The 144179-nt window shown below is 46.5% G+C and overlaps 1 protein-coding gene across 2 annotated transcripts; it reads right to left on the bottom strand.

Annotated features, from left to right (window-relative positions):
* Window positions 1–42486: 42486 nt before the first annotated feature.
* LOC129697820 (interleukin-13 receptor subunit alpha-2-like) lies at window positions 42487–101892 on the bottom strand. 2 transcript variants are annotated; one of them, XM_055636455.1, is made up of 11 exons: window positions 101696–101892; window positions 69239–69362; window positions 60532–60689; window positions 57502–57640; window positions 56495–56615; window positions 56224–56402; window positions 54994–55133; window positions 51515–51656; window positions 49076–49169; window positions 45363–45447; window positions 42487–43517 (listed from the first exon to the last, which is right to left on the bottom strand). In XM_055636455.1, exons 2-11 carry the CDS (start codon window positions 69303–69305, stop codon window positions 43431–43433), a joined length of 1212 nt encoding a protein of 403 aa, XP_055492430.1. In that variant the 5' UTR covers window positions 69306–69362; window positions 101696–101892; the 3' UTR covers window positions 42487–43430. The 2 variants fall into 2 exon arrangements, with proteins under 2 accessions (XP_055492430.1, XP_055492429.1); XM_055636454.1 differs by lacking the exon at window positions 45363–45447.
* Window positions 101893–144179: the final 42287 nt, after the last annotated feature.

The raw sequence follows: 144179 nt of genomic DNA, 5'->3' as shown, positions 1-144179 counted from the left end.
TTTACGGAGGTCAATTAACCTACAAAAAAAATCACACATCATTGGGTGTGGGAGGAAACCGTAGCACCCGGCAGAAACCCAGTTGGTTACAGGGAGAACGTGCAAACTCCACACAGACAGCACCCAAGGTCAGAATCAGACCTAGGTCACTGGCACTGGGCCACTGTCTCTACCAGCTGGGCCACTGTGCCACCCTTAAGAACTTCAACTTCTCATAATAACTTCATAATTCTATACAATGATGAATAATACGAGGAAAAATTATTATCAGAATTCAAAAATATGAACTGTAATATTAGTCTACATTTCTTAATCATTGTTCGTGGCGGTCCAGATAAAACGTTATTTGTACCCACTTGAGGTTATTTATCTATAAATCAGCTGTTAGTAGATCCGACAGATGTCTACAGTCAGTTTCCATTTGCCAATTTGAACACACGATTCATCAGTTAATCGCACAAATCACAAGATGACATTTCATATTTTTCCAGCCGTGACCACTAACATCATCGAAAAAAACACAAAAATGTCATCAGCGACATTTATTAACTACTTCATCTCAAGGGAATTAAAGCTGAAGTAACGTGACCTTTGGAAGTGGAAGGGAGACAAAAATGCTGGAGAAACTCAGCGGGTGAGGCAGCATCTATGGAGCGAAGGGAATAGGTGAATTTTCGGGTTGAGACCCTTCTTCAGGCGGATTGCTGGAAAAAGAAAGGAAGAGGTGGAGACAGTAGTCTCTGGAGGGAAGGAATGGGTGACAAAGGGTCTCGACCTGAAACTTCACCAGCTATCAGAAGAGGTAGTTGGGGCAGTTATTATAACAACATTTAAATGTATTGCATTTCATAGCAAAAGGATTTGAGCATATGAGCAGGGAGGTTCTACTGCAGTTGTACAGGGTCTTGGTGAGACCACACCTGGAGTATTGCATACAGTTTTGGTCTCCAAATCTGAGGAAGGACATTATTGCCATAGAGGGAGTGCAGAGAAGGTTCACCTGACTGATTCCTGGGATGTCAGGACTGTCTTATGAAGAAAGACTGGATAGACTTGGTTTATGCTCTCTAGAATTTAGGAGATTGAGAGGGGATCTTATAGAAACTTACAAAATTCTTAAGGGGTTCGACAGGCTAGATGCAGGAAGATTGTTCCCGATGTTGGGGAAGACCAGGACAAGGGGTCACAGCTGAAGGATAAAGGGGGAAATCCTTTAAAACCGATTACGAAGAACTTTTTTCACACAGAGAGTGGTGAATCTCTGGAACTCTCTGCCACAGAGGGTAGTCGAGGCCAGTTCATTGGCTATATTTAAAAGGGAGTTAGATGTGGTCCTTGTGGCTAAGGGGATCAGGGGGTATGGAGAGAAGGCAGGTACGGGATACTGAGTTGGATGATCAGCCATGATCATATTGAATGGCGGTGCAGGCTCGAAGGGCCGAATGGCCTACTCCTGCACCTAATTTCTATGTTTCTATGTTTCTATGACATTTGGGAAAGTACGTGGATAGGCAAGGTTTAGAAGAATATGGGCCAAACACAAGCAGATGGGATTAGTGTGGATGGGGCATCTTGATCGACCCACTGAGTCCGCGCTTACCAGCAATCCCCGCATACTAACACTAGCCCTATCCTACACACACTAGGGACAATGTACATCTATACCAAGCCAAATGTGTACGTCTTTGGGATGTGGGAGGAAACCGGAGGAAATACAGGGAGAACGTGCAAACTCCACACAAGCAGCACCCGAGATCAGGATCAAACCTGGGTCTCTGGCGCCATGAGGCCACAGCTCTCCTAGCTGCACCACTGTGTCACCCTAATTGGTATTACTGTGTGCAAACATGTGAATCAATAATCCTGCAAAGAAGATAATGGTATCATCATCTTCAATTCACTTTTTATTTGCCTGCACCAGTGACAACAAGAAGCATGTATTGTTTTATTTATTCCCGTGTCGTTGCTTGCGGAACGCGCACAAGCTCTCACGCACAAGCCAGGCAGCATCTCTGGGGAGAAGGAATGGGTGGCGTTTCGGGTCGAGACTCTTCAGACTCAGTCTTCAGGTCTGAAGTATGGTCTCGGCACGAAACGTCACCCAACCCTTCTCTCCACAGATGCTGCCTGGTTTGTGGGTGAGAGCTCGTGCGCGTTTCGTCAGCAACGAGACGGTAATAAATAAAACGTGCTTCTCGTTGTCAACAGTTCATAATTGCCCAGTTAACATTACAGAGATCAAATTAAATTACCAATGAGTTAACTTTGTTCATGCCCACATTGCAGTCCAATGTAGTTTAGCTGTCCCCAATACAAATTTCAGGCCCTAAGAGGGCGGCACAGTGGCTGAGCTAACTCAACTACTAACCCTGTTAGCGTAGCTGCCTTACAGCGCCAGAGACCCGGGTTCGATCCTGACTACGGGTGCTGTCTGTAAGGAGTTTGCACGTTCTCCCCATTACCTGTGTGTGCTATCTCCGGCAGCTTCGGTTACCTCCCACACTCCAAAGACATACAGGTTTGCAGGTTAATTGGCTTCGGTAAAGTTAAAAATTGTCCCTAGAGTGTACGATAGTGTTGGTGCACTGGTCGGCGTGGCCTTGGTGGACTGTAGGGCCTGTTTCCATGCTGTATCTCTAATGTCCAAGTCCAAAGGTTTGGGTGGCACCACAGATATTCAATGGTAAACTTATACATAAAAGTCTGGAGTAACTGAGCGGGTTACTCTTTACATTACTTTAGTAGACAAAAATGCAGGAGAAACTCAGCGGGTGAGGCAGCATCTATGGAGCCTACTAGACGCTGCATCACCCACTGCGTTTCTCCAGTATTTTTGTCAATAGTCCATAGATGCTGTCTCACCCGCTGAGTTTCTCCAGCATTTTTGTCTACGCTCCATAGATGCCACCTCACCCGCTGAGTTTCTCCAGCATTTTTGTCTACCTTCGATTTTTCCAGCATCTGTAGTTCTTTCTTAAACTTATAGTTACTATATTCAACGTCTGTCCATGGCATATCATTATTTCAAAATTGCATTGTAGCACTGCCCTGCGATTTGCTCTGAATGATATATTAGATGTACTGTGAAAGCCAATGCAAAATTCAATACAAGCCGAGAGACTTGTTGTGGAGAGAGTTATTAACTTTTTGGAAGATATAGAGTCCGAAAGTCACAGAGCGCGGAACAGGCCCTTCAGCCCAAATTTTCCATGCTGATCAAGATGCCCCATTTGCTCCAGTCCCACCTGCCCATGTTTGGCCCAGATTCCTTTAAACCTTTCCTATCTATGCACGTTCCCAAATATCTTTTAAATGTTGGTTTAGTTCCTGCCGCAACTACCTCTTCTGGTTGCTTGCTCCATATACCCATCACCCACTGTGTGAAAAAGTTGCCCCTTGGTTTGTTAGCCTCTGAAAATCATTCCTTGTAGGTAGGGAACGGTTGCAGCAGTTGGATAACACAGAACTAGTGTTAACGGGTGATTGATGGGCAACATGGACTAAATAGGCCGAAGGGCCTGGTTCCATGCTGTATCTATCAATCAATGAATCACTGGATTTGCAGAAAGGAACTGCAGATGCTGGTTTAAACCGAGGATAGACTCAAAATGCTGGAGTAACTCAGCGGGACAGGCAGCATCTCTGGAAAGAAAGAATGGGTGATGTTTCGGGGTCGAGACCCTTCTTCACCCATTCCTTCTCTCCAGAGATGCTGCCTGACCCGCTGAGTGGATCACTGGATGTTGCAACAGTGGAGGTACAGGTATGTTTATTGACCGATTCATCAACAAAGCTTCTTCCATTTACAATGATCACGTTACTTCAGCTTAAGTTCCCTGAGATAAGGAAGTTAATAAATGGCGCTGATGATATGTTTGTGTGTTTTTGATGATATTAGTGGTCGCGGCTGGAAAAATATGAAATGTCATCTTGTAAGGGATGAATCATGTCTTCAAATTGACAAATGGAAAATGAGTATAGACATCTTAAGGATCTATTAACTGCAGATTTATAGATAAATAACCTCTAGTGGGTACAAATGACGTTTTATCTGGACTGCTACGAACAATGATCAAGAAAATGAAAACTAATATTACAATTCATATTTTTGAATTTTGGTAATATTTTTTACTCATATTATTTAGAATTATGAAATTATTTTGAGAAGTTCTTAAGTTCTTAAGGGTGGCACAGTGGCACAGCTGGTAGAGCTGCTGCCTCACAGTGCCAGAGACCCAGGTTTGATCCTGACCTTGGGTGCTATCTGTGTGGAGTTTGCACGTTCTCCCTGTGACTGCCCGGGGTATCCTCCTGGAGCTCAGGTTTCCTCCCACAACCATAGATGTGTGAATTTAAATTATCTGTAAATTGTTCTTGTCGGTGGGGAGTGGATGCTAAAGTGGGATTACATAGAACTGGCGTTAGTGGGTGACCAGTGGTCAGGTTCATATTAAATCTATCTCCTCTCACCTATATCTTCTGCTTCTTAATTCCTCCACTCGTAAGTTTATGTTCATAAGTGAGAGGGGCAGAATTAGGCCAAGTCTACTCCACCATTTAATCATGGCTGATATATCACTCCTTCCTAACCCCATTCTCCTGCCTTCTCCTCCTGACACCCGTACTAATGAAGAATTCAGATTCAGATTCAGATTCAACTTTAATTGTCATTGTCAGTGTACAGTACAGAGACAACGAAATGCATTTAGCATCTCCCTGGAAGAGCGACATAGCATATGATTTGAATAAATATTTACATTAGCATATATACAGACATAGTGTTTTTCCTGTGAGAGGAGTGTCCGGGGGGGGTGGTGAATGGCAGTCACCGAGGTACGTTGTTGAGTAGAGTGACAGCCGCCGGGAAGAAGCTGTTCCTCGACCTGCTGGTTCGGCAACGGAGAGACCTGTAGCGCCTCCAGGATGGTAGGAGGGTAAACAGTCCATGGTTGGGGTGAGAGCAGTCCTTGGCGATGCTGAGCACCCTCCGCAGACAACGCTTGCTTTGGACAGACTCAATGGAGGGGAGCGAGGAACCGGTGATGCGTTGGGCAATTTTCACCACCCTCTGCAATGCCTTCCGGTCGGAGACAGAGCAGTTGCCATACCATACTGTGATGCAGTTGGTAAGGATGCTCTCGAATGTGCAGCGGTAGAAGTTCACCAGGATCTGAGGAGACAGATGGAACTTCTTCAGTCTCCTCAGGAAGAAGAGACGCTGGTGAGCCTTCTTGATCAGAGTTGAGGTATTGTGGGTCCAAGAGAGGTCATCGGAGATGTTGACTCCCAGGAACCTGAAGCTAGAAACACATTCCACCTCCGTCCCGTTAATGTGGATGGGGGTGTGCGTGCCGCCCCTAGACTTCCTGAAGTCTACAATGAGCTCCTTGGTCTTCTTGGAGTTAAGGGCCAGGTTGTTGTCAGCGCACCATGCTGCTAAGTGCTGGACCTCCTCCCTGTAGGTCTCTGCATCTCTATCTATCTATCTCACCCTTGAAAATATCCGTTCACATGGCATCCACACGCTTCTGTGGTAATAAATTCCACAGATTAACCACCACCATCTGACTAAAGGGTGGACTCCGGGTACTGTCTAAATGGTGTCCAGGGATGGCGGGACTGTCATATGCTGAGAGAATGGAGCAGCTGGGCTTGTACATTCTGGAGTTTAGAAGGATGAGGGGAGATCTCATTGAAACATATAAGATTGATAGATATAGATAGCCTTTTATTGTCATTCAGACTTAGTCTGAACGAAATTGCAGCAGTCATACATATAATACCATACAATAAAACAACAATAAACACATATTTTAACATCCACCACAGTGAGTCCACCCAGCATCTCCTCACTGTGATGGAGGAAAAGTCTTAGGTCTGCAGTCTCTTCCCTCCTCTTCTCCCTCTGCGCTGGGGCGATACCCCCCCCCCCCCCCCCCCGGGCGATGTTAAAACAGTCCCGCGGCTCAAACACCGCGGCCCGGGGTGGTTGAAGCTGCCGCCCACCAGTCCTGCAGAAGCAGCTGCTGGCCCACGGCCGAACCCCGGACTCAGGCCACCGCCGCCAGAACACCGTCCCAGCCACCCTCACGTGAGTACTGCGCCGTCTTCAGCCTCGGGCTGGGCGCCCCGACTTGGGCGTCGAACCTCCCCCAGACCGGGCCGCCCCGACTTGGGCGTCGCTTCTCCCCCGGACCGAGCCGCCCCGACTTGGGCGCCGGACCTCCCCCGGGCTGCCAGCGCCGCACCTTCCCGAGCTCGGCCGCTCCGACGGGAGCCTCGTTCCACCCTCGGGCTGGCCGTCCTCACGGGAGCGTCCCAGCCTCTTCCAGCCCTGAGCCGGACCACCCTCACGGGAGCGAGCTCAAAGCAAGTCCTGGCGGGCTCTGCCTCCGGAGCCTCGAGGTCGTCAGCTCCATTAGGCCTCAGCGCAGACGGAGGCAGAGAAGGGGAATACGACAAAAAGGTCGTATTCCCCCGCAGGGAGAGACTGCAAACCCCGTTTCAAACCCCCCCCCCCCCCCCAAAAACACAAACTAAAACTAAAAAACTAAACTAACCAAACAAATAAACAACATAAAAAACACAAAGACAACGGGACCGCCGGTAAGCCGCTGCAGCCAGAGCCGCGCCGCCACTCCGAATTGTTAAGGGCTTGGGCACACTTGAGGCAGGAAACCTGTTCCCGATGTTGGGGAAGTCCAGAACCAGGGGCCACAGTTTAAGAATAAGGAGTAAGCCATTTAAAACGGAGACGAGGAAACACTTTTTCTCACAGAGAGTGGCGAGTGTGAAATTCTCTGCCTCAGAGGGCGGTGGAGGCAGGTTCTCTGGATGCTTTCTGGATGCTCTAAAGGGAGAAGAGTTGTGAATGGACAGAGAAAGGCACAGGAAACCCAGAAGAAAAAGCTTGTGTTCAGTTCTAGGCTCCAAGTTATAGGAAAGATATTGATCGTCAAGCTTGAAAGGGTTCAGAGAAGAGTTACCAGGATGTTGCCAGGACTATAGGGTCTGAGCTACAGGGAGAGGTTGAGCAGGCTGGAACTTGGAGCGCAGGAGGATGAGGGGTGATCTTATAGAGGTGTATAAAGTCATGGGAGGAATAGATCGGGTAGATGCAGAGAACCTCTTGCCCAGAGCAGGGGAATCGAAGACCTGAGGACATAGGTTTATAACCATATAACCATATAACAATTACAGCACGGAAACAGTCCATCTCGTCCCTACAAGTCCGTGCCGAACAACTTTTTTTCCCTTAGTCCCACCTGCCTGCACTCATACCATAACCCTCCATTCCCTTCTCATCCATATGCCTATCCAATTTATTTTTAAATGATGCCAATGAACCTGCCTCCACCACTTCCACTGGAAGCTCATTCCACACCGCTACCACTCTCTGAGTAAAGAACGTGAAGGGGAAAGGTTTGAGTAGGAATCTTGTTAATACCGCCAAATTAAAGACACCATAAAATGGAGGATCCCTGCACTTGTCAGAATTGCTTAACCCTTGTCAACTAAAATTTACAGGCTTCAGATATGGCCAGCAAGTCTAGGCTCAGACTGGTATGCAGGATGGTGTGGAGTCCAGGTGTTCTCCTTCTTTCTCCTAAATTGATAAAATGTATAGCAGTTTTGCAAACAAACCCGAAATGCATTGTTTCGATTGGATCGCTGCAAGGGCATTGTAAATAGTATAAACAATGTTGCGAGATGGTCATCCTCTTAATTGCGATTGCTTGAACTGTTGAGCCTTGGAGAACCTGTTTGAATCGCAGGGCACATGTTTCATAGAAACATAGAAAATAGGTGCAGGAGTAGGCCATTCGGCACTTCGAGCCTGCACCGCCAATCAATATGATCATGGCTGATCATCCAACTCAGTATCCTATACCTGCCTTCTCTCCATACCCTCTGATCCCTTTAGCCACAAGGGCCACATCTAACTCCCTCTTAAATATAGCCAATGAACTGGCCTCAACTACCTTCTGTGGCAGAGAATTCCACAGATTCACCACTCTCTGTGTGAAAAATGTTTTTCTCATCTCGGTCCTAAAAGATTTCCCCCTGTGACCCCTTGTTCTGGACTTCCCCAACATCGGGAACAATCTTCCTGCATCTAGCCTGTCCAACCCCTTAAGAATTTTGTAATCAATCTTGTTTCAATGTTTATTTTTGTTTGCTTCCTTCTAGAAGTTTCTTTCAAATCCAATGTATTCAAGATTGTATTATTGGGTGAGGGAACTGACAATTCTATACTGTTATTATTAATTGGTTTATAAAGAGACCACCCCCATGTGGTTCGGCCCCTTAAGTTTGGGAACCTATGAGAGGTAGCTCCCACGAGGTCCGACGTCGATCTTCTGGAAGACACTTGGGACTGTGTGACCTTTTGGAGTGTCTCTGTTTGCATGAGGCTAGATGGGCTTGGCCAAGCAGATACAAGGATCGAACCCGTGGTGTTTAGGTATAGTAATGGGGAACTGTTATTTGTTTTTCCAAAATAAAGTGTATTTGCGCAAGTGGTTGACTAAGTATTTTTTTGACTGAAACTAGAGTGGGAAGGAAGCTTAGAATGAGCTATTTACAATCTGAGGGGTACCCTTTTCACACAAAGGGCGGTGGGTGTATGGAACAATCCTTCAGAGGAGGTAGTTGAGGCAGGGACTATCCCAACATTTAAAAACACAGTTAGACAAGTACATGGATAGGACAGGTTTAGAGTGATATGGACCATGTGCAGGCAGGTGAGACTAGTGTAGCTGGGACGTGTTGGCTGGTGTTGGCACGTTGGGCTGAAGGGCCTGTTTTCACTCTATGACTCAATGATTTAATGAAGAAAAAGCATTTCCTGTGTATGTATGTGCAGGCTGCAAAGGCAAGCACACATCTTGTACAGGATGTCACGATAAAGAAATTATCTTTCTGTGATTAGAAATTTGCAATGTTTTCTCATCAGAACAATATGTTCTAATCTCTAGTTTGCAAGGGATCTAAGGCAGCTAATATCATCAAAGACCCACGTCACCCTAGCCTCCCTCTCACTCTGCTGCTAGCATCAGGCAGCAGATCCAGGAGCCTGCGAACTGGTCAAAGAACAGCTTCCCCTTATCAACCTGGGTTGCCTGGGTTTCAACAACTAAGTTACAGAGATAGGTTGAATAAGTTAGGTCTTTATTCTCTGGAGCGCAGAAGGTTAAGGGGGGACCTGATAGAGGTCTTTAAAATGATGAGAGGGATAGACCGAGTTGATGTGGACAAGCTTTTCCCTTTGAGAATAGGGAAGATTCAAACAAGAGGACATGACTTCAGAATTAAGGGACAGAAGTTTAGGGGTAATATGAGGGGGAACTTCTTTACGCAGAGAGTGGTGGCGGTGTGGAATGAGCTCCCAGTGGAAGTGGTGGAGGCAGGTTCATTGGTATCATTTAAAAATAAATTGGATAGGCATATGGATGAGAAGGGAATGGAGGGTTATGGTACGAGTGCAGGCAGGTGGGACTAAGGGGAAAAAAAATTTGTTCGGCATGGACTTGTAGGGCCGAGATGGCCTGTTTCCCTGCTGTAATTGTTATATGGTTATATGTTATATGGTTAACCACTCTGCACAATCCTACCTCAGCAATAGACTACAGGGGAATAGTTTAACTCAGCGGGTCATCACCCCCTATAGTTAAAAGGTGGCGAATCAGTGGAAGTCTTTGCCACAGAAGGCTGTGGAGGCCAAGTAGGTGGATATTTTTAAGGCAGAGATAGATGGATTTTCATTTACTCAAGGCTCAAGTCAAGTGTGTTTTATTGTCATGTGTCCCGGATGGGACAATGAAATTCTTACTTGCTGCAGCACAACAGAATATATGAATATGTAAGGTAGACAAAAGTGCTGGACAAACTCAGCGGGTGCAGCAGCATAGAAACAGAGAAATATAGAAAATAGGTGCTGGAGGAGGCCATTCGGCCCTTCGAGCCAGCACCGCCATTCATTGTGATCATGGCTGATCGTCCCCTATCAATAACCCGTGCCTGCCTTCTCCCCATATCCCTTGATTCCACTAGCCCTTAGAGCTATATCTAACTCTCTCATAAATACATCCAGTGACTTGGCCTCCACTGCCCTCTGTGGCAGGGAATTCCATAAATTCACAACTCTCTGGGTGAAAAAGTTTTTTCTATCCTCAGCCTTAAATGACCTCCCCTTTATTCTACGACTGCGGCCCCTGGTTCTGGACTCGCCCAACATTGGGAACATTTTTCCTGCATCTAGCTTGTCCAGTCCTTTTATCATTTTATATGTTTCTATAAGATCTCCCCTCATCCTTCTAAACTCCAGTGAATACAAGCCTCGTCTTTTCAATCTTTCCTCATATTTGTCCCGCCATCTCAGGGATCAATCTCGTGAACCTACGCTGCACTGCCTCAATCACAAGGATGTCCTTCCTCAAATTAGGAGACTAAACCGGTATACAATGGAGCATCTATGGAGCAAAGGAAATAGGCAACTGTTCGGGCCAAAACCCTTCTTCAATCTGAGGTCAGACGATTGTCAACCTTTGATTTTCCAGCATCTGCAGTTCCTTCTTAAACACATGTGAATATGTAAACATAGTACATAACGGGGAAGAGAAAAAAAAGATTTGCACGGGTGTCAGTTATGGGGAAAAGGCAGGAGAATGGGGTTAGGAGGGCAAGATAGATGATAATAATAATAATAATAATAATAATAATAATAATAATAATAATCTTTATTGTCATTGTACAAGACAACAAAATTTTGTTGGAGCAGTCCTCCAGCTGCACAGGAATATGAGTATAAAATACGTTTAAAAAAGAACTATTAAAAAATTAGACTATAAACACATAGGAGTATGGGCGGGTGCGTGAGAGAGAGGGGGGGAATCAGTGTGGGAGGGGGATAGAGTTCAGTAGTGTCACAGCTCTATGGTAGAAGCTGTTTTTTAGTCTTGTGTGGGCGCTCAGTGTCCTGTATCGTCTTCCTGAGGGCAGGGGGATGAAGAGGCAGTGTCCAGGGTGTGTGCTGTCTCTGATGATGCCCTTGACCCTCCGGATGCAGCGGGTCCGGTAGATGTCCTCCAGTCTGGGGAGCTGGGTGCCAGTGATCCTCTCAGCAGTCTTAATGACGTGTTGGAGAGCTTTCCTGTTCTCTGCGGTGCATCCAGAGTACCATACTGTGATGCAGTATGTGAGAACTGACTCGATGGCTGACCTGTAGAAGCTCACCAGCAGCTGTTGTGGGAGACGTGCCCTCTTCAAGCACCTCAGGAAGTGAAGCCTTTGAAGTCCTTTCTTGGCCGTCGCCGTGATGTTGACGGTCCAGGTCAGGTCGTGGCTGATGTTGACCCCGAGGTACCTGATGTTCTGCATAGCCTCCACTGTCTCGCCGTTAATGGTGATGGGCTGATGGATGAAGGCCTTCGGTCTCCTCCTGAAGTCCAGGATCATCTCCTTTGTTTTTGCTGCGTTGAGGATCAGGTTGTTCTCACGGCTCCAGCTCACCAGGTTCTCTACCTCTGTCCTGTAGGCGGCCTCGTTGTTACTCGTGATCCTGCCTACCACGATGGTGTCATCTGCAAACTCTAATATGGTGTTGGCCTGGTGGGTGGGTTTGCAGTCGAGAGTGTAGAGGGGGAAGAGGAAGGGGCTCAACACACAGCCCTGTGGTGCACCGATGTTCAGGGTGATGCTGGAGGAGACCTGCCTCCCCATGCACACCGTCTGTGGTCGGCCGGTGAGAAAGTCCAGGACCCAGCTGCTCAGGTGTGTGTTGAGGCCCAGGTGGTCCAGCTCGGTGACTAATTTATGGGGGGGATGGTGTTAAAGGCGGAGCTATAATCTATGAATAGCATCCGCACATAACTGTCCCGCTGGTCAAGGTGTGTCAGGGTGAAGTGGAGGGCCAGTGACATTGCGTCCTCCGTCGACCTGTTTGCCCTATAGGCAAATTGGTGGTGGTCTAAGGCGGGGGGGATGCTGTTCTTCAAGTGTCCCAGTACCAGACGTTCGAAGCACTTCATCTTATGTCCTTATGAAAATATAGCTGCAAAGTTGTTGGTGAGCTGCAGAAACACTCAGATTCCCAAAATAGATCGACCATGTTTGAATGGCAGAGTATACTTGATGGCCAGAATGGCCTAATTCTGCTCCTGGATTGTTGTTAGTAAGAAGCTGTTTCATGAACCTGGGTGTTACAGTTTTCAGACTCTTCACACCTTCTATACCTGAAATGACAGCGAGGCCAGGGTGATGTGGGTCCCTGATGATGCTGACTGCCTTTTTGAGGCAGCGACTCCTGTAGATCCCTTCAATGGTGGGAAGGTCAGTGGCTGTGATGGACCGGGCAGTGTTGACTGCTTTTTTGTAATCTCCATCGTTCTTGCTGTTCATGGCCTCCACATTGTGGATGTACGCTACAGTGACTACACATCAATGTTAGGGTGACCTTATTTTCATCCATTTTTGGGAACCTGAGTGTTTCTGCAGCTCACCAACAACTACACAGCTATATTTTCATAAGGACATAAGATCATAAGCCTTTATAACAAGAGGAATCGAATATAGGAGCAAAGAGGTCCTTCTGCAGTTGTACAGAGCCCCAGTGAGACCACACCTGAAATATTGTGGGCAGTTTTGGTACCCTAATTTGAGGAAGTACATTCTTGCTATTGAGGGAGTGCAGTGTAGGTTTACAAGGTTAATTCCTGGGATGGCGGGACTGTCATATGCTGACAGAAAAGAGCAGCTGGGCTTGTACACTCTGGAGTTTAGAAGGATGAGAGGGTATCTCATTGAAACATATAAGATTATTAAGGGCTTGGACACACTTGAGGCAGGAAACATGTTCCCGATGTTGGGGGAGTCCAGAACCAGGGGCCACAGTTTAAGAATAAGGAGTAAGCCATTTAGAACGGAGATGAGGAAACACTTTTTCTCAAAGAGAGTGGTGAGTCTGGGGAATTCTCTGCCTCAGAGAGCAGTGGAGGCAGGTTCTCTGGATGCTTTCAAGAGAGAGCTAGATAGGGCTCTTAAAAATAGCGGAGTCAGGGGATATGGGGAGAAGGCAGGAACGTGGTACTGATTGGGGATGATCAGCCATGATCACATTGAATAGCGGTGCTGGCCCGAAGGGCCAAATGGCCTCTACTCCTGCACCTATTGTCTATTGTCTATTGTCTATCATATGTGATAGTATCAGAATTAGGCCATTCGGCCCATCAAGCCATTCAATCATGGCTGATCTATCTCTCCCTCCTCACACCATTCTTCTGCCCATAACCTCTGACACCCGTACTAACCAAAAATCTATCTATCTCTGCTTTAAATATATCTACTGACTAAGGCCTCCACAGCCTTCTGCGGCTTTTGGATAACAATCCTACCAACTTTGCTACCGTTTACCTGAGGGTGGCTCTCGATGAAAGCCATTGTTAACTTTAAAATAAATACAGTGAAGGTTTTAATTTTCAGACCCTTGATGCTCTCTGAATTACAGATACTTCCCGTCCTACGCTGTCGGTAACTTACGTGAACTCGCACGTATGAAAAACCATTCTGTATTCAGTTTTTAGTGGTCCAGCAGTAGAGTAGCTGCCATACAGTGCCAGAGACCCAGATTCCATCCTGACTACGGACGCTGTATGTACGGAGGTTGTATGTTCTCCCCGTGACCTCGTGGGTTTTCTCCAGCTGCTCCGGTTTCCTCGTCCTTTCCAAAGACGTACAGATTTGTAGGTTAATTGGCTTCGGTAAAATATTGATAATCTACGCTCCTGACCAAAGATCATATAGAAGGCTTGCTCTAGTATCTTTGCTCCTGACTGCCCTCTCATCTTTTAATACTTTATTTGTCTGAGACTCTCCCACCAGTGGAAACCATGTCCCTTTCCCCATATCTAAAGTATTTTAGAAGTGTTCGATTAGTCTACCTTGATTTGTAAATTAAGATATTGATGCAAGGCATTCCCTTACCCACACTCCCTTACACAAACCAATCGATGAATCTGATTTTATTTCTGGATTATCATCTCTTTTAATTGTGCAGTGTTTTCAACTGAGCAGCAGAGGGCAGCATCTTCACTTAATTTAACTTCTTCAAGAATATCGAGTCCACGCACAAGATTAGAAGTCCATAATGCTCATCACACTTTATATGAATGCCTGCAACTAATCCACATCTACAAGAAGAGTTCTAAAGTGGTTTGCAAAGCATAGCAGTGGTAATCAGATTGTAGTTTAGAAATACAGCATGGAAGCAGCCCCTTCAGCCCACCAAGTCAACGATAACAAATGATCAATCACGTGTACACTAGTTCTATCTTAGCCCAGTTTTGCATTATACACACTGAGGGCAATTTACAGAAGCCAATTAAATTGCAAATCTGCACGTCTTTGGAATGTGGGAGGAAACCGGAGCACCCAGAGAAAACCCACACCGTCAAAGGGAGAACATGCAAACACCATGCAGACGGCACCTGAGGTCATGATGGAACCCAGGTCTCTGGCGCTGTAAAGGGCCTGTCCCACCGCGGGGACCTAACGCCCCTGTCCTACTTAGGAAACCTGAACGGAAACCTCTGGAGACTTTGCGCCCCACCCAAGGATTCCGTGCGGTTACCGGAGGTTGCAGGTGGTTGCCGGAGGTTGCAGGTAGTGGAAGTAGGTAGGGAGACTGACAAAAAACATCCGGGAACCGCACGGAAACCTTGGGTGGGGCGCAAAGTCTCCAGAGGTTTCCGTTCAGGTTTCCTAAGTGGGACAGGGGCATAATTTGCGCGTTTAGAAGTGTTTGCGCTCGACTCAAACTCGCAGCATGGTCGACCCGTGGTCCTAGGAGGTGTATGTAACTCTCCTTCATGCTCGGGAGAAGTTCCCGCATACTCAAGGCCTCAGTGTGGTCGAGGAATATTATTTAGCATGCTGCAAATTGACTCGTAGGTTTAGTCGAGGTAGTTCGGCATGTTATTCGTAGGTAATCAAAGACGATCAAAGGCAGTCAGTAGTCGAAGGTAGTCGATGGTAGTCGTAGATAGTGTTCGTAAAGTCAAAGGTAGTCGAAGGTGTCCGTCTTCACTCTCCACTATTCGGTGTCCAATTTTCCCGAAGCCGGTTGAGGCTAGTCTTCAACATAATGGAAGGAGGTTGAAGGAGATCGAAGGAGGTCTTCTACATATTCGTTGGAGGTCTTCTACATAATCATATATAATAACCATATAACAATTACAGCACGGAAACAGGCCATCTTGGCCCTACAAGTCCGTGCCGAACAACTTTTTTCCCTTAGTCCCACCTGCCTGCACTCATACCATAACCCTCCATTCCCTTCTCATCCATATGCCTATCCAATTTATTTTTAAATGATACCAACAAACCTGCCTCCACCACTTTTACTGGAAGCTCATTCCACACCGCTACCACTCTCTGAGTAAAGAAGTTCCCCCTCATGTTACCCCTAAAATTCTGTCCCTTAATTCTGAAGTCATGTCCTCTTGTTTGAATCTTCCCTATTCTCAAAGGGAAAAGCTGATCCACATCAACTCTGTCTATCCCTCGCATCATTTTAAAGACCTCTATCAAACCCCCCTTAACCTTCTGCGCTCCAGAGAGGTTGGAGGTTCTCTACACAGTCGAAGGAGGTCGTAGGAGGTGTTCCACTTTGGCGATACAACAAGACCATGACACTTGTTTAAATTCTCCTAAACTCTTCTACACTTGCAATTGAGGTCCCCACACTGGCACAGGCCCTTTGGACAGCAACTCTACTGCTGTGCCGCTGTGTTGCTTCCAATGGAGGCACAAGGAACTGCAGAAGCTGAAATCCTGCTTAGAACACAGTGATGTTATTGTACTATATGTGAATCGAAGTTCACAAGAGACCATTCAGCCCATTAAGTCTGTGATAGCTACTTGAAAGAGTCTTTTGATTTGTCCCCGTAAAGACTCAGTAAAGTTAACAGTGTGTCAGACTTAACTCCTTTACATGGTGTCAGTAAGTTAAACGCTCGCCTCCTGTTTATCGGGTTTTATTTGCTCCTAGTTTTACGAGTGTTTAATTTCCTATTTACCATGGCATTCTCGTGCCGCAAGCCCTCTCCCCTTGTCTTTGACGCTGACATTGCGGAACGCTGGGCTACTTTCGTGATGGACTACAACCACTTCATCAACATGTGCACCGAAACGACCCTGATGCGGTCAAAGCCTCACTGCTGCTGAACCTTGCTGGGCCCGATGCTATGAAGCGTGCTCAGGCTTTCACTTACAATCCAGCGGTCCTGGATGACAATGACCAGGTCGTCGAGCCGGCAAAACCTGCCAACGACCCGGTATGTCTCTTACGCAAGTTTGCGGAGATTTGTGACTTGCCCTCCAACCGTATATTGGAGCGGGCTAGATTCTTTACAAGGAAACAGCAGCCTGATGAACCTGGTGAATGTTTTATCGCTGACCTGCGCTACCTTGCTCAGTGGTGCCGTTTCGAGAACATGCGTGATCAGCTCACCAGAGATATTTTGGTCACCGGCATGTTAGATCAGAAGCTACGAGCAGAGCTGCTGTGTAGACCGGCTCTCACCCTGACTGAGGCTATGCATGCATGCCGTATAAACTGAGGTGGTTGCCCCGCTACATGAGCAGAGGGGATCTGACAATCGGGCTATTAATCTGACTGGTGTTGCTATGCCCCGCCGCAAGCAAGACAATGTTCGCCCTGCACCGCGGCTGACTTATGCCGCTTGTCAAGACTTGCCCCACCTGCAATTATGTCCACTCTATGCAGTCGCAGTGCCCAGCATTTGGTAAAGCTTGTAATTTCTGTAAGATGATGAACCATTTCTCAGCTGCCTGTCGCTCCCGTGGGAACGTTCCTCCAGCTCCCAGACAAGTTTTAAACAACCTTCAACAAGTTGATAACGAATTTGGTTCCCAGTCTTCTGTCGACACTGCCCTCGACTCTGAGCCCAGTATTTCCATGGGAAATGCCAGTGTTTATTCTCTCCTTCATAATCAATCTCGCCTCCCCGATCCTTCTGTGCTTGTCACTGTCAACAACAAATCCTTCACTGCTAAGCAGGACACGGGGGGGGGGTGAAGGTGAATGTTATGTCAACATCCCTGTTCAGGGAGATAAGGAATAATGAGCAGTTAACTGCTGATCGCTTCATATTGCGTGCTTATGGGGGAGAGGAGCTAAAACCTGTGGGGAGGGCCACCTTCCACTGTGTGCTGAAGAAATCTTCGCGTGACCTGTCGCTTCTCATTCTTGACTGTGACTGTGTGACTCTGTTGAGCAATCAGGCGTGTCAGGATCTCGGGCTGGTGTCCTTTGACCATACTGTCCACGAACTGCATGTGATGCTGAATCCACTCTCCGAGTACCCTGACCTATTCGATGATGATCTGGGTAAGCTGCCCCTTGTATACAAGATCGCAACTGACCCGTCGGTTGTACCAGTGGTCCGTGCTCCACACAGGGTGTCGTTTGCCATGAAGGGCAAGGTCGAAGCCATGCTGAAGAACATGGTTGACATGGGAGTGCTTGCAGCTGTCGGCGAACCCACCGACTGGGTCTCCACCATGGTCGCCACCATGAAGAAGGGTAAGAGTGAGATACGGGTGTGCATCAACCCTAAAGACTTAAATCTGGCAATAAGACGTCCTCATTACCCCATGAGGACTGTAGAAGATGTTGCTGCCCAGGTCGGTCAGGCCATGGTGTTCTCTGTCCTTGATGCCAGGAGCTCATTCTGGCAAATACCTCTAGACAAACACTCCTCAGACTTAACCACTTTTGGCACCCCCTTCGGAAGATTCAAATTTTTTGTGGATGCCGTTCGGCATCAACTCTGCCAGCGAAGTGTTTCAACGCTCCATGGAGCAACTGTTTGCTGGCCCGCCGTGTGCCATTAGCGTGGATAACATCCTGGTTTATGGGAAAGATGCTGCTGAGCACGACCACAACCTCCGACGGATTCTAGACCGCGCTCGCCAGATCAACTTAAAACTCAACCCGTCAAAGTGCAAGTTCCGTGTAGCTGAAGTACCCTATTTTGGCCACATCTTCACAGCCCACGGCTGAATCCTGATCCGCAGTAGACCAACGTTATCACCGAGCTGCCTGCCCCGACCGACGTGACCAGCCTGCAGCGTTTTCTGGGCATGGTCAACTATTTGGGCAAGTTCATCCCTGACCTCAGCGAGTTGAGCGCACCCCTGAGGCAACTGACGAAAAAAGACATTGCCTGGTCCTGGTTTCCCCAACACCAGCAGGCTTTCGACCTTCTCAAAACAAAGCTGATTAGCACACCGACTCTCAAGTTTTTTCGATCTGCAACGTCCAATTGTAGTTACGTGCGATGCTTCCTGCTTCGGACTCGGCGCTGCCTGCCTGCAACTCTATGATGACGGCTCGCTACAGCCCATTTCTTATGCCTCGCGCACCGTGACAGACACTGAGCAGCGCTATGCACAAATCGAGAAGGAGCTTCTTGCGGTTGTATTCGCCTGCTCCAAGTTCAAGGACTTCCTTTTCGGTACCAGGTTCACCGTCGAGACGGATCATCAACCCTTGGTGACCATCCTCAATAAGCCTATCCACATCGCTCCAGCTAGACTCCAGCGCATGATGTTACAGCTCCAGCGGTTCGACTTTCTGATCGTGTACAAGAGGGGCACCGAGATGCATGTGGCCGACGCGCTGTCCCGGGCCCCCCCCCCCCCCGGCCCTCCTGTGACAGGCACCCCTATGAGCAGGAGGATCTGCAGGTACTAAATGTCAACTTTATTCCCTCTAAACAGCTGCAGTGCCTGGTTGAGCACACCACCAACGACCCCGACCTGCAACAGCTCGCAGCTGTCATCCAGCGGGGGTGGCCCAGCAGACGCACCTCACTGCCTGCGGGCGTCCACCCTTTCTTTCTGGTCCGCGATGAGCTCGTGATCCGGGACGGCATCAACATCAAGGGTCACAAGGTGGTCGTCCCTGCCTCCCTATAACGACTTGGACTACAACTCTGCCCACATGGGGCATCCCGGAGCCGATGCCACCGTCTCACATGCCCAAGAACAATACTATTGGCCCGGCATGACCAAGTACATTAAAGCCCGAGTAGCCTCCTGTCCTGATTGCAACACTCTTGCCCCCACATCAGCAGCACCAGCCACTTCTGCAGTTTGCCTGCGCCTGCCATGCCCTGGACCTCGCTGGCTGCTGACATATTCGAATGGCGAGGCAAGCACTACCTGGTGTTGGTTGATTCATACTCCAACTGGTTCGAGGTGGACCTTCTCCCTGCTATCACCTTTGAAATGGTTATCAGTAAGCTGCACAGACACTTTGCTACATTTGGGTCCCTGGTCCGCTTGCAGACCGACATCGGCCGTCAGTTCGCCAGTGCAGAATTCCAGGCTTTCACTGTGAAGTGGAACTTCACTCACTATACCAGCAGCCCCGAATACCCGCAGAGCAACGGCCTGGCCGAGCGAGCTGTCCGCAGTGCCAAGAATTTACTCGAGCAGTCTCGTCTCTCCAATAATGACTTCTACCAGGGTCTACTCAACCATCGCAACATCTCACGGGACCCTACCATGCGATCCCCTGCCCAGCGTCTGATGTCCCGCATGCTTCGCCCACCGATGCCGATCGCCCAACAATCCCTGGTGCCCAAGGTCCTCCAGCCTGTCGCCGTTCACCAACGGATTGCTCGCAAGCATGAGGTACAGCGCCGCTCTCACGACAAGTCCTGCCGCCCACTCTCACCACTACTGCCTGGCCAGGTCGTCCGCATGCAGACAGCCACCGGATTCTCCCGACTCGCAACCGTTGTTGGTGTGGCCGACTGCCCGAGATCTTACCTGGTGGACATTGATGGAACTGTCTATCGCCTGAGCCGCCAGCCAGGTGGGGAGGGAGATGGTGCTATACGCACACGCTCGGGTCGGGTTGTCAAACCTCCTGTCCACTGCGGTGATTTTGTTTAAATTTGCATGTGTTGTATAATCACACTGCCACTGTTATAACTTCAATTTTAGATTTCTAAGGGAAAGGATGTAGATGGTTTATGCATGCAACCTATAATGTAGCTACCTCAATACCATTAACCACGCCCAGTCATCTCAGTATAACTGTGATATCTTCCCCTTACTCCTCCCTTGGTTCCAGTATGCCTGAAGACTAGATGCAGTCAGTACTGGGACGTGTTTGACATGTGCCTTTATTAAAGTTCTCCGCTGCGGCTGATTAATGTGTATGCCCCACCCGTGCGGAGCGAGTGGCTGGCCATTCTCCAGCAGCTCCCAGTGCTGTTGGCCACGTCCCGGCAGCTCGTTCTGGCCGGTGACTTCAACTGCATCATTGATGCGGCTGGACGATCCGGCAGTGCCGACAACAGACTGGACATCACGTCCAAGTTCCTGATGGAAACGGTAAAAGACGCAAATCTGCACGATGCCTTCAGCGACCCTGCAGGCGGGTCACAGCCGCGGTTCACCTGGTCGAGATCGGACGGTTCAGCCCGATCCCGGATAGACTTCGTCTTCACCACGAAGGCCGTCACGGTGAGACACACCGACCTCACGCCGGTGTTCTTCTCTGACCACTGCCTCCTTCAGGCTTCCTGTCACCTACAGGAGGACCGGAAGGCAGGCAGAGGGACGTGGAAGTTAAACGTGAAGCTGTTGACCCCAGAGAACCTTGAGGAGCTAAAGAGGGACTACGCATGTTGGAGAACGGTGAGGCCCCTCTTTGACTCCCCGACACTCTGGTGGGAAGCAACCAAGGAGAACATTAAGAGGTTCTTCATAGCCAAGGGGGTTCAGAGAGCAAGACAGAGTCAGAGGGAATTGTGTCAACTACAGACAGATTTGCAACAACTGCTCCTTCTGCAGTCGAGGGGGGTGGATGTGAGGGAGGAACTTAGAGAGGTGAAGGGCCGACAAGCTCGGCTCTTTACCTCTGAATCCTCCAAGATCATCTTCTGATCTAGGGTCCGCCATGTGGAGCAGGATGAGACGTGCTCACGTTTCTTCTTCCATAAGGTTCACAGGGGGAGCTCTGTGATCAACAGCCTTAGGGAGGAGGACGGCTCAGTAGCATCCTCGCAGACAGACATGCTGAGGGTCTGCAAATCCTTTTACACGGAATTGTATGACAGAAAGGCCACAGACAGCACCGCCTCCCAGAACTTCCTGTCCTCTATCACGGAGGTCTTGGAGGACAGCAAGCGGGAGAGTCTGGACCAACCACTGACCCTAGAGGAGCTGACTGGCTCCATCCACTCCTTTGACTCGAGTAAAACTCTCGGAAGCGATGGCTTACCGGCCGAGTTGTACTCGGCTCTGTGGGACTGGGTGGGCCCGGACCTGCTGGAAGTGTACAACGACATGCTTCTAGCAGGTAGCATGTCAGACTCCATGAGTAAGGGCAGCATAACCCTAATCTACAAGCAGAAGGGAGAGAGGAAGGATATAAAGAATTGGAGACCCATAACATTCTTGAATGTAGATTACAAGATCCTGTCTAAGGCCATCGCCAACCGGGTCAAGTCTGCTCTGGGACGGGTAATCCACCCGGACCAAACCTGTGCTGTACCTGGCAGGAAAATCTCAGACAGCCTAGCGCTGCTGAGAGATACCATCGCCTACGTGCAGGACAGACGGGTGGATGCCTGCCTAGTCAGCTTGGACCAGGAGAAGGCCTTCGACAGGATATCGCACACGTACATGAGGGACGTGCTCTCTAAAATGGGTTTTTGGGAGGGAATCCGAAATTGGATCAAACTGCTCTACACCAATATCAGTAGTGCAGTCCCTGTAAGGTCTGGAGTCAGGCAGGGTTGCCCTCTCTCTCCTGTCTTGTTTGTCTGCTGTATTGAACCTTTTGCCGAGTCCATCAGGAAGGATGCGAGCATAAGAGGAGAAACATTGCCAGGCAGTGGGGGCATTCAAGTAAAGACCTCCCTGTACATGGACGATGTCGCCGTCTTCTGCTCGGATCCAAGGTCGGTCCGCAGATTGATCAGCATCTGCGACCAGTTTGAGTCGGCCACGGGAGCCAGGGTGAACCGCAGGAAGAGCGAGGCCATGCTCTTTGGCAACTGGCCCGACCGATCTTCCATCCCCTTCACCATCAAGCCTGACTTCTTGAAGGTGCTGGGGATCTGGTTCGGGGGGGCTGAGGCGAGTAACAAGAATTGGCTGGAGCGGATAGCCAAGGTGGGGAGGAAGCTGGAGCTGTGGAGGCAACGCTCCCTCTCCATAACCGGGAAAAATGTGGTCATCAGGTGTGAGGTGCTCTCGGGGTTGCTGTACTTGGCACAAGTGTGGCCTGTCCCTCCCTCCTACGCCACGGGGATCACCCGGGCCGTCTTCCAGTTCATCTGGGGGTCGAGGATGGACCGGGTGCGACGGGTCACAATGTACAAGTCGGCAGACAACGGGGGTAAAAGCGTGCCCAACGTCGCCCTCATCCTGATGGCCACCTTTGTGTGTGGCTGCATCAGGCGGAGTGTAGAGCCAAGGCACGTGGGCACTAAGTGTCACTACCTGCTGAGGTTCTACCTGTCCCCGGTGTTGCGAAGGATGGGCCTGGCGCAGATGCCACGCAATGTGCCAGTCAGCTGGACATTGCCGCCCCATCTGTCGTCTGTGGAAAGCTTCTTCCGGACCAACACCTTTGACCACAAGTCCATCGGGCAGTGGTCAGCACGGAATGTCCTGCAGGCACTGCAGGGAAAGGACTCGATGGATCCGGTGGCGTGGTTCCCAGAGCAGACTGCCCAGCTTGTCTGGCAAAATGCCTCATCGCCAGAACTGACCAACAAGCACCAAGACCTGGCTTGGCTGGCGGTGAGGGGAGCCCTCTCAGTTAGATCCTTCCTGCACCGTCGGAACCTCACTACCAGCTCACGCTGCCCCTGGGACGGTTGCGGTGAAGAGGAGACGGTTGCCCACCTCGGGGACTCGCTGAAGCTTGGTGCAGCCAATGCCAAGGCTCGGTGGGGGAGGGCCACAGTCTAGGGTCCTTCCGCTGCTGGACATGGGGGGCACGGTATGGTGGAGACGCCCCTCAAATTAAATTAAGGGAAGGTATCCCACGCCAGGGGGCCACATGAGTGGCATGGGTGGGGGACATTATTTGTGGAAGTGAAAATGTCAGAATTTTCGCACTGTAAATACTGTATATATTTATTACTTGGACAGGGGCCACAGAGTGGCACGGGTGGGGGACTGTTTGGTGAAATTTGACAAATGTAAAAAAAATTGTACTGAAAAAACTTGTATAGTCTCCGAAAATGTCGGATGAATTTTGTTTGTTTGAATGGTTCAGGAATTGTATATATTTATGAATTGAATAAAGTCTATTTTGAAATTAAAAAAAAAATTAAAAAATGTGCCTTTATTATAGACTCAGTAAAGTTACAGTGTGTCAGACTTAACTCCTTTACACTCATCTCATCCTAAATGGCCAACCCTTTATTCTGTGGAATTCTCTGCCTCAGCAGGCAGTGGAGGCAGGTTCTCTGGATGCTTTCAAGAGAGAGCTAAGCTAGATAGGGCTCTTAAAAATAGCGGTGTCAGGGGATATGGGGATAAGGCAGGAGAAGGCATCCACTGATTGTGGATGATCACATGATCAGCCATGTTCACATTGAATGGCGGTGCTGGCTCGAAGGTCCGAATGGCCTACTCCTGCACCTCTTGTCTATTGTCTATTGTCTATTCTTAAACGGTGACCCCTGGTTCTGGACTCCCCCAATATCAGAAAGATTTTTCCTGCATCTAGTCTGTCCAATCACTGATTTTTTAAATATATATTTCAAAAAGATCCCTTCTCACCCTTTCGAATTCCAGTGATTCCACCTAATTCCATTGACGTGTAGGAAAGAACTGCAAATGCTGGTTTAAACCAACAAAAAATGCCGGAGTAACGCAAGGAGAACGTGCAAACTCCACATGGGCAGCACCCGTGGTTGGGATTGAACCCATGTCGCTGGCGCTGTGAGGCAGCAGCTCGTCTCTGATATCAGACCAAACCCGCATGTCTCTGGGATGTGGGAGGAAACTGGAGCAACGGGGTGAAACCCACGTGGTCACGGGGAGAACGTGCAAACTCCGCACGGGCAGCACTCCGCACGTGGTCAGGAGTGAACCCGGCTCTCTGGCGCTGTGAGGCAGCAGCTCTACCCGCTGCGGCGTTGTGACCAACAAGATCAGGAATGTTTGCAGAATGGCTGATAATGAAAATGGGTTTTATAGACTTGAACAATTGCACTGCAGGCTGCAAACTGGTTTAGTTAATTTTGCAACCGGTATTGCGTGAAACGAGTAAAATTAGCTTTGCAATATGGAAGTTATGATTATCACTTCCTTGTACGAGCTCCATTCAATTCATTTCAGAAGCACGTCGTAGAAAACCTCAATGTAGTAGTTTCCAGAAAGCTAGCCAATTATGGCCGTAAAATGAGACAAATCAGTATTTCACAATCTCTATGTCTCATGTACTTGGTGTACGCTGACCTTCAATTCCATGAAATATTCTCTACCAATCTTACTGAGAAAGAAGAGTCTCAGAACTGCCCCGGCCACCCAGTAGAGGCACTGGCTGTGTAGGGCTTCTTCCCGGCAGTCCAGTATTGCCCCAGGGTGGCACTGGTGGTCTCTGATTTGTCCCAGTAGCTCCGGCTTCTTTAGGGGAAAGGTGTAGCAAGGAACTGCAGATGCTGGTTCACACTGAAGATAGACACAAAATGCTGGAGTGACTCAGCCCGACAGGTGGCATCTCCGGAGAGAAGGAATGGGTGACGTTTCGGGTCGAGACCCTTCTTCAGACTGAGTCAGGGGAGAGTGTGAGACATAGAGATATGGAAGGGTAAGGTGTGGAAATGAGAGATCAAAGAGGATGACGTTCAAGGAAAATGTCGAATGGAGGGGAAGGTGACAACGAGGCATACAATCAGACAGGGGAACACAGTGAGCAGGGAGGTATCCCACTATCTCTCTTCCTCTTCTCTTTCTCCTTCTCCTCATCCTTACTCTCCCCATCCTTTTTGCCTTCCTTCTTTTCCCCTCCCTTCTCGTCCCCTTCTCCTCCCCTTCTCCTCACCCTTCTTCTCCTCCTCCTCCACCTCCCCCTTCTCCTCCCCTTCTCCTCACACTTCTCCCCCTTCATCCCCTCCTTCTCTCCCCTCCCCTCCCCTCCTCCTCACCCTTCTTCTCTCCCTTCACCTCCCCTTCTCCTCCCCTTCTCCTCACCCTTCTTCTCCTCCCCCTCCACCACCCCCTTCTCCTCCCCTTCTCCTCACGCTTCTCCTCTTTTCCCCCTCCTCCTTCTTCCTCTCCTTCTTATTCATATATAGGTGTCTTGAATGAGAAAGAACATGGTCTAATTAGTCCAAAGAAGGGTCTCGAACCGAAAAGTCATCCATTCCTTCTCTCCAGAGCTTGTCTGGCTGAGTTACTTCAGCATTTTGAGTCCACCTTCAATTTAAACAAGCCTCTGCTGTTCTTTCCTCCACATCGAATTGGAAAATTGGGTAGACAGATAGCGGATAATTTACATAGAAACATAGAAACATAGAAAATAGGTGCAGGAGTAGGTCATTCGGCCCTTCGAGCCTGCACCGCCATTCAATATGATCATGGCTGATCATCCAACTCAGTATCCCGTACCTACCTTCTCTCCATACCCCCTGACCCCTTTAGCCACAAGGGCCACATCTAACTCCCTCTTAAATATAGCCAATGAACTGGCCTCAACTACCTTCTGCGACAGAGAATTCCAGATATTCACCACTCTCTGCGTGAAAAAAGTTTTCCTCATCTCGGTCCTAAAAGATTTTCCCCCCTATCCTTAAACTGTGACCCCTTGTTCTGGACTTCTCCAACATCGGGAACAATCTTCCTGCATCTAGCCTGTCCAACCCCTTAAGAATTTTGTAAGTTTCTATAAGATCCCCCCTCAATCTTCTAAATTCTAACGAGTACAAACCGAGTCTATCCAGTCTTTCTTCATATGAAAGTCCTGCCATCCCAGGAATCAGTCTGGTGAACCTTCTCTGTACTCCCTCTATGGCAAGAATGTCTTTCCTCAGATTAGGANACCAAAACTGTACGCAATACTCCANGNGTGGTCTCACCAAGACCCTGTACAACTGCAGTAGAACCTCCCAGCTCCTATACTCAAATCCTTTTGCTACGAAGTTTTTTTTAGTTTAGTTTAGTTTAGTTTAGTTTACTTTAGCACAGAAACAGGCCCTACTGACCAGCGATCCCCAAACACCTGAGAGGAGATATCTACAGGAAATGGCATGGTCTTTCATAAGAAAATGATATTCTTATGAAAATATTATTTCAATCAATTTAATCAATATAATCAATCAACTTATTTTATCTTCCTAAAATGTTTTTTTTTTTAAATTTGACTCTCTGATTACAAACTTTATTTGGGTTTATAAAACACATAGAATCCATAAACGACATCTATGTAAACCCAAAGAAATTGGTGGACTGGCTCTCCCCAATTTTTTATACTATTATTGGGCAACGAATATTAAAAACGTAATCTATTGGATGGACAACATATGCCAACAGGTAAAATGGTTTAATAATGGAGAGAGAGGATTGCTCGCCTTTTAATATAAGCGCGATTCTTCTCTCCAATAAATTTGAAAACATTATATGAGTAATGGGGAATTAAGGGTGGGCACTAGTTAATGGGGAATTAGGGGTGGGCACTAGTAAATGGGAAATTAGGGGTGGGCACTAGTAAATGGGGAATTAGGGGTGGGCACTAGTAAATGGGGAATTAGGGGTGGGCACTAGTAAATGGGGAATTAGGGGTGGGCACCAGTTTAGTTTTAGGTTTATCATATCGTTTTGTTAATTATAATATTGATGAAAGCTTGAATTGCTAAATGGTCCACCTGCTCCTGTAATCCTGGTCTCACCCACTGGTTTGAATATGTTTTAAATCAACCTTCCCGGGTGGCCTCGTGGTGTCCCCGGTTGTCGGTTTTTAAATCGGCATCAGATGTGGAGAACAGTCTCACTCCCCATCTCCCCTCCTAGAGGAACGTCCTTTAATTGTGAGGCTATGGCCACGAGTCCTAGACTCTCCCACATCCACTCTATCCAAGCTTTTCACTGTATGTGATCCACACATGATGCATATTCATTCCCTGCATATCCATGTGCCTATCTCAAAGTCTCTGAAATGCCACTTTTGCCAGAAGTTTCTGCCTCCAATACAATCCCTGGCAGTGCATTCCAGGCACCCACCACTCGACAGCATGAAACAACGCCCCACGGAAGCTGGGCTCTGCAGATGCTAGTAACAGATGCTGTAAAGGACAAAATGCTGGAGTAACAGCAGCTCAGGCAGCTTCTCTTGAGAACATGGATAGCTGGTGTTTCAGGTTAAGAAGGTCTGAAAGGCATTCGTCCATTCTGCAGGGTGTGAAGAAGGCTCAATTGGTAACATCACTTCCAGGAAATTTGGCTGACCTGCTGAGATGCCCCGGCACTTTGTATCCTTTTGTGTCAGTCTGAATAAGGGTCTTGATCCAAAATATCTCCTATCCATGTGTAGATGGGAATTTTATGCTATACCTGTACCCAATATCTGACTACTCAGATACGCACAGACAAAAAATAAAACAGCATGTAGGTCAGTGGCGAGTCTATCGAGCAAGTTGGTTTATTAACGGCCTTATCGATATGTACATCAAGAAAGTCTGTAGTCCCAACCTGCTTCAACGAGCCATTGTAACTATATCATTTTTACACCCTCATGAATCAACGGTTAGTTGTGGAGTTGAAACAAACCATCACTAGTGTTGTCTAGTCAGTGGTGTTGCCTGTCCCACAGAGTTACCCCGGAATGTTGTTCTCTATTTTCCTTATCATCATCTGCTTTGATTTGTCATTTTCACACCTTATCCTTCCATATCACTGGACTCCCTCTCCCCTGACTGAAGAAGGGTCTCTTGAATACATCCCAGTGAATTGGTCTCCACTGCCTTCAGTGGCAGAGAATTCTACAGATTCACAACTGGCTAAATAGTTTTTACTAATCTCAGTCCTAAATGGCCTACCCCTTATTGTTAAACTGTGGCCCCTGGTTCCCCAACATGGGGGACAGTTTTCCTGCATCTAGCCTGTCCAATCCCTTAAGAATTATATGTATTTCTATAAGATCCTCTCTCATCCTTCTAAATTCCAGTAAATATAAGCCCAGTCAATCCATTCTTTCAACATATGACAGTCCCGCCATCCCGGGAACTAACCTGGTGAACCTACACTCCACTCCCTCAATAGCAAGAATGTCCTTCCTCAAACTAGGAGACCAAAACTGCACACAATATTCCAGGTGTGGTCTCGCCAGGGCTCTGTACAACTGCAGTCGGACATCTCCATCACTTTGTGTCCTTTTATGTCAGTCTGCAGAACGGTCTCGATCCGAAACGTTGTCTCTCCATGTTCTCCAGAGATGCTATCTGACCAGCTGAGTTACTCCAGCGTCCTTTCCTACATTATTTTGCGATCCTCAAATATTTCCCAAGGCTGAGAAACTTGGAGAATCGGGTGGCAGAAGGATTGGATCGTAAACAGAGAAACATAGAAACATAGAAACTAGGTGCAGGAGTAGGCCATTCAGCCCTTCGAGCCTGCACCGCCATTCAATATGATCATGGCTGATCATCCAACTCAGTATCCCATCCGTGCCTTCTCTCCATACCCCCTGATCCCTTTAGCCCCAAGGGCCACATCTAACTCCTTCTTAAATATAGCCAATGAACTGGCCTCATCTACCTTCTGCACAGAGAATTCCAGAGATTCACCACTCTCTGTGTGAAAAAGGTTTTTCTCATCTCAGTCCTAAAAGATTTCCCCCTAATCCTTAAACTGTGACCCCTTGTTCTGGACTTCCCCAGCATCGGGAACAATCTTCCTGCATCTAGCCTGTCCAACCCCTTAAGAATTTTGTAAGTTTCTATAAGGTCCCCCCTCAATCTTCTAAATTCTAGCGAGTACAAACCGAGTCAATCCAGTCTTTCTTCATATGAAAGTCCTGACATCCCAGGAATCAGTCTGGTGAACCTTCTCTGTACTCCCTCTATGGCAAGAATGTCTTTCCTCAGATTAGGAAACCAAAACTGTATGCAATACTCCAGGTGTGGTCTCACCAAGACCCTGTACAACTGCAGTAGAACCTCCCTGCTCCTATACTCAAATAAAGTGGACAGAATGTGCAGAGTCAGTCAACCCAATTTGCCCACACTGGCAGCTCTACCCACCTACACTATACCCCATCTGTAATCTACACACTACCGTCTGAAGAAGGGTCTCGACCTGAAAGTCACTCAATCCTTGTCCCCAGAGATGCTGCCAGTCCCTCTGAGTTGCTCCAGCTTTTTGTGTCTATCTTTGATTTAATCCAGCATCTGCAGTTCCATCCTACACAGCAGGTTTAAAAGTTGTGTGGGCCACTCCTCAACCCATTTTGTATGTTGTAATCGAGCAACAGACTGAGTCAGAATCTTGAAACTTCGTCTGCCCTTCCGCTTGGTACAGAATGTGGTTTGAAAATGCCGGATGGTTGCATCTTACGGTTAGCCACAAATCCTGTTGTAGTTCTTTATTTTCTTTTGACATTTGAACAAATGACATACACCGCTCTCAACCCTAGATATTTTCAATACTTCTCTTTTACAGACTGACGCTAGATTCCAAATGAGAACGTTTTGAATCTGTTTTTTCCACCAAATGTTTTGTTGCATCTGGTGGATGGAAGGAATGGGCGACGTTTCAAATCGAGACCCTTCTACCCAGTCCGTCACCAACCAGATAATTGTGAGTCTGTGGAATTCTCTGCCTTAAAAAGGGTGGTGAAAGGCCAGTTCGCTGGATACTTTCAAGATAGGGCTCTTGAAGATAGCGGAGTCAGGGGATATGGGGAGATGGCAGGAACGGGGTACTGATTGGGGATGATCAGCCATGATCACATTGAATGGCGGTGCTGGCTTGAAAGGCCGAATGAGCTACTCCTGCACCCGTTGTCTATTCGTTCTATCCAGAGATGCTGCCTGTTCCACTGTTACTCCAGCATTTTGTGTCTGTCTGTCTAAACCAGCATCTGCAGTTCCTTCCTACACATTAACTCATGTTTATTGTCACGTGTACTGAGGTACAGTGAAAGCTTTTTGCCGCGTGCCATCCAGTCAGCAGAATGACCATATGTGAATAAAATTAAGTTTTTTGTTTTAGTTTCAGAGATACAGTGCGGAAACAGGCCCTTTCGGACCACCGAGTCCACACCGACCAGCGATCCCCGCACATTAACACTATCCTACATACATGAGGGACAATTTCTTACGTTTTATGTCAAGCCAATTAACCTCCAAACCTGTACGAGTGTGTGAGGAACCCGACTATCACAGGGAAAAGCCATGCAGGTCACGGAGAGAACGTACAAACTCTGTACAGACAGCACCCGTGGTCAGGACCAGCATCTCTGGCGCTGCAAGCCAGTAGCTTTACAGCTACGCCACCATGCTCCCTTCATTTTTATCGTCACTTGTACCGAGGTACAGTGCAAAGCGTTTAGTTGCATGCCATCCAGTCAGCGGAATGACTATTTAAGATGATGGTGAATGTCCAGTGGAGGAGATTAAGAATTGCTGCTGTTGAAATAAAGGGTCAAAAGCCTGCCGTGATTCTAATTATGATAGCAGATCCATTACTGGGACCAGCACGCAAAGAATCCCGTGACTTCTTGCTTCTTGTAGTCCATATAAAACCTAAAGGGCATTCAAATTCTGGAGGGCTAAAGGTGACAGAGGCAAACTTAAAGGAGATGTGCAGGGTAATTTTTTTTTTATATAGAGGGTGTCGAGTGCCCGGGTCGTGCGGTCTGGGCTTGTGGTCGAGGCAGATATGACAGTGGCATTTAAGATGGCTTTGGATAGACGTATGAATGTGCAGGAAATGGAGCGATATGGATAATGACCTGGTAGATAAGAGATGATCTTGGCATCATGTTGGGCACAGACATTGTGGACCGAAGAGTACTGCCCTGTTCTACTGCCCTGTTCTATGTTCTATGCTCTATAAAGACTTCTGTACTTTCATCAAATAACTTATTATTGGAAAAATGTATTGTTTAAATGATACCATTGTAAAGTATTATGCAGGAACAAATGGAAGTTGGTGTACATGAGCACAGTTTTTTTTTTAATTAGCAAAGTATGGTGAAACTACTGATAGTTCATCAATTCAGAACTTCTAAGAGCAGAATAAGGGCATTCGTCCTGTCAAATCCACTCCGCCATTCACTTATGGCTGATCTATCTATCCCTCTCAACCCCATTCTCCTGCCTTCGCCCCATGACCCCTGACACCCTGACTAATCAAACATCTGACAATCTCTGCCTTAAAAATATCCATTGACGTCCTCCACCACCATCCGTGGCAATGAATTCCACAGATTGAGAGGCGATCTCATTGAACCATATAAGATTGTTAAGGGCTTGGACACACTGGAGGCGGGAAACATGTTCCCGATGTTGGGGGGGTCCAGGGGCCACAGTTTAAGAATAATGAGTAAGCCATTTAGAACGGAGATGAGGAAACACTTTTTCTCACAGAGAGTGGTGAGTCTGTGGAATTCTCTGCCTCAGAGGGCGGTGGAGGCAGGTTCTCTGGATGCTTTCATGAGAGAGCTAGATAGGGCTCTTAAAAATAGCGGAGTCAGGGGATATGGGGAGAAGGCAGGAACGGGGTACTGATTGGGGATGATCAGCCATGATCACATTGAATGGCATTGCTGGCTCGAAGGGCCGAATGGCCTCCTCCTGCACCTATTGTCTATTGTCTATTGTCTATTGTCTATTTACCACCCTCTAACCCTCGACATTCTATCCCATCTCCTTTCTAAAGGTAGGTCTTTTCATTCTGGCCCTAGACTCCTCCACTAGTGGACACACCCTCTCCACATTCAAGCTATCCAGGCCTTCTACTATTTGTTATGTTTCTATAGATGCACCATAGAAAGCATTCTGCCGGGTTACCTCACAGCTTCAAGTTCAAGTTCAAGTCCAAGTTTGCATTTGTTGTCATTTAACCAACTAAGGTACAGTGAAATTTGAGTTACCATACAGCCATACTAAGTGAAAAGAACACAATACGCACATAAAATAAATTTAACATAAACATCCACCATGGTGGAATCAACATACCTCACTGTGGTGGAAGGCTATTAGTTTGGGAACAGCTCTGCCCAAGACAGCAAGAAATGGCAGAGAGTTGTAGATGTATCCCAGTGCAGCACACAGCCCAGACTCCCCACCATTAGCTCAATCGAGACTTCAAGCAGCATTGGAAAAGCAACCGTCATAACTCTGGCCTTTCGTTCTTCTCCCTGAATCCATGGGGCGGAAGGTACAGAAAGTAGGTTGCTGCCTTACAGCGCTTACAGCGGGAGAGACATGGGTTCGATCCCAACCACGGGTGCTGTCTGTACAGAGTTTGTACGTTCTCCCCGCGACCACGTGGGTTTTCTCCAAGATCTTCGGTCTCCTCCCACACGCCAAAGACGTACGGTTTTGTAGGTTAATTGGCTTGGTTTAAATGTAAGTTGGCCCTAGTGTGTGTCGGATAGTGTTGATATGTGGGGGGTGGCTGGTCGGTGCGGATTCGGTGAGCCGAAGGGCCTGTTTCCACGCTGTATTACTAAAAAAACTAGACTATAGAAGCTTGAAAGTGCGTACCACCAACAGCTTCTTCCCCTCAGTTATCGGGCTTCTGAATGGTTCTTCCAAAAGTTAGAGTGCTGTCCGATTTACCTTATACCCCATAAGGTCATAAGATCATGTGATGGGAGTAGAATTAGGCCATTCGGCCCATCAAGTCCACCATTCAATCATGGCTGATCTCCTCCTAAATCAATTCTCCTGCCTTCTCCTCTGACATCTGTACTAATCAAAAATCTATCTATCTCTGCCTTAAAAATATCCATTGACTTGGCCTCAACAGCCTTCTGTGGCAAAGAATTCCACAGATTCACCAACCTCTGACTGATGAAATATCTCATCTCTGTTCTAAAAGAACGTCCTTTAATTCTGAGGCTATGACCTCTAGTCCTGGTCTCTTCCACTAGTGGAAACACCCTCTCCACATCCGCTCTATCCAAGCCTTTCACAATTCTGTATGTTTCCATGAGGCCCTCCTTCATTATTCTAAACTCCAGTGAGTACAGGCCCAGTGACTGGACAAACGCTCATCATATGTGAACCTACTCATTCCTGGGATCATTCTTGTAAACCTCCTCTGGACCCTCTCCAGAGCCAGCACATCCATCCTCAGATATGGTGTCCCAAATTGCTCACATTATTTCAAATGCAGCCTTACCAGCACTTTATAGAGCCTCGACAAGGGGTCACAGTTTAAGGATAAAGGGGAAATCTTTTAGGACTGAGATGTAAAAAACATTTTTTGCACAGAGAGTGGTGAATCTCTTGAATTCTCTGCCACAGAATGTAGTTGAGGCCAGTTCATTGGCTATATTTAAGAGGGAGTTAGATGTGGCCCTTGTGGCTAAAGGGATTAGGGGGTATGGAGAGAAGGCAGGTACGGGATACTGAGTTGGATGATCAGCCATGATCATATCGTAGGGCCGAATGGTCTACTCCTGCACCTATTTTCTATGTTTCTATGTAACATTACATCCCTGTTTTTGTATACAAGCCCTCTTGAAATAAATGCTAACATTGAGTTTGCTTTCTTTAATACCAATTCGACTTGCAGATTAACTCTTTGGGAATCCTGCACCAGCACTCCCAAGTCCCTTTGTACCTCCTGTTTCTGGATTCTGGCCCCATTCAGAAAATAGTCTACGCCTTTATTCCTGCTACCAAAATGCATCTCCACATTTAGCTACACTATATTCCATCTGCCACTTCTCTGCCCACTCTTCCAACCTGTCCAAGTCCTTCTGCAGAGTCCCTGCTTTCTTTACACTACCTGCCCTTCCACCTATTTTCGTATCAACATATCCCATTACAGATATTGGATTGTGTCTATGGAACTGTCGTGCTACCATGTAGAGAATTATATTCTGCATCCTTCTACAATTGAGAGTGGTTCGGACAAGATGGAGTTGTGCTTCTTTGAGAAAAGAAAAGTTGAGAGCAGATTCAATCAACGCTGTTTAGATGGGGTAAATCGAGGGGAGTTGTTCTCATGAGAAAATGGTTGGTGGATCTAGCCACAGACTTAAAATATCAGGCAAAGGCTGCAATGAGGAAGTGAAGACATTTGTTTTCCCACACAGAGAGGAGATGAGATTTGGAATTCACTGCCTGAGACGGCGATTGCAAAATAACTACTGTTCCTTCAAATGGACTTTGATCTGCATTTTTTTAAAATGATTTAATTAGATTTACTGTAACTAATCACTAAAGGATTTAGAAAAAATTCTTGGATAGAGTGGATGTGGAGAGGATGTTTCCACGAGTGGGAGAGTTTAGGACTAGAGGTCATGGCCTCAGAATTAATTGAGGAAGGAGATGAAGAGGAATTTATTTCATCAGAGGGTGGTGAATCTGTGGAAATATTTGTCACAGAAGGCTGTAGAGGTCAAATCAATGGATATTTTTAAGGCAGAGATAGATAGACTCCTGCTTCGTACAGGTGTCAGGGGTTATGGGGAGAAGGCAGGATTAAGTGGGGTTAGAGGAAAGAGATGGATTGGTCTTGATTGATTGGCAGAGTAGACTTGATGGGCCAAATGGCCTAATTCTGCTCCTATCACTTATGGCCTAGGACCTTAATGCGTGGATCATGGAAAGCAGGGGGAAAAGAACTGATAGGAAGGTTTATAAAACCTGGTAGGTTCATAAATAACAGCGTCAGAACAACTGTGACATTGTGCAAACTATTTACTCGGTAAAATGAAGTTGAGAATGGTCACATTACGGCATTTTCCAGGAACAAAAGATTGGTGTAGATACATTTCTTAGTATGCATTGTGAGGGGAAATGGCTTGCCACAACAATATGCATGTTATTTTCTTAAGGGTTTATTGTGTGGAGGAGCAAGGCCAGGCCGACTCCTTGCAATTCCAACCCAGTGCCGACTCCAGGACAATGGACAAGTTAAGACAAACATTTTTTAAAATAAAATTCAGACTTGAAGGGCACAAGCTGGTGCCTAAAACATGGCGACTCTTGGGTACTGACTCAGTGGGGTCTATTATCTTACAATCTTAAAGAGCTTTCTCACGGTGCGACCTGACGCGAGACTTAACAAGAGTTTAACGTTGTGAGAATCTCCTGCGATAACAGTACGGCATTCGTGGACCACCGAGGACCTCCGTGGCGCTAACGGCAGGTAGTCGTGTAACTTTGTAAGGTCGGGAGAAAATTCAAACATTTTTGAATTTCTCCAAGAGTGACTTGAGCAGCGTTGCAACATTGTATGAACGCAGATGCCCGTGCGATATCCGTGCGAAATCCGTAATGACTCTTGCGGGTACCGTGGGAACTCCTGCGAACGGTAAACCCGGAAGCTTGACAGAGGGGACATAAAGTGAGTAAAAAAGGTGGTCTCAATATCGCCAATGGACCATGTGTCCATCAAGGACGTCCCACCTAATTGTCATTGTTTGAGAATCTTTTTCACAGTAAGACTTGCAGAGATGCCTCTCAGAAAAGCGCAAAGAAAGGGGTCAAAGAAAGTCAGAAAGTTTTTAGCCATGCAGGTAAATGAGGAGGAAACTCAGCAAGAGAGACAGGTGGAGAGGCAAGAGGAGATGCCAGAGATACCACTGCCTGTGAGCTCCTTGGAGCAGGGAGGGCGATCAAGGTGGATTTGAGATTGCCTCCCCAGTAGCTGTTGCCCCCCCAATAGCCTAAGCAGACGATAACATAAAGGGAAGATGGCAGAAGGTAAGGCCATATAACTTCAACAGGGAACAAGAGGGGGAACTGGTGGAGTGGTACCAATGCAATGAGATTCTCTATGACAAATCCAAAGAGGATTATAGAAATAGGGAGAGAAAGCGCAACCTGCTGGAGACGAAGGCTGCGGAGTATCCCGGGTGCTCATGTGAGTATCTATAACAATATATTAGTTTATGTACAGGAGAACAATTTAATGTTAGCCATGATTTAAAAACATACAATGCTACAGATGTAAAAGTGCTGTTTTTGCAGTTACCTTTAATTTATCTTATAAGTCTGTCTGTCAATGAAAATAACAACCAGCCTGTACTCGAACCAACTTTGTATAGGCATGTCTGCAAATGAGCCAATTGTACGAACGGAGGATATTTATATAGTGTGTGACAACAAAGTGACATCATTTGTGCCACGTGATTAACTACACTACAGTCCACGATGTTCATTCACGATTAACGGGAAAGATCGGGAGACGGACAAGTCACTCGCACAAATGACAGAATTGCCGAGTACCGTGGGAACTCTTTATCTACCCCCCGTTATATCATGCGGAACTCGTGCTGGACCACGACCACTTCACGCTGGTGACATGTTGCGTCAGGTCGCACCGTGAGAACCGGCCATTATACTTAGTACAATTGTGCTCTAATGTCAATGAAAATAACAACCAGCCTGTACTCGAACCAACGTTGTATAGGCATGTCTGCAAATGAGCCAATGTGGCCTAATGTGTAACAGGATTGTCACTAAAATGAATTTAAATGTACTAAGGTGAACAATTAATGTCTCTGTACTAAGTGACAACAATAATGTACCATTGACCATTGACGTTGGAGTTGCCATGTTTAGGTCACCCATGATCCAATTGAATGAATGAGCAGACCTTAAAATTCTTGTGGCCTACTCCTGTTCCATTACTCGTCACGTGTTCCTGTATAAATAAATCCATTTTAGATAAATCAATTGGGAGGTGCAGTGGTAGAGTTGCTGCCTTACAGTGCTTGCAGGAGACCCGGGTTCGATCCTGACTACGGGTGCTTGTCTGTACGGAGTTTGTACGTTCTCCCCCGTGATCTGTGTGGGTTTTCTCCGAGATCTTTAGTTTGCTCCCACACTCCAAAGATGTACAGGTTTGTCAGTTAATTGGCTTGGGTATGTATACATGTTATATAAGTGTAAATTGCCCCTGTGTAAAATGTGTAGGCTCATGTTATTGTGTGGGGATCGCTGGTCGGTGCAGATTCGGTGGGCCGAAGGGCCTGTTTCCCCTCTGTATCTCAAAACTAAACTAAACTTTTATTATCAGTTTTTAATTATAGAGATACAGCACGGAAACAGGCCCTTCGGCCCACCAAGTCCACGCCGACCAGCGATCCCCGCACATTAACACTATCCTACACATACTAGTAACATTACCATCTGGTTTGGGAATTGCTCTGCCAAGGACAAGAAGGCTCTGCAGAGAGTAGTGCGTTCGGCCGAACGCACTATGGGAACTTCACTCACCCCCCTGCAGGAACTATACAACAGGAGGTGCAACTCCAGAGCAAACAAAATCCTGAGAGACCCCTTCCAACCCTGCAACGGACTGTTCCAGCTGCTACGGTCAGGCAAACGCCTCCGTTGCCATGCGGTGAGAACGGAAAGGTTGAGAAGGAGTTTCTTCCCAGAGGCAATTCGGACTGTAAACGCCTATCTCACCAGGGACTAACTCTACAGAACGTTTTTCTTTCTATTATTTATTATGTAAAAGAATATGTGTGTTATGATTGTGTTTATAATTTGTTTGGTTGTTTTGTTGTTTGTCTTTTGCACAAAAATCCACGAGCATTGCCACTTTCATTTCACTGCACATCTCGTATGTGTATGTGACAAATAAACTTGACTTGACTTGACTTGACTTGACTTCTTTACATTTTATATCAAGCCAATTAATCTACAATCCTGTACGTTCTTTGGAGTGTGGGAGGAACCACTGTTCTGCTCAATTCCAGCATTGACGGTTTTCTTAAAGTATTCATTACAAATAATCCACACATCCATCCTTTCAGCTTTTGATAAAATCGATTCTTTAATGCATTTTGACAGTTTCATAAAGGACTGAGAATTTACAAATCAAGCAAAGATTCTGCAGTCTGATCATCCCTCTTCACTTACAGTTTCCAAGAGTCATTTATGGAAGGCAAGCTGAAAACAGAAGTGAAGATGGGGTTTTTAATAACGGATCTCTTTAAGGTAGTCCGAAACACTCCATTGGCCGCAAGCAGTCTTTTCCAAGTCTAGTTTTAGTTTAGTTTAGAGATACAGCGCAGAAACAGGGCCTTTATCCCACCGAGGCCGCACCGACCAGCGATCCCTGCACATTAACACTATCCTGCTCGCACTAACGGCTGCAGAAACGTCATTTCGTTTGGACCTCAAGGGTCCAAATGACAAATAAATTGAATCTTGAATCTTGAATCTTGAACTAGGAACAATTTACATTTACACCAAGCAAATTAACTTCCAATGTGTTTAAGAAGGAACTGCAGATGCTGGAAAATCGAAGGTACACAAAAATGCTGGGGAAACTCAGCGGGTGCAGCAGCATCTATGGAGCGAAGGAAATAGGCAACGTTGCCTATTTCCTTCGCTCCATAGATGCTGCTGCACCCGCTGAGTTGCTCCAGCATTTTTGTGTACCTTCAATTAACTCCCAAACCTGTATGTCTTTCGATTGTAGGAGGAAATGGAAGATCTTGGATAAAACCTATGCAGGTCACGGGGAGAACGTACAAACTCCGTCCAGACAGCACCCGTGTTCAGGACCGAACCTGGGTCTCTGGCGCTGTAACTGCTGCACCACTATGGTACCCTAGATGAATTGCAGTCACTAAAGAAATTCCTCTTGCTCGTTACATTTTTCCGTTCATTTACAAAGCTTGCCATATAGTTCATTCCTAATCGCCTTTAAATTTAAGCAGCAGTTTAAAAAATATTTAACCTGATGGGTCTGGAGTCTAATATAGATCAGATCAGATGGAGGTGGCAGGTTTCCTTTTGTGAATAACATGAATGACTTTCTAGAGAAAGGTAAACACGAGGTGTGGAGGAACTCATCCGGTCAGGCAACATATGTAGGAAGGAATTGCAGATGCTGGTTTATGCCAAAGATAGACACAAAATGCTGCAGTAACTCAGCCGGACAGGCAGCATCTCTGGAGAGAAGCAATGGGTGATGTTTCGGGTCGGGACCCTTCTTCAGTCTGAGATGCTGAGTTATTCCCTTGTGACTTTAATCGTGAACCAGTGTCCATAGTTCCTTGTATCTGAATGGCTTTCTAGTCTCACTGTTGTCAATGCCCTCCAGGACTACAAACCTCACATCTCTGGTAAAACGGGCACAGCAGCGGTTGTACTTCCTTCGTAGGATGAGAAGATCACACCTCCACCCTCCCATCCTCACCACATTCTACAGAAGCACCATTGAATCAGTCATGACCAGCTGCATCTCTACGTGGTGCGGCAGCTGTACAGCTGCGGACTGGAAGTGCCTTCAGAGAGCGGTGAGGACAGCGGAAAAAATCATTGGGACTTCTCTTCCTTCCATCATGGACATTGGTTACAAACGCTGTCTGACAAGAGCTAAGGGCATTACCAGAGCCCCCACACACCCACACTATGGACTGTTTACACTGCTGAACTCTGGGAGGAGGTACCGCAGCATGAAGAGCGGGACAACCAAGTTCTGCAACAGCTTCATCCCCCAGGCCATAAGATTACTGAACTCACAATCAAACCCATGCTAGAACTTTCTTATACATTGCCACTTTTAAAAACTTTCCTATATATCTATTTTATAGAACTATGCACATGAAGCACTTTTTATGGGCACACTAAGCACTTTTACTGATCGCCTGATATAAATATAAATGTTACATTTTGCTGCTACTTTGAAGAGTCAATGCAACGAAATTTCGTTCAACGTGCACTGTGTCTATGTGTATACCTGAATGACAATTAAAGTTATTACATTACTGTTGCTTAGTTTTTAATACCAGTATTTTGTTACTTCAACTTAAATTCCCCAGCTACTTGATGGGATTTGAGTTTGTGTGTCTGCACACAGTCAGTCCTATCTGAATGAACATGCTGCCACAAAACACATTCTAACACACAGCTAAAAATCTAAGAACACCACCATGGTAATATATTAAAAAAAAAAAATTGATTGCAATGTAAAACATTAAAAACATGTCCTAATGCCCAGTAAATACATTGGTAAAGAAAACAAATACCATCATTAATACAGAGGAGGAGTGTGTTAAACTGTATGTCAAAGATGCTGGAGTAACTCAGGGGACAGGCAGCATCTCTGGAGAGAAGGAATGGGTAACGTTTCGGGTTGAGACCCTTCTCAGCAGGCCAGGCAGCATCTGCGGAGGGAAAAGGTTGGACAACCTATCAGGCTTCGACCCTTCCTCAGACTCAGGAGATGACCCAAAACTTTGTCTGGCCTTTTCCCTCCACAGATGCTGCCTGACCTGCTGAGGTCCTCCAGTGTTTAAGAGGAACTGCAGATGCTGGAAAATCGAAGGTCCCGAAACGTTTCCTATTTCCTTCGCTCCATAGATGCTGCTGCACCCGCTGAGTTTCTCCAGCATTTTTGTCTACCTGAGGCCCTCCAGTCCCACTTACGTGACTTTTCAGCAAACTGTCTGCAACCTTCAAGCTCGGGGTCACTCGCCTGAAAAACCGCGAGGTGGATCGACCAGCAGCGATGAACACACACACACACACGCACGCACGCACACACACACACACACACACACACACACACGCACACACGCACGCACGCACGCACGCACGCACACGCACGAACACACACACACACACACACACACACACACCGCAAAGTCGGGGGCCAGGGAAAGCTGGGGAGCGCTGTCTAAAATTCACACGGTGCAAAGCCAAGGTGATACTAACGATGAATGGGAAGGTTAAAGACGGCTGGCACAGGGTACGGTAGGTCCTTTAAAAGAGCGGGGGAGGGGGGGGGGAGAGAAGAAGGGGGAGAAGGGGGGGGAGGGGAAAGGGAGAAAAGGTGGAGGGGGGGTGGGTAGAAGGACTGGAGACACTTATAAGAAGCCAGGACAACTTTTAATGCCAGATATATACGGCTGTGAAGTTTAGCGTGCATTTAACATTACTGGTCGGTTTTCAGTGTTTCTGAAAACTCGTGCTTAAGTTTTTTTTCCCCCCAATGAGCCAATTAAAATGCCCGGTCAGCAAAGGACATTACCTATGGCTACCTCGACTACCTACAACAACATGGCGACCCCACTTCCACTGCACTATGAGTTCAAGAATATCGATTTTATCTCGATGCCGACCAATTTTTACCCGCAGAACATTTTTCAGCTTGTTGAAAAGTTTCCCGTGACCAAACTGAGGCCGCGAGTGGTGACCACTATGTGGGGACTCCTCTCGACCATGAAGGGGGACTTACCAGTGACCACCTACGACCATGTGTCGACCATGCTGCGAGCTGGCGGCGAGCGCAAACTCTCCTAAACTCGCAAATAAGGTCGCCATAGTGGGACAGGCCCTTTATGCTTCAAATTCCTGCATCATCACTCTCCTGTGTCTTAATGTTAGGTTAACAAGTTCACTTTTTTTTTTAAATAGCAGACTAAAATCTCATAAAACATAAATCTAAAAATCACGTTAAACTGTCAGTACACAAAAATAAAAAGTTATAATTATATTCACATTATTTGTTCACTTTTAATAATTTCGTCCAACAGCGGAATGAGGTTTGTCGGTCTACAATGTTTGTGCCGAACATGATGCCAAGTTAAACTGATCTCATCTGCCTTCATCCATATCTCCCTATTCCCACACTTCCATGTGTTTATCCTAAGACCTCTTAACAGTCACAATCTCCACCACCACCCCTGGCACTGAGTTCCAGGCCATCCACCTCTCTCTGTGCGAAAACACTTGCCTCATACATCTCCATTAAACTTTCCCCTCCTCTCCCCTTAAAGCACTGTCCTCCAGTGTGGGAAAAGCCATTTCCATATCTGTTTGTGTTGGAAACACATTTCCTTATCTATCGAAGCGGGGTCCCTGGCACTGTAAGGCAGCAACTCTACTGCTGCGCCATCGTGCTGCAAAATCATTTATTAATATGCATTGTTCTTTATTCATTGTGTGTTGGTGGGTATAATGTTTCGAGAGCTGCAGCATGAAAACAGGCCCTTCGGCCCACCGAATACATGCTGACCATCGATCCCCCATTCTGACTATTGAATTGAATGGAATACTTTGATGTCTCATGTGACAAGTCACCGTGAAATTCTTTGCTTGCATACCCATAGGGAAATAGTCACCCCTAAATGCCGCTGACAAAGTTACAATTTACCCCCGCACCAGGGCCCCCCTAAATCCCTCCATCCCTGACTTCGAGGGCCCCCCCCCCCCCCCCCCCCCCCCCCCCCGCCCCCCCCCCCCCCCCCCCCCCCCCCCCCCCCCATGGCGTGTGTCTCCCTTCAATCCTATGTTCTATGTAATCTAGTTCTATGTAATCCCACTTTCACCTCCACTCCCCACGCAGGAGGGGGCAATTTTACAGAGGCTGATCAACACACAAACCCGCACGTCTTTGAGAGCGACCTGGAGGAAACCCGTACGGTCACAGGGAGAACGTGCAAACTCCATACAGAGGTATTGAACCCGGGTCTCCGGTGCCGTGAGGCAGCAGCTCCACCAGCTGCGCCACGTCTTTTGTGAGCAAGTAATAAACGTGTTTGCTGCAGGGATGAGGCGAAGTTTTGACAACCGCATTCGACACACTTGCAATGTCTTCCATATTCACCTTGTGGTTGGTGAAGCTGGCATTCAAATAGAATCATTCAGAATGAAATCGGTGATTACTCAACCGTCCAGATGACATTTCAGGTAAAAACTTCGCTTTTCAATCAAGCTTTTGACTGACATTACTTCTTCTGATGACATTGTAAACATTACCTATATTCTCTTGTATTGATCTCAGTATACCCGTGTGTGCTCATATAGTATATGGGACTGTGTTTGACCTGCGTAGTTTTGTATTTTGTCCTTTTACACTCTCATGTTTTTATTTTTAATTTCATATAAATCTGAGCTTTTTATGCTATTAACTGCCTGTATCCTCACTGTTTTAAATTGTATTTTTCTTTCGACCTGTGTTTTTGTGGAAAGCACTTTGGGTTGCATTCAATTGCATGAAAAGTGCTATGTAAATAAAGTTATTATTATTATTATTATTATTAAGGTAATGTTTCAGGTCAGTGATCCTCCTGCGAGATCGTTCATGAGGAATCTTGACCGACAATGACCATTGTTTATGTTATGGGGTGATTCAGGCTACTGGCTTTGACTCGAGGGATGAGGATGTACTCTGAGGTATACAACGAGCTGAGGTATACAATGGTAGAAATAGATTTCTTCTTATGCTTCACATTTGACGTTTTCTTCAATGACAACTGTGCAACAGTCGTCATATTTAGAAATTGGTATCTGGTAGCCCAGCCATTTCTGTTGAAGAAGAGAAAAAGCTCAGGTTAATACATCTGCGTTTAGTTTACTGGTGGTGTCGCAGAAGAAGACCGTTTAGTTTCGACATACAGCGTGGAAACTGGACCTTCGGACCACCGACTTCAGCCTGACCTTCGACCACGCTCATCTATCATCAATCATCGACAATCGATCACAGTGGCGCAGCGGTAGAGTTGCTGCCTTAAAGGCCTGTCCAACTGTACGAGTTCATTCAAGAGCTCTCCCGAGTTTTATAAAAAAAAAACCCGTGGTAAGCACGTTGAATGAACATAGCGGGTACGTCGGAGCTCGGGCACGTCTCTTAGCGGATCGTAACGCTGACGGCAGGTACTCGGGAAGACTCGCGAACAGCAGGTAAGCTCGGGAAGACTGGTGAAGATTTTTCAACATGTTGAAAAATGTCCACGAGAGCCCCGAGTACTTGCGAGCGGCAATTACCGAGTTCGAATCATAGCAAACGCGGGAGAACTCTTTGAATGAACTCGTACAGAGGGTCAGGGCCATTACTACGCCTCAGACCCAGGTTCGATCCCGACCACTGTACGGAATTTTTACGCTCTCCCTGTGACCATGTGGGGTTTTTCCATGTGCTCCGGTTTCCTCCGACATTCCGCAGGCTTATAGGTTAACTGACTTTGGTAGAATCATAAATTGTCCCTAGTGTGTAGGATAGTGTACAGGGATCATTGGTTGGCACAGAGTTGGTGGGCCGAAAGGCCTGTTTCCACGCTGTTTCTAGTATTTGACATTTCCATCCTGGGAAAAAGATTTGACTTTCAACCGTATATACAGCCGTTCGCAATGGGATATTGATCTATCAGGTTTCCCCTCAACCTCTGGTGCTCCAGAGAAAACTATCCAAGTCTGTTGAACCTCTCCTTCTACCTACTACCCAATAATCAAGGCATCATTCTGGTAAAGGAGAAACAAGGAACTGCAGATGCGGTTTATACCAAAGATAGACACAAATTGCTGGAGTCAGGCAGCATCTCTGGAGAAAAAGGATGGGTGATGTGATGTCTCATTGAGGACCCAAACATCATCCATCCTTTTTCTCCAGAGATACTGCCTGACCCGCTGAGTTACTCAAGCACAATGTTTGTATCATTCTGGTAAAACCTCGTTACACCCTTTCCAAAGCCTCCCCATCCTTCTTGTATGTACCGCTTGCAACACCAACTGTGGCCGAACTGAAGTCCCCTGAAGCTGCATCATAGATTTTCCACTTTTATACTCAATTCTACAGCCAATGAAGGCAAGCATACTATGTGCCTTCTTTACCACTCTGTCCACTAATGTTGCCATTTGCAGGGAGTTGTGGACTTGGACTCCAATATCCCTCTATACATATATGCTTAAGAGAGCCTCTTGCCTAGAGTAGGGGAATCGAGGACCAGAGGACATAGGTTCAAGGTGAAGCGGAAAAGATTTTATTGGTTTTTGAGGGGTAACGTTTTCGCACAAAGGGTGGCGGGTGTATGGGATTAGCAGCCAGAAGAGGTAGTTGAGGCTGGGACAATCCCAATGTTCAAGAACCAATTAGACAGGTACGTGGATAGGGCAAGTTTGGAGGGATATGGACCAATTGCAGGCAGGTGGGACTAGTGTAGCTGGGACATGTTGGCCGGTATGGGCAAGTTGGGCCTGTTTCCACACTGTATCATTCTGTGACTATGACTCTTAGGGATCTTGATGTTAATTGTATATATTTCCTTGAAACTATGTTGCTTGGCTGATGAAGCGTTACATCCATCTCTAATACCCAATCAATATTTATTTCAATTACTGGTTGTGAAATATCAGGCTTTTTACTTGACTACCAACCTGAAAATCACCGTTGTGTTCCTCAAACAATTCTTTGAACTTCTTCTGAGGATCAGGTACAGGGCGGAACATAATGATTTTGTACCTAGGCAATGTCAAATATATTAATTCATTTCATGTACATTTCAACATTTTAAATGATTTTGCACATCAATGGAAGAAATATTGAAATAGGCCTCAAATTATCAAGCTGATTCCTTGAAAGTAGCAACACAGGTAGATAGGGTGGTCGAGAAGGCTTTCAGCACATTGGCCTTCATCAGTATTAAGTATAGAAGGTCATGTTACATTTTAAGTTAGTTTTGTTTTAGTTTAGTTTAGAGATCAGGCCCTGTGGCCCACTGAGTCCGCACCGACCAGAAATCCCCGCACATTAACACGTCTTTGGAGTGTGGGAGGAGACCAAAGATCTCTGAGAGAACCCGGTAAGGTTACAGGGAGAACGTATAAACTCCATACAGACAGCACCCATAGTCGGGATCGAACCCGGGTCTCTGGCGCTGTAAGGCAGCTACTGTACCGCTGCGGCACTGTACAGGTCATTATACGAGGTGACATTACAGTTGTGCAAAAGGTTGCCAACTGTCCCGTATTAGCCGGGACATCCCGTATATTGGGCTAAATTGGTTTGTCCCATATAGGATTACCCTTGTCCCATATTTGACTGCTACTACTCGGGTCGAGGGGACTGTCGGGTCAGTGCGCCGTCCGGACCCGCCTCACCCATCCCAACATAGTGCAGCCCATGGAGAGCAGCAGCAGCGCCTCGCCCATGGCCCCGTCGGTCAGCAGCTCAGCTAGCTCAGTTCGAGCCTGCACCACCATTCAATATGATCATGGCTGATCATCCAACTCAGTATCCTGTACCTGCCTTCTCTACATACCCCCTGATCCCTTTAGCCACAAGGGCCACATCTAACTCCCTCTTAAATATAGCCAATGAACTGGCCTCAACTAACTTCTGTGGCAGAGAATTCCACAGATTCACCACTCTCTGTGTGAAAAATGTTTTTCTCATCTCAGTCCTAAAAGATTTCCCCCTTATCCTTAAACTGTGATCCCTTGTTCTGGACTTCCCCAACATCGGGAACAATCTTCCTGCATCTAGCCTGTCCAACCCCTTCAGAATTTTGTAAGTTTCTATCAGATCCGCCCTCAATCTTCTAAATTCTAGCGAGTACAAGCCGAGTCTATCCAGTCTTTCTTCATATGAAAGTCCTGACGTCCCAGGAATCAGTCTGGTGAACGTTCACTGTACTCCCTCTATGGCAAGAATGTCTTTCCTCAGATTAGGAGACCAAAACTAATGATCTCATGATTTTATACATCTCCATAAGACCACCCACCATTCTACTGCACTCCATGCATGGAGTCCCAGCCTGCTCAACCTCTCCCCGTAGCCCAGACCCTCGATCCCTGCCAACTACCTTGTAAATATTCTCTGCACCCTTTCCAAATTGACAACATCTTTCCTATAACAAGCTGCCCAGAATTGAACACAATACTCTAAATGTGGCCTCACCAACGTCTTATATAACTGGAACATGTCCTTTCAACTTCTATACTGAATACTCTGACTGACGAAGGCCATTATGTCAAAAGCCTATCTGATGACTTTCTTAAGCAAATGCCTCTGAACAAATTGTTGGCATACATTTGACAGAAGATTGTCGTTGGTTCTTGTGACTGGGGTGGGGTAGACACCTTGCCAATTTTACGATGAACTTGAGCCAGGTTGTCAAAATGGTGTCTAAGATGGCGACAAGTTGCATGCTGGCCACAGAAGCAGATCTACAATCACATATTACAATCGCTCCACACTCTTAAATCTCTATTCCTACAGCAACATACAGTATCTCACTTGAACTAGATACACTGAAAATGGTTTGATTGTAATCATGTATTGTCTTTCCGCTGATTGGATAGCACGCAACAAAAGCTTTTCACTGTATCTCGGTACACATGACATAGAAACATTGAAACATAGAAAATATGTGCAGGAATAGGCCATTCGGCCCTTCGAGCCGGCACCGCCATTCAATGTGATCATGGCTGATCATCCAAAATCAGTGGATAGACACAAAATGCTGGAGTAACTCAGTGGGACAGGCGGCAGCTCTGGAGAGAAGGAATAGGTGACGTTTCGGATCGAGGCCCTTCTTCAGACCAAAATCATTACCCCGGTCTTGCTTTTTCCCCATATCCCTTGATTCCTTCTGTAGCAGAGAATTCCACAGATTCACAAATCTCTGGGTGAAAATTGTTTTCCTCATCTCAGTCCTAAATGGCCTACCCCTTATGCTTAAACTGTGTCCCCCCTGGTTCTGGATTCCACCAACATTGGGAACATTCCTGCATATAACCTGTCCAATCCATTAAGAATTTTAAGTACCAGTTAAGTGACAAAAACTAAACTGTAAGCTGTAGAACCCCAGCAAAGTTCAAGGCTTTTGACTTAGTCAAGGCATGTGCGGGGCATTGCTGCAATTCTCAGGAACCAAATCACAGAGAGACTCTGTCAAGATGTAAAGGACACAAAATGCTGGAGTAACTCAGCGGGACAGGCAGCATCTCTGGAGACAAGGAATGGGTGACTTATTGGGTCGAGACCCTTAATCAGAGACTGGTTAGGGCTATGGGTAACGAGGGATATACATAGAAACATAAACAAATAGAAAATAGGTGCAGGAGTAGGCCATTCGGCCCTTCGAGCCTGCACCGCCATTCAATATGATCATGGCTGATCATCCAACTCAGTATCCTGTACCTGCCTTCTCTCCATACCCCCTCATCCCTTTAGCCACAAGGGCCACATCTAACTCCCTCTTAAATATAGCCAATGAACTGGCCTCAACTACACCCTGTGGCAGAGAATTCCAGAGATTCACCACTCTCTGTGTGAAAAATGTTTTTTTCTCATCTCAGTCCTAAAAGATTACCTTTTCATCCTTAAACTGTGACCCCTTGTTCTGAACTTCCCGAACATCAGGAACAATCTTCCTGCATCAAGCCTGTCCAAGTCCTTAAGAATGTTGTAAGTTTCTGTAAGATCCCCGCTCAATCTTCTAGACGATGATGTAGAGAGATAAGAACAATGAATAAAAGATATCCAAAAAAGTAACGATGATAATGGAAACGGGCAAGGTAACTTTTTTGCGTATCTTTTATTCCTTGTTCTTTATCTCTCCACATCATCATCTAAATCCCTCGTTACCCATAGCCCTAACCAGTCTGAAGAAGGGTTTCGACCCGAAATGTCCCCCATTCCTTCTCTCCAGAGATGCTGCCTGTCCCGCTGAGTTACTCCAGCTTTTTGTGTTTATTTTCGGTTTGAACCATCATCTGCAGTTCCTTCCTGTACAAGGTGTAAAGGCTGTTCTTTTAGGAAGGAGATGAGGAGAACTTTCTTTAGTCAAAGAGTGGCGAATCTGCGGAATTATTTTCCACAGAAGGATGTGGAGGCCAAATCAGTGGATATATTTAAGGCAGAGATAGATAGTTTCTTCATTAGTACGGTGTCAGGGGTTATGGGGAGAAGGCAGGAGAATGGGGTTAGGAGGGAGAGATAGATCAGCCATGATTCAATGGTGGAGTAGAGTTGATGGGCCGAATGGCTTAATTTTACTCCTATCACTTATGATCTTATGAAGATGGGAGTAGGTGCACAAAACAGGAATATTGATACTGTAATAAATCTTTGGGTATGGAGTTACCTTCTGAAAATTATTCTTATGAGCAGTCCTGCCAATACAAGGATTATAATGAATACAAGCACAAATATGCGGCCTTGAAACGTCTTCTTGGGCTCTGTAAGTAAACATTATTATAGGTCATAATGGATATTTCAAGTTGTTACATTTATTGTCACATTTAGTTTATAGATACAGTGCCGAAACAGGCCCTTCGGCCCATCGATCCGTGCACATTAACATGATCCTACACACACTAGGGACAATTTACATCAATACCAAGCCAATGCGCCTACAAACATGCACTTCTTTGGAATGTGGGAGGGAACCGAAGTTCACGGAGAAAACCCATGCAGGTCACGGGGAGAAGGTACAAACTCCATCCAGACAGCACCCGTAGTCGGGATCGAACCCGGGTCTCTGGCGCTGTGAGCACTGTATGGCAGCAACTCTACCGCTGTGCTACCAAACCGAGAGTATGCAAACGTACAGTGTGATGCAGATACAATGTAAGTCTTGTTTGGAAATGTCGATGCTTCTTGTTTCAAATATGTTGTTGCACGGAAGGAGCTAAGTCCAACACTAAAAAGGCCTATACTACAACTAAAGAACATGAAAATGCTCAAATAATTGAGGTTAGGAATGGGACGACTCTAAGCTAGTCCATTCCGTGGGGATGAAGAGTAGCTGAAAATTCCAGTATTTTCTGTGGACCTTGTAGCACCCTAGTTACTCCCTCTTCTCCCCTCGCCAATCAGACAAAAGGTTTAGAATTGTGAAAACGCACAGCTCCAGATTCAGGGAGAGTTTCTTCCCAACTGTCATCATGTAATTGTCACCATCCCATCACAAGCAGAAGCAGTCCTCAACTACTAGCTACTTCATTGGTGACCCTCAGACTATCTTCGATTGGACATTATTGGCTTTACCTTGCACTAAACGTTATTCCCTTATCATGTATGCATAACTGCAAATGGATCGATTGTAATCATGCATTGTCTTTCCGCTGACTGGATAGCACGCAACAAAAGCTTTTCACTGTACCTCGGTACATGTGACAATAAACTAAACTGAAACTGAAGATTGTAGGGAGGGAATACAGTCATGTTTTTTTGTAAAAGTGCTAAACTGGTTTAGGCTGTTGTAGGCTACATGTTGCAAACTAGTGTAAAATCTATGGCTACATCCATCAAACATCATGCTTGAGGACACAAAATGCTGGCGTAACTCAGTGAGTTAAGCCCCTGTCCCACTTAGGAAACCTGAACGGAAACCTTTGGAGACTTTGCGCCCCACCCAAGGTTTCCGTGCAGTTCCCGGAGGTTTTTGTCAGTCTCCCTAATGGTCGAAAGTGGTTTCCACTTTTCCTATGTTCCGGTGATTATTTCAAAAAATTCAAAACTGGCCGCGACAAAAAATAGGTTGCCGTTTGAAAAATCGGTAATTTTTTAGTCTAAACCAGTTGCGATTCCAGTTGAAGGTGGTTGCCGGAGGTTGCGGTTGCGATGCTAGTTGAAGGTGGTTGCCGGAGGTTGCAGGTGGTTGCCGGAGGTTGCAGGTGGTGGAAGGTAAGACCTCCCACTACCTTACACTACCTTGGTAAGACCTTCCACTACCTTGGGTGGGGCGCAAAGTCTCCAGAGGTTTCCGTTCAGGTTTCCTAAGTAGGACAGGGACTTTAGGCAACAACCCTGGAGAACATGGTTAGGTGACGTTTCGGGTCAAGTCCCTTCTTCAGGCTGCATTTTTATCGATAATCATTTCCAACATGCTTTATCTGATGACTGAAACCTTCTCTTGCTCCCTCCCTTCCCTACATGGCAATTGGCAAATATTATAAGTCAAACCAATATTGGCCAATATTAAAAATAGCTGGAGATAGTGAATAATGACCAACAATTGTTTCAAAGGATAGACAGAAATGATGAACTCAACAGCCCCCTGTGATGCTGCAATCCTATTGTTTGATTCTTTATGGGGGGCAAAGGCAGGAGAATGAGGTTGAGAGTGAGGGATAGATCAGCCAACATTGAATGACAGTGTTGATTTGATGGGCCGAATGGCCTAATTCTGCTCTTTATGAACATATTGACCCCTTAATGCCTTTTGCCAAAAAATTGTTCTACAATAATCCAAACGTTTTACTTTTGAAGAGCCAATAAAACAATTTGGTAGAAGTAGATGGAGTGTCTAGGACCAGACAGCACAGCCTTAGAATAAAAGGATGTATCTTTAGATTCTGGGGCGATGATCTCTGGTCCTAGACTCTCAACTAGTGGAAATATCCTCTCCACATCCACTCCAGCCAAGCCTTTGGTTAGTTTCGGTGAAGTTTCAATAAATATTATTCCTGGCATTAATGATGGAAAGTGCCAGTGCTTCGAAATCTCTAATGATGGTTAAAAAAGGAAGAACACAGGTTTGGGTGTCATGATAGACTGTGGTTGAAGAACGAAACCTTACCGAAAAATGCTTCATTGCTCCAGTCACTCCAATACTTGCTTTCCCTGCACTTTTTCATCATCATTCGCACTTTCACTGAGAAACGCTTCAAAGAGTTGGCATTAATGAGGGCAAAGTTGGTGTGGCCTATAACATGTAATATCTGAAAGAAAGTGAAACAATTAGTCACAGTATTTTTAGTTCAGTGTACTGTCACGTGTATCGAGGTACAGTGAAAAGATTTTGTTGCGTGACAACCAGTCAGTGGATTGACAACAAATGATGACGATCGAGCCATAAACAGTGTACAGATACATGATAAGGGAATAACATTGAGTGCAAGATATAAGCCACTAATGTCAATGGAAACGTAGTCCGAGGGTCGATAAATTGAAATCTACAAGATGGGAGGTTTTAACCAGGTGAATTGTTTGACTGTGTAACTTGCTACTCTAGAGATTTTCGAGTTTAGAGATACAGCGTGGAAGCAGGCCCATTGGCCCACCGAGTTTACGCTGACCAGCGATCACCCCTATACTAGTTCCGTCCTACATACTGGAGACAAATCGCAGAGGCCAATTTACCTAGAAACCTGCACGTCTTTGGAATGTGGGAGGAAACCGGAGCACCCGGAGAAAACCCACGCGGTCACAGGGGGGCAGTACAGACAGCACCTGTCGTCAGGATCGAACCATAGTCTCTGGAGCTGTAAGACAGCAACTTTACTGCTGCCATTCTATAGGTAGTTTAGGCCGTTCACTAGGTGGTTTAGACATAATGTCAACATAATATTGGTATTGGTTTATGATTGCCACATATGTGGTCCTTGTGGCTAAAGGGATCAGGGGGTATGGAGAGAAGGCAGGTATGGGATATTGAGTTGGATGATCAGCCATGATCATATTGAATGGCGGTGCAGGCTCGAAGGGCCGAATGGCCTATTATACAATTATTATACAATTATACGATTATTTATTGTCATTTGAGCCTCAAATGAAGTTCAAACAAAATTTTGTTTCTGGTCATACAACAAGAAAAGAACCAAGACAACTTGGACCTGAAAATGGTGCCAAACTGGCGACTCTGTATACTGTTCAGAGTGTATACTATACAGAGTGTTCTACCGCGGTATGCTTGTGCTGTATCTGAGATGCTTATCTAAGATGTATCTAAGTGCTGATGAATAGTGATACTTGCACTAAACTGCATACAAAAATGCATTTCATGTCTCGGTACATGTGAGAAATAAAGTGATAGGGCGAGATAAAATATGGAGAAAGAGAGATTTGGAAATGGATAGAAACACCAGCATTGATCAGATAGGTCCAATGGCTTGTTTCTGTGCCTTGAATTCTAGGCAGTTCCAATTTACAACTGTCTAATATATTACTAGTTGACAGTATGGATTGAGACAAAGGCAGAAAATTAGGATAACGGAAAATATTCCTTTGAAATTGCAGCTTCATATTTTGCTGCCTTTTAATATAATCCACTGTTCCGTTCTCTTAATGTGAAATACATTCTATTTTAATAAGGTATAAATTGTCTCTCAATAAGCGAGGAGTGAAATGTCATTGTGGATAGATTGAATGTGAAGGCCAAAAGAGGCATGAACGTAAGGAATGGGGAGGTATACTTGAGGGGCTGAATTGATATATCCTGGTCCCAATTTGTGGGACAAAGACACGGCGTGCTGGAGTAACTCAACGGGTCAGGTAGCATCTGTTGTTCAAGATGTGGACTCTTTACATCGGCGAGACCAAACGTAGACTGAGCGAACATTTCACTGAACACCTTCGCTCACAGACCGCCTGGGACCACCTGATCTCCCGGCTGCTACACACTTTCATTTCCTCTTCCCATTCCCACACTGACCGTTCTGTCCAAGGTCCCCTCCATTGTCAGAGTGAGGCTAAATGCAAATTGGAGGAGCAGCATCTTATATTTTGCTTGAGTAGGTTGTAGTAAAAGTTAGTATGCAGGTGCAGCAAGCAATCAGGAAGGCCAACTGAAGAAGGGTTTCGGCCCGAAACGTTGCCTATTTCCTTCGCTCCATAGATGCTGCTGCACCCGCTGAGTTTCTCCAGCTTTTCTGTGTAACCTTCGATTCTCCAGCATCTGCAGTTCCCTCTTAAACAATGGAGTTTTGGCCTTTATTGCTAGGGGGATTGAGTATAAAAACACGGAGGTCTTGCTGCAGCTGTACACAGTATTAGTGAGACCACATTTGGAATACTGTGTACAGTTCTGGGGTCCATACTTAAGAAAGGATGTACTAGCCCTGGAGGCAGTGCAGCGAAGGTTTACAAGATTAATTCCTGCAATGAGGGGATTGACATATGAGGAAAGGTTAAGTAGGCTGGAACTCTACTCTTTGGAGTTTAGAAGAATGAGAGGCGATCTCATTGAAACATATAAGATCGTGAGGGGCCTTGATCGGGTGGATGCACCGAGGATGTTCCCAATGATCGGGGAAACTAGAACTAGGGGACATAGTTGCAGAATAAGGGGGGGCTCTTTTAAAACTGAGATGAGGAAGAACTTCTTCACCCAGAGGGTGGTTAATTTATGGAATTCACTGCCCCAGGGAGCAGTGGAGGCAGAAACTTTAAATATATTTAAGACTAAAATAGATGGTTTTTTAGCTGCCAAGGGGATAAGGGGCTACGGGGAGAGGGCAGGGATATGGACCTAGGTATGGTTAGTATAGTAAGACCTGAGTGATCTCCTGGACAAGTGTCGATCGCCTAGATTGGGGTCGGAGAGGAATTTCCCGGATTTTTTTCCCGAATTGGACCTGGGTTTTTATCCGGTTTTTTGCCTCCCCCAGGAGATCACGAGGTTCTTGGGGTGGAGAGGGGTGATAGCGGTATAAAGGGGAGGGTAGTGTCTTGTGTTCTGTGTCTTGTGTCTACTGTTTGTGGGTAAGTGTGTCTGTTTAGTGTTCAGCCATGAGCGAATGGCGATGCGGGCTCGATGGACCTGGTGGTCTGCTCTCGCACCTACTTTCTATGTTTCTATGTTTCTATGTAGCAATATTGATTTCCCTAACTGCAAGTAACCACTTCATCGCCTCTCCCTCCATCCCTTCTCGACCCAAGTATTTTGTTTTCCTGTTTCGTATTTCTGTTTCCTTTATCATCGTTACTTGTTTGCAAATCTTTCACTCATTTGTTCGATATCTCTCTACATCATCGTCTATATCTCCCGTTCCCCTTTCCCGTGACTTTCAGTCCGAAGAAGGACCTCGACCCGAAACGTCACCCATTCCTTCTCTCCAGAGATGCTGCCTGTCCCGCTGAGTTACTCCAGCATTTTGTGTCTATCTTTGGGCCAAGTGGCATCCCTGGAGAACATGGATGGGTGACGTGATGGGTCGGGACTGTTTTGAAGGGTCAATGTTCTGCCTGATCCTCTGAGTTACTCCAGCACTGTGCCTTTGTTCTGTGAACCAGCACCTGTGGTTCCTTGTTCCTCATTTATGGATTTGCCTACTTTACCTCAATGTTATTCTCGTCCAATTCCGTGAGTTGCAACTGGTATTCAAAGCAATGGTCGTTAACATCGTAACCTGAAGGCTTCTCCCATGTCACAGTTAGGTCTGGTGAGACCTCAACGTTGAATGGCGGATTGTATTTCTCTGAAAATCAAGAACAGAAATAGATATTCCCAATCCCTTGACTGTTTAATGCAATTAGTTTAGTCTTTAATTTAGTTTAGTTCAGAGATACAGTGTGGAAACAGGCCCTTCGGCCCATCGAGTCTGTGCTGACCAGCAATCCCCACACATTCTCACTCCCCACCAACATCCTCAGGGCATTTTACAGGGGCACGGTGGAGTCTGTACTCACGTACTGCATGAACACGTGGTACTCCAACTGCAACTGCTCAGACAGGAAGGCTCTGCAGAGGGTAGTGAGTGGAGCAGAGAGGATCATTGGCGTCTCCCTACCCTCGGTACAAGAACTGTTCCAGAGCCGCTGTCTGAAAAAAAGCTCTGAGAATAGCTAAGGACAAACTGCACCCCCTCCACACACACCTAGATCTCCTGCCATCAGGCAAGAGATACCGTAGCATCAAAGCCCGGACTACCAGTCTGCTAAACAGCTTCCTGCCACAGGCTGTGAGGCTGCTAAACAGTCACTCTGTACTCACAGTCACCTGATTCTGCGGCTTTGCACGGATATTATAATAACTCTGGCACTGGCCACTCAAATCAGCTGCCCTGGGCATTTTAAGGAATGGTTTTACTGTATTTTAATGTTGCTGTTTTACTTGCTTTTAACTATTTATACTGTTTCATCAGGGACTGGATTGTTTTTTATTGTTATTATGTGTGAAATGTTTTAAGTTTCATGTGCGATGCTCCAGTATTCCCTGGGAAACGTCTTCTCATTTTGCACTGTACAACTGTTGCTTTGCAAGATGACAATAAAGGTTGATTTGATTTGATATGATTTGCAGTATCCAACACGTACTAGGGACAATTTTACATTAATACCAAGCCAATTAACCTACAAAGTTGTACGTCTTTGCAACGTGGGAGGAAACTGAAGATCTCAGAGAAAACTCATTTAGGTCATGGGGAGAACGTACAAACTCTGTGCAGACTGCCCCATAGTCGGGATCGAACCCGGGTCTCTGGTGCTGCAAGCACTGGAAGGCAGCAACTCTACCGCTGCAAAACCGTGCTACCCAATTATCAATCGAAAGTCATATGTTTATCATACCAATAAGCTGTGGAATAACCTCCGTGTAATAGGGCCTAATTGGTGAAGAATTATTTGATCCATTGATGCATATTAGGACTTCCTCCTCGGGATCAATCCCGTTTTCACCAATATGACAGCCTTGTCTTCCATCCAAGTCTGTATAGTAATGAGTGCATTTTATATCGACGTCATCCTGTCTTGGAGAGAATAGGTTCAAAGTTAGTGGAAAGAATTTATCACTAGTCTACGTGGTGTTCTAAGCTATTGTGTACTCATGTTGTATACTTACTTGTAATACATTTTATAACGTGTACCAGTTGGAACATTCTTTCCAGGTCGCCATGTACAATTCATGAACGTGTGGTTGTACAGAACACACGAAAAGTTGGATACTAATGTTTCTGGATCACCTGTATCAATAGTACAAGTAGTAGATTGATCAAACATATTTCATTATTAACGTTAATCCTGTACCAACAGCATAATCAAGGAAGATTTTTACCCCATTAGTTCAATTCAGTTCAGTTTCAGTTTAATTTATTGACTGAGGTACAGTGAAAAGCTTTTGGTGCATGCTAACCAGTCAGCAGAAAAACAATACATGATTCCAATGAGTTTGTAAACATATTTGATATCAGCCATGATCATATTGAATGGCGGTGCAGGCTCGAAGGGCCGAATGGCCCACTCCTGCACCTATTTTCTGTGTTTTCTATAAGGGAATAATATCCCATGCAAGGTAAAGTCAGCAAAGTCCGATCAAGGATACTCCAAGCGTCACCAAAGAGGTAGATAGTAGTTCAACACTGGTCTCTGGTTGTGGTAGGATGGTTCAGTTGCCTGATAACAGCTGGGAAGAAACTGGTACACTGGAAATCTTGGTTCATGTAACAATAATATCAAACCACAGAAAGGCCTGGATAGAGTGGATGTGGAAAAGATGTTTCCACTAGTGGGAGAGTAAGGACCAGAGGTCATAGACTCTGAATAAAAGGACGCCTCTTTAGGAAGGAGATGAGGAGGAATTTCTTTTGTCAGAGGGTGGGGAATCTGTGGAATTCAGTGCCGCAGATGGCTGAGGATGCCAAGTCAATGGACATTTTTAAGGCAGAGATAGATAGATTCTTGATTCGTACAGATGTTAGGGTTTACAGTATGTGAGAAGGCAAGAGAGTGGGGTTAGGAGGGAGAGTTAGATTAACTATGATTGAATGGCGGAGTCGACTTGGTGGCCTAATTCTGCTCCTATCACTGATGATGTTATGAATTGATGATGCATGTTCATGCATAACATACCTGATGGTGATATCTCCATTACAGTCCAGTTGCTGTCTTTGAATTTGACGCCTTGTGTGGGCACATTTTTAATTCGTACAGAAACGCCCCTATGTAATTCAAAATTGTGGTAGTACTTTGGTTTATCTAGTCTGACTTCCTGTGACACAAGATAGAAAAATTAGTGTGAAGATCAACCTTCAACATATTGTTAAGCACCTTTCACATGCGTTTTTATTCTGACAGATAAGTAACAGGAATATTACTATCGCATTCTTTGAAATCAAAGCTATGCCACAGGAACATCCAGAATTGGGGACACGTGGTGATTTGAACCTTGGGCAGGCTGGTGGCTCAGCAGACGGTGAGGAGTTTAATTTAGTTCAGAGATACATAGAAACATAGAAACATAGAAAATAGGTGCAGGAGTAGAGGCCATTCGGCCCATCGAGCCTGCACCGCCATTCAATATGATCATGGCTGATCATCCAACTCAGTATCCTGTACCTGCCTTCTCTCCATACCCCCCGATCCCTGTAGCCTCAAGGGCCAAATCTAACTCCCTCTTAAATATAGCCAATGAACTGGCCTCAACTACCTTCTGTGGCAGAGAATTCCAGAGATTCACCACTCTCTGTGTGAAAAATGATTTTCTCATCTCGGTCCTAAAAGATTTCCCCCTTATCCTTAAACTGGGACCCCTTGTCCTGGACTTCCCCAACATCGGGAATAATCTTCCTGCATCTAACCTGTCCAACCCCCTCAAGCTTCTAAATTCTAGCGAGTACAAGCCGAGTCTATCCAGTCTTTCTTCATATGAAAGTCCAGACATCCCAGGAATCAGTCTGGTGAAGCTTCTCTGTACTCCCTCTATGGCAAGAATGTCTTTCCTCAGATTAGCTACAGAGCGGGAAAGAGGCGCTCAGGCTAACGGGTCCGCGCCGACCAGCGATTTCCGTACACCAACACTATCCTGCACACACTAGAAAAGATTTATAATTATACTGAGCCTCTTGACCCTACCAACCTGTATATCTTTGGGGAGTGGGAGGAAACCGGAGCTCCCGGAAAAAAACTCACATGGTAACAGGGAGAATGTACAAACTCCGTTCAGACAGCACCTACAGTCAGGATTGAACCTTGGCCTCTATGTGGTTGACAGCATTCTAAGGTGATAAGTAATTGGAGCAGAATTAGGCCATTCGGCCCATAAAGTCTTCTCCACCATTCAATCATGGTTGATCTATCCCTCCCTCCTAAACCCATTCTTCTGCCTTCTTCCCATAACCCCTGACGCATGTACTAATCAAGAATCTATCTATCGCTGCCTTAAAGATATCCTTTGATATTTCTCAGATATACCTTCTCAGTTCAGATCGATTATAGATGGACAAAAATTGCTCTTGCTCCCAGCAATGAACACATCCAACAAAGGAATAAATGGAAAGAAAGATTATTTAGTCGAAGGCTCAGATCCCATTTAACCCTCTTTGCGATGAAATTGATTGATTGATTGATTGATTGATTGATTGATTGATTGATTGATTGCTTGATTGATTGATTGATTGATTGATTGGTTGATATAGCATAGAAACGGGCCCACCGTGTCCATACCGCCCAATCATCACCAATTCACACCATTTGTACATTATCCCAATATCTCATGCATTCCCCAGACACTAGGGGCAAGGTGCAGAGACCAATTAACCTACAAACCTACACGTCTTTGTGAGATAGAAGGAAACCGGAGCTCCCGGAGAAAATGCACGCTGTCAAAGGAAAATGAAAATTCCACAGGGACAAAACCCCAGGTCTATATCACGGATGTATAGGTAGCATCTCGTGTCAGGACCCGTCTGATGAACGACCTGTCCAAAGAAGGGTCCCGGCTCAAAACATCACCTGTCCATGTTCTCCATGAATGCTGCCTAACCAGGCTAGTTACTCCAGCACTTTATGTCTTTTTTTTTGTGTAAACCATCACCTGCAGTTCCTTGTCAATAGACATATTGTTTACCTGAAAATGCCTCACCATTCCCTCAGGAAGGAACAATAAGTACTTATTCTCTTCCACCAAATATTGTTCCACATATCCAAGTAAACTGTTAAAGTAGGAGATACATTCCCAATATCTTGAGTGATCCCCACAAACCTCCGTAACTTAGAAGCTACAATCCCTTGGCTGGGATGTGGGACTAGCCAAGTTCGGTCTTTCTTGGTCAGCCAAGAGGCAAGAGGCTGAACCATCTCTGAGCAGCACGGTGGTGCAGCGGTAGAGTTGCTGCCTCACAGCGCCAGGGTCCCGGGATCGATCCTAATTATGGGTGCTGACTGTATGGAGTTCGTACATTCTCCCCATGACCTGCATTTGCTTTCTCCGGGTGCTCCGGTTTCCATCCACACCACCAAGACGTACAGTTTTACAGGCTAATTGGCTTCTGTAAATTGTAAATCGCCCCTAGTGTTTTAGATAATGCTAGTGTATGCTGTGATCGCTAGTCGGCGCAAACTAGGTGGGCCGATGGTCCTGTTTCCACGTTGTATCTCCAAAATCTAAAGTCTCCTCTTGTGCCTTATAAGCCAATGGTTCTGCTAATTTGTGGCACAAAGGTAATAAGGTCAAAAGTGATAGGAGCAGAATTGGGCTATTCGGCCCATCAAGTCTACTCCACCATTTAATCATGGCTGATCTATCTCTCCCTCCTAACCCCATTCTCCTGCCTTCCCCCATAACACCTGATACTCATACCAATCAAGAATCTATCTATCTCTGCCTTAAAAATATCCATTGACTTGGCCTCCACAGCCTTCTGTGGCAATGGATTCCATAGATTCACCATCCTCTAAAGAAATTCCTCCTCATCTCCTTCCGAAAGGAAGGTCTTTTAATTCTGAGGCTATGACCTCTAGTCCTAAACTCTCCCACTAGTGGAAACATCCTCTCCACATCCACTCCACATCCAAACCATATCCAAGTCTATCCAAAGAATCAGTGAAATGTACCAATTGGGTTTTAGCAGGAAAAACAGCAAGAGTTGATATTGCACTTACACTTTCCCACTGGGCAGCATCAAAGTATTTCACTGTAAATATATATTTAACTTTAAATTGATTAATTGTCTCTTTATTGAGGTTACTGTCCCATGCGAACTTTAGTTCTCCAAGCTGCATGTCCACAATCCTGAAGTTTGTCGGTGGATTTAGATCAGCTATTTACAAAAGAATAAATGGCAATGGTTTGTTAATAATAATAATAATAATAATAATAATAATAATAATAATAATAATAATAATAATAATAATAATAATAAATAATACTAATAATAATAAATACTTTATTGATCCCCTCAGGGAAATTCAGACACAAATACACAGCCAACAACAAAAGTAACATGAAAGGTTAACTCAACAGCAGTCAGCATGGTGGCACAGCGGTAGAGTTGCTGCCTTGTAACGCAAGAAACCCGGGTTCGATCCTGACTACGGGTGCTGTCTGTCTGGAGTTTGCACGTTCTCCCCGTGACAGCATGGGTCTATATACAAGTATCAGCAAGGCTTATGCAATTTAAGACGTTTCCACTGGTGGGAGAGTCTAGGACCAGAGGTCATAGCCTCTGAATTAAAAGGCGCTCTTTTAGAAAGGAGGTGAGGAGGAACTTCTTTAGTTGGAGGGTAGTTAATCTATGGAACTCATTGCCACGGAGGGCTGTGGAGGCCAAGTCAGTGGATATTTTTAAGGCAGAGATGGACAAATTCTTGATTAGGACCAGGGTCAAGGGTTATGGGGAGAAGGCAGGACAATGGGAGTAGGAGGTACAGATCAGCCATGATTGAATGGCAGAGGAGACTCGATGGAACAAATGGCCTAATTCACCTCCTCTAACTTGTGAAATGAGTTTGCATTGAGGTTTTGTACAGTGAACCTTACACCCTGGTAGGAAGAATACTACAAGCAAGAACGTGTGACCTGCTCCAGACGTCAGTGAAAGGATTTGTGGGGTTGCTCAATTAGCCTTGAGAGCGGCCTCAGTTGAATGTTCTCAACCCAGTCTTATTTTAAGCCTTATCAACATTTCATTCTGTTGTGACATGGTACATTTCAACATTCATTCTCACACTTTTTGTTCACAAGCTAAACCCGCAAAGCATATGTTTTCTTAATGTTACCATTTCCCTATCTTGACCTTACAGCGGATACAATATCTATCTGTTTATCTACATTAATCTGCAAAGTACATCTCCTAGTTCCTGCTGTTCACACTAACATTACTTCTGTTTCCAGTCAAAAGTTAGCTTTGGCATGTTCCAGATAATCATTTTCAATGGTGGCATTTTTATAGGGTGTAGTTCCAGAAAATGCAGCCTTATTAGTCATGGCCGACATGAGAATTGAGGCCCCATCAGCTTGGCGATTGTTTCGCTGAAACATAGAAACATAGAAAAATAGGTGCAGGAGTAGGCCATTCGGCCCTTCGAGCCTGCACCGCCATTCAATATGATCATGGCTGATCATCCAACTCAGTATCCTGTACCTGCCTTCTCTCCATACCCCCTGATCCCTTTAGCCACAAGGGCCACATCTAACTCCCTCTTAAATGAACTGGCCTCAACTTCTGTGGCAGAGAATTCCAGAGATTCACCACTCTCTGTGTGAATATTTTTTTTTACTCTCGGTCCTAAAAGATTTCCCCCTTATCCTTAAACTGTGACCCCTTGTTCTGGACTTCCCCGACATCGGGAACAATCTTCCTGCATTTAGCCAGTCCAACCCCTTAAGAATTTTGTAAGTGTCTGTAAGATCCCCCCTCAATCTTCTAAAGTCTAGCGTGCTTCTAGCAAGTACAAGCCGACCACCTCCGCTCAGTCACATTAATCAAGCTGATCTCCCGGTGGCCCAGCACTTCAACTCCCCCTCCCATTCCCAATCTGATCTTTCTGCCCTGGACCTCTTCAATTGCCATGGTGAGGCCCAGCGCAAATTGGAGGAACAGCACCTCAAATTTCGCCTGGGTAGTTTACACCCCAGCGGTATGAACATTGACTTCTCTAACTTCAGGTAGCCCCTGCTTTCTCCCTCCATCCCCTCCCCCTTCCCAGTTCTCCCACTCATCCTACATTCTCCACCTACATTCTTTCTTTGTCCCTCCCCCTCCCCTGACATCAGGCTGAAGAAGGGTCTTGACCCGAAACGTCGCCAATTTCTTCTTTTCATAGATGCTGCCTCACCCGCTGAGTTACTGCAGCATTTTGTGTCTACCCCTATCTGCTTAGATTAGTTTAGTTTAGTTTAGTTTAGTTTAGTTTAGTTTAGAGATATAGCGTGGAAACAGGCCATTCGGCCCACCGAGTCCGCGCTGACCAGTGATCACTGCACACAAACGCTAGGGACAATTTACAATTATACTGAGCCAATTAACCTCCAAACCTGTACGTCTTTGGAGTGTGAAAGGAAACCGGAGATCCCGGAGAAAACCCATGCAGGTCACAGGGAGAACGTACAAACTCCACACAGACAGCACCCGTAGTCAGGATCGAACTCTACCACTGTGTCACTGTGTTGCCTAAATGATCTACCTGTCATGTGAATAGATTGTTCACGTTCATTTGAGAGTTGGCGGCATGATAGCGCAGCGGTATATTTGCTGCCTTACAGCGCCAGAGAACCGGGTTCGAACATGACTTTAGGTGCTGTCTTTATAGAAACATAGAAACATACAAAGATAGAAAGTAGGTGCAGGAGTAGGCCATTCGGTCCTTCGAGCAAGCACCACCATTCAATATGATCATGGCTGATCATCCAGTCACTATCCTGTTTTTATCCTGCTTTTTCACCATATCCCTTGGTTCCATTAACCCTAAGAGCTATTTCTAACTCTCTTTTGAATACATCCAGTGAATTGGCTCCCACTGCCTTCTGTGGCATAGAATTCCACAAATTCGCAACTCTCTGTGTGAAAAAGTTTTTCCTCATCAGTTCTAAATTGCCTACCCCTTATTCTTAAACTGTGACCCCTGGTTCTGGACTTCCCTAACATCGGGAACATGTTTCCTGCCTCCTGCTTGTCCAATGCCTTAATAATTTTACAGGTTTCTTTCGGATCCCTCTCATCCTTCTAAATTCCAGTGAATACAAGCCCAGTTGACCCATTATTTCATCATATGTCAGTCCCGCCATCCCGGGAATTAACCTGATGAACCAACACTGCACTCCCTCAATAACAAGAATGTCCTTCCTCAAATTAGGAGACCAAGACTGCAGACAACACTCCAGGTGCAGTCTCACCAGGGCCCTGTACAACTGCAGTAGGACCTCCTTGCTCCTATACTCAAATCCTCTCGCTATGAAGGCCACCATGCCAACATGCCATTTGTTTTTTTTTACTGCCTGCTGAACCTGCATGCTTACTTATGGAGTTTGTACGTTCTCCCTGTGTTAATATGGGTTCACTGCGGGTGCTCCGGTTTCCTTCCACGTTCCAAAGACGTATAGGTTTGTTGGTTAATCGGCTTCTGGGAATTTGGAGTTGTCTATAATGTGGTATAGTGCTAAGGCACGGGATGATCACTTGATCATGTGGACTCTGTGGTTGCACGCTGTATCTCTAAAGTATAAAGTCTAAAAGTGCTTCTTCTGTTATCTTGGACAATAGTGTACCTTTGATCAATGTCATCAGAAATAGGTCATGTTGTTCGGCAAGGTTGAACACAAATTGCCGATGTCCGCAAGAAATTGTGGAGAAACATAGAAACATAGAAAATAGGTGCAGGACGAGGCCATTCGGCCCCTCGAGCCTGCACCACCATTCAATATGATCATGGCTGATCATCCAACTCAGTATCCTGTACCTTCTGTACTTACAAAATTCTTAAGGGGTTGGACAGGCTAGATGCAGGAAGATTGTTCCCGATGTTGGGGAAGTCCAGGACAAGGGGTCACAGCTTAAGGATAAGGGGGATATCCTTTAACACCAAGATGAGAAGAACTTTTTTCACACAGAGAGTGGTGAATCTCTGGAACTCTCTGCCACAGAGGGTAGTTGAGGCCAGTTCATTGGCTATATTTAAGAGGGAGTTAGATGTGGCCCTTCTGGCTAAGGGGATCAGGGGGTATGGAGAGAAGGCAGGTACGGGATACTGAGTTGGATGATCAGCCATGATCATATTGAATGGCGGTGCAGGCTCGAAGGGTCGAATGGCCTACTCCTGCACCTAATTTCTATGTTTCTACCTGTCTTCTCTCCATACCCCTTCATCCCTTTAGCCACAAAGCCCACATCTAACTCCCTCTTAGCCAATAAACTGACCTCAACTACCTTCTGTGGCAGAGAATTCCAGAGATTCACCACTCTCTGTGTGAAAAAAAAAATTCTCATTTCGGCCCTAAATGACTTCCCCCTTATCGTTAAGCTGGGACCCCTTGTTCTGGACTTCCCCCCAACATCGGGAACAATCTTCCTGCATCTAGCCTGTCCAACCCCTAAAGAATTTTGTAAGTTTCTATAAGTTCCCCCCTCAATCTTCTAAATTCTAGTGATTACAAGCCGAGTCTATCCAGTCTTTCTTCATATGAAAGTCCTGCCATCCCAGGAATCAGTTTGGTGAACCTTCTCTGTTCTCCCTCTATGGCACAAATGTCTTTACTCAGATTAGGAGACCAAAACTGTACGCAATACTCCAGGTGTGGTCTCACCAAGACCCTGTACAACTGCAGTAGAACCTCCCTGCTCCTATACTCAAATCCTTTTGCTATGAATGCTAACATACCATTCGCTTTCTTCACTGCCTGCTGCACCTGCATGTCATGGTACGCCAGTTGTGGATGTAGGCCATTCTACGCACAAACAACCTCGTGCTACCCCACTACCCGTCCCACTCCCCTGTCCCGTTAATTCCATCTACACGGCACGGTGGTGCAGCGGTAGATTTGCTGGCCTTCCAGAGCTTACTGCACCAGATTTTGGGGTTCAATCCCATCCACGGCTGCTGTCTGTGCGGAGTTTGCACTTTCTCCCCATGACCGTGTGGGTTTTCTCCGCGATCTTCCCACACTCCAAAGGAAGGATAGGTTTGTAGGTTAACTGGCTTGGTATAAATGTAAATTGTCCCTAGCGTGTGTAGGTGTCTAGTGTTATGCCCCTGTCCCACTTAGGAAACCTGAACGGAAACCTGTGGAGACTTTGCGCCCCACCCAAGGTTTCCGTGCGGTTCCCGGAGGTTTTTGTCAGTCTCCCTACCTGCTTCCACTACCTGCAACCTCCGGCAACCACCTACAACCTCCTGGAACCGCACGGAAACCTTGGGTGGGGCGCAAAGTCTCCAGAGGTTTCCGTTCAGGTTTCCTAAGTGGGACAGGGGCATAAGTGAGCGAGGATCGCTGGTCGGTGCGGACTGAAAGGCCTGTTTCCACACTGTATCTCTAAACTAAACTAAACCATGTTGACTTGGGGAAGCAGCCTAAATAATCACTTACTCCCTGTTCTCCCCTCTCCTGTTGGGCTGAAGACACGTACCACCCGATTCACAAACAGTTTCTTGCCCCTTGTTATCAGACCACTTGTTGCAGGGGAAGTAAAAGTGCGTGTTTCCTCTTCATATCGTGTCCACACACAAGATTAGAAGTTGTTCAGCCAGAGCTGGCCACACTTCTCGGCATCTGCATACAATGGTGTCTGTCTTGTTACTTCCTCTGCTTCTTGTGCGTGGTGGTGGTGGAAAGATTGGTGGAAGCAGGGCCGTGACGTGAACGCCCTTTACTTGACCCATTAGCGCATGCAAGTAAACGGGGTTGTGGATTGTGCTAGTGTAGTGACAGGGAACCGCAGACAACGCCTAAACATAGAGATAAGGGAGGCAGAAGTGGTGACCCACCAGTTACAGGAATTTAATTGATTATGTTATAGTGTGCACCAATCCTTGTAACAGAAAAGTGGATCTACTTTTTGGTCAACTAAGTTAAACTTGTGGATAATCATTTTCGTCTGTAATCTACACATTGTTTCCTAATTAATTCTTTCTGTAATCTCCATTCTGTAAACAAGACTTAGTTTTACTGTTCATCAAGTTTCTCTGTAATCTTGTCACCTGAGAATGTAAAAGCAGCACCAAAGTCACACTCAGGAGATCAGCATTAACTGTTCGAAGGTAGACACAAAAATGCTGGTGTAACTCAGCAGGTGAGGCCGCATCTCTGGAGAGAGGGGATGGGCGACGTTTCGGGTCGAGACCCTTCTACAGACTGATGTTGGGGGGGGGGGGCAAAGATAGAATGTAGGCGGAGACAGTAAGACTGGGGGGTGAACTGGGAAGGGGGAGGGGATGGAGAGAGAAAGCAAGGGCTATCTGTAGTCAGAGAAGTCAATGTTCATACCGCTGGAGTGTAAACTACCCATGCGAAGAATGAGGTGCTGTTTCTCAAGCGATGATAATAATGAATCAAAATAAGGTTCTAGTTGACCCAGTGTTTGTTTTTTTTTGCAATAAGCTACCAGTGCTCCATCTGTGCCATAGAGAGAGGCTAGAACTGTATTGTTGAGGCATAGGTAGCTGAGTAGTGATCTTAGAGGTGTATAGAACCATATGTGGAATAGATAAGGTGACTCCTGAGATATAGAAAGTGATCAAACAAGGGGACATGACTTGAGAATTAAGGGACAGAAGTTTAGGGGTAACATGAGGGGGAACTTCTTTACTCAGAGAGTAGTGGATGTGTGGAATGAGCTTCCAGTAAAGGTGGTGGAGGCAGGTTCGTTTTTATCATTTAAAAATAAATTGGATAGTTATATGGACGGGAAAGGTATGGAGGGTTATGGTCTGAACGCAGGTGTATGGGACTAGGGGAGAATACGTGTTTGGCACGGACTAGAAGGGTCGAGATGGCCTGTTTCCGTGCTGTAATTGTTATATGGTTATATGGTTATATGGTTATATGGTTATATGATCATTAAGCTGTCATTAAGGGTGCAGAGAACATTTATATGAATGTTGGTAGGAGTCGAGGGCCTGAACTGTCAAGCCAGGTTGGGCAGGCTCTGGCTTTGGAGTGCTGGAGGCTGAAAGTGATCTTATTGAGATACATTAAAAAATTATGAGGGGAATAGATAGTGTGAAAGCACCGAGTCTTTTACTCAGAGTGAGGGAATCAAGAACCAGGTGAGATTTTGGGTAGACAAAAGTGCTGGAGAAACTCAGCGGGTGCAGCAACATCTATGGAGCGAAGAGAATGGGCAACGTTTCGGGCCGAAACCCGTCTACAGACTGGGGTGATGGGGGGAGATTTGGGGTCAGGACCCTCATTCAGACTGATGGATGGGGGGGGGGGGGGGGGGTGGGGTGGGGGGGTGGGGGGGGGGGTGGGGGGAGATAGGTGGTAGAAAGAGATGGTGGGAAGGGATGGGGTAGGAGCGAGCAAGTGAAACGTGGATCCAGTGAAGGAGAGGATGTTTGGCAGATGAATCAGGTTGGGGATAGTAGAACGGGGATATGTCTCATTTAGTTTCCTACCTGGGCCGAAAGAGCTCTTTCCATTTTAACTTTTTCCGGTTGGATTTGACCCTCCAAAACCTACGCTGTTCATCATAAGTTATCAGCTGTTTCAACATATAAAGGGTTGCCAATAGTTCTCCATCCTCAGTTTGGCCCTACCACCCTTCCTTATCAATTAGTGGCAGACATAATAACGTACATCACCACTTTTAATATATGTCCAAAATCTACTTACTCTGTGGCAAGTAAATATTAAAAAACTAGAACTGAGTATCAAGGAATTATCTTGTTGAGGTGTACAAAAATCATGAGAGGAATAGATCGGGTAGATGCACAGATTCTCGTGTCAAGAGTAGGGGAGTTGACAATAGACAATAGGTTCAGGAGTAGGCCATTCGGCCCCTCGAGCCAGCACCGCCATTCAATGTGATCATGGCTGATCATCAGTACCCCGTTCCTGCCTTCACCCCATATCACCCTGACTCCGCTATCTTTAAGAGCCCTGTCTAGCTCTCCCTTGAAAGTATCCAGAGAACTGGCCTCCACCGCCCTCTGAGGCAGAGAATTCCACAGACTCACAACTCTCTGTGAGAAAAAGTGTTTCCTCATCTCCGTTCTAAATGGCTTACTCCTAATTCTTAAACTGTGGCCCCTGGTTCTGGACACCCCCCCTCCCCCCCCCCCCCCCAACATTGGGAACATGTATCCTGCCTTTGGCATGTCCAAACCCTTAACAATCCTATATATTTCAACAAGGTTCCCTCTCATCCTTCTAAACTCCAGAGTGTACAAGCCCAGCCGCTCCATTCTCTCAGCATATGACAGTCCCGCCATCCTGGGAATTAACCTTGTAAACCTACGCTGCACTCCCTCAACAGCAAGAATTGAGAACCAGAGGACTTAGGTTTCAGGTGAGGGGTGATCAATTTAATAGAACCTGAGGGGTATTTTTTCTTCACAAATGGTGGCGGATGTATGTAAGTTGCCAGAGGAGGTATTTGAGGCTGGTACTATCGCAGTGTTTAAGAAATATTTAGACAGGTACATGGATAAGACAGGTCTAGAGGGATATGGGCCAAACGCAAGCAGGTGGGACTAGTGTAGATGAGACCTGTTGGCCGGTGTGGACAAGTTGGGCCGAAGGGCCTATTTCCATGCGGTAAGTCTCTATGAACCTATGACTATGTATGTACAAACAAGATTAAACAAATGGTGAAACTTGGCTCGAACAAGACAGGCAAACAAACCTTGTATTAAATAAACGATCAATACTTACTACGATTGTCACTTGAACCATTTGATAATGCAAAGAAGATCGCAAGATAAGCAATTAGAAGGAGCATGATGGAGATCGGGCAATACTGTCAGTTCAGAAATGACAATTTGGGTAATGAAAAGCTCTGAAAATAAAATAAAATAAAACCATGTTATTAAATTTAAGACACAGATTGTTGTTAAACTGGCTCATCAAGTATGCAGATGATACAACGGTGATTGGCCTCATCAGCAACAACGATGAGCTGGCCTACAGGGAGGAGGCCCAGCACTTAGCAGCATGGTGCGCTGACAACAACCTGGCCCAACTCCAAGAAGACCAAGGAGCTCATTGTAGACTTCAGGAAGTCCAGAGGCGGCACGCACACCCCCATCCACATTAACGGGACGGAGGTGGAACGTGTTTCTAGCTTCAGGTTCCTGGGAGTCAACATCTCCGATGACCTCTCTTGGACCCACAATACCTCTACTCTGATCAAGAAGGCTCATCAGCGTCTCTTCTTCCTGAGGAGACTGAAGAAGGTCCATCTGTCTCCTCAGATCCTGGTGAACTTCTACCGCTGCACCATCGAGAGCATCCTTACCAACTGCATCACAGTATGGTATGGCAACTGCTCTGTCTCCGACCGGAAGGCACTGCAGAGGGTGGTGAAAATTGCCCAACGCATCACCGGTTCCACGCTCCCCTCCATTGAGTCTGTCCAAAGCAAGCGCTGTCTGCGGAGGGCGCTCAGCATCGCCAAGGACTGCTCTCACCCCAACCATGGACTGTTTACCCTCCTACCATCCGGGAGGCGCTACAGGTCTCTCCGTTGCCCAACCAGCAGGTCGAGGAACAGCTTCTTTCCGGCGGCTGTCACTCTACTAAACAACGTACCTCGGTGACTGCCAATCACCCCCCCCCGGACACTTATTATTTATTATTTATTTTTTATTCAAATCATTTGCTATGTCGCTCTTCAAGGGAGATGCTAAATGCATTTCGTTGTCTCTGTACTGTACACTGACAATGACAATTAAAATTGAATCTGAATCTGAATCTGAATCTGAATCTTAATTAGTAAGTAGGTCATACTGAAATCTCACGTGAAAGATGGCATTGTCAGCAGTCTATTACAGTTCTGCACAGGGACTTGCAGGAAAGCCTCTTTAACGGCGATATCATACTTGCCTCCACCACCATCCCTGACAGTGTGTTCCAGTGTGCCCTGCACATCTCCTTTCAACTTTGCTCACTTTCACTTTAAACTTATGGCCTTTTGCGTTTGAATATGAGCAGCGTGTGTCGTTTTCTGCAATCCAGTTTTACAGACCAAGTGATTATTACAAAATAAAATCACCGAATATCTGCAGACTGAAAGGAAGGTCTGTTTGGCCCAATGACGTCATATTGACTCTACAGTCAAAAAGGAACGACAGAGGATGTACATCCTGAGGCACAATCTCTGACCCCTCTCACCCTGGGGGCAAACTCTTTGAATCACTTAAAGAGGGTTTCAGACAAGCACATGTATATGCAGGGTCTATGATGGGGGAGGGGGTGTACTGACCAAGCATAAACGGATGAGATTAATTTACCTGGCATCATGTTTAGTACTTATATGCCCGTTTCTGTGCTGTACTTTTCATAAGGTCATAAGTTGTAGGAGCATAATTAGGCTATTCGACCCTTCTAGTCTACTCAACCATTCGATCATGGCCGATTTGTCTTTCCCTCCTAACCCCATTCTCCTGCCTTCTCCCCATAACCCCTGACACCTGTTCTAATCAATAATCTGCCGATCCACATCTTAAAAATATCCATTGTCGGCATCCACAGCCTTCTGTGGCAATGATTTGAATTACCTCAGAAGAGGTAAACGCCTCCGTTGCCATGCTGTGAGGTTGAGAAGGAGTTTCTTCCCAGAGGCCATTAGGACTGTAAATTCCTATCTCACCAGGGACTAACTTTTACTGTACCACTCTACTGCTTTTAAAAAAATAATTTGCTCGTTTTTTTTCCCTTTTTCCTTCCGCCCACAATATTTAATATGTAAAAGAATATGTGATTCTGTTCCATTCTGTTTGTAGTTTGTTTGGTTGTTTGTGTGTTTGCCTTTTTGCACAAAGTCCGCGAGCATTGCCACTTTTCATTTCACTGCCCATCTCGTATGTGTATGTGACAAATAGACTTGACTTGACGAGATTCACCACCCTTTTCTATGTTCTGCGTTCCATATCATTTTTGATTATCGTCACGTGTACTGAGGTACAGTGAAAAGCTTTTGTTGCGTGCTAACCAGTCAACAGAAAGACAATGCGTCCATTTACAATCGATCCATTTACAATGTCCCGTCAACAGGGGCTCGAAGCCCATGACCGAGGAAGAACTAAGGGAAGGACTTGAACTTTATTTCTCCTTCCATCACAGTGAGGAATGTGTAGGAGTCACTGTGGTGGATGTTCATGTTAAAATGTGTTTTTTTGAGTGTCCTGTTACTTTTAATTGTATGACTGATCTGGGCCATGAAATTCCTTATATGTTGTATTGTATTGTATTGTATTTCACAATTTATTGTCATTATCTCATATTAGAGACAACGAAATGAATTTTCCTTACAGTCATGTATCATAAAAAATAAATAAATACTAAATAAATAAAATCTTAAAATTAAAAAAAATTAATAAAAAAACATACTTGCGATTCTGATTCTGATTCTGTATAGTTAAGAATAACGTTTAGTGCAAGGCAAAGCCAGCAAAGTCCAATCATAGATATGGTCTGAGGGTCATCAAAGAGGTAGATAGTACTCTGGCACTGCTCTCGGGTTGTGGTAGAGATACCATCAATATCAGATTAAAATCAAAATATATCATCAATATGCAGAGGTGAAAGTAACTTGCATTTCTTACTGGCTTGGTTATATCACTAACTTTGCAGATAGCACTCTACTGATTGTATCTGCTACTTTCTTATTAATACCCCACCCTATCTTGTAACAGTAAACTTTCATCCGTGTCCATAAATAAGGCCAAAAGAAATTCTGAAAATGTTAGTCCCATTAAAGTCCACAATGCATAAAAGGATCTTTCTCCAAGGATTCGCAGCATACACAGTACTTTTCCTTTGGGAGATCTGTATGGGGTCAAATTAGCGATATTACTGAATGTTACACTGAAATTTTAAATCAAGTATTATGATGAAGCTTTAGCACCCTTCATAGATTTGGAACTTTGGATAGGGTAGGTTTGGAGGGATATGGACTAAACACCAGCAGGTGGGACTAGTGTAGCTGGGGCATGTTGGCCCGTGTGGGCAAGATGGGTCAAAGGGCCTGTTTCAACACTGTATCGTTCTATGACTATGACTCTATGACTAAATGACCCAATCTTAGTCATAGTCACACAGTGTGGAAACAGGCCAAACTTACCCATGATGATCAATAAGCCCCATCTACACTGGTCCCACCTACCTGCGTTTGGCCCATATCCTTACAAACCATGTCTCTATCTAATTGTTTCTTAAACTTTGTGATTGTACCTGCCTCAACTACCTCCTCCAACAGCTTGTTCCATACACCTATCACCCATCAAGATGCATAGGCAGATGGAATTAGTTTATACTGGCATCATAGTCAGTACAGATATGGTGGGCCAGAGGGCCTGCACTGTACAGTTCAATGTTCTGGAAATGGATCAAATAATAGGTGACAAGTGTTGGGTCTTCCATGGATGTACAGTCCATACCTTTCAGCGGTGGGCCAGTACTCATCCTGAAAGGGTTTCTGGGCGGAGACTGAAGATTTGGAAGAAAACCTACGCAAATCCTCACGGGCCGAAGTACAAACTCCTTACTGATAACACCCATAGTCTGGATCGAACCCAGGTCCCTGGCGCTATAGCAACTCTACCGCTGCACCACTGTCCTGTCCCACTTGCATGCGATTGCGTGCGTTTGGCGCGACCCAACCGGAAGCGGAGGTCGCGCTAAGTTTGCGCTATGTTTGCGCTAAACTTCGCGCTTAGCTCGCGCGTGACGTCATTTATGGCATGCTTACAAATCAGCTGGACAGGAGGCGGACCGACTGAATTTGGGCATCGCACGGGGTCAGGCGGTGACGTCATCACATAACGCCATGCACTCACGACGTCATCACGACACTGTGTACACCGTCAAGATGCTACGTACGACGTCAAGATGCTGCGTACGACGTCAAGATGCTACGTACGATCGCAATGTGCAGGCGTGTGTACGCGGGCTGACAGGCCGTTGGCGCGCAATGATCTTGGCCACTGCAAGAATTTCGGAGCCCCGCGCGATGTCGGGACCAGCCCTGCACAACTCCGCGCTTCTAAGTGGGACCGGCCCCGCGCGGCCATACGGTGCCCGTACGCCTCAAGCGATCACAAGGTCGCGTAATTTGCGAGCCAAGGTTGCGTAAGTGGGACAGGACCTTAAGAGTCCACACCTTGAAGAACAGACACAGTAGATGAGGCTGGAGGAGGTGCAAGTGAACCTGAAAGGCAGAATGTACTGTGTATGAATGAACTGCAGGTGTTGGTTTAAATTGAAGATAGGCACAAAAGGCTGGAGTAACTCAGCAAAATATGAGATGCTGTTCCTCCAATTTGTGTTTAGCCTCACGCTGACAATGGAGGAGACCTAGGGCAGAAAGGTCTGTGTAGGAATGGGAAGGAGAACTAAAGTGTCCAGCAACCGGGAGATCAGGTTGGTTCAGACGGGCTGAGCGAAGGTGTTCCGTGAAACGATCGCCCAGTCTACGTTTGGTCTCACCGATGTATAAGAGTCCACATCTTGAAACTCTCTTCCATTGTCAGAGTGAGGCTAAATTCAAATTGGAGGAACAGCATCTCATATTTCACTTGGGCAGTTTACAGTGGTATCAATATTAATTTCTATCACCCCATCTAAGTCACACTAACTTCTCATTTTCACCCAACAAACAGCTAACACTGGCCTGTTTCCTTTGCCATCGTTACTTTTTGCATATCTTTCGTTCATTGTTCTTTATCTCTACACATCATCGTCGATATCTCGCGTTTCCCTTATCACTAACCAGTCCAAAGAAGGGTCTCGACCCAAAACATCTCCCATTCCTTCTCTCCAGAGATGCTGCCTGACCCGCTGAGTTAATCCAGATGTTCCCGATGTTGGGGAAGTCCAGGACAAGGGGGGTCACAGTTTAAGGATAAAGGGGAAATCCTTTAGGGCCGAGATGAGAAAAACATTTTTCACACAGAGAGTGGTGAATCTTTATCGGTGGCGGCGCAACTCACTGTTGCAGCGGCCCCCTACAGCCTGTCTGTCTTTTTTTTTTTTTTTTTTGCCTAGTTAAATGTAGTTGTTTGTGTTTTTTTAATAGTGTTTTTAACTGTGTATATGTGGGGGGGGGGGGGGGGGGGGGGCAAGGGGGGAAACTTTTTAAAAATCTCTTCCCTGTACATGAGACCCGACCTTTCCTTCTCGGGTCTCCGTTGTCGTTGGGGCCTAGCACCGTGGAGCGGCCTCCAGCCTGAACGACCTGGGGGGCTCCAGTCACGGAGCCTGCGGAGCTGCGGACTTACCATCGTGGGGCTGGCCGGCATTGGAGCGTGGGGAGCGGTGGTGACCTGCTGCTGCGGCTCGACCAAGTAGCTCGGAGGATCCAGCAACGCAGCCGCAGGTCCGGTGGACTGTTGGGGTTTCGGGAGCTCGCGGGTCCGGGTGGAGAGACTGCTTTCCGGAGCTGCCGCAACGCGACTTCTCCAGCCTGTGTTGTGGGGTTGGAACGACCCAGAGCGGGGTCGTACATCGCCCGGCGCGGCTTCATGGCCGTGGGACATTCCAGCGCCCGCCGGGGGTTCCAACTTTGTACTTTTGGCCCGGGAGCGGGGCCGTAAATCGCCCGGCGCAGCCTAAAATGGCCGTCGGACTTATCATCACCCGCCTGGGGCTTGGACATCGGGAGAGAAATGGAGAACAGGTGAGAGAAAAGACTTTGCCTTCCATCACAGTGGGTCCACTGTGATGGATGTTTTTGTAAATGGAATTGTGTGTATGTCTGTAGGATATTGTCTTTGTTTGTATGGCTGTGGAAACGGAGTTTCGTTTGAGCCTCATTGAGGTTCAAATGACATGTAATAAATATTGAATATTGAATTGAATTGAATCTCTGGAATTCTCTGCCACAGAAGGTAGTTGAGGCCAGTTACTTGGCTATATTTAAGAGGGAGTTAGATGTGGCCCTTGTGGTTAAAGGGATCAGGGGGTATGGAGAGAAGACAGGTACAGGATACTGAGTTGGGTGATCAGCCATGATCATATTGAATGGCGGTGCAGGCTCGAAGGGCCGAATGGCCTACTCCTGCACCTATTTTCTATGTTTCTATTTTTCTATGTTTGTGTCTATCTTAGGCGGAATGCACTCGTCTCTGGACTGAGATCATTGTCTGAAACGTGCTCAGCTGATGTGATGGGGAAGGGGGAAGGGGAATGCGGTGAGTTGTATGGTTAACATAGGAAGTACCATGAGCATGAACATGATGGGAAGTCACAGTTGTTTCTTGTTTATTGACACCGTTTGTGTGGTGACTCTGGCACGCAAGGGACGGAAAAGAAAATACAAGTTGCAGCAGGCGTCTTCTTATCATTCTCCTGATCTTTACGAGCAGCTGATGTGGTAATGGTGCCTCAATTCTAGGTATTAGCTTTTGTGGGTCTAATAACGTGATATTGAAGAGAGGGTTTTGAACAAATAAAAAGCAAGGAATTCATGCCAAACATTTATAATTTCACAGGAACAGTGACGAATAAACCGCAAAGACTTCCATGCGCTGTTTTCTTTTAGTTTATCTTCGCTTAGTTCAGAGATTCAGCACGAAACTGGCTCTTTGGCCCATCCAGCTGAAGAGAGGTCAGAGAAGATGTACAAGGATATTGCCAGGACTAGAGGGCCTGAGCTCTAGGGAGAGGTTGAGTAGATTAGATTAGATTAGATTATTTAATGACCACACAGTCAAGCTGGTGGAATTCAGGTTCAGTACAGGGTGTTATACAGTAGGCTGATTCCCGTCAAACATAACATAAAAACATAAAAACACAACAACAAACAGTATACAGTACATGCACGAGGTGGCTATGTGATGTTGTCATAGGGTGTTCAGAATTCGAATTGCATGTGGATAGAAACTGTTTTTAAATCATGATGTTTTGGCGGGCAGTGAGAGTAGGCTGGGACTCTATTCCCTGGAGCGCAGGAGGATGAGCGGTGATCTTATAGTTTTATATAAAATGATGAGAGGAAAAGACAGTCTCTTGCCCAGAGTAGGTGAATCAAAGGCCAGAGGACATAGGTTTAAGGTGACGGGGAAAAGATTTAATAAGAATAATAAGAATCTGAGAGGTAGCTTTCTCACACAAAGAGTGGTGTGTATATGGAACAAGCTGCCAGTGGAGGTAGTTGAGGCTGGGACTATCCCAATGTTTAAGACACAGTTAGACAAGTACATGGATAGGACAGGGTTGGAGGGATATGGACCAAACGCGGGCAGGTGGTAGCTGGGACATGTTGGCCAGTGTGGACAAGTTGGGCTGAAGGGCCTGTTTCCATGCTGTATCTCTCTTATGACTATGAGTCCGTGCCGACCAGCGATCCTCACACCTGTGGAATTCTCTGCCACAACAGGTAGTTGAGGCCAGTTCATTGGCTATATTTAAGAGTTACTGTAGATGTGGCCCTTGTGGCTAAAGGGATCATGGGGTATGGAGAGAAGGCAGGTACAGGATACTGAGTTGGATGATCAGCCATGATCATATTGAATGGCGGTGCAGGCTAGAAGGGCCGAATGGCCTACTCCTGCACCTATTTTCTATGTTTCTATGTTACTATGTTACTACCACTCTCCTACACACACTAGGGACAATTTACATTTATAACCCAAGCCAATTAACCTACAAACCTCTACTTCTTTGGTGGGAGGACCCGTAAAAAACGCACACAGGTCACGGGGAGAAAGTGCAAACTTCACTCAGACATCACCCGTGGTCAGGTTCGAACCAGGGTTTCTGGGGCAGTGAGGTAACAGCTCTACCGCTACACCACTAGTGCTGCCCCCAGATGTAATCTTTCCCAGGGCACCACCTTTAAGCACCCACTCACCAATGTTGTCCGAGTCGCAAATATTCATTGTGTGACTTGAACCCATTAAGTAATTCCAAGAAAAGTCTCCAACCACTGAGTCATGGCCAACTTCCCTTTATACAATGATGGAATCATAGAATGATACAATGGAAACAGGCCCTTCACCCCAACTTGCCCACACCGGCTACACTAGTCCCACCTGCCAGCATTTGGTCCATATCCCTCCAAACCTGCCCTATCCATGTGACTGTCAAACTGTTTCTTAAATGTTGGGATAGTCCCTGCCTCAACATTTATAACACATTTGGACAGGCACATGGATAGGATACCTGGGTGACCAAGTGAAGTTTGAACCAACTATTGACAAGGCTGAGAGAATGGAACAGCTGGGCTTGTACACTCTGGAGCTTAGAAGGATGAGAGGGTATCTTATTGCAACATGTAAGATTATTAAGGGTTTGGACACGCTAGAGGCTGGAAACATGTTCCCGATGTTGGGGAAGTCCAGAACCAGGGTCCACTCTTTAAGAATAAGGGGTAAGCCATTTAGAACAGAGATGAGGAGACACTTTTTCACACAGAGAGTTGTGGGTATGTGGAATTCAGAGGGCGGTGGAGGCCGGTTCTCTGGATACTTTCAAGGGAGAGCTAGACAGGACTCTTAAAGATAGCGGAGTCAGGGGATATGGGGAGAAGGCAGGAACAGGGTACTGATTGGGGATGAACAGCCATGATCACATTGAAGGGCCGAATGGCCTACTCCTGTATCTATTGTCTATTATCTTCCTCAAGAATAGAATCATTGAAATGTTTGTGCGTGTGGTACAGATGCAGGAAGTAAGAATACAAAGAATATAAAGTGTTGACTGATCATATCAGCGGTCTGCAAATAGAAAGAAGGTTTAAAGATCTGTACTCTTATGCCCATTGTGGTTAAGCTTAGAACACCCTTGATGATTCCACCATTATTGAAGATACATATCTCAGCTGAGTTTCTCCAGCGTTTTGTGTCTATCTTTGGTAAAAAAACAGCATCTGCAGTTCATTTTTATTCCAGCATACGTCGAGTTGTGTTTCTTGTTTGATCTGCATCCTTGGGAATTAAGTAATTCCTTTTGAGAAAGGGTACGTAAGTTCATAGTAATATGAGCAGAATTGGGCCATTCAGCCCGTCGTCTACTCCATCATTCAATCATGACTGATCTATCTCTCCCTCCTAACCCCTTTCTCCTGCTTTCTGCCCATAACCCCATGGCACCCAAACTAATCAAGAATCTATCTATCTTAAAGATATCCATTGACTAGGCCTCCACAGCCTTCGGTGGCAGTAAATTCCACAGATTCACCATCCTCTGATTGAAGTAATTTCTCGTCATCTCCTTCCTAAAGTTACGTCCTTTAATTCTGAGGCCAAGACCTCTGGTCCTAGACTCTCCCATGAGTGGAAACATCCTTTCCACAACCACTCTCAGGCCTTTCACTATTCGAGTATATAGTTACAGAATTGCTTTAGCACAGAAAAGGGTAATTTGGCTCATTGACTTGCATGTTAGCAATGGAGGCAAGAACATTTAAGATGCATCTGAACAGATTCTTGAATGAGGAAGGCACAAAAGGATGTGGAATTATTCCAGGCAACACCACATTCTCTTAGTCTAGTTTATATGCGGAAATCAGGCCCTTTGGTCTACCGAGTCTGCGCCGACCAGCGATCCCCGCACATCAACACTATCCAACACACTATCAACTCTTCGACTGCCAGTAAAGGGCCTGTCCCACATGCATGCAACCTGCATGCAGCAAGCGCAACCAAACCAGAAGCGGGGGTCGCGCAGAGGTCAAGTGATCCCCGTACAGGGCCGGTCCCACCAGCATGCAGCGCGCGCGACCAAACCGGAAGCGGGGGCCACGTGGAGGTCGAGTTAGTGACGTGAAGTTCGAGCGAAGTTCGCGCGTGACGTATGGCGTCAAGATGCTGCGTATATGCCCGTCGAGGCGGTGCGTACGGAGTCGAGGCGGCTGCGGGCCCGCAGGCCATTGCCGCGCGGAATTTTTTAACAGGGTCAGTTTTTCTGACCCCCGCGCGATGTCGGGACCAGTCCCGCACAACTCCATACGGCTCTGACGATCAAAGTGAAACTGGCCCCGCGAGGCCGTACGGCTCAAGCGACCACGTTAGGTCGCGCTTGCCGCATGGGGTCGCATGCTCGTGGGACAGGCCCTTTAGTTCTCTGAGGTTCTCATAGCCTCCCCCGACATCGGCACTATTGAGGAGTCTCCCCTCCATCTCAGCACCGACGACCTCATTTCTTTATTCGATACCACTTGCTCTTCCATCCTGGATTCTGTTGCTCCTCTTAAAATGAAAAAGCCTAAGCCTAAAGGCGAGCCGTGGCTCAATGACACCCCCAGAGCCCTAAGAAGAGAGTGCAGAAAATCAGAAAGGAAGTACAAATAGAAACATAGAAACATAGAAATTAGGTGCAGGAGTAGGCCATTCGGCCCTTCGAGCCTGCACCGCCATTCAATATGATCATGGCTGATCATCCAACTCAGTATCCCGTACCTGCCTTCTCTCCATACCCCCTGATCCCCTTAGCCACAAGGGCCACATCTAACTCCCTCTTAAATATAGCCAATGAACTGGCCTCAACTACCCTCTGTGGCAGAGAGTTCCAGAGATTCACCACTCTCTGTGTGAAAAAGTTCTTCTCATCTCGGTTTTAAAGGATTTCCCCCTTATCTTTAAGCTGTGACCCCTTGTCCTGGACTTCCCCAACATCGGGAACAATCCTCCTGCATCTAGCCTGTCCAAATCTGATGCTTCAAATTTCCTTTGAACTTCTGAAAAACAATCTTCACAAATACCAGGAATCAGTAAAATCTGCAAGAACAAAATACTTTTCCGCCCTTATTTCCAAAAACGCTCATAACTCCAAGGTCCTTTATAGTACCATCACCTCCATCATCCTCCATATGTCCTGCCCCAACACCAGCTTAACTGGGTCCCCTGCTAAGTGTGAGGAATTTATTACATTTTTCGCCAGCAAAGTTAAGAACATCAGATCAAATATCTCCCCTCCCATCCATGACCTGGCTGCCTCATTGGTCTGTTCTTCAAAATTAGACTGTTTCCAACCCGTTACTCTACCCTACCTTGTAAAGCTGATCACCACCATGAAACCTGCTACCTGCCCCCTCGACATTGTCCTCTCTGCCCTTGTGAAGTATGTTATTGCAATAGCCGGTCCCAGCATCCTCGCCATCTTCAACAGCTCTCTGGCCACTGGCACTGTACCTACCTGCTTCAAGCATGCGGTGGTCCAGCCCCTCCTGAAAAAACCTAACCTCGACCCCACCTTGCCAAGCAACTACAGACCTATTTTCAAACTGTCTTTCCTTTCAAAAGTCCTTGAATAGATAATTTTGTCAACTTATGGCTTACCTTCAGCAAAATGCTATCCTGGAAACTTTCCAATCAGGTTTCAGGGCTCACCACAGCACAGAGTCTGCTTTGTTGAAGGTACATAATGACCTACTGCTCACCATTGACTCCGGCGACTGTGCAAACCTGCTCCTTCTTGACCTCAGTGCAGCATTTGATACAGTCGACCACACCATCCTAATTGACCGTCTCCGGTACGGGGTTGGTATTGATGGCACTGACCTGAGCTGGTTCATCTCCTACCTCAAAGGTAGGAATTTCTCGACTAACATAGGCAACTCTTTCTCCTCCCCAGCTAGCCTCAGCTGTGGGGTTCCACAAGGTTCCATCCGTGGCCCCATTCTCTTCTCCCTGTATATGGTCCCCTTAGGCCAAGTCATTCAAAGGCACGGCATTTCCTTCCATTGCTATGCAGATGATACCCAACTCTATCTCCCTCTGAAGCCCAACAACTGATCAAATCTGCTTAACCTTACCCGCTGCCTCGAGGATATAAAGTTTTGGATGGCCCAGAACTTCCTCCAACAAAACGAGAGTAAGTCTGAGGTCATCCTTCTCGGCCCCTCGGACTCAATCAAAATGATAGCAGGCAGCCTTGGTAGCCTTACCCCACTACTCAAACCTCACTACAAAAACCTCGGCGTGATATTTGACTCAGCACTGAAATTTCACAAACAAGTGAATGCCGTGGTAAAAGCTAGCTTCTTTCAGCATCGGACGATAGCAAAAATAAAACAATTCCTCCGATTTGATGACCTGGAAAAGATCATCCACACATTTATCTGCTCCCGCCTAGATTACTGCAACTCCATTTACACTGGCATCAGCCAGTCTTCCCTGTCCTGCCTGCAACTGGTCCAAAACGCCACAGCGAGACTCCTGACGGGCACCCGAAAAAGGGACCACATCACTCCGATCCTGGCCTCTCTCCACTGGCTCCCTGTGCGGTTCCGTATACATTTCAAGACCCTCCTCTATGTTTACAAAGCCCTCAATGGGCTTGCCCCCTCCTACATTAAAAGTCTGCTAACTCACCACTCCACCTCCAGGTCCCTCAGATCGGCCGGCTTGGGGCTGCTGAACATCCCGCGGTCTAGGCATAAGCTCAGGGGCGACCACGCCTTTGCGTTTGCAGCTCCTAGACTGTGGAACAGCATCCCCCTTCCCATCAGAACTGCCCCCTCCATTGAGTCTTTAAAGTCTAGACTAAAAACTCATCTTTACTCTCAAGCCTCTGAGGGAAGGCTACATGAATGTATTTATGTCTGTACTTAATCTATGAACCACTGTTGTATAAAGTTAGTATCTCCACCAATGTAAAGCACTTTGGTCAATGAGAGTTGTTTTTTAAATGTGCTATAGAAATAAAAGTGACTCGACTTGACTTGACTTGACAACACTCTAGGGACAATTTTACATTTACTTCAAGCCAACAAACCTGCAAACCTGTACGTATTTGGAGTGTAGGATGGAACCGAAGATCTCGGACAAAACCCAAGCAGATCACGGAGAGAACATACAAACTCCATACAGAGAAGCACCCGTAATCGGGTTTGAACCCGGGTCTCTGCAGCTGTAAGGCAGCAGCTCTACCGCTGCGCCACTGTGCCGCACCATCAGAGTAGTCTAAGTTGAATTTATTTTGCCATTCCTGTGCCCACCATCACTACTGATTGATGTAGATCCTTTTGTAAAACTTAGGTATCTATTCTCACTATCCACAATACCAAGCAATTTTGGTGTAATCTGCATATTTACCTCCATAGTTTAACTACGTTTTCATCAAAGCCGTTATTGTAGGTATGTTACAAAACCTACCTGAATCGCCATTGGGAATCTGCCCACAGCCATGTGCGCGATTTTGGCGCTGTTTGGAGGGGGCGGGTTTAAAACGCGATTTTTACTAGGCTGTACTAATCGCAGATGTTCAGCCTAGTAAATCATTAACGAAAAATCGCTGCAAGACCCGGTCGCAAAAGGTATTATTAGTTTTATAGGCCTTGATAATATAGTTATAATAGTTTAAAATTACTGTCTCATTCCGCAACCTCTCGCAGCCCCAGGGTTTTATAAAGCAAACAATTAAAGGTATGTACCTTATTTTTACATTAAATGGGGCATAAATGTAACCCTGAATATCAAGTTATCTATAGCGAGTAGTTCATTTTGGGCTTTTTATATCCCGCAGTATTTTTCTCGGCATTTGAGGGCACTAATCCAGCGCGATGCAACGTTCTAAACCAGCGCGTTCCACATGAACCCACTAGAAAGCCGATTTAAATGGGCATTTATTTACAGCAATTGAACACTAAATTCCTTCCATTTGACCTATAAATTAATGTAAATTAGATATAAAAATCATGTTATATTGTGAATTATTTGTGAATAATCTTTGGACACTTAGGCTATTTAAAAATGTTAATCTTTCCTTAAGAAATGGGCCTTTGACTATCCAAGATCACAGCTTTTTTGTAATGTCCATTGAAAATCAATAGGGAACAAGATGCTAATTTCCGAGTATGAAAATGGCCATAACTTTTTTAATACTTGAGATATGAAAGTGAATTTGGTGTCAAATTAAACTTATTGTTATGCTTTATCTGACGCGATAAATTGCAGACTTGATTTTTAAAATCCCAAAATTTTGTAACATTGCTAGTTATTGTATATCACAAAGAGCAAAGGACCCAGCACTGACCCCTACAGCAGTACACTCGTTACAGCCAACCTGTCATCAGAATTAGCCATAGTGTCGTAGAGTGATACATTGTTGAAACAGACCCTTCAGCCCAACCTGCCCACACCGGCCAACATGACAACAGTCAAGAGTGTTTTATTGTCATATATTCCAGATAGAACAATGAAATTCTTCCCCTACTCTGGGCAAGAGACTCTGTGCTTCTACCCGATCTATTCATCTTGTGATTTTATAGACCTCTATAAAATAGTAAGATTAAACGAGAACTTACCAGTTCGAAGTTTGATCTGTATTTTATGAGGAGTTACGATGAGGGATTACGTGAAGAACCCGTCCAGCACGCATGCGCGACATACTTCAAAGCAGCGATGTGGAATCACAGATAGACACAATAATTGAAATAAACATAGTAAAGAAAAGGAGAACTTAAATACCAGTTGATCTCTATAATTGAGGGTGGGAGCCGAGGGCACGTAATCCCTCATCGTAACTCCTCATCAAATACAGATCAAACTTCGAACTGGTAAGTTCTCGTTTAATCTTACTATTTTACTTTGGAGTCACGTGAGTGACTATGTGAAGATTTTAAAGCTCTGTGATTTCAAACCGTGTAACAGTTCATACTTCACTCGCTGCCGAAGTCATTCGAGGGAGGAAGTATGTTATCGTAATCAACCATGAATCTGTTAGTAAAAACAATAATGGTGTTTATTAAACAATAACAAAAATAAAAATGCTCCCCCGGGCTTAAATTATATATTTGCAGATTCTAACACTTTTTCTGCAAACAATACAGGTTCTGCCAGCGGCTTATTATAGAATGTTTGGAACGTTTTCTCCCTAGACCACCCCGCTGTAGCCAGGATGTTTTCCATAGGCAAGTCCTCCCTCTTAGCCGCCGATGTGGATGCTGCCCTGGTGGAGTGAGATGTATACACATTAGTATTTACTCCAGCAGCTCCCAGTACCTGCTTGAGCCATCTTGAGTTAGTTTGGCTCGTCACCCGACCATGAGGTTTCTTGTGGCTGACCCATAAGGCTTTTTCTCTCCCTCGGGGATTTCTTGTTCTGTCGATGTAATTTAGTAAGTGGGTCATGACACATAACCCACTTCAGGTGGGTATGGTTCAGGTGGGTATGCCCGGAAATTCACTAACTAGTCCTGGTCTGCTCTGTTTTACCAGCTCCTGAATGGTGAATGAGACACGGTCTGGTGTTATAACCATATTGTCCAATCGTAGTAGATGGAGGGACTGGACTCTTTGTGCTGAGACAAGTGCCATCGGCATGACCGTCTGCAGGGTTAATTGTTCCAGGGTGAGGAACCTGGCTGGTGACCATCCCCTTAGGTATGTCAGGACCACACTGTCATCCCAGATTTGGGTGTACCTAGGTCTGGGGGGATTAGAGTTGAATATGCCTCTCATGAGCTTGATCACCAGCGGGTGGGACCCTATGGCCTGTTGTCCTGGTGCCTGAATTAAGTAGGCTGACAGAGCACTTCTGGCTGTATTAATGGCGCTGTAGCTGAGTCCTTCATTGTGGTGAAGGCCTGCCAGGAACTCCAGTACATTGGTTATTGTAGTAGTTGAATATGTAGTTCCTGTATTCGAACAGTATCTTTCCCACTTCCTGATGTTCGACAAGTATTGTTTTCTTGTGGACATACTTCTGTTTGCATAATTAATGTTGGGTTATTGATGACGATAGGGCTGGAACTATGCCAAACATTCCCTACCCACCATTGTAAATCGGATATTGCTTCAATGGGTAATTTCATGACTCGGTCAAAGTGACCTGCATGTCTTTTTAACGCCTGCACCTGTGCTCTTTGTAGGTTTTGATAGTTGCAGAGGTCCAAATTGTGTAACTGGAAATGCTGCTACTATTTTGCCAATTACTCTTGCCACTTGTCGAATGGTTGGTCGATCGTTGACCATTAAATTGTTACATGTTTGTGCCAATTCTGCTGTTTTATCTTTTGGCAACATTACAGACATGTGGACTGACTTAATTGTGGATCCCAGATAATCCATAGTTGTGGATGGCGTCAACTTAGATTGATCTGGATGTAAGACAAATCCCAAGGTTTCAAACAATTGTTTGGTAGCTGACACAGCTGATTTGGCCAATTCCATGGTTTTGCCTACAGTTAAGATATCATCAAGGTATGCCATGACAATATGTTTCTGTTTTCTTAATATTGCCAAGGCTGATTTTAGTATCTTGGTAAATAATCTTGGGGCTGATGTTAACTCATTAGGCAACGCTTTAAACTGCCATTGTTGCCCTATCCAGGTAAATTTCAGGTATCAGCGATGATCCTTTTGAATAGGTACTGAATAGTAGGCATCTTTTAAGTCAATGCTTGCCATAAAGTATCCTTCGGAAATCAGTTGTTTGGCAGTTACAAATGTTTCCATTTTGAAATGTATATACTTAACAAACGTATTTAGTGAGGTCAAGTCAATGATGATGTGACATCCACCATCTTCTTTTGTTTTAGTAAATATATTTGAGACAAATTCCAAAGGTTCATGTTTGGTTTTCTCAATGATACCCTTTGTAAGTAACCTCTGCTTGACCCTCTAGTTTTTCTTTAACTGAGAGGGTAAAGACCCTTTGGGGTGTATGCTGAACAATTGTTTTCTTGAACAAATTCTATTTTGTATCCACGAATACTGTTGAGTATATATTTATCATTCTTGATAGACCTCCATTCATGAGAGACCTCCATGCTACCAAAAACAAGTGTAATCTCCCCCCTGTTAGGATAGATCCCCCACTTTTTATATGCTGGTAGGAACCAGACCCACCTACCTCCAAGGTTATGGGTGTGTTCCCTTCTTCTGTTTCTTCGTTTGACATTGTGCTGTCGGATGTACTGCTGAATGGGGGTGGCGCATTTTCCATGGGGTCCGCTCTGGGCACTGGCCTAAAAAAAGGCTTTTGGGGATGGTATGCGGACCCCGAGCTTTCACCAGTCCCATGAGGTTGACGTCGACTGGTGAACGCGGTGGGGTACTGCCGCTTGGGTTTTGTGGGTCTGCTCGTTCCGGGGCCCGCCCTCATGAGGCCAAATGTTTTGGACTCTTCTTCCAGGTCCTTTACATTTTTAGACAGGACCTTACCAAAGAGCAGGATTTGTGGCTCTGAGGCCGGTGTTTTGCACAATCCTGCAAATTTGGGGTTGAGGGCAGGTCTTATTATCTCCTTACAGAGGTTGTTGATCTTGAATTGAGTGTTACACAGCAGAGCTAATGTATCTTGCTGGTTTGTGGTCATTTCCACCCCATCCACGGAATGAGCATAAGATGTAATGGCTGACGTCAGGAGCCTGAGAATCCGCTGTAATTTTAGTTCTTGGTTGCGGATGTTCTGCCCAACATAACCCCAGGTTTGGCTGTTGACGGCCGGCACGTTGAGCGAGGCGCAATTTTCTGGGGCCGAATACAGCTCTAGTGCCTCATTGACTACCTGCTCTTGTAGGGGTTTGAAGGACAGGTAGTCTATGCTGGCCGCCAGTTTTGGCTCTAACGGCCGTCCTGCTCGTAATGTAGCCACGTAGCGGTTGACCACACCCAGCAGCGGTCCTGTCCTGGTCCTGTACCCCAAGCGTACTCCCGACATCTTCGGCCAGTGACCCCTGTTCTTGACCAGCCCAGCCCTGGTCGCCAACGCTGCCCTTGGCTGAGGGAGAAGCGATGGCCAGTGCGTTGTAAGGCACTGTGGCGGGAGTGCCTGAACTCCCTTGGCGAGACTGCTCCAGCTCCCGAAGCAAGTCTCACTGGAGCATTTGCTCCATGAGCCGTTCCACGCTGCTCAGGCGACTGTCTCTGTCATTCTCGGGCGGCGAGACTTCCTCGTCGGAGTTGTCGGATGTTACCGGCCGGTTGGTCTTCCATCTCGATTTACCTCCAGCCCGCTGCTCAGGCTGCGTTAACGGTACTGGGCTTGGCTCGGTATCAGAAATTGCAGACCGCCCCCCCCCCCCCCCCCCCCACTGATGGAACGCTCCTCTGTTGGAGTTGAACGGGGGACGGTCTTTTTTGCTTGTCTTGCTTTGTTCATTTTTCCCACTTGTCTCGACCTGGTGTACACAAAGCAAAGTAACGTTTTCTAATACGACCTCAGAGTAAACTTACCTGGTGGTCTGCCTTTTTTAAGCTGTAGCGGGAGCGCCCTGTACTCCTGTTCGTCGCTGTTGCACTGCGTGAACGCTCATGTCGCGCATGCGTGCTGGACGGGCTCTTCACGTAGTCACTCACGTGACTCCGAAGTAAAATCACCCTTATCTTCTTGCGCTCCAAGGAATACTCAACCTCTCCCTATGGCGCAGATCCTCGTGTCCTGGCAACATCTTAGATGTTATAGAAACATATTAAATGATTAAACGGTTGGACATGCTAGATCAGGGGTCGGCAACCTATGGTCCTTGGGCTTAATGTGGCCCGTAGCCCAAGCGCTTCCCGAATGCTTCCCGAGTGCTTCCCCCGATCGCGGCCCAACTCTAATTGCACTGAATCCTACCCAAAGCCGCCAGCATGTTCGTGCACCTTCTGTGAACACATTTAAGAAAGAACTGCAGATGCTGGAAAAATCGAAGGTATACAAAATGCTGGAGAAACTCAGCGGGTAAGACATACAAGGATTGCAAGAGGCTGCCTCACCAGCATTTTTGTCTACCGTCCGTGAACACGTGATTTGATGCCTGCCATCCGGGGCGGGGTGGGGGCTGGATCCATGTGTGCACATGATAGATGTGGTTCACCATCCACTCACAGATATGCGTCCTGGCCCCTATGCAGAACATGGTTGCCAACCCCAGGGCTAGATGCAAGGAAATGTTACTGATCTTGGGGGGGGGGGGGGGGGGTCCAGAACCAGGGGTCTCAGTTTCAGAATAAGTGGTAGGCCATTGAGGACTGAGATGAGGAAAAACATTTTCACCCAGTGAGTTGTGAATATTGTGGGATTCTCTGCCACAGAAGGCAGTGGAGGCCAATTCACTGGATGTTATCAAGAGGGAGTTAGATTTAGCTCTTAGGGCTAAAGAAATCAAGGGAAATGGAGAGAAAGCAGGAATGGGGTACTGATTTTATATGATCAGCCGTGATCATATTGAATGGCAGTGTTGGCTCGAAGGGCCGAATGGCCTACCCCTGCACCTATTTTTCTATTTTTCTATGTTTCTATGTAACATCCTCGTGAAAAGTTAAAGTGTTTGGCAACCGGGAGATCGTGTGGTCAAGGCAGACTGAGCAAAGGGCTAACGCTCAGGGAATTAATTAAAACAGCTCATTTCAAACAGCAATGTTTGCAACAATCATTAAAGAGTTTTGACTGGAAATGTTAGTGACTCAGAGAAAGCAAGGGAGTAGGCTGAAAACTGGCAGCTTGTGTCAACACTAGAATTATGTTAAATTTCCTTCCTACCTCCTCTTGTTTTCGCTGAGAAAGCACTGATTTTAAGGAACTGCATTTCCAAAGATCACAAAATCCAGCTGCAGATAGTGCTGCATAAACATTTTTCTCCCAACTGACTAATAGGTCAGATTTCTACCATCAAACATGACCTTATTTAGTTAATATTTGCACTGAGTCAATTTAGACAAGAGACAATAGACAATAGGAGCAGGAGTAGGCCATTCGGCCCTTCGAGCCAGTACCGCAATTCAATGTGATCATGGCTGATCATCCCCAATCAGTATCCCGTTCCTGCCTTCTCCACATATCCCCTGACTACACTATCATTAAGAGCTCTATCTAACTCTCTCTTGAAACGACTAGAAACATAGAAACATAGAAAATAGGTGCAGGAGGAGGCCATTTGGCCCTTCGAGCCAGCACCACCATTCATTTTGATCATGGCTGATCGTCCCCTATCAATAACCCGTGCCTGCCTTCTCCCCATATCCCGTGACTCCACTAACCCCTAGAGTTCTATCTAACTCTCTCTTAAATCCATCCAGTGGCTTGGCCTCCACTGCCCTCTGTGGCAGGGAATTCCATAAATTCACAACTCTCTGGGTGAAAATGTTTTTTTCTCACTTCAGTCTTAAATGACCTCCCCTTTATTCCAAGACTGTGGCCCCTGGGTCTGGACTCGCCCAACATTGGGAACATTTTTCCTGCATCTAGCTTGTCCAGTCCTTATATAATATTATATGTTTCTATAAGACCCCCCCTCCCCCTCATCCTTCTAAACTCCAGTGAATACAAGCCAAGTCTTTTCAATCTTTCCTCAACCTCCACCACCTTCTGAGGCAGAGAATTCCACAGACTCACAACTCTCTGTGTGAAAAAGTTTTTCCTCATCTCTGTTCTAATGAAAACGTTTTTCCTCATCTCCGTTACCAGATAGCAAGGAGTTCCCATCAATCTCCGCATTTAGCAAACACCCCCACTCTGTATCTCATTTCAGATTGAAGATCCCTCGAGAAATACTTGAAGGCAAAGCTTGGGTTTGATGTCCTTTAGAATCAAGTCAACAGTCTATCTTTCTCTCTCTCTTTCTCTCTCTCTTCTCTCTCTCTTCTCTCTTTCTCTCTCTCTCTCTCTCTCTCTCTCTCTCACTTGCTCTCTCACACGGAATCAAAGCTTGTTAGAGCTTTACAGCATGAAAACAGACCCTTTAACTCAAATTGTCCATGCCGCTTAAATTGGCGTTTGTGATGTTTTCAAGAGATTTAGATATAGCTCTTAGCGCTAATGGAATCAAGGAATATGGGGAGAGAGCAGGTCCATGGTACTAATTTTGGATGATCAGCCATGATCATATTGAATGGCGATGCTAGTTCATCACACCTGCCTGCATTCTGCCCTTATCCGGGTTATTGAAAAGACGAGGCTTGTATTCACTGGAGTTTAGAAGGATGAGGGGGTATCTTATAGAAACATATAAAATTATAAAAGGACTGGACAAACTAGATGCAGGAAAAATGTTCCCAATGTTGGGCGAGTCCAGAACCAGGGGCCACAGTCTTAGAATAAAGGGGAGGTCATTTAAGACTGAGGTGAGAAAAACCTTTTTCACCTCGAGAGTTGTGAATTTATGGAATTCCCTGCCACAGAGGGCAGTGGAGGCCAAATCACTGGATGGATTTAAGAGAGAGTTAGATAGAGCTTTACATCGCACTTTCCAAGAAGTAAAGAACATTTGGAAGTTTCCCATGCAATAAAACACAAGTAGGTGCCAACACAAACAATATTGGCTATTCCTTACTCTTACAAGAATTCTGAACATCTCGAAAACTTTCCATAACGTCTTTGCTCATCGGGAATTTTGGAAGGTTTCAGATTAGTTTTTGATTTACTACAGATCGGCATTTCTGGCAAGACCAGTATTTATTACCCATCCTTTTTGATTGATCTTTTTGAACCATTTCAGTCCAGGCGTTGATGATATTTCCACTGAGCTAATGGACAGGATTTAGACCAGGGGGCAATAACAGGGAAATGCAAGACACTCGCGGCACAGTGGCCTAGCGGTAGAGCTACTGTCTTACAGCGCCAGAGATCCGGGTTCGATCCTGACTACGGGTGCTTGTCTGTACGGAGTTTGTACATTTTTCCCCCGTGGCCTGCATGGGTTTTCTCCTAGATCTTCAGATTCTTCCCACACTACAAAGCCGTACAGGTTTGCAGGTTAATTGACTTGGTGTAAATGGAAACTGTCCCTAATGTGTGTAGGATAGGGTAAATGTGCGGGGATCGCTGGTCGGTGTGGACTCGGTGGGCCGAGAGGCCTGTTTCCGCGCTGTATCTCTAAACTAACCTAAACTAAACTAAAACTACTGAAGAGAATAAAAATCTGAATAAGAGTCAGAAAGTATAAAAACACTAACAACAGGCAGAATCTATAAAAACTGAATTTTAGTTAACAGTGGGTGGCACGGTGGCACAGCTGGTGCTGGTAACTCAAAGCACCAGACTCCCAGTTCTGGTCCCAAACTACCGGTGCTGTCTGTGTGGAGTTTGCACGTTATCCGTGTGGGTTTTTTTCAGTGATATTCAGTTTCCTCCCACGCTCCAAAGATCTACAGGTTTGTAGGTTAAGTAACTTTGGAAAAATAGTAAATTGTCCCCAGTGTGTGTAGGATAATGTTAATAATAATAATAATAATAATAATAATTTTATTTATAGAGCACTTTAAAAACAATCATAGTTGCAACAAACTGCTGTACATCACTAATCATTGACAAAAAAAGTTAATACACACCAAAAATAACAATCAAAAGAAATAATAGGAAAAGACATGTAAAATAAAGAAACATCAAAAACACCAAAAACAGAAGCAAAGCCTCAAGCTTTGTGCGGGGGTCGCTAGTCGGCGTGGACTCGGTGGGCCGAAGGGCTTGATTCCGCGCTGTACCTCCATAGGCAAACAGGAACATTCAAACAGCCAGCCATTATCATCTAGCTCCGCTGGCTTGTGAGAGGGAGAGAGAGTGAGCTGGCTAACCTTACTAGTGTGAAAGCCCTGTCCCACGGTGCGAGTTCATTCCAAGAGTTCTCCCGAGTTTAAAAAAAACAAACTCTTGGTAAACACGGAGAATGAACGTAGCGGGTACGTCGGGGCTCGGGGACGTCTCTTAGCGCTAACGGCAGGTACTCGGGAACACTCGTTAACGGCAGGTAAGCACGGGAAGACTCGTGAAGATTTTGCAACATGATGAAAAATATCCACGAGAGCCCCGAGTACCGACGAGTGGCCATTACCGTAAATCTCCGAGTTCGAATCAGGGCAAACTCAGGAGAACTCTCGGAATGAACTCGTACCGTGGGACAGGGTTTAAAGCTGTGCAGTACCGTAATACCATGTAAAGGGTGGTATGCAAATATGTGTAGTGGAGTTTATGTATAGCATGAATGAATAAGGGTTAATCTGCATCCTTCTCTTAAAGAAGCAAAGCATATATAGAGTGGATAGTGGAACATATTGTAAAACACCAGTATAAGGTGTAGGGCTTATTGTTTACATACTATGAGCCCATAGAGGTGGGCTGTAGAGGCTTTGCAGGATGCTCATTCTGCAAAGTCCTCAACCAGTTGGGCATGACGGGGCTTGCAAAGAAGAGGGCCATTCAATCCGCAAGCGAAGCCGCAGAGAAAGCCACTAGGTGGCGCTGGATTAAGATGGCTGATCCGTGGGCGGTTGCTGCTGGGACGCAAGCCGGGGCCTGATCAACCCCGGCTGGGTCGCCTGGGCGAGGCGTCTGATGTTGTGAGACCCAAAACACCCGATGACCCCAGGTCACATCACTGAGAATTCGACCCAGCGCATCTAGAAGATGTATCCTTCACACATACTGCACATGTCAGCACATAAAACAAGACGGGTCACACGCGGTTCAAGTGTAGCCGGTAAATTTTCCAATCAGCGGGTTAGGGTTGCAGACACGACCTGCACGTGTATGGTAATACCCCTCGTGCAGCTAATCTACATCAACTATCTGGTCTCTGTACAGGAATGGAACGCCCCAACCCAGGCAACAACCTGGTCAATTTCCCTCAGCATTCCCTCCAGTCCAACCTTGACCTTACGAACATCATGTACATCTCAGTCTGAAGAAGGGTTTCGGCCCGAAGCGTTGCCTATTTCCTTCGCTCCATAGATGCTGCTGCACCCGCTGAGTTTCTCCAGCACTTTTGTCTACCCTCATGTACATCTCCTCAGCAGGTCAACATAAATGCTCTCTCGATGCTCGATTCCTGCTGGGTGTCATGGTACACCAGTGATTGAAGGTAGGCATGCAGGTGCAGCAGGCAGTGAAGAAATCGAATGGTATGTTAGCTTTCATTGCAAAAGGATTTGAGTATAGGAGCAGGGAAGTTCTACTGCAGTTGTACAGGGTCTTGGTGAGACCACACCTGGAGTATTGCGTACAGTTTTGGTCTCCAAATCTGAGGAAGGACATTATTGCCATAGAGGGGGTGCAGAGAAGGTTCACCAGACTGATTCCTGGGATGTCAGGACTGTCTTATGAAGAAAGACTGGATAGACTTGGTTTATACTCTCTAGAATTTAGAAGATTGAGAGGGGATCTTATAGAAACTTACAAAATTCTTAAGGGGTTGGACAGGCTAGATGCAGGAAGATTGTTCCCGATGTTGGGGAAGTCCAGGACAAGGGGTCACAGCTTAAGGATAAGGGGGAAATCCTTTAAAACCGAGATGAGAAGAACTTTTTTCACACAGAGAGTGGTGAATCTCTGGAACTCTCTGCCACAGAGGGTAGTTGAGGCCAGTTCATTGGCTATATTTAAGAGGGAGTTAGATGTGGCCCTTGTGGCTAAGGGGATCAGGGGGTATGGAGAAAAGGCAGGTACGGGATACTGAGTTGGATGATCAGCCATGATCATATTGAATGGCGGTGCAGGCTCGAAGGGCCGAATGGCCTACTCCTGCACCTAATTTCTATGTTTCTATGTTTATGTTTCCCAATTTCGTATCAGACAAAATTAAGTCACTTTGGCAGCAAATGATGAAAGAACAACCAGATCATAGATCAATGTCTTAATGTGGTTTAGTTGCAACAACAATTGTGACTCAGGGAGGAAAGCCTTAGAAGAAACGATGGAGATGGGCTCCATTGTTTCGTGATTCACACATGACATTTAGCTTTGCCCAGCTCACTCCATAGCTCGACTGAGCACTTCAGAAATGACGAGACTCCAACTGGTTTTACAGTAAGCTTTGGCAAGTGAAAACGTGAATTGCCGTCACAAAGTGAATGTTCACACCATCTCGTCAGCACGAATCACTTTGAAGTCTATGAAGTGCGATTCACTTTCTGGAACCTCTGAAAGGTTTTAGTAAACCGCGATGTCTTAGTAAAGGTAAATGAACAATCAGACTTCCTGTTCATAACTGAAGCTAAAAGCGACACAGAGTGCTGGAGCAACTCAGCGGATCAGGCAGCATCTCTGGAGAACATGCATGGATAGGTTTCGATTCGGAAACTGTTCTTCAGTCTGAGGAAGGTGCTGTCTGACCCATTTAGTTACTCCAGCACTTTGCGTCTCTTTTTTTTGTACACCAGCACCTGCAGTTCCTTGTTTCCGAATTTGCTGAATTTGTGTCTGTTCAAAAATCTGGTTCAAAATATCGGGCTGCCAAATGGGCGGGGGAGGGGGGGGGGGGGGTATTGGTTAGTTTAGCTTAGTTTATTATCATGTGTAGCGAGGCACAGTGAAAAGCCTTCGTTGTGTGCTAACCAGACAAAGGTTTGTGGTGGCATACTGGCACAGCGGTAGATTTGCTGCTGACCTGGGTTTGTTCCTGAATACGGGTGCTGTCTGTATGCAGTTTGTCTGTTCTTCCTGTGACCACGTGGGTTTTCGCCTGGGTGCTCAGGTTTCCTCACACGCTCTAAAGAAGTATAGGTTTTGTAGGCTAATTGGCTTCTGTATAATCATAAATTGTCCCTAGTGTGTAGGATGGGTCTAGCGTACGGGGTAATCGCTGGTCTCAGTGGGCCGTGGTTTGCATGGCATCTCTAAAGTCTAAAGTAAAGTCTACAGTCTAAATATAAATATAAAACTATCCTGCAATAAATTATATAATTGCAGTTTTCCCTATTCCGCCTCATGCTTTTCTCCCCCCCAAATCTCTCCGCAAACCCCATTATAACCATCATCAAATCTTTCTTTGGGGCCTTGGGCTCTGTGTTATAGAATCTCCATGAATCTTCCATTCATAGAAGCATGGAAACATAGAAAATAGGTGCAGGAGGAGGCCATTTGGCCCTTCGAGCCAGCACCGCCATTCATTGTGATCATGGCTAATCGTCCCCTATTAATAACCCGTGCCTGCCTTCTCCCCATAACCCTTGATTCCACTAGCCCCTAGAGCTCTATCTAACTCTCTTAAATTCATCCAGTGAATTGGCCTCCACTGCCTTCTGTGGCAGTGAATTCCACAAATTCACAACTCTCTGGGTGAATTCTTTTTTTCTCTCCTCAGTCTTAAATGACCCCCCCTTTATTCTAAAACTATGGCCCCTGGTTCTGGACTCGCCCAACATTGGGAACATTTTTCCTGCATCTAGCTTGTCCAGTCCTTTTATAATTTTATATGTTTCTATAAGAATCCCCCTCATCCTTCTAAACTCCAGTGAGTTTAGCCTTTTCAATCTTTCCTCATATGACAGTCCCGCCATCCCAGGGATCAATCTCGTGAACCTACGCTGCACTGCCTCAATCACAAGGACGTCCTTCCTCAAACTACGAGACCAAAACTGTACACAATACTCTAGATGTGGTCTTACCAGAGCCCCATACAACTGCAAAAGAACCTCTTTACTCCTATACTGAAATCCTCTTGTTATGAAGGCCAACAGTCCATTAGCTTTCTTCACTGCCTGCTGTACCTGTACGCCAACTTTCAGTGACTGATGTACAAGGACACCCAGATCTCGCTGCACCTCCCCCTTACCTAACCTAACCCCATTGAGATAATAATCTGCCCCCTTGTTTTTGCCGCCAAAGTGGATAACCTCACATTTATCTATATTATACCGCATCTGCCACGCATCTGCCCACTCACTCAACCTGTCCAGTTCACCCTGCAACCTCCTAACATCCTCTTCACAGTTCACACTGCCATCCAGCTTTGTGTCATCTGCAAACTTGCTAGTATTGTTCCTAATTCCCTCTTCCAAATCATTAATATATATGGTAAACAGTTGCGGCCCCAACACCGAGCCTTGCGGCACTCCACTCACCACTGCCTGCCATTCTGAAAAGAACCCGTTCACTCCTACTCTTTACTTCCTGTTTGCCAACCAATTTTCTATCCGTCAACACCCTACCCCCTATACCATGTGCTCTAATTTTAGTCGCCATTCTCCCGTGCGGGACCTTATGAAAGTTTTCTGAAAGTCTAGATACACTACATCCATTGGCTCCCCTTCATCCATTTTACTTGTCACATTCATATGTTAAGAAATTACATGGTTTCCCCATATATTTGACACTGCCATTCTTGAGCTGCTAACCTTCCACAGTTAACCCAAGCCCTTCCATCACATTGTTGTCTATGATCTACCAGCGTAGTACACTCATCTTGTACTATGTTTACATATTCTGTTGTGCTGCTGCAAGTTGGAATTTCATTGTTCTATCTGGGACATATAACAATAAAACACTCTTGACTCTTGACTCATCCTCACATGAAGCTCCTTTCATCTGCTTGATGCCTTCAGTTAAGATCTCTCTTTCTCATATTTAAATCCGTCGCTCCCTATATCTGTCTTACAAGCAATGTCATAGAGTCATACAGTGTGGAAACAGGCCCTTCGGCCCAACTTGCCAACATGTCCCATCTACACTTGGCCCATGTCCCTCCAAACCTGTCCCTATCCATGCCCCTTTCTATATGCTTCTTAAATGTTGCAATAGTACCTGCCTCAACTACCTCCTCTGGCAGCTCGTCCCATACACACACCACCCTTTGTGTGAAAAAGTTACCCCTCAGGTTCCTATTAAATCTTCGGATCAATGGATCATAAAACTTTAAAATTATTAAAACTTTATATAGAAAATATCAAATTAATTCAGAATGCAAAAAGGGTTAAAAACAAAAAAATACTTGAAATTTCTTGAAATAGTTAACTACGGTTATAGATGGGTTTAGAGGTCCCCTTTTACCTCTTATACAGGAGTTTACAAGTGAGAGTTAGATTTAGCTCTTAGGCCTAACGGAATCAAGGGATATGGGGAAAAAGCAGGAGCGGGCTACTGATTTGCGATGATCAGCCATGATCATAATGAATGGCGGTGCTGGCTCAAAGGGCAAAATGGCCCGCTCCTGCACCTATTTTCGATGTCTTTTATGTTTCTAACAGTGTCTTGTTCTTGAGTTTGACCTGTGATTCACCGCAGATTCATTCTCATCAAGATTGAGATTCTCGACAGAGTTTATTGCTGTCATTTCCTGGAAAGTTAAATGATGACATTCATTTTTGCATGCCAGGATTGTTCTGAGGCACAGTTCCGACTCTAGTTCCTATTAAAAGGCTGGGGGGGCCCATTTGACATACTTCTATTTTTTTTTGTCATCTTATGATAAATGGAAAGAAAATAGATATTTATAACACTGAATCTATAGACAATGTTTAGTTTATTAGTTTAGATTTTAGTTTAAAGATACCGGGCGGAAACAGGCCCTTCAGCCCACCGAGTCCGCGCCGACCAGCGATCCCCGCTCATTAACATACACATCAGGGACAATTTACATGTATAGCAAGTCAATTAACCAACAAACCTGTAATTGGGGGGAAACCGGAGATCTCGGAGAAAACGGGAGAACGTAGAAACTCCGTACAGACAGCACCCATAGTCGGGATCGAACCCGGGTCTCTGGCGCTGTGAGGCAGCAGCTCTACCATTGCGCCACCGTGCCGCACAGGCTCTACCGTGCGCCACCGTGCCGCAACTCCCCTCCAATCTCCCAGTCACTCTCCCCCTGAAATTCCTTCACCAGATGTGGACCACCACAGCCAATGCCCATCCCTGACGGGGGAGGGGGTTGGAGGGGGGAGAAGAGAGAGCAGCCACGTATCACTGGCGGGGAGAAGAAGGAGGAGGGGAAGCAGAGGGGAGCGAATGGAAGGGAGGATGGGGGGAGCAGAGGGGAGGATGGGGGAGTGGAGGGGAGGATGGGGGGAGCAGGGAGGAAGCGAATGGAAGGGAGGATGGGGGGGGGAGGGGAGGATGGGGGAGCGGAGGGGAGGATGGGGGGAGCAGAGGGGAGGATGGGGGGAGTGGAGGGGAGGATGGGGGGAGTGGAGGGGAGGATGGGGGGGGCGGGCGGAGGGGAGTGGGGGGGGAGTGGAGGGGAGGATGGGGGGAGTGGAGGGGGAGGATGGGGGAGTGGAGGGGAGGATGGGGGAGTGGAGGGGAGGGGAGGATGGGGGGGGGTGGAGGGAGGAGGATGGGGGGGGAGCAGAGGGGAGGATGGGGGAGGAGTGGAGGGGAGGATGGGGGGAGTGGAGGGGAGGATGGGGGGGGAGTGGAGGGGAGGATGGGGGAGGATGGGGGGGAGGAGGGAGGATGGGGGGAGTGGAGGGGAGGATGGGGGGAGTGGAGGGGAGGATGGGGGGAGCGGAGGGGAGGAGAGGGGGGGAGCAGAGGGGAGGAGGGGGGGGGAGCGGAGGGGAGGATGGGGGGAGCGGAGGGGGAGGATGGGGGGGAGCGGAGATGGGGAGGATGGGGGGGGCGAGAGAGGGGAGGATGGGGGGAGTGGAGGGGAGGATGGGGGGTGGAGTGGAGGGGAGGATGGGGGGAGCAGAGGGGAGGATGGGGGAGTGGAGGGGGGAGGATGGGGGGGAGTGGAGGGGAGGATGGGGGGAGTGGAGGGGAGGATGGGGGGGGGAGCGGGGGGGAGGATGGGGGGGAGTGGAGGGGAAGATGGGGGGAGCAGAGGGGAGGGATGGGGGGAGCAGAGGGGAGGAGGATGGGGGGAGCAGAGGGGAGGATTGGGGGGAGTGGAGGGGAAGAAGAGCTAAAATATCATTTAAAAATATACATGATTTTCCGTACAGTCATACAAATAAAAAGCAGCACAAGACACGAAAATACATTTTAACATAAACATCCACCACAGTGACCCCTCCACATTCCTCACTGTAATGGAAGGCAAAAAAAAGTTCAATCTCTTCCCATCTTTGTCCTCCCGCAGTTGGGGACCTCGAGGCTTCCGTTGACGGGACGACTTTGGATCCCGAAGCCGGCGGTGTTTGGGCCATCGCGTTGGGGCGATCAAGCTCCTGCATCAGGGGGGGATCTCAGCTCCCTTGCACCGGGCGATCGGACCCTGGGTCGGGGTTGGCCGAACCTTCTGCGTCGTTTGGAGCTTCCCGACATCGGTCTCTACCCGAGACTGCGAGCTCTTCGATGGTGAAATCTGCTGGCCGCAGTAGTAGAGTCGATCCCAGACAAGGGTAAGTCCACGTTCCCGCGGTGGGGCTCAAAATCAGTCCCGAGCCAGGACTCCAGCTCCACGATGTTAGGCCACAGAGTGACCGGAGATACGATCCGGAAAACAATCGCATCTCCGGCAAGGTAAGAGATTGAAATAGAATTTCCCCCGACCCCTACCATCACCCCTCACATAAAACAAACAAGAGAACAACTCTAGTTCCAAGTGCTAGGCTCGAGGGAACATTTGCCATACTTCAATTATTTTTGTCATTTTCTGATAAATGGAAAGTAAATAGATATTCATGACGCTAAATCAACGGGCAATGTGGAACTAGCTTTGCAGAGTCTGATCAGAACTGGCATTACAGAGAGATATGGACACAAGGAACTGCAGATGCTGGTTTACAAAAAATGATACAAAGTGCTGGCGCATCTCAGCGGTCAGGCAGCATCTCTGGAGAACATGGACAAGTGATGTTTAGGGTCAGGACCATTATCCAGACTGTCTTTAGAATGTGGAAGGAAACTGAAGCAACCGGAGGAAACTGGTGCGAGTTTCATAGGGAGAACGTGCTGAAGAAGGGTCCCGACCCCGACCCCAAATGTCATCCATCCTTGTTCCCCAGAGATGCTGCATGACCCGCAGAGTCACTCCAGCGATTTGTCTCTATTTTTTGACATTAAAGAAACATAGAAAATAGGTGCAGGAGTAGACCATTCGGCCCTTCGAGCCAGCACCGCCATTCAATAGATGATCATCCAAAATCATGTTGCTTTCACAACATACCCTTGATTCTGTTAGCCCTAAGAGCTAAATCTAACTCTCTAAGAAAACTCAGCCTTAATTCTAAGCCACTGATTTCCCAATGTCAACACAGTTTGAGTATTAGTGAACAAGTTACAAGTACGGTTGAAGTTCAGTTTCGTTTATTGTCACGTGTACCGAGGTACCGTGAAAAGCTCTAGTTGCCTACTAACCAGTCAGCGGAAAGACAATACATGATTAAAATCAAAGCCATCAAGGAATAACGTTTAGTGCAAGACACCGTGCAGTAAAGTCTAAAGTCTGTATCAAAGGTAAATCGAGGGTCTGGAATGGAGTAGATAGTAGCACAGGACCACACTCCAATTTGCGTAAGGATGGTTCATTTGCCTGATAACAGCTGGAAGAAACAGTCCCGGAATCTGGTGGTTCTGGAATTCAGAATTCTTTTCCCGAAACCTTGTTTGAAAGCAGAAATGTCCCAGAAAGCTGTGTAAGAAGGAACTGCAGATGCTTGTTTAAACCGAAGATAGACACAAAAAAGCTGGAGTAACTCAGTGAGGCACGCATCACCTCTGGATGTTCTGAAGAAGGGTCTCGACCCGAAAACATCACCCATTCCTTCTAGCCAGCGTTGCTGCCTGTCCCGCTGAGATACTCCAGCTTTTAGTGTATATCTTTGGTTTAAACCAGCATCTGCAGTTCCTTCCTACACAGTATAACTTCGATATCAGCTTAAAACCTGGCACCTTGGGCAGATTGTAAGAACAGTTGGGTGTTCCTCAGCTAGTCATTCAGAAAGAGTTAGTCACATTCTTACTTTGGTCTCTGCCCTGCTTCTCTCAACAATTACAGGTACAGCTAGTCTGGGTGAAGTAGAGTCTCTACCTGAAATGTCACCCATTCCTTCTCACCAGAGATGCTGCCTGTCCCTTTGAGTTACTCCAGCATTTTGTGCCTAATTATGGCCAGTCAGGTTAAAAATAGTCCTTGGCTTTCTTTCGGAATATATGATGATTGGTTAAGATGATCAAAAAGCACAACAGCTGTTATTAGGCATCTGAACCATCCTACCACAACTATAGAGCAGACCTGAACTACCATCTATCCCATTGGTGACCTTCGGACTATCCTTGATCAGACTTTACTGGCTTCACCTTGCAATAAACATTATTCCCATATCCATGAATCCCGACACTGTAAATGGCTCGATTGTAGTCACGTATTGTCTTTCCGCTGACTGGTTAGCACACAACCAAAGCTTTTCACTGTACCTCAGTACACGGTGACAATAAACTAAACTGGGAACCGAGAACAGTTTAACAAAAGTCGAACAGTGGAAAAAAAAAAATCAATTCATTGACTTTTGTGGTAGATTGGCCACAAGGAAATACGGTTCACATCAAGTTAAAACAATGCAGAAATTCAGTTACTAACCAAACATTTGTTACTTAAAAACACATGCTTCTGTACATCTGAGTTGAAATATCCAGTGAAAATCTTACTTATACGGTGGGGAAGTTGAAGTGGATTGTATTGGGTGTGGGAACCGAACCATCCTTTTCCTCCTCAAGGCTGTCTCCAAGAACAAGTCAGGTGCAACTGTTTGTTCCGTCTTCTAGTGCGTTCTTCTGCTTGTGCCGCTCAGACGACTGCTTATGTATTGGAAAGTCCCCTCCCGCCCCCTCACTCTCTCTCTCTCTCTCTCTCTCTCTCTGCTGTCTTGGTCACTGCTCTAATGAGCAACTAAACTTCCTGTTCATCTGATTTGCTGCCAAGGCCTTACGCAGGCAGTGAGGCAGCCCAAGTGGAATGTGTAGGAAGGAACTGCAGATGCTGGTTTTAAACCGAAGATAGACACAAAAAGCTGGAGTAACTCAGTGGGACTTGCAGCATCTCTGGAGAGAAGGAATGGGTGACCCTTCTTCAGACCGAAATCATTACCCCGTTCCTGCTTTTTCCCCATATCCCTTGATTCCTTTAGACTCGAGACCCTTCTTCAGACTGGTGGAGGGTCTCGACCTGAAATGTCACCCATTCCTTCTCTCCAGAGTTGCTGCCTGTCCCGCTGAGTTACTCCAGCTTTTTGTGTCTATCGTCAACACTAGAGCAAGTTTGGGTTCATCTTTACACCTCGCCTCATGTTAATCTCTCACCTCCGCACAAGATTGAATGCCATTTTGGAAACCTAAACTGGACCATCCAGGCAGGCTGTGAAATTTCAGGTGCTGGTTTACAAAAAAAAAAGATACAAAGTGCTGGAGTAACTCAGCGGTCAGACAGCATCTCTGGAGAACATGGATAAGTGATGTTTTGGGTCAGGACCTTTCTTCAAACTGTGTAAGGAGGAACTGCAGATGCTGGCTTAAACCGAAGGTAGACACAAAGAGCTGGAGTAATTCAACGGGACAGGCAGCATCTCCGGAGAGAAGGAATAGGTGACATTTCGGGTCGAGACCCTTCTTCAGAACTTTTTTTATTCGAATATGGAAGTAAACCAAAGCACCCGGAGGAAACCCACTCAGCCTCAGGGAGTGTGCAGGGATGGTTGGATTTGGGAGGGGGGAGTTGAAGTGCTGAGCCATCGGGAGATCAGGTTGGTTATTGCAAACTGAGCGGAGGTGTTGTGCGAAGCGATCGCCAAGCCTGCGCTTGTTCTCACCGATGTAGAGAAGTTGGCACCTGCTTTGTTCTCCCTCCTTTGTTCTCCCTCTCACTGGTCCCCCCCCCATGTCAGGTTCTCCTTTGTTCGTCCTTCATTCAAATCATTCATTCATTCATTCAATCATTCAGTCATGCATTCATTCAATCATTTATTCAATCATTCAATCATTAATTCATACATTCATTCATTTATTTATCCATTCATTTATTAATTAATTCATTCATTCATGCATACATTTATTCATCCATTTATTAATTAATTCCTTCATACCTTCAATCATTCATCCATTCATTCATTCATCATTCATTCCTTCCTTCCTTCTTCATTCATTTAGTTCCACCTGCCTGCGTTTGGCCCATATCCATCTAAATCTATCCAAGTACCTGTCTAAATGTATTGCAATAGCACCTGCCTCTACTACCACCCCTGGAAGATTATTCCATAAACCTACCACCCTTTGCGTAACAAAAGTTACCCCACAGGTTCCTATGAAATCTATCTTCCCTCACCTTACACCAGCATCCTCTGGTTCTCGATTCCCCTATTCTTTTTCACATTATTTTTCTTTCTTTCTTCTTTATTGAACCAAGCACATCTTCTTTTTCTTTTGCACCTCTTCCGTGGGATCCGGATGCTCTCTCACCATTCCCGGGGGGTAGGGGTATCTGTACACTGTGGACAGCTTGATTGCCATCATGTATTGAAACTGCAATCAATGGGCGGCATGGTGGTGCTGCGGTAGAGTTGCTGCCCTACAGCGCTCACAGCTATGAGGAAACCTCATGCCCCTGACCTAAATTATATATTTTTACAGACTGCAGCATACTCAGCATTTCACAACACCAGCTTCTTTCATTTCCTTACCCTTTCCAGGGAGCGAGGAAGCAAAATAGTTTTATTGTCGTCATAAAATTCCTACGTGCTGCAGCACAACACATATGAATGAGTAATACTCTGTAAGCACCAGAATTAATAACAGAAACAGAGGTTATGGAGTCTTACAGCATGGAAACAGGCCCTTCAGCCCAACTTACCCTCACCAGCCAACCTGCCCCATCTGCAACAGTCCCACCAGCCTGCATTTTCCCCATCTCCCTCTGAACATATATATAAATATATGTGTGTGTGTATAAGGGACAAAAGTTTAGGGGTAACATGAGGGGGAACTTCTTTACTCAGTGAGTGGTAGCTGTGTGGAATGAGCTTCCAGTGGAAGTGGTGGAGGCAGGTTCGATTGTATCATTTAAAAATAAATTGGATAGGTATATGGACGGGAAAGGAATGGAGGGTTATGGTCTGAGTGCAGGTAGATGGGACTAGGTGAGAGTAAGTGTTCGGCACGGACTAGAAGGGCCGAGATGGCCTGTTTCTGTGCTGTAATTGTTATATCGTTATATATTATTATATATATATACTAATATACTACTATATATATATATATGTGTGTGTGTGTGTGTGCGTATGTATCTACTAATATATTGTATATATATATATGTAAAAAAATAATATATTGGTATATATAGTAATATACACATGCACAGGATGGGGGAAGGTAGCCAGGCCCGGTGCCATTTTAAGATCGCTATTTTGATCTAATACATCCATGTGTACTTGACTGGCGTCACAACGGGGGCCCAACAAGGAACTGGCCAGATGAGTCATAAAATAAAAAGTAACAAAACACTCAAGAAAACACATTGTAACATGAACATCCACCACAGTGACTTCTAAACATCCTTCAATGTGATGAAAGGCAAAATATAATTCAAGTCCTTGAGTATAGAAACATAGAAATAGAAATTGCAGTGCAGTAGTAGGCCATTCGGTGCTTCGAGCCTGCACCATTCGCCTATCAATTTGATCACGGAAGCTCATCCAACACAGTACCCCATCCCTGACTTCTCTCCATACCCCCTGATCCCCTTCGCCACAAGGGCCACATCTAACTCCCTCTTAAATATAGCCAATGAACTGGCCTCAACTACCCTCTGTGGCAGAGAGTTCCACTTGATTCACCACTCTCTGTGTGAAAGAAGTTCTTCTCACCTCGCTTTTAAAGGATTCCCCTCTTATCCCTACGCTGTGACCCCTTGTCCTGAAGACTGTCCCCAACATCGGGAACAATCTTCCTGCATCTAGCCCGTATAACCCCTTAAGAATTTTGTAAGTTTCTGTAAGATCCCCCCCCTCAATCTTCTAAATTCTAGAGAGTAAAACCAAGTCTATCCAGTCTTTCTTCATAAGACAGTCCTGACACACAGGAGAGTCTGGTGAACCGTCTCTGCACTCCCTCTATGGCAATAATGCCCTCTCTGCAGATTTGGAGACCAAAACTGTACGCAATACTCAGGTGTGGTCTCACCAAGACCCTGTACAACTGCATGTAGAACCTCCCTGCTCCTATACTCAAATCCTTTTGCAATGAAAGAACATACAGGTACGCTTTCTTGACTGCCTGATGCACCTGCATGATCATATCAATGACTGGTGTACCATGACACCCAGGTCTCGCTGCAATCCCCCTGTCTCCAATCGGCCACCATTTTCTAATAGTTGCTTTCCCGTTTTATGCCACCTAAATGGATAACCTCACATTTATCCACAGGATGGGGGAATCTGCCAGGCCCGGTGCCATTTCTCCCAGATCGTATCCAAGTCACCTTGCAGTCTCCTAGCATCCTCCTGGCGTCACAACACTGCCCCCAAGGAATTGTGTCATCCGCAAACTTGGAGATTAAAAGTAACATTCACTCATCCAGATCATTAATATATATTGTAAATAGCTGGGGTCCCAGTACTGAGCCTTGGGGTACCCTCACTAGTAACTGCCTGCCATTGTGAAGAGGTCCCGTTTACTCCTACTCTTTGCTTCCAGTCTGCCAGCCAGTTCTCTATCCACATCAATACTGAACCCCCAATGCCTTGTGCTTTAAGTTTGTATACTAATCTCTTATGTGCGACCTTGTCGAAAGCCTTCTGGAAGTCCAGATATAACACATCCACTGGTTCTCCCCTATCCACGCTACTAGTTACATCCTTCCCTTAGTTCTTCCTTGGTTGCGGGCCTCAAGCCCCCGTTGACGGGTTGATCTTGACCCCGGTAACCAGCGACGTTCAGGTCCTCCGCGTCGAGGCGATCATGTCCTGCATCGGGGGATTGTCAGCTCCCCCACGCCTGGCGATCGAACCTCGCGTCAGGGCTGGTCGAACTTTCCGCGGCATTGGAGCTTCCATCTCGGCCTCTCCCGAGACTGCGAGCCCTTGATGTTAAAGTCCGCAATGGTAGAGGTGGGAGCGATCCCATGCAAGGGATCAGCTCCGATGTTAAGTCCATGCCCCGAGATGGGGCCCACGACAGTCCGAGGAGGCTTCCAGCTCCATCGATGGTAGGCCGCAGAGTCTGGAGAATTGATCACATCTCCGGGAAAGTATGAACCTGAAAAAAAGTCCTCCCCCGAACCCCCCCCCCCCCCCCCCACATAAAACAGACAGAAGAACTTAAAAACAAAACTTTTAACAAGCTAAAAAATAACAAAAAGAATGAAAAAACGCACAGACTGCCAGCAGGGCAGCCATCTCCCCAACACCCCTGGTGGTCTTTATGTGAAAAAGTTACCCGTCAGGTTCCTATTAAATCTTTCCCCCTTCATGTTAAACCTGTATCCACTGGTTCTCGAATCCCCTACTCTGGGCAAGAGACTGTGCATCTACCCAATCTATTGATTTTATACACTTCTATAAGATCACCCCTCATCCTCCTGCACTCCAAGGAATAGAGTCCCAGCCAACTCAACCTCTCCCCATAGCTCAGACTCCACAAGTCCTGGCAACATCCTCGGAAATCTTCTCTGAAATCCTTTCCAACTTGACCAACTATTTCCTCTCGACCCGAAACGTCGCCCATTCCTTCTCTCCAGAGATGCTGCCTCACCCGCTGACTTACGCCAGCAATTTGTGTCTACCAACATGTTTCCTGTAACATGGTGCTAACAAAAGTGTCAGGTCACAAATAAGGCCCTGAGTTGGCTTAGAGCGGCTGTGGTCCAAATATAACACTAAGCTGAATGTTTTAACACAGTAATAACACAATAATAATCACGTAACTTGATCTGAAGAAGCCAAAACATTGGGTGGTCGGACTCTAATCTACACTACACGGACTCATGTGTAAATATAGCCTCCAAGTATGAAACTACCAAAGCCCTAAACATCCATATATATAGTAGCAGCTCTCTTTGCATATGTTAGTGCAAGGACAGGTGATGGACAAATGTGGGTCAGGATATGCTTTTTCATTTGCATGCAGCAGGAATTATTTGCCATTGCTGCTAAATTGCTGCTGGGTGTGTTTGTGCTACATTGGTAGCAGCTAACAACCTCAGGGAAACTAATATGGGCAATGAGCGCTGTGTCGTAAACAGCCTCAAATTAACTCAAGATCCATTTTGTGCACAGTATGCCATTTAATTTGTTCAAAAGAAGCACAGAACACAGGGCGGCACGGTGGCGTAGCGGTAGAGTTGCTGCCTTACAGCGCTTGCAGCCCCGGAGATCCCCTGTTCGATCCCGACCACGGAGTTTGTACGTTCTATACTGTAGGGAGTTTGCATATTCTACAAGTGATCTTGGAGTTTGTGGGTTTGCTCCAAGATCTCCAGATTCCTCCCACACTCCAAAGACGTACAGGGCACAGGGCGTTTGTAGGTTAATCGGCTTGGTATAGTGTGCCCAAGGACACAACGACAGTATGCACTCCAAGCGGGATTTGAACCGGCTACCTTCCGGTTGCCAGCCGAACTCTTAGCCCATTGTGCTATCTGTCGTTTGTAGGTTAATCGGCTTGGTATAGTGTGTAGATAGTGTTAATGTGTGGGGATCGCTGGTCGATGCGGACTTGGTGGGCCGAAGGATCCTGTTTTCTCGCTGTATCTCTGAACGGAAAAAATCTAAACTGATAAAAATATAATTAAAAATGATTATTACAGTAGCACAGCAGTGGAGTTGCTGACTTACAGTCAGAAGAAGGGTCCCAACTCGAAACGTCACCTAACCATATTCTCCATATGTGTTGCCCGACCTGTCATGTTACCCCCCCACACTTTCAGTTTTGTTGCGTGCTAACCAGCCAGTGGAAAGTCAATACATGATTACAATCGAACCGTCCACAGTGTGTAGATTACATGACAGGGGAATAACGTTCAGTGCAAGGTAAAGTCAGTAAAATTTGATCATAGATGGTCCGATGGTAGTTCAGGACTGTGTAGGAAGGAACTGCACAAGCTGGTATAAGCCAGAGATACAAAAAAACAGGGGTTACTTAGCGGGTCAGAAAGCATCTCTGGAGAAAAGGAATATATGATGCTTCTTCAGCACTGCTCTCTGGTGGTGGTAGGATGGTGCAGTTGCCTGACAACAGCTGGGAATAAACTGTCCCTGAATCTGGGGGTTGTGCGTTTTCAAACTTCTGTACCTTTGCATCTTTTGTTTGTAAGCCAGCATCTGCAGTTCCTTCCTACACATCTGCAGTTCCTTCCTACACATCTGCAGTTCCTTCCTACACATCTGCAGTTCCTTCCTACACATCTGCAGTTCTTTCCTACACATCTGCAGTTCTTTCCTACACATCTGCAGTTCCTTCCTACACATCTGCAGTCCCTTGTGTAACAATGACACACGCTTGCAATAGACAATAGACAAAAGACAATAGGTGCAGGAGTAGGCCATTCGGCCCTTCGAGCCAGCACCAATGTGATCATGGCTGATCATCCCCAATCAGTACCCTGTTCCTGCCTTCTCCCCATATCCCCTGACTCCGCTATCTTTAAGAACCCTATCTAGCTTTCTCTTGAAAGCATCCAGAGAACCTGCCTCCACCGCCCTCTGAGGCAGAGAATTCCACAGACTCACAACTCTCTGTGAGAAAAAGTGTTTCCTCGTCTCCGTTCTAAATGGCTGACCCCTTATTCTTAAACTGTGGCCCCTGGTTCTGGACTCCCCCAACATCGGGAACATGTTTGCGTGGGGGGGGGGGGGGGGGGGGCGGGAAGGAAGAAAGGAAGGTTCAGAGACAGTGGGCTGTGGGAGAGCTGGGAAGGGGAGGGGAAGGAGGGAGAAAGCAGGGACTATCTGAAATTGGAGAAGTCAATGTTCATGCCACTGGGGTGGAAACTACCCAAGCAAAATATGTGATGCTGCTCCTCCAATTTGCGGTGCGACTCACTCTGGCCATGGAGGAGGCCCAGGACAGAAAGGTCGTATTCGGAATGGGAGGGGGAGTTGAAGTGTTGAGCTACCAGGAGATCAGGTTGGTTAATGCGAACTGTGTGGAGGTGTTGGGCGAAGCAATCGCCAAGCCGACGCTTGGTCTTACCAATGTAGATCAGCTGACACCTAGAGCAGCGGATGCAATAGATGAGGTTGGAGGAGGTGCAGGTGAACCTCTGCTGCACCTGGAATGACTGCTTAGATCCTTGGATGGAGTCGAGGGGGGAGGTAAAGCGGCAAGTGTGGCATTTCCTGTGGTTGCTAGGGAAAGTAGCAGGGCAGGGGGTGGTTTGGGTGGGAAGGGGCAAATTGACCAGGGAGTTACGGAGGGATCAGTCTCTGCGGAAAGCCGAAAGTTAATTAATCATTATTGGTTGGGGTGACACAGAGTTGCTGCCTTACCGCACCAGAGACCCAGGTTCGATCCTGACCTCTGGTGCTGTCCGTGTGGAGTTTGCCCGTTCTCCCAGTGACCGCGTGGGTTTTTTCCGGGTGCACCACTTTCCTCTCACACTTCAAAGACATTGAGATGTGTAGGTTAATTGGCTTTGGTTAAAAATAAATTATACATTGTCCCTGGTGTAGGATGGTGTTAGTATACGGGATGTTCACTGGTCAGTGCAGACTCGGTGGGCCGAAGGCCCTGTTTCCGCACTGTGTCTCTAAAGTCTAAAGTAAAGTCTAAAGTTCAGGGTGAGTTATGTCCTCCCAGTTGACTCGTGATGTGGTGATATGAATGTAACCAAGTGTTAGTTGATAGCAGTCTCACCTCTAGATCAGAAACTTGATAACATTGCTGTTCTGAGCTGGCGCTGTGATATCAAGTGGTTCTACCTTTTGGACAGGATTCTTAGTTTAGTGTACATGCACACAGCATGGTATCAGCCCCTTCAGGCCATTTAAGACTGATGTGAGAAAAAAAAAATTCTCCCACAGAGTTGTGAATTTATGCCACAGAGGACAGTGGAGGCCAAATCACTGGATGGATTTAAGAGAGAGTTAGATAAAGCTCTAGGGGCTACTGGAGTCAAGGGATATGGGGAGAAGGCAGGCATGGGTTATTGATAGGGGACGATCAGCCATGATCACAATGAATGGCGGTGCTGGCTCGAAGGGCCGAATGGCCTCCTCCTGCACCTATTTTCTATGTTTCAAAGGAGACATGATGGAGAGAGTCACTGACTTTAAGTTCCTGGGTACATACATCTCCCAGGACCTCACATGGACAGTGAACACCATCACTCTCGTGAAGAAGTCACTGCAGCGGCTGTATTTCCTGAGGTCTCTGCGGAGAGCAAACGTCTCACAGCCGCTGTTGCTGTCCTTCTACTGGTGCGCCGTGGAAAGTATCCTCTCCTATGGAATCCTGGTGTGGTTTGCTAGCTGCACTGTGGCTGAAAGGAAGGCACTACAGAGAGTTATTAAAACAGCACAGAGCATCACAAACGCTCAACTACCCTCCCTGGATGACATTTACCGGGTCCGGTGTTTACGTCGGGCCACAAACATCAAGCAGGACTCATCGCACCCTGCCAACCACCTTTTCACTCTGCTACCTTCTGGGAGGCGATACAGGTCTCTGAAGGCCTGCACTTGTAGACTAATTAACAGTTCTACCCATGTGCCATTAAAGAACTAAACTCAGATAGATAACACTGCAGGCAACACAACACTATTTGTGGGGCAATATAATGCACAATATTTTTTTATATAATTCTATTATCTATTTATCAATTTCATTTACTGATCATGCCGGTATATGAGAGTCAATGGTTGTTTGTGTTTTTGTTCTTTTAAATATTTTATCCCGTGTCTTCTATGTATACCACTGAAGGAGATGCAATGAAATTTCGTTGTACAGTTGTTGTGCAATGACAATAAATGTATTTGATTTTGATTCTATGTCTATTGCAGTTCAGAGCTTATATGAGGCTGTAGTGATTAATAGCCTGATGGCTGCAGGGAAGAAGCCGTTCCTGAACCAGACGTTAGAACAAATGAATGAAAGATACGCAAAGAAGTAACGATCATTAAAGGAACCAAGCCATTGTTAGCTGTGTGCCAGTTGAGAATGAGTTACAGACAATGACACTCAACAAGATGATGTTGATGCTGGTATGACTTGGGTGGGGGAGGGATGGAGAGAGAGGGGATGCAATGGTTACCTGAAGTTAGAGAAAGCAATATTCATACCACTGGGTTGTATGCTGCACAAGCGAAATATGAGATGCTGTTTCTCCAATTTGCCATTGGCCTCAATCTGACAATGGAGGAGGCCACTAAGTCCATTGACCACTGAGTCTGTGCACAGCATCGATCCCCTGTTCGCACTAGATCTACCTGATCCCACTTTCTCATTCACTCCCTACACATGAGAAGGCAATTTTGCAGAGGCCAATTAACCGATAAACCCACACGTCTTAGTGATGTTGGAGGAAACCGGAGCACCCGAAAGAAACCCATGCGGTCACAGGGAGAACGTGCAAACTCCACACAGACAGCACCAGAGGTTGAATCGAACCCGGGCATCTGGCGCGTTGAGACAGCACCTCCACTAGCTGTGCCTCTCTGTGCCGCCCTGTTTATCCAAGACTAAAGATCCCGTGATAGGCAGTCACGGTGGCACAGCGGTAAAGCCGCTGCCTTACAGCGAATGCAGCGCCGGAGACCCGGGTTCGATCCCGGTTACGGGTGCTGTCTGTACGGAGTTTGCACGTTCTCCCCATGGCCAGCGTGGGTTTCCTCCAAGATCTTCAGTTTCCCCCCACATTCCAAAGACGTACAGGTTTGTAGGTTAATTGGCTTGGTATAAATGTAAAAATTGCCCCTAGTGGGTGTAGGACAGTGTTAATGTGCGGGGATCGCTGGTCGGTGCGGACTCAGTGGGCCAAAGGGTCTGTTTCCGTGCTGTGTCTCTAATCTAAACTAAACTAAAACATGAAAAAGTAGGGCGGTTCTCCTTTTCCTGGTTGATTTTTAACTCTTCAGCAAGAAATTCTTAAATTATCAAGTTAACAACACACTATTTTTATGGAACTACGTAGAGTTTGAATAAAACAATATATTTACATCAGTGTCTACATTTAATAATCCCTTGTGGTTGCAGAATAAAGTCCTTTTGACCTCCCTGAGGTTGAAGACAATGCACAAACAATGCAGGCTTCCTAATTTCTATTTTAAGTTGTGCACTTGAACCTAGATCCATTTTCTTCGCTCCATGGATGCTGCTGCACCCGCTGAGTTTCTCCAGCAATTTTGTGTACCTTAGATCCAATGGGGTTGGTTTCGAAGAAGTTTATTTTAGTTTAGTTTAGAGACACAACGCAGAAACAGGCCCTTCAGCCCACTGAGTGTGCACCGACTAGACATCCCCTCACATTAACACTACACTACACACACTAGGGACAATTTTACTTTTATACCAAGCCAATTAACCGACCAACCTGCACGTCTTTGGAGTGTGGGAGGAAACCGGAGATCTAGGTGCAAACCCGCTCAGGTCACGGGGAGAACGTACAAACTCAGACAAGCAGCCGTTTCAGTCAGGATCAGACCCGGGTCTCTGGCGTTGTAGGGAAATAGCTCTACCACTATGCCACCGAGCCGCACTATCTACATTAGTTAATGGGAAATATGACTGATTGAGTATAGAGATGGAAGCAATTTACCTTTGTTCGCCAACGTAAATATCAAGCCAAGTATTGGCTGCTGGTTGTACTCTTCTTTCAAGCTTAAATCCAAATGAAACAAATCTACAGAATCACATTAACAAGGGGTATAGAAGTTGGGATGTAATGTTAAAATTGTACAAGGTTAGAAATAACAATGAGTATAGAAGTTGGGATGTAATGTTAAATTTGTACAAGGCATTGGTGAGGCCAATTCTGGAGTATGGTGTACAATTTTGGTCGCCTAATTATAGGAAGGATGTCAACAAAATAGAGAGAGTACAGAGGAGATTTACTAGAATGTTGCCTGGGTTTCAGCAACTAAGTTACAGAGAAAGGTTGAACAAGTTAGGGCTTTATTCTTTGGAGCGCAGAAGGTTAAGGGGGGACTTGATAGAGGTTTTTAAAATGATGAGAGGGATAGACAGAGTTGACGTGGAAAAGCTTTTCCCACTGAGAGTAGGGAAGATTCAAACAAGGGGACATGACTTGAGAATTAAGGGACTGAAGTTTAGGGGTAACATGAGGGGGAACTTCTTTACTCAGAGAGTGGTGGCTGTGTGGGATGAGCTTCCAGTGAAGGTGGTGGAGGCAGGTTCGTTTTTATCATATAAAAATAAATTGGATAGTTATATGGACGGGAAGGGAATGGAGGGTTATGGTCTGAGCGCAGGTATATGGGACTAGGGGAGATTATGTGTTCGGCACGGACTAGAAGGGTCGAGATGGCCTGTTTCCGTGCTGTAATTGTTATATGGTTATATGGTTATTATATGGTTATATTTGTACATACAAGTGGTGTGAACTATCATGAACAAGTTTCCCCTAACCCCCTAAAAATGTGTTCAATAATTCAAGTTTGCAGATGATGAAAAAGTGGGTGTTATCGCAGATAGTGAAGATGGTTGTCAAAAATGCAGCAGGATCTTGATCGGTTGGCCAAGGAATGCTCAATGGAATTTAGTTTAGTTTAGTTTACTTTACTTTAGAGATACAGCGTGGGAACAGGCCCATCGTCCCACCGAGTCTGCACCGACCTGTGATCCCCATACACTAACACTATCCTACTACACACAAGGGACAATTTACAATCTTTACAGAAGCTAATTAACCTACAAACCTGTGGGAGGAAACCGAAGCTCCCGGAGAAAACCCACGCAGGTCACGGGCATAACGTACAAACTCCGTACAGACAGCACCCGCAGTCAGGATCAAACCCGAGATTCTGGTGCTGTAAGGCAGCAACTGTATCGCTGCACCACCACGCCGCCCATAGGGCCTGTGGCTCTCATGAAAAGATCCTTTTACAATTACAGTCACCAAAATATGCTTTGCAACATGGAACCCCATCTACCAAACCTTTTCCGAGGAAAGGTGTCAATTTTTGTGCTAGAAGGGATAAGATGATAGACACAAAATGCTGGAGTAACTCAGCGGGACAGGCAGCCATGCCGGCCAGCGATCCCCGTTTTGATGCAATTCTATTTTGTTCAGTGTATGGATAGAGTAAAGGGCCTGTCCCACTCACGCGATTTTTTAGCTGACTACAGGCGACTGCCGAAAAAATGTCAATATGTTGAAAAATGTTCGGTGACGATGGCGACAATTTGGGCTGTCGTAGGGTTGACGTAGGTGCTGATGTAGGTTGTCGCCGGTGTCGACTTTGGTGAATTCCATTGTCCAAGTCGCTGGCAGTCGCTTAAAAAATCGCTTAAGTGGGACAGGCCTGTAAGTCAAATCGAAAGGCCGTTGTCAGGTAAACCATGATTGTACAAATGAAATAAAAAGGAAATGCAGATGGTGGTTTATACCAAAGATAGTCACAAAGTACCAAACACTATTTACTCCTGACCTCTGTTGGCCCTGTCCCACAGTACGAGTTCATTCCAAGAGCTCTCCCGAGTTTGCCCTGAATTGAACTCGGAGATTTACGGTAATGGCCGCTCGTCGGTACTTGGGGCTCTCGTGGACATTTCTCAACATGTTGAAAAATCTTCACGAGTCTTCCCGAGCTTAACTCCCGTTAGCGAGTCTTCGCGAGTACCTGCCGTTAGCGTTACGAGCCGCCAAGAGACATCCCTGAGCTCCGACGTACCCGCTATGTTCATTCTCCGTGCTTACCACGAGTTTGATTTTTTTTAAACTCGGGAGAGCTCTTTGAATGAACTCATACCGTGTGACAGGGCCGTTAGCCTGAAGAAGGGTCTCGACCTGAAACGTCACCCATTCCTTCTCTCCAGAGATGCTGCCTGTCCTGCTGAGCAATTCCAGTAATTTGGGTCTATCTTCCGTACAGGCAGCACCCATGGTCAGGATCGAACCCGGGTCTCTGGCGCTGTAAGTAAGTAAGTAAAAATTTCTTATTTATATAACACATTTAAAATCAACTCACGTTGAAACCAAAGTGCTTTGCAAAGAAGAATTTGCATACAGCCATACAAATAAAAAAGAAAAGACGCAACACACTATGGAATTTAACGTGAACGTCCTCCCACAGCAGGATCAACGTTTTCCACTGTGAGGGAAGGTAGTAAAAGTTCAGTCCTCTTCTCCTGTGTTCACCCATGGTTGGGGCCTATTTGAGGCCTCCGCAATCGCCGCAGTGGAGGCCCGATGTTTCAGGCCCTCTCGTCGGGATGATGGAGCTCTGGCTTCGGAAAGAACACTATCAGCAGCTTGGAGTTCTGAATCGGCCGCTTCCTACCTGAGACCGGGACTCATGAAAACCACAGGCGGAGATTTCACACTGGCGATCTCGGCGAGGGAACCCAGGCCTCCGCGATGTTGAAGTCAGCGCCGCTTGCAGCTGGACGCTCCACAACCACAGCTCCGCGATGTTGGAGTCGGCGGTCTCAGCACTCCGGAGCTTACTACATGGTGACCCGGATAAGGCATTGCCCGCTCCGCGATGGTGCTTCAGCGCTGCGCCGCCGCCAAAGCTGGTTCTGGCCGGTTTCCGGTCCAGGAGGTAGGCCGCGAGGGGGAAACGAAGAAGCGGCTCGGAGGAAAGCCACATTTCCGACCAGGTAATGACTGAGAAAAACTGTTTCCCTCCCCCATCCCCCACCCCCCCCCCCCCACCCCCCCCCAACATAAAAGAACTAGAAGATCTCCAACAAAGCTTCTTAACACACTAAAAATTAAAAAAAAAGGGTGAAAGGACGGACTGTAGGCAGAGCAGCCGTACACAACGACGCCCCCCTCCAGCATTCTGCCATCTTGAGGTATGGAGATGTAAGGCAGCAACTCTAACTTTCCTCAACAGTGCCACTGTTCTTTATTATTTGCAATGGCCAATTCATCTTCCAATCTGCATGTCAAGATGTGGGAAGAAACTTGAGAAGCTCAAGAAAATCACGAGATGCACAAATTAGAAATTTCTTTCCTTCTCCAAATGTTATTCACATGGCTTTCTGTGTCGTCAATTCAATTCCATTGAATTCACCAGAAGCAAATTTTATAAGGCTATAAATTTGGCCCATCAAGTATACTCCGCTATTCTATCATGGCTGATCTATCTCTCCCTCCTAACCCCATTCACCTGATAACCCCTGACACCCGTACGAATCAAGAATGTCGATCTCGGCCTTAAAAATATCCACAGCCTTCTGTGGCAATAAATTCCACAGATTCACCACTCTCTTACTAAAGAAATACCTCCTCACCTCCTTCCTGAAGGAACGTCCTTTCAGTCTGAGGCCTCTGGTAATAGACTCTCCCACTAGTGAAAACATCCTCTCCACATCCACTCTATCCACACCATTGGTACACAAATATGCTGGAGAAACTCAGGGGATGCAGCAGCAGGGTTTCTTCAGAAGAAGGGTTTCGGCCCAAAACGTTGCCTAATCCTTCACTCCATAGATGCTGCTGCACCCCCTGAGTTTCTCCAGCATTTTTGTGTACCTTTGATTTTCCAGCATCTGCAGTTCCTTCTTAAACACTATCCAAACCATTCACTATTTGGTCCCCCCCCCCCCCCCCCCCCAACATCCTTCCAAACTCCAGCGAGTAGAGGCCCAGTGCCGTCAAAAGCTAATCGCATGTTAACCCACTCATTCCTGGGATCATTCTTGTGAATCTCCTCTGGACCCTCTCCAGAGCCAGCACATCCTTCCTCAGATATGGGGCCCAAAATTGCTCACAAATCTCCAAATGCGGTCTGAATCTTATAAGGACCTCAGCATTACATCTCTTCATAACAAGTGGATTTCAGTATAGGAGTAATGAGGTTCTTCTGCAGTTGTATAGCGCTCTGGTGAGACCTCATTTGGAGTATTGTGTGCAGTTTCGGTCTCCTAATTTGAGGAAGGACATCCTTGTGATTGAGGCAGTGTAGCGTAGGTTCACGAGATTGATCCCTGGGATGTAGGAACTGTCATATGAGGAAAGATTGAAAAGACTGGGCTTGTATTCACTGGAGTTTAGAAGGATGAGGGGAGATCTTATAGAAACATAAAATTATAAAAGGACTGGAGAAGCTAGATGCAGGAAAAATGTTCCCAATGTTGGGCCAGTCCAGAACCAGGGGCCACAGTCTTAGAATATTTAAGACTGAGGTGAGAAAAATCTCTTTCACCCAGAGAGTTGTGAATTTGTGGAATTCCCTGCCACAGATTCCATGCTAGCATTACCCTTGCCTTCCTTACTGCCGATTCGACTTGCAAATTTCTGCCAGAAAGTTGCCAAAAGTTGCTAATTGGGCAATCAGCAAGCCACCGCCAGGGCGATGGCTGTGAGCTTGTCAGCGTGGGCGTGTTAATGGAAGGCAGTACTGAGGAAGTTCAAACCGACCACAAGAGCCGGAGGAGGATGAGTGTCGAAGTTGTAACAAACAACTGAGAATGATTCACTCCAGGGGTCAAATGTGTCACCTAAACCCCAGGGAAGCAGAAACCAATCAGAGAGGGGTTTTCGGAGAAAGGGCAAGTGAATTAACCAAATTAATTCCGTGAAACTGTCAATTTATCATCTTCCATCTGCATTTCACCAGCCCACAAGAAAAGTTGTTTCTCTGTCTGAGCTGTAATAGCAGGTAAACAGACCCTTTGATCCAACTCGTCTACGCCTGACCAAGTTGCCAAACCGAGTTAGTCTCAGTAGCCTGAACCTGGCACGTATCCCTCTATATCAAGTCATATCAAGTCAAGTCAGATTTATTTGTCACATACACAAAAAGTTCAGTGAGATGAATTTGCCAGCAGTGGTACAATAAAAAAAAGAACACACAATACAAAATAAAAATGTAACACAAACATCCACCACAGCATGCATAGAAACATAGAAACATAGAAAATAAGTGCAGGAGGAGGCCATGTGGCCCTTCGAGCCAGTACCGCCATTCATTGTGATCATGGCTGATCGTCCCCTATCAATAACCCGTGCCTGCCTTCTCCCCATATCCCTTGACTCCACGAGCCCCTAGAGCTCTATCTAACTCTCTCTTAAATCCATCCAATGATTTGCCCTCCACTGCCCTCTGTGGCAGGGAATTCCATAAATTCACACCTCTCTGGGTGAAAAAGTTTTTTCTCACCTCAGCCTTACCTGACCTCCCCTTTATTCTAAGACTGTGTGGCCCCTGGTTCTGGACTCGCCCAACATTGGGAACATTGTTCCTGCATCTAGCTTGTCCAGTCCTTTTATAATTTTATATGTTTCTACAAGATACCCCCTCATCCTTCTAAACTCCAGTGAATACAAGCCTAGTCTTTTCAATCTTTCCTCATATGACAGTCCCGCCATCCATGGGATCAATCTCGTGATCCTACGCTGCACTGCCTCAATCACAAGGATGTCCTCCCACAATTTTTTTAAAAATCACTGTGGCGGAAGGCACACAAATTTGGCCAGACCTCTTCCATTGTCCCCCGTGGTCGGGACCACAACCCTCCGCAGTCGCCGCTGCGGGTGTCCAGATGTGCAGACAAGGTAAGTCCAGGTAAGTCCTGAATCGGTGCCTCCCCACCGGAGACCGCGGCTTCAAGATGGTGTAGGTCGCAGGCCGGCGGTCGAAGATCTAAAGTCCCCGCCGCGCCGCGGACGAAGCACCGACAAGTGTCTTTTAAATGTCAGATTTATAACTGTCTCTATCTCGTGCTCTGCCACCTTGTCCCATAGAACATAGAACAGTACCGCACAGGAACAGGTCATTGATGTGATCAACATCACTCCGCCCACAATGTGTAGGAAGGAACTGCAGGTGCTGGTTTGCATCAATGATAGACACAAAATGCAAATTACACCCACGCACACACACACCCACGCACACACACACCCACGCACACGCACACACCCACGCACACACACACCCACGCACACACACATACACACACACACACACATATACCCACGCACACACACACATACCCACGCACACACATACACACACACACCCACGCACACACACACCCACGCACACACACACGCCCACACACACCCACCCACGCACGCACACACCCACGCACACACACACCCACGCACACACACACCCACACACCCACGCACACACCCACGCACACACACACACCCACGCACACACACCCACACACCACACACACACACACACACCCACGCACACACACACACACACACGCACACACACACACCCACACACACACACACACACACACACACACACACCCACACACACACACACACACACACACACACACACACCCACGCACACACACACACACACACACACACACACACACACACACACACACACACACACCCACGCACACACACACACACGCACACACACACCCACGCACACACACACCCACGCACACACACACCCATGCACACACACACACCCACGCACACACACACCCACACACACACACCCACGCACACACACACACACACACACACACACCCACGCACACACACACACCCACGCACACACACACCCCCCACGCACACACACCCGCGCACACACACACCCCGCGCACACACACACCCACGCACACACACACACTCACACACACACACCCACGCACACACACACACCCACGCACACGCACACGCACACACACACACCCGCACACACACACACACCCACACACACACACACACACACACACACACACACACACACACACACACCCACGCACACACACACACACCCACGCACACACACGCACACACACACACCCGCACACACACACACACACACACACACACACAGCACACACACACACCCGCACACACACACACACACACACACACACACACCCACACACACACACACCCACGCACACACACACACCCACGCACACACACCCACGCACACACACACACCCACGCACACACACCCACGCACACACACACACCCACGCACACACACACACACACACACACACACCCACACACACACACACACACACACACACACACACACACACACACACACACACGCACACACACACACCCACACACACACACCCACACACACACACACACACACACACACACACACACACACACACACACACCCACGCACACACACACACCCTCACACACACACACCCACACACACACCTGCGCACACACACACACACACACGCACACACACACACACCCACACACACACACACACTCACGCACACACACACCCACGCGCACACACACGCGCTCATACACACACCCACACACACACACACCCACGCACACACACAGGTTTAGGTAAAGTGCCTATAAATATCTAAAGCCCTCTTGATGTGTTATGATAATTCTGTGCTTTAAAGAAGATTGAAACTGAGCATGTGTAACTGGCACTGTCGGTGACTAGTCAGATTCTGTTCTCTGTTGTCAATGGACAAATGGCAATCTTAAAACAATAGAAGAGGTCGAAAGGACATTTACTTATCTGTGACAGGGTGGAATTGGCCTGTGATTACTCCTTTGTATTTTTTGGATGGGCATGATATATAATTGTTATAAGATCATTTTCAAGAAGGAAAAGTGCTAAAGTGCCTGCTACAGTAAACAACCCATCAAAGAGAAATTCTGTATAGAAACATAGAAAATAGCTGCAAGAATGGGCCATTCGGCCCTTCGATCCTCAGATCCTGGTGAACTTCCACCGTTGCACCATCGAGAGCATCCTTACCAACTGCATCACAGTATGGTATGGCAACTGCTCTGTCTCCGACCGGAAGGCATTGCAGAGGGTGGTGAAAATTGCCCAACGCATCACCGGTTCCTCGCTCCCCTCCATTGAGTCTGTCCAAAGCAAGCGTTGTCTGCGGAGGGCGCTCAGCATCGCCAAGGACTGCTCTCACCCCAACCATGGACTGTTTACCCTCCTACCATCCGGGAGGCGCTACAGGTCTCTCCGTTGCCGAACCAGCAGGTCGAGGAACAGCTTCTTCACCGCGGCTGACACTCTACTCAACAACGTACCTCGGTGACTGCCAATCACCATCCTCCACCGGACACTTATTATTATTTATTCAAATCAATTGCTATGTCGCTCTTCCAGGGAGATGCTAAATGCATTTCGTTGTCTCTGTACTGTACACTGACAATGACAATTAAATTGAATCTGAATCTGAATCTGAATCTGAGCCAGCACCGCCATTCAATATGATCTTGGCTGATCATCTAAAGTCAGTGCCCCGTACCTGCTTCTTTCCCCCATGTCCCTTGATTCATTTAGCCCTAAGAGCTAAATCTAACTCACACTTGAAAACATCCAGTGAGTTACTTGTATCTGAGGAATAGATGAATCTTCATTCATTGAGAAGTCTCCTAGAGTGCTCCTAATGATCACTGTATTTGCTCTCTTAAATAAAGTATTGATTGTCTAACCCGACCTTTGTGTTGTGATTTAAAGTTTCACTTCATCAGTGCTCTGTTGCCCCTTTAAAAAAAAAACTAAATGCAACTATTAAATAACTTTTTTTTAGTTTAGTTTAAAGATACATCGCGGAAACAGGCCCTTCGGCCCACCGGGTCCGCACCGACCAGCGATCCCCGCACATTAACACCATCCTACACCCACTATGGACATTTTTTACATTTACCAAGCCAATTAACCTACAAACCTGTACGTCTTTGGAGACGATCATTGTACAATAATTTAGTACAATAATGGTTTTCAGAGTCCCTTGCAGGATATGAACTTCATCTGGTACATAGAATGGCGAACAGTACTGTACGACACAGGCCCTTCAGCCCACAATGTGTGTGCCAAACATGATGCCATGTTGAACTAATCCCTTCTTCCTCCATGTGATCCATAGCCCTCCATTCCCTGCATATCCATGTGCCTATCAAAAACACAATTATTATATCTGCCTCCACCACCGCCCCTGGCAGTGGGTTCCAGGAACCCCCTGTGTAAATAGAAATCATCCCAAATATCTGCGTCTGCGGACGGCGGCACCGGGAGCCCGCGGCTCCCTGGAGGGAGACCGCTTTTCGGGGCTCCTGCAACGGCGACTTCTCCCGCCCGAGTTGTGGGGTCGAAGAGCTCCTGGAGCGGGGCCTAGCACCACTGCCCCGCGCGGCTTGGAATGGCCGCGGGACTCTGCGAGCGCACACCGGGGTCTTTAACACCAAGACCCGGTGTGCGACCTCGCACCACCCGGCGTGGCTTTGATGGCCACGGGACAATCGCCATCGCCAGCCGGGGGCTTTGACTTTGACTCTGACATCGGGGGGGGGGGGGGGGGGGGTTTGGGGGGGAGAGTGCAGTGGAGAGATAAGTTTTTTTGGCCTTCCATCACAGCTATGTGACGGATGTTTATGTAAAATGTAATTATGTTGTGTCTGGGGTCTATTTGTGTGTAATGTATGGCTGCAGAAACGGCATTTCATTTGGACCTCCAGGGGTCCAAATGACAATTAAATAGACTAATGACTAATGACTAATGACTAATATCTCCTTTGCCCCTCTCAGCTTAAATCCCTCTCAGAGTTATACCCCTCTCAGAGTTATATCCCCTAGTCTTTGACATTACCACCCTGGGAAGAAAACGTTTCTGATGATCTCACCTCCCTATGTGTCTCATGTTGTGCACTATCAGGTCTAATTTAAGCTTCTAATTTAAAGAACTTCTGTTTTTTTTCACACTTGGCTGAGTTTGGTCGTCGACTTGCTGAAGTCGATAGCTCTCACTTCTCCATGAGCCTGCTGACTGCGATTCATCTCCAGCAGAGCTCACTTGAAGACCCCAGATTCTATCATCAATAACAACCCCTTATCTCTTGCTTCCACAAACTTTTTTTTTTGTGAGCCCAACTTGTAAGAGAGCTAAGGACTTAAAATATACATGTTTTGCTGGAATCTTATTTCCATCTTATTTGTGTCATCACTCATCTTCTAATTAGGAAGCATTTCCTCTGGAACAGGATCGAAGGCTGTGGAGGCCAAGTCAATGGATATTTTTAATGCAGAGATAGATAGATTCTTGATTATGGGGAGAAGGCAGGAGAATGGGCTTAGGATGGAGAGATAGATCAGCCATGATTGAATGGTGGAGAAGACACGCTGTGGCAAATAGTTCCATCGATTCATCACCCTCTGGCTAAAGAAATTCCTCCCCATCTCCTTCCTAAAAGAAGGTCCTTTAATTCTGAGGCTATGACGTCTAGTCCTAGTGGAAACATCCTCTCCACATCCAATCTATATGGTGCCTTTCACTATTCTGTACATTTCAATGAGGTACCCCCTCATCCTTCTAAACTACAGTGAGTGCAGGCCCAGTGCCGACAAATGCTTATCGTACGTTAACCTACTCATTCCTGGGATCATTCTTGTAAACCTCCTCTGGACCCTCTCCAGAGCCAGCATATCATTGCTGAGATATGGTGCCCAAAATGGCTCACAATAGAAACATAGAAACATAGAAAATGGGTGCAGGAGGAGGCCATTCGGCCCTTCGAGCCAGCACCGCAATTCATTGTGATCATGGCTGATCGTCCCCTATCAATAACTCGTGCCTGCCTGCTTCCCATATCCCTTAATTCCACTAGCCCCTAGAGCTCTATCTAACTCTCTCTTAAATCCATCCAGTGACTTGGCCTCCACTGCCCTCTGTGGCAGGGAATTCCACAAATTCACAACTCTCTGGGTGAAAAAGTTTTTTCTCACCTCACTCTTAAATGGCCTCCCCTTTATTCTAAGACTGTGGCCCCTGGGTCTGGACTCGCCCAACATTGAGAAAACTTTTCCTGCATCTAGCTTGTCCAGTCCTTTTATCATTTTATATGTTTCTATAAGACACCCCCTCATCCTTCTAAACTCCAGTGAATACAAGCTTAGTCTTTTTAATCTTTCCTCATATGACAGCCCCGCCATCCCAGGGATCAATCTCATGAACCTACGCTGCATTGCCTCGATCACAAGGATGTCCTTCATCAAATTAGGAGACCAAAACTGTACACAATACTCCAGATGTGGACTTACCAGAGCCCTATACAACTGCAGAAGAACCTCTTTACTCCTAATACTGAAATCCTCTTGTTATGAAATATTAGGAGGGAGAGATAGATCAATATTCCAAATGCAGCCTGACCAGCACCTTATAGAGCCTCACCCTTGAATAACCCTGTACAACCTTAACCACAGTCCTTCCACATCACTGAACCACACTGGACTGCACACTATTAAGCTTACTTTGCATACTTTGGCTTGTGGAATCTTGGTTTGGTTTACCGAGAATATCGGATCATTTGTTTGTTGTGTTGTGGTGTTCAATGTGGCTGTGAAGCTGCAGCAAGTAAGGCCCTGATGCGTATGACCATGCAACATTCTTGATATCACAGTGAAGTAGCAGTAGACTTGCTGCCTTACAGCACCAGAGACCGGTGTTCAATCCTGACTACAGTTGCTGTCTGTAGGGAGTTTGTACTTTCTCCCAATGACCACGTTGGTTTTCTCCAGGCGCTCCGGGTTCTTCCTACACTTCAAAGCCGAACAAGTCTGTAGCTTAATTGGCTTTGGTAACAATAAAAATAAAAATGTCACTAGTGTAGCAGAGTGCTAATGCACGGGCTGATCGCGGGTCGTCACGGACTTGATGGGCAGAAGGGCCTGTTTCCAACATGGATACAACAGGTTTGGAGGGATATGGATCAAACGCGGGCAGGTGGGACTAGTGTAGCTGGGACATTTTGGCCGATGTGGGCTAGTCGGGCTGAAGGGCCTGTTTCCTCACTGTAACACTCTATGACTTTCCACACTGGATCTCTAAAGTCCTGTATGCTCCTGCCAGCGATTCAAGATCACTCACCATCTGAGGCCAATTAATAAAGTCTCTTGAAGCTGCAAACACACTGACTATTCTTTTGTGTTCAGTAGAAAAGTTGAAAAAAATGACAAAAATCCCAAATGTTTGAAGCCAGGAAGAAGTCCTGGGATTTCTCACGGCTCCCGGAATTTGTTTGGCCACATTTTTTAAGTTGCTATTTTTACATGTGTTGGAACTTCCATCCACTTACAAAACGACTGAAACTTCAAGGGCATTCTGTTCTTAACCGTTTGCAGGTCTGATGTTCGATTATCGTTGAGTATCTATATTTGGTGTCGCTAATTGAGACTCATAATTGGCGGTGGCGAACATTTCACCGAACACACGCACTCTATTCGCCAAGGTTTGATGGATTAATTCAACCATTTTAACTCCCCTTCCCCAGCCAAGTCGACCTTCCTGCCCCCCTAGAGAGACACAAAATGCTGGGGTAACTCAGCGGGACAGGCAGCAACCCTGGTGAGAAGGAATGGATGACGTTTTGGGTCGAGACCCTTCTTCAGACCATCAGTCTGAAGAAATTCTTCAAACTTCACACTTTATGCCACCCTTCCGCTTTCCCCTCCCATGTACACTCATAGAAACATAGAAACATGGAAAATAGGTGCAGGAGGAGGCCATTCGGCCCTTCGAGCTAGCACCGCCATTCATTGTGATCATCGCTGATCGTCCCCTATCAATAACCCGTGCCTGCCTTCTCCCCATATCCCTTGACTCCACTAGCCCCTAGAGCTCTATCTAACTCTCTCTTAAATCCATCCAGTGATTTGGCCTCTTTTGGTTGAATCCTGAATCAAAGAGCCAAGTATAGAAACATAGAAAATAGGTGCAGGAGGAGGCCATTCGGCCCTTCGAGCACAGATTCCCTCTGTGACAGGGAATTCCACAAATTCACAACTGAGTGAAAAAGTTTTTTCTCACCTCAGTCTTAAATGACCTCCCCTTTATTCCAAGAATGTAATCTCCTTTATTCTCATTTAGTTTAGTTTCGATTAGAGATACAGCATGAAAGCAGGCCCTTCAGCCCATCGAGTCCATGCCGACCACCGATCGCCCGTTCATATACTAGTTTTCCACACTCCCGACACACAAGGGGCAATTCTACAGTGGCCAATTAATGCACAAACCCGCACGTCTTTTGAGGGAACCGGAACACCCGCGATAACAAGGCAGGAATTGTTCCCGATGTTGGGGAACACAAGGGGTCCCTTAAGGGTGAAAATCTTAAAACATGATCACACAGAGAGTGGTGCAACTAACTCTCTGCCGCAGAACTGTTGAGGCCAGTTCATTGGCTATATTTAAGAGGGATATGTGGCCCTTGTGGCTAAAGGGATCAGGGGGTATGGAGAGAAGGCAGGTACAGGATACTGAGTTGGATGATCAGCCATGATCATATTGTATGGCGGTGCAGGTTCGAAGGGCCGATCTATGTTTCTATGTACGGCAACTATCTAAACTGAGCTGGTAGAGCTGTACGGAGGGACCCGGGTTCGATCCTGACTACGGGAGCTGATCTGTCTGTACGGAGTTTGTACGTTTTCCCCAGAAACTCTGATTTCCTCCCACATTCTGAAAACATAGAGGTTCGTAAGCGAATTGGCTTGGTAAAATTGTAAATTGTCCCAGTGTGTGTAGGGTGGTGTTAAATTGCGTGGATCACTAGTCGACACGGACTCGTTGGGTCGAAGAGCCTGTTTCTGTGCTGTAACTCTAAACTAAACTAAATAAAATAAATCTGATTTAGCAAGTTTCTTTCAGACTATAGTGGGCTAGTGGAATCATAGAAACATAGAAACATAGAAATTATGTGCAGGAGTAGGCCATTCGGCCCTTCGAGCCTGCACCGCCATTCGATATGATCACGGCTGATCATCCAACTCAGTATCCCGTACCTGCCTTCTCTCCATACCCCCTGATCCCCTTAGCCACAAGGGCCACATAGAAATTAGGTGCAGGAGTAAGCCATTCGGCTCTTCGAACTCCCTCTTAAATATAGCCAATGAACTGGCCTCAACTACCCTCTGTGGCAGAGAGTTCCAGAGATTCACCACTCTCTGTGTGAAAAAAGTTCTTCTCATCTCGGTTTTAAAGGATTTCCCCCTTATCCTTAAGCTGTGACCCCTTGTCCTGGACTTCCCTAACATCGGGAACAATCTTCCTGCATCTAGCCTGTCCAACCCCTTAAGAATTTTGTAAGTTTCTATAAGATCCCCTCTCAATCTCCTAAATTCTAGAGAGTGTAAACCAAGTCTATCCAGCCTTTCTTCATAAGACAGTCCTGACTTCCCAGGAATCAGTCTGGTGAACCTTCTCTGCACTCCCTCTATGGCAATAATGTCCTTCCTCAGATTTGGAGACCAAAACTGTACGCAATACTCCAGGTGTGGTCTCACCAAGACCCTGTACAACTGCAGTAGAACCTTCCTGCTCCTATACTCAAATCCTTTTGCAATGAAAGCTAAGGGATCAAGGGATATGGGGAGAAGGCAGGCACGGGTTATTAATTGGGGATGATCAACCATGATCACAATGAATGGCCTCCTCCTGCACCTATTTTCTATGTTTCTATACTTGGCTCTTTGATTCAGGATTCAACCAAAACATTCATTTATGGTGTTAAAGAGGGAACTGCAGATGCTGGAGAATCGAAGGTTACACAGAAAAGCTGGATTCAGTCTGAAGAAGGGTTTCGGCCCGAAACGTTGCCTATTTCCTTCGCTCCATAGATGCTGCTGCACCCGCTGAGTTTCTCCAGCTTTTCTGTGTAACATTCATTTATGGTGCTGTTGTAAATATTTTTGTATGCTCTTTTCCTTGACATAGCCATCTGGTATGCAAGATTAAATGCAACATTCTGTTTGTTTTAATGCTCTGACTGAACTTGTTCGACCCTCAAACCTATCACATAAGACATGCCTAAAAATGGCATGAAAATTGCAAGGACTAATTTTTTGTTATTTGTGTAACTCTGCTTTTGGAGTCAATGAGTCACACAGACACTATCTCCCCATATTGTCCATCTGCTCCTTCCCTATTTAAATGCCTCTGCAATATTGTAATTGTAGCTGAATCCCCCACCTCCCCCGGCAGCCCCCGTATGTCCCTGTCCCACTTAGGAAACCCGAACGGAAACCTCTGGAGACTTTGCGCCCCACCCAAGGTTACCGTGCGGTTCCCGGAGGTTGCAGGTGGTTACCGGAGGTTGCAGGTAGTGGAAGCAGGTAGTGAGACTGACAAAAACCTCCGGGAACCGCACGGAAACCTTGGGTGGGGCGCAAAGTCTCCAGAGGTTTCCATTCAGGTTTCCTAAGTGGGACAGAGGCATTATCAACCACGATCCACAGTGGCGCAGCAGTGGAGTTGCTGCCTAACAGCGCCAGAGACCCGGGTTCGATCCCGACTGCAGTTGCTGTCTGCATGGAGTTATAAGGTTCCCTCTGTGACCGCGTGGGTTTTCCCCGGGAGCTCCAGTTTCCTCCCACACTCCAAAGACGGCTGGTTGGCGCAGTCTGGGTGGGCCAAAAGGCAAGTTTCTACGCTACATCTCGAAACTAAACTAAACTAAAACAAAACATCCAAGCTTGTAGGTTAATTGGCCTCTGTAAATTGCCCCTAGCGTGTTGGATAGAACTAGTGTACGGCGATGGTTGGCACAGTCTCGGTGTGCCGAAGGACCTGTTTCTGTGCTGTACCAGCAAACTAAACTAATTTAAGCTAAACTGAACAGAATTAAGCTAATCTAAACTAAACTAAACCAAACTATGCCTCTTTTTACACATCTGTGTGCATGCTACTTTTCTAGTTGAGAGGATAGACTAGTAAGACTTTTGCCTTTGACTGGACACACACACACACACACACACACGCACACACCCACACACACACACACACACACACACCCACACACACACACACACACACACACACACACACACACACACAAACACAAACACACACACACGCACGCACACACACACACACACACACACACACACACACACACACACACACACACACACACGCACGCACGCACGCACACACACACACACACACACACACACACACACACCACACACACACACACACACACACACACACACACACACACACACACACACACACACACACACACACACACACACACACACACACACACACACACACACACACACACACACACACACACACACACACACACACACACACACACACACACACACACACACACACAACACACTGGCTTCAGACAGACGGAATTTCACGATGGATTTCACGAGCACACGCCCAGGTTGTGGAGGATAATGAATGCAACGCACAGCCTGTACGTATCCCCAGTTTACTATCAGTGAGGGCATCATGTTAATTTGCTCCTACCGTTAGGAAGTTAGCAGGAACAGACGGCTTCCACAGCTCTCAATGAAAATAAACCGAAGTTTAGTGTTTAGTGATACAGCATGGAAACAGGTCCTTCCTCAGATATGGTGCCCAGAATTTAAAGATGTCAAAGGTTTCAAAGGTCTTTTATTGTCACGTGTGCCAATTAAGGTACAGTAATATGCGAATTACAATACAGCCGTACGAAAAATAAAGCAACACGACTCACAACTACATAAAGGTTAACACAAACATCCGCCACAGCAGATTCACCACATTCCTCACTGTGATGGAGGGCAAAAAAGTCCAAACTTCTCCATCTTTATTCTCCTGCGGTCGGGGCAGTCGAACCATCCGCAGCCGGGACGATTGAAGCTTCCGCAGCCGGCGGTCGAAGCCCCCACGTTGGGGCGATCGAAACTCCTGTGTGGGGGTGGTTGAAACACCCGCGGCCTGGTTCGCGAACTTGGTCTCTGACCAGAGACCGTGGGCTCCGTGAGGTTAAGTCCGGAAGCTCCCGTCGTTGGAGCTCCAAGGTCAATCCCTGACAAAGGGATCTCAGGCATGCCACACTAATTGCCCACAATACTCCAAACGTGGCCTGACCAGCGCCTCCTAGAGACTCAGCATTACATCTCTAGGTTGGGTTTCCTTATTGAGGTTGGCCTGATAGAGACTTGGCATTATATCAATAGGTTGAATGGCCTTATAGAGAGGATGGCCTAAAGGGGCTGTCCCACTTGGGCAACCTAATTGGTGATTTTAGAAGAGTTTTGTAGAATTTGAAAAAATGTCATGCTGAAGACCTCCTTCGACCTCCTTTCGACTATGTTGAAGACTAGCTTCGACTCGTTACGACTAGCTACAACTTACTTCGGGAAAATTGGACACCAATTAGCGGAGAGTGAAGACGACTACCCTCGATTACCTACAATAACATGCCGACCTACTACAATAACATGCCTACGACCTACTACGACTAACCCTACGATTAAAAAAGTTACAATTTTTTCCATGACAACCTTATTCTACTCGCGGGCATTTTTCAACATGGTGAAAAATATTCCTTGCCCTAGCTGAAGCCTCGAGTACACAGGGACTATGCTCGAGCATGAAAGAGAGTTACAAAGACCTCCTAGGACCTCGTGTTGACCATGCTGCGAGTATGAGTCGAGGGCAAACTCTTCTAAACTCGCAGATTAGGTCGCCCAAGTGGGACAGCCCCTTTACAGAGACTCAGCATTACATCCATAGGTTGGGTGGCCCTATAGAGGTAGAGGTTGGCTTTATAGAGCCTCAGCATCAGGTTTGGTGCTATCCAGTCAGCGGAAAGACAATACGTGATTACAATCGAGCGATCCACAGCATACAGATTCACGATAAAGGGAATAACGTTTAGTGCAAGATAAAGTCCAGTAAATTCCAGGGGTCTCCAATGAGGTGGACAGTATCTCAGGACCCCTCTCCAGTTAAACCCCTTTCTCACGGGGCGACTTGACGCAAGAGTTAACCAGAGTTGAACATCGTGGGAACCTCTTGCGATAACCGTACGGCATTCGTGGACCACCGTGGACCACCGTGGCGCTAACGGCAGGTACTCGTGTAACTTGGTGACTTGGGAGAAAATTCAAACAAGCTTGAATTTCTCCAAGAGTGACTTGTACACTTGTGGTTGAACATTGCAACATTATATGCACGTAGTGGCCAGTGCGATATCCGTACTGACTCTTGCGTGTACCGTGGGAACTCCTGCGAACGGAACAGAGGGGACAGAAGGTGAGTAAAAATTGTCTTCTGTGGGATTGAATTTAAAAAATAAAGATTTGCATCCGCATATGGACATCAACTTATTCATGAGTTATGTTAATGAGATTCAAGAAAATAACTATAATCTTTAAAAGGGACTTTACTGAAAGGTCCCGCATTTTTATGGTCCGTGAGAAATTTTTCACATGTACTTCTTTGAGAGATAGATGCTGCTTGGCCCGCTGAGTTACTCCAGCATTTTGTGCCTAACTTGCTGATTCAGACAGTTTTTGATTATCAAGGATTCTGCGCTGACTCTTTACTCTGATACACACGTTGGAAATTTAAACTTGGGCGCAACTAACATCGTCTTACTACCGTGGGAACTCTTTAACTCAGCGGGCAGGCAGCAGTTAATTGTTGCTCCCTTCAGTTTCCCAGGGGGTCGGGACAGGACTGGAGTAAGGAGGGAAAGGTGGGAGAGTCGAGGGAGAGGAGGGGGAGACAGATGGGGGTGTCTTCATTTACTGGCGGCGGGTGTCTGTCACTGAAACAGGCAGGTGAGATTTCACATCCACCTTGTGTGTGCCTCTCTCTCTCTCCCTCCCTCCCTCTCACACAGGCTGAGAGACTCTGCCTCTGTGAGTGTACGTCTCTTTCTCCCCCTCTCCCACACACAGTAAGACTGAGGTACTGTGCTCAGTCAATCTGTGTCTCCCACATACACAGTAAAACTCTGCTTTGTGTGTGTATATACATCTCCCCTCATTTCTCTCTCCCCCACCCATCATTTGTGCCACATGATGATTTAATTACACTTGACAGTTTACAATGTCTTTCAAGATTTAACGGGAAAGCTCGGGAGACGGACAAGTGACTTGCACAAATAACAGAAATACCGAGTACCGTGGGAACTCTTTGTCTACCCCCCCCGTTATATCGTGTGATATCGTGCTAGACCACGACCACTTCACTCTGGTCACATCTTGCGTCAAGTCGTCCCCTGTGGGAAGGCCTGTTACAATTCAAGTGACTGAGGTGTTGAACTTATAGAGGTCTATGAAATCATGAAAGGAATATATGTTGAATGTATTGAGTCTTTTACCCAGAGTAGTTAAGTCAAGTACACTGACAATGACAATTGGAAAAATTGAATCTGAATCTGAATCTGAATCTGAATCTGAATCAAGAGTCAGGTGATATGGGTTTAATAAGAGAGAGGAAGAATAGGAACCTGAGGGCAACTTTTTAACTCAACTTAAGGTGAAGAGGAAAAGATTTAATAGGAATCTGAGCGGTAACTTTTTCACACAAAGGGTGGTGGGTGTATGGAACAAGCTGCCAGAGGAGGTAGTTGAGGCTGGGAGTATCCCAACATTTAAGAAGTAGTTAGACAGGTACATGGATAGGACAGGTTTGGAGGGATATGGACCAAATGCTGGCAGGTGGGACTCATGTAGATGGGGAATGTTGGCCGATATGGGCAAATAGGGCCGAAGGGCTTGTTTCCACACTGTGTCACTCTATGATTCAGAGGGTGGTGGGCATATGGAATGAGTTCCCAGAGGAGGTAGTTGAAGCAGGTTCTATAACAGTATTTAAAGGACGCATGGATAGGAAAGGTTTAGAGGGATATGGGTCAAACACAGGCAAATGGAACCAGCATGGATGGGGCACCTTGTTTGGCATGGAGGAGTTGGGCTGAAGTGCTTTTTTTTCCGTGCTGTATGTTTCTCTGACTGCCTCACACCATTAAAATGAAGCCAACCTCATCCTGCACAACGCAGAAGCAAGGAACTGCAAATGCTGGTTTACAATAAAAAAGACACAAAGTCCTGGAGTAATTCAGCGGGTCAGGAAGCATCTCTGGAGAACATGGATAGATGACATTTTGGGTCAGGGCCCTTCTTCAGACTGATTCTGGCAGTGATGGGGAAAAAGGAACCAACTTGGAAGTGAGGAGAGACAGGACAAAGGCTGGTAAGTAACAGGTGGATACTAATCAGCAGTGAGGCCGGAGATGACAAGATGTCAGGTGTAAGACAAAAGGGCTGAAGAGTTGTGAATCGTGAAGCTAGAGGAAGGAATACAGGTGGAAAAGCATAGAAAATAGGTACAGGAGGAGACCATTCGGCCCTTCGAGCCAGCACCGGCATTCATTGTGATCATGGCTGATTGTCCACAATCAATAACCCGTGCCTGCCTTGTCCCCATGTCCCTTGACTCCACTAGCCCCTAGATCTAACTCTGTCTTAAATCCATCCAGTGACTTGTCTTCCACTGCCCTCTGTGGCAGAAAATTACACAAATTCACAACTCTCTGGGTGAAAACGTTTTTTCTCACCTCAGTCTTAAATGGCTTCCCCTTTATTCTAAGACGGTGGCCCCTGGTTCTGGACTCGCCCAACATTGGGAATATTTTTCCTGCATCTACCATGTCCAGTCCTTTTATAATTTTATATGTTGCTATAAGATCCCACTCATCCTTCTAAACTCCAGTGAATACAAGCCTAGTCTTATCAATCTTTCTTCATATGACAGTCCCGCCATCCCAGGGATTAAACTCGTGAACCTACGCTGCACTGCCTCAAGGGGAGGGGGAGGGGAGAAATAGTGTGAGTCGAGGTGGGGCGCACGGGAGAGGGGGTGGGGGAGAAAGTGGGGTAGTTGTTGGTAGTTATGCCCTGTCCCACTTAGGAAACCTGAGCGGAAACCTCTGGAAACTTTGCGCCCTACCCAAGGTTTCCGTGCAGTTCCCGGAGGTTGCAGGTGGTTGCCGGAGGTTGCATGTAGTGGAAGCAGGTAGGGAGACTGACAAAAACCACCTGCAACCTCCGGGAACCGCACAGAAACCTTGTGTGGGGCACAAAGTCTCCAGAGGTTTCCGTTCAGGTTTCCTAAGTGGGGCAGGGATCGCAGTGGCCTCTGCAGTCCGTCTGTCTTTTTATTATTTTCTGTCTTGTTTTAATGTAGTTTTTATTTTATTTGTTTTGACGGGGTATGTGTGGGGGGGGGGGGGGGGGGGGGGGGGGGGGGGGTGGGGAAACTTTAAAATCTTTCCCCTGCACGGGAGACCCGACCTTTTTTTTGTCGGGTCTCCGTTGTCGTTGGGGCTGCACCGTGGAGCGGCCTCCAGCAGGAACGACCTGGGGCTCCAGTCGTGGAGCTGCGGACGTACGTACCATCACGAAGCTGGCCGAGTCCCGAGCGGGTGGAGCGGTGGTGGCGCGCTGCTGTGACCCGACCCCCGGAGATTCGTAGGCTGCAACCGCAGGTCTGGTAGTCAGTAACACCGGGAGCCCGCGGGTCCCTGCTGGGAGACCGCTTTTCGGGGCTTCCGCCACGGTGACTTCTCCCGCCCGAGTTGCGGAGTCGAGGAGTACCTGGAGCGGGGCCTTACATCATCGCCCGGCGCGGCTTGGAACGGCTGCAGGACTTTGCTAGCGCCCGCCGGGGCTCCAACAACAAGACCCGGAGCGTGGCCTTGCATCACCCAGCGCGGCGTTAATGGCCGTGGGACAATTACCATCGCCCACCAGGGGCTTTGACTGACATCGGGGGGGAGAGGGGAGTGCAGGGGAGAGATACGTTTTTGCCTTCCATCACAGCGAGGAGGAGATGCGCTGTGATGGATGTCTGTGCGAATTGTGTTGTGTCTTGGATCTTTTTCTTTTTGTATGTATGACTGCAGAAACAACATTTCATTTGGACCTCAACGAAGTTCAAATGACAAATAAAAATTGTATTGTATTGTAAGCTAAAAAGTTCCCTAAAACGTTACATCCTGCAGAAGTGCAAGATCACCAACAGAGGCCGCCACTTGCTTGTGTTATTAAAACTTAGGCTGGATTTTGATTAACAATGGGTCTTCCTCTTCTTTCGTGACCATCTTCCACGTTTCAAATGTTGACATCGGTGTCATCGTCCATCCTGAAAAGGACGCAAGCATCCGGCGACAATCGGTGGGAGCCACCACTTGTTGCAATAGATGATGGTGATAGCAGAACTAGCTCGGGATACTTCCAGCTTCCAGCCCCGTGACCTGGACGCTTCTGCTATGGGGCCAAAATATTATTTACTGATTAACACATCAAATGTGCAATTAACACATCAAATTAAAATAAGACATTTCTTGTCTCGGTGGTGTCTACTCAATTACAGTAGGGTGGCACGGTGGTGCAGCGGTAGAGTTGCTGCCTCACAGCGCCCGAGACTCTTCGTGAAAAAATGTTGCCCCTCAGGTTCCTGTAAAATCTTACCCCCCTCACCTTGCACCAATCTCCTCTGGTTCTTGATTCCCCTACTCTGGCTAGCAAACTGTGCATTTACCATATCAACTTCTTTCAAGAGGGCTACAGTTTAAGAATAAGGCGTAAGCCATTTAGAACAGAGACAAGGAAACACTTTTTCTCACAGAGAGTTGTGAGTCTGAGGAATTCTCTGCCTCAGAGGGCAGTAGAGGCCGGTTCTCTGGATGCTTTCAAGACACAGCTAGATAGGGCTCTTGAAAATAGCGGAGTCAGGGGGATATGGGGAGAAGGCAGGAATGGGGTACTGATTGGGGATGATCAGCTGTGATCTCATTGAATGGCGGTGCTGGCTCGAGGGGCCGAATGGCCTACTCCTGCACCTATTGTCTATTGTCGATTGTTAAAATATTTGGCAGTATTTCAATAGTCTTTTTATTTAACGTCCTATATTACTTAATGTTCTCATAACTTTTACTTTATTTTTTCTAACTATTGAAGTTCATTTGCATAATTTTCCAAAAGTCCCTATTAGGGAAATTTTAAAATGACACTTCCAACTATAGATCTTCTTGAGGTATCTTCCTTCTTCCATGACCATTGCTTCCCCTCCATCTTAAGTGTGAGGCCTCTCAACCGTATGTGTTTCACTTCTGCTCTCCAACCGCTCTCCTCCCACACAGAGCAAGGGTAAGATTCCCCTTGTCCTTACCTCCCAACCCCCCCTCCCCAGCCTCTATCTCCAGCGCACCACCCTCCGTAATTGTCACCACAATTAGTGCGGTATGGTGGCACGATGGTGGAGTTGTTGCCTTCCAACGGCAGAGACCCGGTTTCGATCCTGACTTTGGGTGCTTTCGGGGGAGTGGGCTGCTGGAGGCCTTGTAGCAATCTGGGGCTCAGCTGGACCGGGTGCTGCCCCAACAGGCCCAGGGCATGAACTGCAAGCAGCCTACAGCGGTGGAGCAGCTGTAGAGCAGCGGTGGAGGACACCACAGCTACGCTTGGCCAGGTCGACACTGCAATGGACAACCCTGCCAGGATCTCCTCCAACCTCATCTATTGCATCCGCTGCTCTAGATGTCAGCTGATCTACATCAGTGAGACCAAGCGTAGGCTTGGCGATCGTTTCGCCGAACGCCTCCGCTCGGTCCGCAATAACCAACCTGACCTCCCGGTGGCTCAGCACTTCAACTCCCCCCTCCCCCCGAATCTGACCTTTCGGCCCTGGGCCTCCTCCATGGCCAGAGTGAGCTTCAACATCGGGAGAAAATTGGAGCAGGGGAGAGAAAAGACTTTGCCTTCCATCACAGTGAGGAGGAGATTCACTGTGATGGATGTTTTGTGTAAATTGAATTTTTTGTATGTCTTGTAGGAATTGTCTTTGTTTGTATGGCTGTGGAAACGGAGTTTCGTTTGGGCCTCACTGAGGTTCAAATGACATTTAATAAAATATTGTATATTGTATATATTGTAGCACCACCGGAAATTGGAGGAGCAGCACCTCATATTCCGCTTAGGCAGTTTCTACCCTAGTGGCATTAAAACATTAACTTCTCTAACCCCGGTAGCCCAACAGTATCCTCCCCTGTCTCATCCCTGCAGTTACAGCCCAACTGCTCCTCCTGAAAATTTCTCCTTTCTCCCCCAGTGGTACCTCCCCCCCCCTCCCTACACCCACCAGAAGAAGGGTTATCGCCCGATGAAACGTTGCCTATTTCCTTCGCTCCATAGATGGTGCTGCACCCGTTGAGTTTCTCCAGCAATTTGGTCTACCTTTGATTTTCTAGCATCTGCAGTTTCTTCTTAAACCCTGCCAGGACAACAGACGTCCATGTCTGATCCCTGCAGTTACAACAACTGTGACTTGAAAATGGCGCCAAACTGGCCACAGTGTATACTGTCTCGGTGTACTACAACGGTACGCTTGTACTGTATCTGAGATACTTATGTAATATGTATCAAGTGCTTATGAATAGTGAAACGTACTGAACTGTACACAAAAATGAATTTCACTGTACCTTGGTAAATGTGACAAATGTAGAACTATACCACGCTGTTGTGAGTTTGTACGTTCTCCCTGTGACCACGTGGATTTTCTCCGGTGCTCTGTTTTCCTCCCGCATTCCAAAAACGTACAGGTTTGTGGGTTAATTGGCTTGGTGTGATTGAAATATGTAGGACAGTGTTAGTGGTGGTGTTAGTGTGTGGGGATCATTGGTCGGCGCAGACCCGGTGGGCCGAAGGGCCTGTTTCCATGCAGTATCTCTGAATTAAACTATGCTGAAGATGCAAATAATATCTCATTGAGCCGTTTCCACTAGAGGGCCCACTCCCTCTTTTTTAATTAGTCTCCTGACTCATCACTTTATGTCCAACAGAGGGCGATGTTGGACCATTCTCATCCAAGGACAGCTTGCAACCCAGAGGTACAAATCTTGATTTCTTTAACTTCAAGTAACCCTTGCATCCTTCTCCCTCTCCGCCCCTCCCCCTACCCAAGTCGTCGTACAAGTTTCAAAATCGTCTTGTTGTGTTTCATTGTCTGTGGCTCATTTTCACCTAACCCACATCTAACAATGGCCTGTTACATTTATCATCAATAGATTTTTGCATCGCTTTCATTCATTCCTCTATATCTCGCTATAGTACTGTCTAAATCTCTTGCTTCCCTTTCCACTGACTTTCAGTTTGAAGGAGCAACTTCCAAGATTGTGCCCAACCCTGGCAACTATTTGCATGGTGGCCGCAGAAGCAGAACTACAATCACATGTTACAATCGCTCCACACTCTGAAATCTCTACGCCTACAGCAACATTTCTATCTTTGCACTAAATGTTATTCCCTTAACATGGATCTATACACTGGCTCGATTGTAATCATGTGTTGTCTTTCCGCTGACAGGTTAGCACGCAACAAAAGCTTTAACTAAACTAAACTAAACTGTGGTATAACCGTGGGTCTCGACCCGAAAAAACACCTATTCCTTTTCTCCAGAGATGCTGCCTGACCCGCTAAGTTACTCCGGATTTTTGTGTCTCATCCAACGACTGTTGTTCTTTGAACGGCCTCTCTAACCATTCACTTAGAGTCGTAGAGTCATAGAGTGATAGTGTGGAAACAGGCCCTTCAGTCCAACTTCCTCACAGCAGCCAACATGTCCTAGCTACACTAGCCCCACCTGCCTGTGCTTGGTCCATGTCCCTACAAACCTGTCATATCCATGTACCTGTCTAACTGTTTCTTAAACATTGGGATATCCACAGTCACAGCTCCCTCCTCTGGCAGCTTGTTCCATACACCCACCATTCTTTGTGTAAAAAAATTAGCCCTCGGATTCCTGTTACATCTTTTCCCCTTCACCTTAAACCTATGTTCTCTAGTCCTCAATTCCCCCACTCTGGGCAAGAGACTCTGTGCATCTACCCAATCTATTTCTCTCATGATTTTATACGATCATATCTATAAGATCTATAAGATCACCCCTCATCCTCCTGTGCTCTAAGAATGGAGTCCCAGCCTACTCAACCTCTGCCAATAGCTCACACCCTCACTGGCAGCATCCTCGTAAATCTAGACACTTCAGCATTTCAGCGGTACTCTTCACTTCCTCACTTACCTAAGTGATCCTTCAGGTTTACAAGCCTGGTCGGCAGAAGTTATTGGGTCTCCTGGTAAACACAGCTCACCCCATCATTAGCGTTTTAGTTTAGTTTAGTTTAGAGACACTAAACTAAACTTCAGACCTCAATGTTGAATGGTGGATTGCATATCCCTGAAAATCGAGAACAGGAAAAGATATTCCCAATCCCTTGACCATTTAATGCAATTAGTTTAGTTTAGGGATATAGCACAGAACAGGCACTTCAGCCCACCAAATCTGTACCGACCAGCGATCCCAGGACATTTACTCTATCCTACACACATTAGGTACAATTTACATTTTTTTACACCAAGCCAATTAACCCACAAACCTGTATGCCTTTGGAGTGTGGGAGGAAACCGAGGATCTCGGCGAAAACCCACGCAAGTCACAGGGAGAACGCCCAAACTCTGTACAGACATCTCCCGCAGTCAGGATCGAACCCGGGTGCTGTAAGGCAGTAGCTCTACCGATACACCACCGTCAGTAGAAGCAAAGAACTGGGGAAGCTGGTTTACACAAAAGGACACACTGTCCTGGAGTAACTCAGCGGGTCAGGCAGCAACACTAGAACACGTGGATGGGTGAGGTTTCGGGTCGAGACCCTTCAAGGCTGCGTTGAGATGAGAATTTTAGCAGTAAAATGTGGATAAATGTGAGGTTATCCATTTTGGTGGCAAAAACAGGAAAGCAGACTATTATCTAAATGGTGGCCGACTAGGAAAAGGGGAGATGCAGCGAGACCTGGGTGTCATGGTACACCAGTCATTGAAAGTAGGCATGCAGGTGCAGCAGGCAGTGAAGAAAGCGAATGGTATGTTAGCTTTCATAGCAAAAGGATTTGAGTATAGGAGCAGGGAGGTTCTACTGCAGTTGTACAGGGTCTTGGTGAGACCATACCTGGAGTATTGCATACAGTTTTGGTCTCCAAATCTGAGGAAGGACATTATTGCCATAGAGGGAGTGCAGATAAGGTTCACCAGACTGATTCCTGGGATGTCAGGACTGTCTTATGAAGAAAGACTGGATAGACTTGGTTTATACTCTCTAGAATTTAGGAGATTGAGAGGGGATCTTATAGAAACTTACAAAATTCTTAAGGGTTTGGACAGGCTAGATGCAAGAAGATTGTTCCCGATGTTGGGGAAGTTCAGGACAAGGGGTCACAGCTTAAGGATAAGGGGGAAATCCTTTAAAACCGAGATGAGAATAACTTTTTTCACACAGAGAGTGGTGAATCTCTGGAACTCTCTGCCACAGAGGGTAGTCGAGGCCAGTTCATTGGCTATATTTAAGAGGGAGTTAGATGTGGCCCTTGTGGCTAAGGGGATCAGGGGGTATGGAGAGAAGGCAGGTACGGGATACTGAGTTGGATGATCAGCCATGATCATATTGAATTGCGGTGCAGGCTCGAAGGGCCGAATGGCCTACTCCTGCACCTAATTTCTATGTTTCTATGTTTCTATGTTTCTTCGAGTAGATTGTGAATATTTAGAACTCTCTTCCTCAATGGACAGTGGAAGCAGAATCATTAAATATTTTAAGGCCAAGGTTGCCAGAAACCATAACATTTCCTGTAAATAAGCAAGAAGGCTGAGGTCATAGTCAGAAATTATCAAATGGTGGAAAGGGACTAAATGCTGGAATAACACAACGGGTCAGGCAGCATCTTTGGAGAACATGGATAGGCGACGTTTCGGGAATTACCTATTACCTGCCATGCTTTGCCCTGCCTCTCCTCTCTTCCAACTTTCTTTCCCCCTCTCCACAATCCTTCCCTCTCAACTTCATTCTCCTGCCTGTTCGGGACGAGAAAAACATTTTTCACACAGAGAGTGGTAAATCTCTGGAACTCTCTGCCACAGAAGATAGTTGAGGCCAGTTCATTGGCTATATTTAAGAGGGAGTTAGGTGTGGCCCTTGTGGCTAAAGGGATCAGGGGGTATGGAGAGAAGGCAGGTACGGGATACTGAGTTGGATGATCAGCCATGATCATATTGAATGGCGGTGCAGGCTCGAAGGGCCGAAAGGCCTACTCCTGCACCTATTTTCTATGTTTCTATGTTTCTATGTTTCCTCATAACCCCTGACATCTGTCCTAATCAAGAATCTATCAATCTCCGCCTTAAAAATATCCATTGACTTGACCCCCACAGCCGTCTGCAGCACAGATTCACCACCTTCTGACAAGAAATTCCTCATCTCCTTTCTAATGGTACGTCCTTTTATTCTGAGGCTAAGTCCTATGGTCCAAGACTCTCCCACCAGTGGAAACATCCTCTCCACATCCACGCAATCCAGTCCTTTCACTATTCGGCAAGTACCAATGAGTTCCCCACTCATCCTTCTAAACTCATAGGGGGCGGCATGTTGGAGCAGCGGTAAAGTTGCTGCCTTACAGCGCTTACAGCACCGAAGACCCGGGTTCCATCTCAGCTACGGATTTCAAGTCTTCATGTCAATTCAAGTTACTTAATAAATCTGGAATTTCAAACAAAACCTCCTGTAAATGGGCGGCACGGTGGCGCAGCGGTAGAGTTGCTGCCTTACAGTGCCAGCGACCCAGGTTCGATCCTGACTACGGGTGCTGCCTGTACAGAGTTTGCGGGGATCGCTGGTCGATGCGTACTCAGTAGCCTGAGAATAAGGGTGTTTCTGATCTGTATCTCCAAACTATAGTCTTGTTCAGTCACTCGACACCTCCATCCCCCCCCCCACCAGGAAAGCCTTAAGCCCAGGGTAGACAAAAATGTTGGAGAAACTCAGCGGGTGCAACTGCATCTATGGAGCGAAGGAAATAGGCAATGTTTCGGGCCGAAACCCTTCTTCAGACTGATGGGGGGTTTCGTCCTGAAATGGTGGAAATGGGAGGAGGAGCCAGAGGGCTGAGGGAGAGATAGGAAGGGGAGGAGAGTTTCTCCAGCATTTTTTTGTACCTTCGATTTTCCAGCATCTGAAGTTCCTTCTTAAAGCCTTAAAACCCTCCGTTTCAGCCTCGACTGCAGAACCATCCAATTTCTCACTAATGTAAATTGCTCGTATCTAAGCTTCCCCCAGTCTAGTTTCAGTCAAAAACACTGAATCAAGCACTTGATCAACTAATCATTATTTTAACGATGCACAATTACAGTTCAACTACTGTACCTATCCCACCGCAGGTTAGATCCTCGTCTCTGCCTGATCAAGCCCTCTAGGCCTTGCTCAAACCGAGACACTCCAGAAGGTCACACAGTCCCAAGTGCTCTCCCAGAAGATCGATGCTGGACCTCATGGCAGTGAACTTTTATATGTCCCGGGACCTCGAGGGGCCAAACCACATGGGGGTGGTCTCTTAATAATCCAATTACAGATATTGATTAACCCCATACATAACAGACATTTCCCTGACCCAATAATATAGCAGCTCAATACACTGTATTCAAACAAGACTTCTCAAGGAAGCCAACTTAGAAACATTTACCCTGATCTGCAAGAAACCCAGACAAGGCTCAATACCTCGTCCAATCAACAGTCGGCAAAGTAGAAGATTGCAACATTGTTTACAATTATTTACAAGGATATGTCTGGTTTGCAGCCATCCAATCCATTCTAAGCACTTTGCACCTAATTGACAGGGTCTGCAGATGTTCTTATTCTTTTCTTCCAAATTGTATCTGGGCTCTAGACACACTGGCACCACTCCGCAGCTTGTCCCAATTCTGCAGAGAGCAATTCCAAATTGACTAAATCTCCCAGCAGCCTGGAAGCTTTTACCCCATTTTAAAGTCTTAGCCTCTCCAATTTGGCCAGGATTAACACTAACACTCTACTCCACTCAGCGGAGCTGGTCCTCATCCTCAACAACTTCTCCTTTGACTCCACCCACTTCCTACAAGTTCAAGGCGTAACTAAGCGCACCTGCATGGGCCCCAGTTGTGCCTGCCTCTTTGTAGGGTACATTGAACAATCCCTGTTCCAGGCGTACACTGGCCCTATCCCCGAGTCTATCTCCGTTACATTGATGACTGCATCAACACTACCTCCTGCACCCATGCAGAACTCATGGACTTCATCAACTTCACCACCAATTTTCATCCTGCATTCAGATTTACTTGGACCATCTCCATCCCCACTCCCTCCCCACTCCACATCTCACAGTCTCCATCACAGGAAATAGACTATTGACTGATCTATTACAAACCCACTGACTCCCACAACAATCTCAACTACACTTCTTCCCACCCTGCTTCCTGCAAAGACTCTATCCCCTACTCTCAATTCTGCGCCCAAGATGAGGTGTTCCATACTAGAACATCTGTGATGTGCTCATTCTTTAGCGAATGTGGGTTCCCCTCTCCCATCATAGATGAGGCCCACACTCGCGTCTCCTCGGTACCCCGCTGCTCCGCCCTTGCTCCCCGTCCCCCTAGTCACAAAAGAGACCATGCCCCTCTAGACCTAACCTTCCACCCCATCAGCCATCGCATACAACACATAATCCTCCAAAATTTCCGTCACCTCCAACGGGATCCCACCACAAACTACATTTTCCCATCTCCACCCCTTTCCACCATCTGCATAGTGTTCCCTCCGCAACTCCCTGGTTAACATGCCATGCCACCCAAACCACCCCCTCCTCAGGTACTTTCTGCAACCGCAGAAGATGCAACACCTGTCGCTATACCGCCCTCGACTCTGTCCAGGGACCCTGACAGTCCTTTCAGCTAAGGCAGAGGTTCAGTTGCACCTCCTCCAACCTCATCTAATGTATCCGTTGTTCAAGATGTGGACTATTATACATCAGTGAGACTTAACTCAGACTGGGCGATCATTTCACGGAACACCTTCACTCAGCCCACGTTAACCAACCTGATCTCCCGGTTGCTGGACACTTTAATTCTCCTTCCCATTCCTACACAGACCTTTCAGTCCTCTGTCTCCTCCATTGTTGACTCAACACAAGTAGTAAGATTAAATGAGAACTTACCAGTTTGAAGTTTGATCTGTATTTTATGAGGAGTTACAATGAGGGATTACGTGAAGAGCCCGTTCAGTACGCATTCGCGGTATACTTCAAAGCAGCGGTGTGGAATCACAGATAGACACAGTTATTGAAGTAAACATAGTAAAGATAAGG

Source organism: Leucoraja erinacea, chromosome 6, assembly GCF_028641065.1.
Source record: "Leucoraja erinacea ecotype New England chromosome 6, Leri_hhj_1, whole genome shotgun sequence".
NCBI classification, from domain to species: Eukaryota; Metazoa; Chordata; class Chondrichthyes; order Rajiformes; family Rajidae; genus Leucoraja; species Leucoraja erinaceus.
The sequence above is the reverse complement of the archived record's forward strand: the minus strand, read 5'-3'. Positions and strand labels throughout refer to the sequence as shown.

Excerpts from the sequence above, each read along its gene's own strand:
- LOC129697820 (XM_055636454.1), bottom strand. The coding sequence starts at position 69,305 with ATGCTCCTTCTAATTGCTTATCTTGCGATCTTCTTTGCATTATCAAAT. Across the intron at positions 56,403-56,494 it reads CGTTATAAAATGTATTACAA|ACAGGATGACGTCGATATAA; the intron begins GTAAGTATACAA and ends ATTCTCTCCAAG. Across the intron at positions 49,170-51,514 it reads GAGCAATGAAGCATTTTTCG|AGCCCAAGAAGACGTTTCAA; the intron begins GTAAGGTTTCGT and ends GTTTACTTACAG.